Consider the following 144,179-nt stretch of genomic DNA (forward strand, 5'->3'; position numbering starts at 1 on the left):
GGTGGGGGTAGGAAGCTGGCCAAGGGCTCCCTGCCCTGTCTCCACGGCCATCATCAGCCTGTGGCCTCTCTGGCTGACAAGTGGGAACCCCATGTCAGCTTATTCCTCTCAACGCCATCCTTTCTGATGAGTCGAGAGCAGGAGGCTGCTTCGGGACCACGCATGCTGGATGTTGCTGAGGGCGCTAAGGTACATTTCCGATTGATTTGGGGTTTCTGTCAGGGACCCACTCCTGACTCCTGTGGTTTTATCAGAGCCCAGCCTGCGCTGCTGTGGGTGAGGCTGCAGGAGTGGCAGGGGGGGCCCGTGCGACGGGCTGACTGTGTCTCACACCTGGAGCCTGTGACTCCCCACAACCGCCTGGGCCCACTGACACGGCTGATGGACCGAGCCTCCCGGGCTGAGTCCCGGCTGACGGGTGACTGCCGCCCTGACAGGACTGATGGGCGGGTTGGCTGGTTGACAGCAATGCACCTGCTGTCTGGCTGGCTGCCTGATGCAAACTGACTGGGTAACGGGGCAGCCCACTGTGACTTCCAGCTTTGACTCCCTGACTCCTGTGACTGAAGGCTAATTCCGGTGGCCGGTGGCAGGTCAGCCCGCCTAGGTGACTGTTATCGTCCACCCGCCAGTCAAAAGTGAAGATCTTGCCTGAATTACCTGGCTGGGCGGCAGCTCTCCTTCAGACCGACCAGATCCGACTGTCTGAGCCCTTTGTGCACACCGGGCTTTGAGAATGACTTGCTGGCTGGCTGGTGTTTCTTTGTGGCTGTGACTGACCCGGACACGGGCTGTGGCTACCTATGACAAACTGTGACTGACTGTTCAACAGACAGAAACTCAGAAACGGACTGTGCCCAACTGCCTGGTCTGGCCGGGGGACTGGCAACCTGCCATGGTCACTGAAAATGACTGTCGGGGCCCTGAAGGCTGCAGGCTGCCCAAGATTGACCAGACTGATAGGAGACTGCCAGACCGCTGGCTACTGGGGACTGTGGCGGTGTAACTGAGTCTGGCTGTGAGACAGCCTCCTACCAGTTGACCGACTTGGATGTGGTGCCTGGCTGGCTGATTTTGATTGGCTGCTGGGTGACAGAGGACTTCTAGGTGACTGGCTGGCCGTTTGAGATGGGCTCTCTGACCCTGCCTGGACTGACTGGCTGGCTGAAGACTGAGCTGGGCCAGGGGCAAGAGACCGCTGACCAAGGCAGTGATGAAAACTGTGAGTGGACATGTTTGACCTGCAGCCCCGACTGTGTGACCGAGTGTGACTGTAGACAGTGACCGGCCGGGTGGCTGACTCACGGGCCGTGACTGGGTGTAAGCAAGTCCGACTGACAGTCAGTGACTAGCTGCCTGACCGGCTGACTGCAGCTGTGACTTATGTTGTGAGTGGCCCTGCTTGAAGGTGTGGCCCTGATTGTGTGTTGAGGTCTGACTGTGACACAATGACAGACTGACAGGCTCTCCTAGTTCGCTGCCTCTGGGTCAGCCTGTGAACACGAACAGGGTCCCTGCCTGTCCCAGAGGCATTACCGTCCCTACCGGGAGTGGCACAGCCTGGGGGCAGGCAGCTCCCGAGCAGCTGGGTGAGAAGAAAGGGACAGGGCTGCTGCGGGGAACAGGACAGGCCCTGCCAGGGCTGGGCTCACGGGAAAGCTCTGCACCCCACCCTCGCACGGCCGGGCACTGGAATATTCTCTGAGCTGTTTTTTAGCGTGGGTCTTATAACTTCTTTTGGGGGGGGGTGGGGGATGGGGGCTCGTGGGAGGGAAGCAAGGAAAACCTATAAATATAGTGAGCCAATAACTACCAGCAGCACTCCAGTTACAGGAGCTCGTGGGGGGAGGGGGGAGGAAAGCCCGGGGGTGGGGCACGGCCACTGTTGGTTATGGGCTTGGACCGGGGCCAAACCACAGCCCTGGAAAAGCCAGGCCTCAGCGCCGGCTGCGGAAGCCTTTGGAAGGAGCCTGCATCTGTCAGACTGTTACCCCTGCCGTGTCACAGCTGAGGAAGCAGCCCATGGCCTCAGGGACCAGAGCATCTCCCAAACCCAGCCCCCCTAGGCCGCCTCACAGCGCCCAGGAGAGGGACTCCGGCCCTTCACGGTCCACAGAGGCTCCGGGCAGCAGGTTTTCAGGGGCAGCCCGATGGTCTCTGGCAAGGCGCTCGGCCTCCCGGAGCCTGTTTCCTCACCTGTCCGGTGTTTCCAAGCGGAGGCCGAGGGGCAGAGCTCAGGCTGGGCTCACAGAGGCTTCTGTCACTTGCTGAACATGGGCGTCCTTGCCCACAAATGGGAATAATACCAGTAAGGGCTCTTTTCTGTCAGATCGTCCAGGGGGGAAACACCTGATCCAGGCAAAGCCTCAGCTCAGGGCCCGGCCTCCATTGAACCGCCGGGAAGTGTCGCTGCACAATTATCAACACTCACCTCACTCGCGGGGGGAAACATCAGGGTTAAAGGTCTTCGATGCAGATGCACCTGCAAAGCCATGAACTCCAACCCCCAGCGTGGTGGGAGGCAGCCAGCAGCCTGGTAGCGGCTCCTTCCTGAGCCTGGCTAGGCCCTCCCCAACACCCTGAAATGCCACCTGTCCCCCAAAGGCTCCACACACTCCCTGGGGGCACCAGCTGCTCCAGACACCACAGCCACTAGGTTCTGGCCTCAGGACAGGGAGGCAGCAATAGGGGGAAATTCTTCGGGGTTTCTCTGGGAGGAGCCGAGGGCCCAGTCGTCCCGAGTAGACCCTGGTGGGGCAGGGGCCTCTTTCAGGAGCGCCCTGGGTCTCAGGCCCTCCAGGGCCAGTAGAAAAGGCCAAGCTGTCTTCTTAGTCAGTGGACTGGGGGGGGGGGGGGGCACAGAATTTCCCCAGGAGGCTGAGAACCCCAGTGTGAGCCCAGAAAGCCCCCTCCCGCACTAGCACTGCCGCCATGTTCCCGAGGGGCTGCTGAGGATGCAGCTCACCTGGCCTTCACAGCCGCCCCCAGCCGCGAATTACAGCAAACCAGGTGCTGACAATCCCCAGGTCCACAGCTAAGAATAGAAGGTGCCTCCTGATTCCTTCCTCGTTAATTCCCTCATGAAGACTAAGACCACAGACTCAGGGCTGGAGACTTACATTCAAATCCCAGCTCAGCTGGTTATGGGATCTGTGACCTTGGGCCAGTGACCTCCCCCTCTGAGATGGAGGCCAACTATAGCACCAGTCTCACAGAGTTATAGTGAGGATTTGACAAAATGCTCAATAAATACTTAAAAAATGTAAGGCTCAGGGAGCTGAGAGTGTGTCCCTCCTGCCCCACAACTGCTCCCTCCTCTGTGAACTGGGAGTAAAGAACTTCCCAGGGCCACTGTGAGGAACTCATGACACTTGGCATAGTTGCTGCCACCTTGCACAGCTCCAGGGGTTACTGTGCACATCTTATTTGATTAGTCACTGCCTCAGCCCCTCTTCGTAGTGGCCCTGTCAGGTCCACAATAAGGGCTCAAGAAATAGGAGCTATTCGTTTTACTCTTACAGGGGAAGGCAAAGAAGGAAACCAGCATTTAAATACCAAGGGTGTGTTAAGGGCTAAATTTAGGTGTGGTGAGAATGCAGAAGAGGGGCCTCCACATGTAAAGGAATAGTGAAGGAATGAGGAAGGAATGGAAGGGGTCAGAGACATGAAGGGTTAAGCCAAGGGACAGACCTCGCCAGCTGGGAAGCTCCTGGCAGAAGGGACGGCCTGTGCAAAGGCCGGGGGGCTAGAGAGAGGGGAGCACATGGGTGCCTGGACCTGCTAGTATGCTGAAGCTAAAGTCCCAGCAGGACAAGGCAGGAAGAGACACCGTTGACCTGTGGTTAGGGTAGGATGGGGCAGAACGAAGGCCCTTGTTCCAACTCCTACGAAGGCTGGGGGGTGATCCTTTCACCTCGGCCAGGTTCTCTGGTGTCTGAGCAGCTTAGGAGCCACCAGGTCTGTGCTCCTTCTGAAGTCTGCAGCACAGACTCTGACTCCTTGTCTTTTCCAGTTTCTGGAGGCCAGCTCTGTTCCTTGCTTTGTGGTCCCTCCTTGTTCTTTTCACTTCAACCTCTTGTTTCCATTTTCACATTGCCTTTTGCCCCTTGAATCTCCTTCCTCCCTCTTAATAAGGAACCCGAGATAATACTGGGCTCCCCAGGATAATCTCTTCATCTCAAGAGACTTGTAATCTTTCATCACATCCTGCCTCAGGGCCTTTGCACTTGCTTTTTTCACTGCTTGGAATGCTTTCCTCCCAGATATCTATATGGCTTATTCTCTCACCTCTTCAAGGGTCTGCTCAAATGAAACCTTGCACCCACAGTCTGGTGCCCTCATTCCTCTCACCCTGCTTTACTTTGCTCCATTTTACTTTTTACCAACTGGTGTACTAGAGATTCACGTATTTGTTTATTGTCTGTCTCCTCCAACTAGAATGTAAACTGCACAAAGACTAGGATTTTGTCTATTTTGTTCACTGTGGTGTTCTCAACACCTTCAGTGACAAATGAACAAATGGGGCAACTGAAGTTCAGAGAGGTAGAGTGACTTGCCCAATGTCACACAGCTAGTAAGTGACAAAGCTAGGGATTTGATCCCAGGCAGATCTGATTCCCATACCTTAACGGTTTAGCTCAATGATACCTGTCAGCCTCTTAAAATTCACTTATGTGGGTGCCAGGCCCTCCTGCCTGGCCCTCAGCCTCCTCCTGGCTGATGATGTGGTGACTGTGGGCTGCCCCAGAAAGTAACCAGATGAATAAAAGTAGTTCCTTTGCGCCAGGGCGTTAGATTCCACAACAGACTGAGGGCACTGTGAGGGCAGGGAGCAGTGCTGTTCCACTTGGCACTGAAAAACCAGTGCCAGACAAATGCCTGGCACTGTGAGTGCTCATGAAATCTTTGATGAATAATGAATGAATGGCTCTCATTCGATTGCGCAGAGAAGACCTGTTGTACGTCTGCCTGTGAATCTGTGTATCCACCCATCCATCTCTTCTCTCCCCCTCTCTCTGGGCTTTGGGGACCACCCATTTTCTGCCTTGAGGTCCTGGCCACATTCCCTGCTGCTCTGCGCATCTCTCACTCCTGCTTCTCTGGGTTCCACGGGAGGGTCTCCCCTGAAGTACCTGCTCTCAGAGGTCAGGGAAGGAGGCCCTGCACTGGCCTGCTTGCCTCTCAGCCTGAGCTGTCCCCTCAGGACTGGCTAGAAGGTGAAGGCAAAGGCACTCCCTCAGATCCTACACTTTTCTGTACTTCCCTGTCCCTTCCCCAGCCAGGATTTCCAAGAAAAACAGGCCCTTTAGCCTTCTGTACAGTTTCCTTCCTACCAAGCTACCAGAAAGAGAGTCTAAGTATCTCCCACATTGGAAGAGTGAAAAAAGGCAATGGGGAGATATAAACAAGGATTAATTAAATCCATATGCAGCCCCGAGGGGCAGCACAGTGGCTGCTGTGGCTGCAAAGATACCCCCCAAAGGGGTAAGAGGATGGCAGAAGGGTCCGCCGGGCTGCCCACGGCAGGAAGGGCTGCTGCCCCACTGAAGAACAGCGAGCAAGGTTTGCAGGAGGCGTGTGGGTCTGACCAAGAGGGAGCCCCAACCGGTGTCACTGCGGCCTTCATTCCACTCCATGATCAACATTTCAGCTGACCACGAACGTGCCACGAGGACAGCACTTGCTTAGCTCCTCTGACTCCATGTTTTAAAGCCTTTGTTTACCAATACGATCATCCCGGCTCCACGTAATATGAGAGCAGCCACTAGTGTGTGGCCACTGCACAGCCACACCTACTGCAAGCCAGGGCTCTGTGCTCACACTTTACCTCCATCAATACTTAGAAATGCCACATTTCTGTGAGTTAAGGTGTGCCCATTCTACAGGCGAGAAAACTGAGGCTCAGAGAGGTTTAGTCCCTTGCTCAGGGCCACAGTGCTCTTCTAATTTCCGGTTTGTTGCCCTACAGCAGGACTCAGCAAACCACTGCTGGAGGCCAGTCCCAATGCTGCTGGTTTTTATAAAGCTTCACTGAAACACAGCCATACCTGGTTGCTTACAAATTTCTTCTGGCTCCTTTCATGCCAGATAACGGCACCCTATGGCCCCAAAGTCACAAATATTTACCATGAACCCTGACCTGAGGGTACTTTTTCCGTTGATTCTTATTATTTTTTTTTAGAGAGTGGAAGGGAGGGAGGAGGGGGAGAGAGAAGCATCGATGTGAGAGGGACACATCAATTGGTTGTCTCCCACCTGTGCCCAACTGGGGCCTGGGATGGAACCTGCAACCCAGGTACATGCCTTTGATGGGAATTGAACCCGTGACTCTTTGGTGTGAGGACTGACACTCTAACCACTAGGCCACACCAGCCAGGGCAACTGTATGAATCTTTACAGAGAAAGATTTCCAACCCCTGTCCTGTAATCTCCTATGCCTGTTCCCCAACGGAATCCTTTAAAAAGCTGACTTACGTCATGACTCCACATTTAAGATCTTTTGAATAAAATCCATATTTCTTCCGAATGCCCAAAGGGCCAGCAGGATTTTGCACTTGCTGACCTCTCCCACATCTGCCCCACTGACCACACTCCAGCACGCTGGGCCCTTTTCATTCATCTAATGCACGGGGTTCTTTCTAACTTCAGGACCTTTGTACTTGCTGTTCCCATGTCTAGAATGCTTTTCCCCAGCTTTAAACTTAGTGAAATACCATTTCCTCTGAAAGGCCTCCCCCTTTTATTTTCTGTTCCCACACCTACTCTATTTCCTTTCTAGTAGTGAGAACAGTCTGCATTGTTTATCTGCAGGTTCACTTTCAATCTCTCTTTTGCCCTTGGCTGCAAGCCCCTCGAGGGCTGGGACTGCCGCTGTGTTGCTCAGTGCTGTGGTCACCGCCTGGCACATGTTGGGGGACCTATAAATTCTGGCTGAGTGACTACAGCACAGGCATGTTGGCATCCAGGCCTATGGGTCTCCCAAGGCCTTCCTCATGCAGACACTCCTGCCCACTCCCTTCCCACAGTGTTCAGAAAGCAACGCTCAGAAGTCTGCTGAGCGAGCAAAAAGCAAAAAGACAACTCCAGAGAGGGGCCAGCCAGGCTCCTGCCTCCTGGGAGTTCCCAGGGGCCACACCCTCCCGCTCACCTCTCCCCTTCTCCAGGGAGGCAGCCAAAGAGGGCAGCCCACGGTGGCTGCGGAGGAGCCTCCCGGAAGGAGTTTGCTGCTGCTCTCAGGCCCCACCCAACGTCCCCCAAGGCCGGGGACAGGCCTGGCTTTGCTGGAGGATGTGCCGTGCAGGCCAGGCGCAGGCCCAGACTCCAGGTGGAGCGGCCTGCAGGGCAGCTACAAAAGAAGGTCATCCAAGTCGTAACCCTTGGAGCCTGCGAATGTGACTTTATTTGAAAAAAAGGGTCTTTGCCGGTGTAATTAAGGATCTCAATTCTGGCTGACTGGGGTAGGTCCTAAATCCAATGATGAGTGAGCTTTTAAGGCACAGAGGAGGAGACACAGAGGAGAAGACACAAACAGAGAAGACACAGACACAAGGCAGAGAATGGAGTGAGTGGCCGTGGGCCCCAGAATGCCTGGAGCCACCAGCAGCTGGAAGAAGCTGGAAAGGCTCTGGGGGGGGGGGGGGGGGTGGAGTACAGCCCTGCCAACACCACAATTTCAGATGTCTAGTCCCCAAAACTGTGAGAAAATGCATTTCTGTAGCTATAAGCCACTCAGTTAGTGGTTAATTGTTACAACAGCCACAAGAAACTAATACACCTGAGAAGGGCAAGCTCTTTCAGCCCACAAAGCACATGCTTTTGAGATCACAGAATTTTCTGCTGGGAGGGACCCCAGGGCCCAGGCGCCTGGAATTTCCTGACTGCAGGGATCCAGGCTCCACTTGACCAGCTCCACTCTACCCATTGCCCCTTGTATTTGTCTTCCAAATGACCTACCTTTTTCCTGCTCAAATGTATTTCCAGAGAGGACTTGGTCTAGAGCAGGGAGAGCCAGCGCCACTTGGATTCACTGCTCCACCCTTGACTCACAGGCAGCCAAGGAGCCGCTCGCTCAGGAGCAGCACGTCCTGCTGGGCACACTCAGGGCTCTGGAGACCAGTGAGGAGGAAGCCGCCAGGAAGCCTTGCCCTCCTGGGTCTGGCGTTCTCCTGTGGAAGGGGCTGGAGGATAGTTGACCAAATAAATACTAAGCTGTTAAAATTAAAAACGTCCATTAGCATGTCATCTAAAACTGTTTGTGACCAGCAGGGCAGCGGGTGGAGGCAGAGACCAGGATGTGACTTCTGGGGGTGCCATTGCTTGGCTCTTAGAGCCTCAAGCTTCCCTCCAACAAAGCAGAAGGGAGTCCCGGCTCCCAAGCCCCCTGCCTGAGAGCCCTGGTGCTGTGAGAGCGGGGACTCCCCTCCCCTGCTTGACAGGTAGGGTCTCCTGTGACTGTGGGGTCTGTGGGCAAACTGTGAAGCTGGGCACTCCCAGGGAGGGTAGGAAGCTGCTCCTGAACACTTCGTCTGTAATAGCAGCAGCCTCTGCAGTTTGCTAAACCCAGACCACCTGTTTTACATGGGTCACCAACAGAACAGCCTTGGGGTAAGTGTTCCCAGTTTATGCACAAGGAGGCGAAGGCCCAACAAGACCACAGCTCTAAGCGGCAGGAGCAGGATTTGAACTCAGGGCTGATCTTAGCCATCTTGCTCTACCGCCTTAGCTCTATTTCTGAATTAGTAAAGTGTTTTTGGCTGCAAGGAACAAATATCCAATTCAAACTGGTTTAAGCCCACCTCTGACCCCAAAAAGAATTTATTATAAAGTTTAGAGCTCTCGGGCACTGTGGGATCCAGATGTCAAACACCGTTCTCACAATTCTGTCTCATCCTTGGGCCTGTTTTCCTTTGTGTCAGCTTTACTTTATGGCACCAGAGGTACAAAAACTGCCACTTGTGGCTCCAGGCTTCTACTCTGCCTCACAAACTCACTGGGAAGGTGGCCCTTGTTTCAGAGGTGCTGCCACAGTCCTGGGTATCATCTCCATTGGCCCAGCTTGGGCCACATCACCAGCCCCAAACCAATAATCCGGTCAAGGGGAAGCAGTATCCCCATTGGTCAGAAATGGATCAGGTGACCACTGCTGAAGTTGGCAGGAGGACAGCAATCTCACCCCCAAATTACAGAGACTGGGAGTGGGGCAGGGTGACCCACAGAAGGGAAATCGGAAATCACCGACGAGCAGGATGGGTTCTCGGGGAGCAGAACGCACTGCAGCCTCTGGGTCTTCCTTCATCTTTGCCAAGTTCCTCTGAAAGGCCTCCAACCTGACTGTCACGGGAAGACAGGCAAAGCTCTCGCTGCTGCAGCAAGGGGCCCGGGGTGGCCGCCCCTGGGTGGAAGGCTGGGCTGTGGAGGGAGCGGCATGTACATCTTCCCACGTCGACAGTGTGGCCAACAGACTGAGTGGGTGTGTGCGAGCAGAGGTTTAAATGTGTTGGCTTCGTTTGCCCTGGTCTTCTGTGGTCCTTTATTTGTCATTATTCTCTGGGTGACCACTGGCTCCAGAATGAAGAAACACATGGGACCTACCTGACCACAGACCCAAAACCCAAAGCAGACCCACTGAAGGTCCCAAGACGACACACACACAGTTGCTGGAAGTGGGGAGGTGTGTCGTGGCAATGTGACCCCGAAGCTGACCACCCCACTGGAGAGCCTGGGAGGTTTATGTTGAGGGGCCACTATTCTTTGAGGGTTTTCTGGGAGTTAGTACTCTGAGCTGTGGCCAGTCTGCATTCTGCCAAACTGCTCTGGTGACCCAGGAAGGCAGGGCCACCGCATTTTAACACAGCAGACTCACGCCAGCTCCACCAAAGGCTTCACAGGCCAGGGGCTTCTGGAGCCCCATCCAGGGCCTCTCAGGGTCTTTCCCAACTGTGTGTCCTTGGACCAGTTATTCGACCTTTCTTGTCCACAGCTCCCTCATCTGCAAAAGGGGATAATACTAATCCTTAGCTCTTGGGTGAACTAGTTGAGAGAATATATAAAAACAGTTACAGCACCTGGTGCAGGGAGCTAGCTCAGTGAACGTTAGCTTCATATTTACTCATTTTTAAATTACTGACAGAGTAAAGGTGCGTTTAAATGTTCAGTCTGCTCCTCTGACCTGGGAACACAGTACAAGGCATGTCCCCCGGGGAGAAGCCCAGGGCGCCTGCGGGAGGCGGGGAGCCCGGCACGCTGGCCCGCCAGCTTCTTTGTCCCTGTTTCCTCTCTTGGTTACTTGAAACCACACAGCCAATTCATGTATTTTGACAGCTCATTACACAAATAAGAATAAAACAAAGGCGCGTGAACAGCACAGCGTTTGCTACAACTTTAGCCCGTGAGAAAGAGCCACGGCCGGGAGAAAAGTCACAGTCCCATGAGGCCGGGAAACACTGAAGTCCTCGCTTCATTTTCACCGGAAATTTACTGTGAGTTGATTTTTATGCCGCCTGACAGCGCAGCCCCCAGCCCAGCCTTCTTCGGGCTCTGCGCTGACAGCCCGAGGCCCGAGGCGGGCGAGGGCCTCAGACGGCAGCACCGGCCCTCCTTCCCCGGGAGCTGCGGGGTGCCGGGCACCGCGTCACGCGCTTGCTCGCGTGCGGTCGCACTTAGTCTCACCACATCCCTGGGGGTGTGATACGCACCTTTCCTCAGGTAAGGAAACAGATTCAGATATCTCGAGTGACATGCCTGCACCCCACATCAAGTGGGAGGCACATCCAGGACTGAACTCAGAGCTGACGACCGAGTTTGTGCCCAAGTCCCTGTTTCAGGCTTCGCCTCATGGTCCTGGCACTGCCAGACCCTGGGACCCTGGGTCAGAGAAGTCGCCTTGGTCTTGTGCGGAGCCCAGAAAGAAGCTCGACGTCAGGGCATTTCTGCTGCTCCCCCAGCTGTGAAACCTGGGCCGGAGGAACCCAAGGCTGCCGGTCCTGCAAGCCCAGCACTGGCCACGTCTAGGAAGGGCATCCCCAGAACTCAGACCTCAGGGCAGCCCGGCCCCTGCGGCAGGCAGATACCCTCCCCACAACCCTGGTGTGGCCTCCCTGGCTGTGTGGCCTCAGGACTCAGGAAGCCCTGGAATCAGTCTTCCCACCTGGAAAAGAGTGGCACACACTTGGCTCAGTGGTTTCCAGACAGCATCAGGCAACGACACCACCAGGGAAAGTGCACATACCTCCACGTGCTGCTGTAGAAAAGAGCGGCTGGGTCCTGGCGCCCTTGTCTCCCTGGGAGCAGGTGGCACACTGCTGGTCCCGCTCGTCCCTGGGCCCCACACAGCTCCAACGTCCTACACCTCTTGCATCTTGATACATGCCTCCCAGACCAGTTTTTCTTCCCAAATGTGTTAATCAAGACCCTTGGTGACAAAAACTCAGTGGAAACCAAGTTAAGCAAAAAGGGGACTGTGTGAGCAGAGGCCCTAGAATTCCACTCTGGTTTTTTCAAAGTTGGCACTCCTTGCTTAAAGACTTCTTGAATGGCTTTCTACAGCCCCTGCAGTGCGAATGCCACCTGACCTGGCCCTTGGTTCTGCAAGTCGCTTCCTGACCTGGCCCCTGGTTCTCTCTCCAGCCGCATTCTGAGCCTTGCTCTCCTTCCTCAAGGCCTTTGCACATGCTATGCCTGCCACCTGGGATATTCTTCCCCAAGCTCTCTGTATCCAGCTCTTCCTCACCATTCAGGCTTCAGCTCAGATGCCACCTCTTCAGAGAGGCCTTTCCTGTCCACTCCAGCTTAGATAACTGCAATCACTCCCCTCCGCCTCACCTGGCCCTGTTTCCTCCTCACCGTCTAGATGGAACACTCTTGCCCTCATGCCCGTGTGGTGTCTCTCCCCCCACAGTGCCCACTGGAGAGGCTCTTCACAGTGTCACTGCACCATCCTTGACCTCTGCAGTGCACACCATGTACAAGTGCTCACAAATACTGTGGAATGCACAAGTAAATGAGTGACACACAACCTTTGTGCTTGGTTGAGTCTGGACTCCTCTGCCTTAAGTTCAACATCACCTGCTGCAGCTTCCTGGGCTCTCCTGGATCTCCTCCTGCTCCACTCCCACCTGGTCCCCTCGGTGCATTTGCTCCCAATGCCTCTGCTGCACCAGAGGAGCCCAGCTGCCGTCCCGTGGGCCACAGACTCTGTGTGGCCGGCCCCTTGGAGCCTGTCTTGTGCCTTCATGCGTCTCTCTGCTCTGGCCCTTCACCCTGCACCTGCCCAGCTTCCGGAGCATTTCCACAGACTGCGCACACACTCCTGCGCACCAGTCGGCTCCTCTACCTCACCTCACGCTCTTCTGGGGAGAGACTTCGCTAGACTTTGCATGCTCAGCCCAGCCCTGTTCCTGGCATTTAGTAGTGCTTCTTAAATATTGGTAAATGAATGGATGGATAAATGTGGTTGAATATTTACTATATGCCAGACATTAAGCTAAAAATACATTCTCTCATCTTCTCAGCAGTCTTGCAAAGTAGGCACTCTTATGTTTGATTGAACACATGAATGCACGAAGGAAGGAAGGAAAGAAGGAAGGAAGGAAGGAAGGGAGGGAGGGAGGGAGGGAGGGAGGGAGGGAGGGAGGGAGGGAGGGAGGGAGGGAGGAAGGAACTTTTCAATGAGGGCAGAGCCATAGTCCAAGAGCAAACAGAGTTCAGGAGTAATATAATTAGTGGGAGGCACCCAGTGTAAGGCACCAGGAGTGGAAGGAACTATAGCATGTTGCAGGTTGAACTGTGTTCCCTCAAAATGTGTATGTCGAAGTCTTAATGCTCAGAACCCCAGAGTGTAATCTTACTAGGAGACAGGGTCTTTGCAGGTGACTGAATTAAGACAAGGTCATTAGGGTGGGCCTAATCCAATAGGACTGGTGTCCTTATAGAAAGGGGAAATCTGGACACAGAGGGAAGCTGATGTGAAGAGACACAGGGAGCACTGGCTAGGTGGCTCAGTCCATTGGAGCATTGTCCCAGGCACCAAAAAGGCTGCGGGTTTGATGTCAGGTCAGTGTTCAGTAGAACCGAGGTTGCAGGTTCGATCCCCAGTTGGTCCAGGCACATAAGGGAGGCAACTGATTGAAGTTTCTCTCACACATCAATATTTCTCTCTCTCCATCTCACTTCCTCTCTCTCTAAAATCAATAAAAAAGCATATCCTCCAGTGTGGATTTAAAAAAGAAAGAAGAGAGAGGCAGGGAGAAAATGGCCTCTACAAGCCCAGGAGAATCAGGTCTGTGGCACATCCCCCCTCACAGCCTCAGAAAGATGCTGTCAGCACCTGATCTTGGACTCCTGGTCCCCAGAACTGTGAGGCCATGAATTTCTTTTAAGCACCAGACTGTGATGCTTCCTTATAGCAGTCTTAGCAAACTAACACAGCATCCAAAGGCACTCACATTCAAAACATTTCAACCCCAGTGGGCCAAATAAGACCTGTCCAGAGGCCGCACTCTGCCCAAGGGGGCACAGCGGGCAACCCTGCAGCCTCCCGGTCCCTGAGCATGTTCTGTGCACCAGGGAATTGGCTCTGCGGGAAGCTGAGGTCAAACAGATGAAATGGGAATTCAAGTACAGTTTGGAGACAGGTCTGTGAGTCACAGATTAAATGGGGCAGGGACTGCGGTCGGCCTCTGTGCCTTGGTGCCCAGGCCCTGAAACTGGGTGCTGTCCCACACAGAGGCTGTTTCAAGGACCCAAGAAAACCAGATTAAAAAGAAGAGATAGATTGAATCAGTTTGCACGTGAATGTAGACTAATGCCCAGCATATAGTAATCGATGTTCCATAGAGCCCATTAGAACCGCAGTTTCCAAGTGTCTGTTAATTATGAAAATGGAACCTATTTTCCCACTCCATTTAGTTGAGAAATTTCATGTTTCACTGAAAGGTTAATTACAAACCAACTTCTAAGAACCCTTTGTTGGAAGCTTCTGTTTCATTTTCTCCAAGAGAAACCCTGAGCTCCGTATTTGGGAAGAGACTCGGCTGGCTTAGCAGAATCTTTTACTCCTCCTGCCAGCCCCAGATGCAGCGAACTCTCAGGTGGGCTGGGATTAACCAGAGACCACGTCAAGCCTCCCAAACCATCTAAAATGCAGGTTTTGTTAGTTTTTGCATTTAGACTGAAGACCACTAACTTTTTTCAATCTGTTGGTCTGGTTGCAAAAGTAAGAAGGTCTCAAGTTCTGGGACCACAACGAGAGACAATCTTCCAGCGGCTGCATGGTCAGGTCTGCTGGCTCCCGCCCGTGGGGAAGGTAAATGGTGCATGGTGTGGTGGGTGCTTCATACCACATGGCACCCCGCAGCCTCAAAGAAGCCCGAGAGGCCTCGTTTTCCCCATGACAACTGGGATGGCATGTACAGGGCAGGTCCCAGCACCACGGCTAAGCCCCTTCCCCAGCATTAGCAGGGCCAGAGATTGTCCCTGTTGCCATGGTCCCATCACAACCTTCTCAGAATTCAGTTCTCTGCAGCCATGCTGGGAAATGCCCCAGTGGAAGACGCTTCCTCTGGCCCCTTCAGCTGACTCCATGTGTCTATACGTGGTCTCACCAGGTTGTCATTATGGTACCCCAACCCTGGGCATTACGGGTGGGCTAAGCACAGGATTATATCCCTCTGATTGGGTCAGGAATGGGTACATGGCCCAAACTCACTAGGACTCATAGCTAGTATATAAAGATAGTCCTCCTCTTAGATTTTTTTTTTTAATTCTGTGCTATAGGGATATAGACCCAAGCTTCTAAGAACCAACTTTCTTGCCTGATGGAGTGTTTCTGGCTGTAGCTGGATAACAAAATAAATGATGATGATGGTGATGATGATAAATACTTATATAGTGTTACTGCTCCAAGCACTATTCTAAGCACATTGCATGTATTACCTCACTGAGTCCCCACAACGCTCCTCTTACCACCATCGCCATTTCACAGAGGCTAGGAAGCTGAGGCACAGAAAGGTTAAGTAACTTGCAAAAGGCAGCCTGACACCAGAGTCTTTACTCTTACCCACTTCCATAGAGTGAATAAGAGAAGGATGGCGGGGTGGCAGTCATTAAGCCCCTGGATCCAGTCATGCCTGAAGCGGATTTCCCAGGAACTGGATTTCCCAGTAACACAAGCTAATTCATTTATTTGCTTGAGCTGCTTTGTTTTTTGTCTGTCTCTTGCAACCAAAGGAGTCCTGCTTAATCCATCCCTACAGTACATTCTCCCTGGGTAGAAGACAGGCAGAAAATGTCTAGTGTTTTCTGTAGTCTATTAACAGAGTTCTTCCTAGGAACATAAAGTCCCTTCCTATGGTTCTATTAATCTTATTCCACAGACTATGAAACTGAGTCCCAAAGATGTTAAGTCATTCATCCAGGAGTCCCTCAGGTCTGCCTGGCCCTCTGTCCATGACCCAGACACCTCCACATCTGCAGTGTCATTTTGGTGACACATAACACATAGCCCCACTGCTTCTAAATCTAACGTAAAGCTTTTAGCAGATATGCAGATGCCAGGGATTTACATAAAATTCATATCACACAATTCAACCATTTAGAGTGTACAATTCAATGATTTTAAGTATATTCACAGAGTTGTGTGAGCATCACCAAAATAAGCTTCAGAACATTTTCATCACCCCCCCCAAAAAAACTCTGTATCAGTTGTTCCCCATTTTTCTCCAACCCTCTCTCCAGTCCTAGGCCACAACTAATCTACTTTCTGTCTCTATAGATTTGCCAATTCTAGACTTTACATGTCAATAGAATCACACAAAGTATGTAATAGAATTAAGGCTTCTTTCCACTTATGAATTCTGGGAGACACAATTCAGTCCATAACATTTCACATTCCTTGTTGATCTGGGAGATTATTTAGACTTTGGGCACTTTGAATAGGGTGTACCTGGGGAGCAGCACCATGTGTTAAAGCATCCTGTTTTAAATCCAGGATTGGGGCATAAAGAGCTGGGCTAACCATAGACATTGTTAAAGATACACTTCTTATGAGTCCCACCTTCGGATCATCACAGGCAAGAACAAAGATGGACCAGATTCACACAAAGAGCTTCCAGAGCAGAAATAATTCTGTAAACATGTAACTAAAACTACATCTCTTCCCCTACCCAAAACTTCAGACCACAAAACTCCCCAACTTTAGTGACATTTCTCAATATTCACTTTAGAGACATCTAGCTGACTAGAAGCAAAATGGTGACTGGGACCATGAAGCTGCGTTCAGCTCCAGTGTGGCTCTCCGAGTACCAAGCAAATAGCTGGCTTCACTTTTCTTCCAATTCTAACAATGCAGCAAGAATGGAAAAACAGGTGTTTCTGTTCAGAGTTTCTCCTTGGATATGGCTAGGTTAGTGGAATGGAGGGAACTAGGCTAGATTTAGTTCTTTCTAGTTCTTGGTCAATTTCTATTTGTATCCCTTATTCCAATAAAATGATGTGGTAGACTGATTAATGCTCAAAGTATTTGCTGCCCTCCCAGTGGTACCTATCCTGTGGGACAGTTACCCAGCCCTGTCCTGTGCAGTCATGTGATTCTTTAGCTCCTCAATGTAAGGAGACATGACGTGTCATCTCTCAGCAGAGGCTCCAAGAGCCCAAGCATGGTTAGCTATCCCTTCTGCCTCAAGACTGACCATAATATCCCATAATATACCATCAGCCTGGCTTCCAGAGCGAAAACAACATGAAGTAGAGCTGTGAGAGATTTGTAGCATGGGTGAAAAACCATCCTTGTTGTCAGCTTTAGAGATTTAAGGTCATTTGTTATAGCAGCAAAACATAGCTTGAGCTGACTGAGGTAGGAATTTCTTCAGTTTGAAGCTGCCTCAACGGCTCCCAATTAACTCATGCAGCCATCACATTCTCTGAATAATATAGATTCTTTTCAGGGAGGACATCATTTAGAAGAGAGGAAAGAACCATACTGAAATGATCTGGGTCCTTCTTATCCTGCAGTGGCACTTCAATTTGGGGCCATGGAACCATTCTAGAATCCAACAAAACCTCTAAACACTGCCCCCAATAAAAATGCATAGTTGCAAAAAAAGACACATTTTCAGTAAATAATTTCAAGGAATTCACCTCACAGATGCTTCAAAGCCCATTCATGAACCCCTGATTTAAGATCTAACTTCAGTCTTTCTTTCTTCAAACACTCCCAGCAGCAAAAACTAAGTTGGAGAGCTGAAACTTGACATAGCACTTAAGAAACCTTCCACTAGAGGATAGGGACTTGATTACTCAGCTCTGGGTCATCACAATATTTAGTACAAAGAAGACAATCAAGAAAAGTGTGTTGGACTAAACACGACAGCTGTATTGGTAGGTGTTCCATTGTACAGGAGAACTCAAGCTCATCCACCTATTAAGTGAGAATTAGATCTGTATCCTAAATCCACTGACTTTAGACCTGGCATTGTCCAGATTTATATCATCATCAGCCCTCAGATTCTCCTTCAGACTCAGACTGAACAAACCACCGTTTTTCCTGTGTCTTCAGCTTGAAGATGACAGACCGTGGGACTTACCAGCCTAGTGAGCAAATTTCTATACCCGTCCCCCCTCTTTCTCTCAAGTTCTAAGATGAAAGCTGGAGGAATCAGGCAAAGCAAAGGATGCTGCTTCCCTCCCATCTTCCAGAAGCGACGCCTGACAGACACTTTCAGCTTGCTTCCCATTGGCTAGAATGTGGTCACATGGCCAGGCTCAGCTGCAAGGGAGTCTGGGGAACGTGGCCTCATCCCAGGAGGGAATCTGCCCTGCTCACGGCTGGGATTCCATTACTAAGAAGGAAGGATGAATAGAAATTGGGGGGCAATTAAGAGTTTTTACCACATAATGGGAAGTGTTACTGTTCTTATATTCAAATACAGCCCCTTCTAATCAGAGACCTGGTTTTCAGGCGGGCTGTGCCCTCTGGGCAGGGTTGTCCAGACGGAAAGACTCACGTGTGCGCGGTCCAGGATGCCTGTTCAGTGGGAGGTCAGGTCAGACTCCCATTTCCAGGGTGGACTCCTTGTGGGCAAAGACTTAAGGGTGGGCAATAGTGACGGTGAATATGCTGACATCTGACAAAGGAAGAAGAAGGCAGCCCAGCCGAGACCCACGGAACTCAGGAGATGAAATGTTAAGCCCTTCACCGCAGCAGTGGGCGGCTGGCCACCATCTCAGCTCCTCCCGAAGGGCCTGCTGCCTCTTGGGATGCCAGCTCCCAGCAGGGCTGGTGGCCCTGGAATGGGAGAGCCTGGTGTCCCAGGACGAAGGGAAGGGTCTTCAGTGGGGGGAGGGTCGGGAAGGTGAGGGCATCAGCCAGGTTACTGTCTGGAAACTGTGCCATTTTAACAGCAACAGCAACAGTCTGTGCGGGTCGTCCTGAGGGGAGTTGGCTTTATGTGGGGGAGAGACAATTGCCGACAGAGGGAGGGAAGGACAAACTTTCTTTCCCATGGTGATTCCCACGCTTTCTAGAGGCCTTTAGGAGGATGTGTGAGAGGTTAGGGACTAGGAGATGTGCCTAGCAGGCCTTGGGACACATGCCCAGCTAAATATATGTTTAGCCCTCTCCAAATTAGGCTCTATGCGGGTGGGGCAGGAAAGTAACAGGTACCTCAACTTTTCACCTGAAGCCCCATCAAGGCAGGAGAGTATTTGAGGTCTTGCACTTTATTTCTAAACTCCATGTTGAGGGTGCATCTCCCCACACGCCGCACTCCTGGAAACGATGCTGTACATTTATTTAGCTGCTCCTTCCTACACACCAGGTGTCATGCCCCCCCCCCCCGGGGGAAGGACAGACTTTCCCAGGCCCACACTCGCCCCTACAGCACTCACAGCAGCTGGCTGGGCGCTGGGATTCTCGAAGGCACCAAAGCGTACGCTCACATCCAGAGGCTGCCAGTGTCTCACCTGCTGTCAGAAATGAAGGCTTTTGGTGTCCAGGGAGTCAAGAAGGACTCCCCTCGGAAGGAGTATGACTAAGGTGAACCCTGCTGACAGCTGGAGAAGCCCAGGGGCCAGGGCACAGCTCCCTGCCCGCGCCAAGCCACAGCCACGCTGGGCTCACAGACACCTGGGAATATTTTCCCATTTACAATTAGAATGCAGGCCTTCCCTATTTTGTGGTTGGGGTTCTGTTTCATGGCTCTGAAAGGTCCAATATCTGTAACTAAAGAGGCATCTGAGGGCGAAATGAGTTATCCCTTTGCAGAGCTACTGTGACTCCGAATGTGGCCTCCATGGTGGGGATTGGCAAGTGTGCCAGACAGACCCCCGTTACCCAGGGCAGGGCAGGGGACTGAACTTCTGTGGGCAGCTACCAGGAGATAGGAACTCATGGGCTTACTAAATCCTTACAACCACCTCACCATTCTACAGGGAAAGCGACTGAGGCTCGGAGGGGCTCAGTCATTCTACATGATCACAGAGATGTGCAATTTGTACCTAGTAAGTCTTTAGTACAAGTCTTTTCACTAACCTTTTCCCCAGAGTTACATGAGTTGGTAGAAGGTAGGTAAAATAAGTTTTAAAAACACCATATTAAAGTAAGTTCAATGGGTTTCCTTACTGCAGGACTTCTCAGAGCCTTAGACATGCTAATGGCGACTGAAACTCCAAGAGGGCTTGTACATTAAAAATTTACCAAATTCATTTGGCATCTGGCCCTGGTGTTCCAAGGAACATATTTTTCAACAAGCTCCCCACTCAGCCCCTTGAAAACTAAAAGTCAAGGCTGTGGATTAGGCCCTGATTCAATTTCTGACTCCTCCACCTACTAGCTGGGTAACCCTAGGCGAGCTCAGGAACCTTGCGTGCTGGGCTCCTCACTGTGAAACCTGCAGGTGGCGATTCCTCCTTCCAACCCCCGGCCCGCGCCCGCGCCCACCCCTCCAGCCGAGAGGGCTGTGTGGTGCCCACCCCCCTCACAGAGCGAGGCAACGGAGCACACTCAGGGGTCAGAGAGACTTATTCAAGGTGCCAGGTAACAAGCAGTTTAGGCTCCGTGGGCCAGTCTCTGCCACAAGGACTCCCCTCTGCTGCTGTGGTGGGAGAGAAGCTGTCATAGGCGATGTGTGCACAAGTGGGGCGATACACCTCCACTTACAGACGCTGGAATTGGGATTTCATACAATTTCACGTCACAAATGTTCTTCCTTAAACTTTTTTCATCCATTTGACAATCTACAATCATTCTTAGCTGCCAGGCTGCAGGGCCCGGCTGCACTCCACACTGCTATCGTGAGGGCCACCCGAGTCCACACGCCTGAGGCTCACGAAGCAGAGCCCATCCGTCTTGCCATCCTTGCTACTTGAACACATTTTGCTGGGAGGCCGACTGTGCTGAGTAGCAGCGGTGCAGAGTGGGACGCAGCGAGGGGCTGTCGCAGGCTGGGACAGAGGGGCGGCAGTGACGGCTGCTCCCACGCCCCGGCGCATGTGCTCCACTCCCACACTTGGGCAAAAGTTGCCACTGGAATTTATCACCTTCTACAGAAGGCGGTGAGCCCGGCCTTTGCCGGCCGTGGGGTAGCTGGCCCATGGGTGCACGGCTGCCGCTGAGCGCCCCGCCTGACTGCCCCGGCGAACAGGGGGCCGGCAGCGCTCCCCATCACCCCACGTGCTTGCTGCGTCTGCCTAGTCGGGGTGACCTCCGCAAGCGGGAGCTGCCTGGAGCTCTACAGTGGGACTTGTTAGAGGGTCTCACCCCTCGGGAATGTCTCAATTTCACCTACTTTCCACCCTGGCAGCCTGTGATAATCCCAGCCAATGAGATTACTATCAACTTCTCCAAATGCCTTTAAATGTGAAGAGGCAATGAATTCAGTTTACATATCTGCTTTGCCTCCCCCATGGATCTCTCCTCACTCCAGGCTGCTGCTGCGATGGCCGAATTACTCAAGCCGATTAAATAGTGCTCATCTAGAATTCACTGTTCATGAGTGCATTTGTGGCTCATCTAGTGGTTTGTAGCTCACACTTCTCTGCTCAGAAGTTGTGCCATTTACGTATGAATTAAAAAAAAACCATTCTGGGGCACTAGACTTATCACTTCGTAATTTACATAAATGTAAACCACTGTGTTGTACACATGAAACTGTAATTGAAAATTACAAAAATTTTAAAAATCCCATTCTTAATAAGATGCTCCTATGTGTATGTACATGTATATATGTAACCCAGCAACTAACAATTATTAAATTCCTACTGTGTGGTGACGCCAGGCACTCTGTGGGTCTCTAATTCTCCCACTAACTCTAAACTTTTTCTCTTTTAATAATAACAGGACAGTAAGCATCATTTTAAAAATCAAACTTTTAATGAAGAAAAGTGATATTCATTGTTAACACTATTTATAGTCACAGAAACACCAAGCAGCTGTCAAAAATGCCACAGGGCTTTATTTACATGTGACATTCCACAAACTGCTTCTTCCTCTGGGTCAAGAAAATAAATACGTAAATAAATAAAACTTAAAAACAAGATAAAACAATTCCAGAACAAAACAAACCCTTCTCATTCATTCCTGGCGTTGACATCAGTGAAGCATTAGAATAAATGTTCAGAAAAAAATTTTGATTCCCATTATTAAAAGCACAGCAAATTACAAGCAACTGCTGGGCACTGGCCCACGGCTCCTTGGAGCAGAGAACAGGGCACCAAGAGGTGTTCCAGAGACGAGGAAATAACCCGGCCAGGGGAGGCGCAGTCTCACCGGTTGACTCCAAAGGTGTATGCTGTTGTTTCTAGGAATCCCTTTGGTGTTGTGCCCTGTCACATGAGAGTCCCTGAGGTAGACAGAACCGGTGTGACAGCCTGGGCAGGTCCCTGTCTGGCCTATATGGCTGGCAGGCCTGTGGTCTGGCATTTAAAGCTACAAGTGCTCAACACAGGCCTCTTGGTCTGGTCCATTTCTGAGCAGGGACCTGAGCCTTTTGAAGAGTTGGGTGATGGATACTGAGCTCGCTTCTCTCCTGTCTCCTTCAAGCATCTCAGCCAGCCTTCCTCCAAGGAGTGCCCCACAACTGAAGAGCTAACTAAAAACTGCCCTGTAATGTTCCCAGGTGCTTTGGCAGGTTTGCCCAGGGCAGGAATGACTCATGAGTGTCACTTCACAGGAGCATGGGGTCTGAGGATTCCGAGTCTGAACCCAGCTGAGGGCTGATTGATTAGTGATGTCTGCACAAGCTTGAGGAGAGGAACAACGGTAGGTGGTGTCACTTTTGTGCCAGGTCTGGGTCAAAAGCACCTGCCTCTGCCAGTGGGCCATATTCAGGCTGTCTCCTCCTCACCACACTGTCCCGTTGGCTGTTTTCAGCACTGCACTGGATGCACAGTGGGGACTCGAGCAAGGCCTAGCCCTGCGCCTCCCAGGAGCCCCCAGCCCCAGCCTCGCAGTTCCTGCCGGCACAGGCAGGCTTACCTGGCAGATCTTAACATCTGGGTGTCTACTTTCAGTCCAGGGTGTGAGCCCAACCTCATCTTTCCAGACATGTCCTACGAACATTTTAATAAAAATCAGGGCCTTCAGTGGCCCATTTCTATTGCACTTAACAGCCCAGCCTGCTGGGAAGATTGTCCCTTCCTGACAAACGCAGTGACAGGCAGCCATACCAGACCTGGCTCCTTCTGATTAGCAAACAGGACCTTGAGAAGTTTTTAATCGTAGCATGGGATGGCTCTAAACCTTTCCTTGCTATGATTTTACGGTGTCAGAGTAGCTCTTCAGAACTACTGGTGGTACTTATGCTGGGGCTCAGCCTTCGCCTCCCTCATTCTCACAGTGAGAAAGGACCCACACTCTCCCCCAGACATCCTCGCACTTCCACTGCAGGGACCCTCTCGCTGCGCGCCTCTAGCTAGTGGGGGAGGCAGTTTCTACCCTCCCCAAATGGGGAAACCAGTGCCACCAGCAGCAGGGGCTCTCATGAAGGATTCCTCGTGTACCAGAGAAAGCCTGTCACTTTCTCTGTACCCACAACAGTCCCTGGGAAACATGAGACATTTGATCCCTGCCCTTGAACCCTTCCAGATCCCCCCCAACACTTCTGAGGGGCTGGTCTTGGGTTGTGACTTGGTCCTGGAAAATAAGGACAAGGAGACTGGACCTTGCCAAGTTTTCTTTTACCAGGAACAAACCCATTTTCAAATTACGGGCTCTTCCTCTGTTAGTTCAAGTGCTGACCCACAAAGAAGAGTAACGGGATGGGTCCTGGTACTCCCAAGTGGTTTCCATGTTCTTTGGAAGCAGTGGCAGTGGCCTCGGCTTGTGTGGCTTCTAGGTTTGACACTCTTTTGTTTACATCCGAGTCACAGTTTGCCTAATGGCACTTGGCCAGAAACAGGTGGTCTTTTGAGGGTTTTCAGTCTCACACTGAATTAGCCATTGTGAGCCATCACCTCCACTCCCTTCTGTAGGTCACGCAACCCACACAAAGGCTGCCCTGCACACGTCGGTGCGTTTTCTTCCACAGCCTGGCCGTCTTCCTGTTGCACTGTGCTCTGGCTGCAGCCAGGCACTGAGATGCCAACCAACTTCCGCTTCTGACGAACGCGTCCCGCTCTCAGCCTCCTATCCACACTGGGGGCATTCCACACATTAAAAATCTGAGTTCAAAGAGGAACTATTTCCCTAAAGGCTAAAATCTACACACACAAAAATAAAAGATTTCAATGTAAATTTTACTATTTTATTTGTGAAAAAACTACAAGCAGATTCATAAATAGACATTTCTATGAAAGCGGGAAAATGATAAAGTGGCCTCTAGTAACATAGTCGTGCACATGCCAGTAACGGGAATATATTAACATCTTTTATTTGCTAGACAAAGAGCAGTGTCCAATATAAATTTCCCCAAAACACTTAAGACCTGTGAATTTCTGACCAGTTCACAAAACCACCAACGGACACTTTAGCATGAAGGAAAAACAAACCTAAGTCTGTCAGCTCTAAGGACAGTACAGAGCAGGAACTTCCGAAAGCGTTATACAAGCTGTCTTTCTGGGCAAATGAAAATAGAGCTCGTATAATACATTAACAAAAATTCACAAGATTATGTTTTGACATACTTAACAAGCATTCTCTATTTGTCTCCAACAAACAAAGCTAAGGAAATAATGTAACCATCTTTACACAGTAAATTAAGGTTACAAGTCATACACAAGAACAGAACTGCTTGCGCATTAAAAACTGTTCAGCTCCATTGTCATACTCTAAATGTTGGCTCTTAAACCATTTTCGGTTACATACAAGCAAAGGTTATTATATATTCAGCAATTAATAAATTTTCAATAATTTAAGATATGGTAGCTTAAAAAAGTAGACTGAGAATGGTCTTGATAAGGCAGGTGAAAGTCTTTGTGGAACTAAACTCCCAGAAGCTTCTGCCAATGTTTTGAAATACCCAGATTGCACCTGAAGGGCTCTGACTGAAATGCTTTGTGGGTGTCAAGATTCTTTACCTTGTTTTAACAACTGCATGACTAAGAGCATGTCAGGTAAGCTCTGTGCCACTTGCGGAAGATCGGGTGTTAAAACAAATGGAAACTTGCAAGCGTAACACTGTGCTTTATTTTGTCTTTATAACCTGCTTACTGTGCCACTGAATACCAAGTATTTCTGACCCTCTTTTGATACGTATCTTTCTAGCCTACACTAGTGTTCTGACACACTGCCTACTAGCTGTAGGGAAAACTGCAAGTGCGGGAAGTTGCATGAATTCCATTTCCAGAATGCATGCCGAGGGAGCGCAACCTCAGAAATGAAAAGCCTCGACTACCCACCACCTTACGACCCCAACAGAATACATGTGGCAGCTAACAGGCTGGCCCAACACCTGACTGCCAGCTGCAGTTTCCGTCAAAATGGCAATTTCATCCCACCTGTTCTAAAGCAACCCCCCTTTCCTTCTCCCTCCCTATTCTTTAATTTATCACGGAGGCAAAACCGAAAAACCAAGACATTGGCAATTAATTAATTAGCAGCCTGAGTAGCTGGTTAATCAGCTTTTTCCACTAATCTAGGGGTCCAATCACTTTACATGAAACTAATTTTGAAAAGTTACACAGTGTTTCTGAACAAAGTGCACACCAACACTATTGGTTCGAAAAGCAGTGCAACCCACGAGTTTGGTGACATTTAATTTTTCTTATTAAAAAGTTAATTTAAAAACTTAGCAATTCCTTATATCTCTGGAAAATAAATATGGCTGACTAATTTACCCTCCCTGAGACCCTTAGTAAAAGGAATATTAAAACTTTAGAAGGAATGTCTTTGCAATATCCCACTAATATTAAAATGTGGATTTAAAATTCATAGTCAAATCACTATGTATATATTCTGATGCTTACAGAAAGCATTTGATTTCCTTTGGTTCATTAATAAATACTTGAAAATGTATTTAAAAAGATAAGCATAGCTTGCATCCCAGATACAAGCGTTGTGTTAAGAGGGGAGCATTGCCGAGCATTGAGCAGGACCACAGCGACAGGTGGCACTGCTTTATGCCTGCTGCTCTGGAGAATAGAACTCAAATTATGGTGCAACAGTGACCGCAGAATAGTTTGAATGTAAATGTGAAAGGAACCTTTCCTGTTGGCTACTCAAATCAAGCTGTTAATTTTTTCTTTTTACTTGAGGCCTCCAGACAGAAGTTACTTCTATTCTTAAGCATACCAGGTTTTACACACCAAAATGGGGTGCTTCCTTACAGATCAGCTGCCCTACCATGAACCCCTAAAGTACGATCAAATAAAGGAAGGTGACACCAAGTTCCTGTCCTGAGACGACTGAAGTCCAGGAACTCTGGACACAAATAGAAGAGAGACCCAAATCCAAACATGCAAAACAGAACATTTTTTAAATGTGGAGGGTGGAATCATTAGTGGTCTTGGTTTTGGTCAACCCCTCTCCCCAAGACAGTAAAAAAAAAAAAAGAGTGAAAATAAACTTTAAAACAGAGTTTACTCAAGTTATCTTCACGTCCAAGAAGAGAAGACCAGAGGCCCCAGGAAGTCTGAGCCTCCCCGTGACTGCTGCCAGCACACGGAGCGCTCCCCACTAAGGCTCCCTCTGCAGGGAACCAAGCAGCCTGCGGACTGAACCTGTGGCCGATCACCTTTGCTCCTCAGTAAGATACACAGAGTGGGTTTTTAAGAAAGAAAACAATTCTCACAACTGAGTTGATAGGGTAGGGGAAAGGAGGGGGCATGAGGCAAACAAATTTCAGTGACAAAACCCCCACAGCAATGCTACGTGCAGAGTGGAAATAGGGATTTGCTTCCTGTATGGACCAAAAATAGAGTTCAGACCGTTTTAATCTTAAAGCTGAGAGACAATTTATAGATGCACCGCAGGCGTGAGGAAGGCCTGGGAACTGATGGAGCGAGATGTAGAATCTGAGTTCTCCTCAGTGCTACGCAGGACAGCGATGGTGATGCGCAGCCGGAATCTACAGGAACACTTGGCATTCTGGAGCTGGCTCAGTTGCTTCTGACCATAAAGCCTCCCAACCAACCGCCGGTGGCCTGTCAGTCACTCCAAGGCAAACGCAGGCTGCCCAGAGCAGTCTTGAAATTTGAGATCACAATGTTTAAAAATATATATGTTTTCCTATTGTCCAGGACGCTTCAGACAGATGAGAGAATCGAGTTTCCATGTGGCTTGGAACATACTTCATGGGAGACCAATTTTAATTTGATTTCAGCTCCTCCGTAGAAGGGACTGTCCCAGACCTGTGACTGCTCAATGCTGCATTCACTTCACAGTGTATCGAGCACCAGCGCTGCCATGGATTGGTTTCAAATAACCCTTTATATATAATTTTATATTTATATATAGTTATATCAAAACTGATAGTACATAGTATAACTGGAAGAAAGAACTAAACTTAGAAGGATATGCTGAAAGGATGGAGTTTGTGAACACAATAAATAAAAGTTCCCTCCCCCCGCCAGCCTACCTCCCAACAAAACAAAAACAAAAAAACCAGTTGTAATGTACATGGAAAATTGTGCACAGCAGAATTTTTTTTTTTTTTTTTATAAAAAGTAGATTCAGGAGCACATCCAATTATAAATGATTGTTAGGAAAATCATATAAAACAATGGAATACACAAAAGTGTCAAGAGTCATCGTCAGGGTGTGAAATTCCTCGGTGGCCAAGTGCCCATGGCAAGCAGAAGCCATCCTGGCAGCATTGCGAACAGGCTGCTGTCCACAGAAGTCCTCCAGGGCGCAAGCAGCACGGGCAGATGGAGGATTTGAATTTCATACCCTGATTCAGTTCCACAATCCCATGTGCAATTTCAGAAAGACTCGTCATTTACTGCGGACATGTCGCCCTTGGGAGTGGAGGAGCGGGAGGAGCCCTTGTCTGTGCTCTCCGACCCCGAGCTGCTCTGGTTCTGCTGTTCGGAGCCTGCGCTAGAGGTCGCCGTGGAGGAGGAGGTGGAGGAGGAGCGCGTCTTTTCCTTAAAGTCTGTGATGATGACGGTGACGTTGCCTACAGTTACTGCCAACTGCTGTGCAGTGCTCCTGTCCACGTTTTTCAGTCGGGGCCTGAAAGCAGTACCATGGGGGACAGCCGATTAAATACACCAGATTAAAACGATTTCTGGCAGATGTCACCAATACACAGAGATTTCAAGACACTGCGGCAACGCATCTAAATTGTCACCACCTTCCAGAGCTCACCACAGACCTGCCGATTAACAGGAGCACCACAGAAACCACCCTCCGTTAGCAAAGCCCCAGGCCCCTCCAAAACTACTATCAACTTGTCTGCCTCCTGTCTGGCCACAAGGATATAAAAGTGGCTCCTATACACAGGTATTGCGCTAACAGCTTCAGGCCTCACTCTTCGCTCCACTTCCTTAGCCTGCGAACCCGCAGGTACAAAGCATCTGGGTTCTGGACTGTGACGACACAGACCCGAGCAGCCCTACCGGACTGCGCCCTGGCTCCCAATACCTGGAGGTGTGACTCGAGTCGCTGGTCCGCGTGGTGGCGTTTGCAGACTGTATACTGTTCACTTCGCTAGGAGGGTCTTTCAGAAGATCGGACTTTGGTCTAAGGGGGGAACCAAAAGAGGCATTTGAAAGATGCACTGGTCCCCCTGCGAAACCACACGCCCTGAGCGGCCCGGGCTTACTTGGTTTTCTTGCTGGCGCTCTTTTTGGTGGCACTGGGGCTGGCCTCCTTCTCCTTCTCGGGCCTCTCCCGGTCCTGCTTCTCCACCTTCTCCTTCTTCTCCTTCTTGGGGGGTGGCGGGGTGGCGTACTGCTGGGCCACCTGCTGGGCCACCAGCTGGGAGTTGATGCGAGGTTTTCTAGAACAGTCGAGGGCAGACACATCATTATTTGCTTTATAAACACTTCTTTCCATTTATTTTGGTCTCCCGATGTCTCGGGTATTTATTTTATCACTGGTCTCTGAGAGCTCACTTACATGGTGCTACTTCTACATCACTATGTCCATGTGGCTCGGATGCGTCCACAAGACGTTCCCTCTTTCAAAATCGCTTTCTGTGCCTCTACCTTAATGACATACGCACATGCTCACACAAACAGTAAACAATGCCTTTCGGCCAATAAAAAGGACACGCTTTCTAAAAGTGTTGGGAACACCACTTCTTTTGAGCTGTCTTGATTTTGAGCTGTCAGCTTTCAAATACTCCCACTGCAGAGGGTTAATCTCATTTTATTAAATGGACACTGGTAATTCCTTAAAAAGAGAATAAAATAACAAGTGACATTCACTCCTGAATCCAATTATTCCAACTTGGTCTGCTCCCTTGCAGCTCTGTGATTGGCACAGACAACACATATAGAGCAATAAAAGGTAACTGTGGTTTGCACTAGCTCCCCAAGGGGGTGAAGACTGAAAGTCACTATAAAAAAATCTTAAGTGACACACTCACTGTGATGTCAACCACTATGTCCCCCGCCAACCTCCAACTGATACTGGCTCTCAACACTACTGTTTACAAATTATAAGTGGTACCAAACACTTCTCACAATTACCATTTAGACCCAAATGGGACAGGAAGAAAGGAAAGCCTATACAAGGAAAGACTAATTTAAAAAGACAGTCCCATCTAGATGGACATGTACAGCATAATAAACTCTCCAAGTACAAGGTAGGGAAACGGATCCGTTCATGAGGTGAAAGGACTGGTTGCCACAACATAACGATCCCCTTCAGACCCTACAGCTCCCTCCCCATTCCCCAGGAGGGAGGACTGGACAAAAGGAAAACCTAGGAAAAACAAAACAAAAAGAGAGCTGCTAGATACAGGACATGCTGGCCCCTCCGCTAGGCACGTTCGCTGGGTTACCGAAGCACCTCTTGGGAGCAGGTGTGCAGAAGGCAGGCAGGACAAGGAGGACAGGCGCTCACCCCACGCCTGCATCAAGGTGAGCCTGAGTGTGGGAGGCAGTGGGTTTGCTCTGAGGGTTGCGGTACTACTTGGTGGTGGTGCGCCTTTGCCAGAAAACACTCACAAAGGCGCAATCTCAGAGCCAGTCTCCTGTGGGCCTCCAGCAACATAAGCCTTGGTCGCAGGGTGCCACCCCAGGAAAGCCTGTCAGGTACACCTCAGCCTGGATCACAAACGGCCTCACATGTCACTGAGCAAGGGATTCAAACACGGATGGGAAGTCTCCCTAGAAAGGGAGGAACGTACTTACTCTAAGCCCGGGCCCCAAATGGCACAGGACCCCACGTGAAAAGTACTTCCTCTTTCTGCAGGTTCTAACAGAGGCAGCAGCAGTCATCCTGACAGTGGCCCCCCTGAGAAAAGCGGGGCTGCGTCAACACTCACAGAGAAGACAGCCGCCACTAGAAACGTCTCACAAACACTTCAGGGGACACACCAGATGGGCTCTCTACAGGGATCACCACACAGTTTAAGTCAGTGCTGCACACTAACCAGGACTCAGCGCTAACACTGAATAAACCATTAAACCTTTAGGGAAACTACACCTTGAGGAGAGTGTCAATTCCTCCAGCACGTGTACTTTAACTTACTCCAGGGAAATCTGGTCCAAGAGTGTCTTCCACAGAGAGTCACAGGCTCGCCAGGTGCCTGCCAGAGATGCCAGCCTCCTCACCAAGCTCAGCCAATCAGTTAAGAGGAGGCTGTCTCGCACCAGGACACCCTACCACATTCTGTGATGCCACTTACCACAGGCCACTGTAACTGCAAATCACTGTATACTCCTCAATGGCAAAGCAGCACTTTAATCGTCTTTGTTAAAAAAATTACCTACTGGGTGAAGAATAAACAAACATCGCACAGAAAGACAAAGTAGAATGAGGACTGAGAAGAGGGCCGTAGCTTTAGTGACCCAGGAGGCCACTGCCAACTTTTAGAACAGGCCATGTGGGATCAGGGCTGCAAAGATTAAGGGGCTCAAGACCCCAGAGGGCTAATTCAGAGGAAACAAGAAGCTTCTTTGAGAACCATGGTGTTGAGGGAGCACATGGCTCTCACATGCTCATGAGAAAATGAACTTGACGAGAATGGTTGTGTTCCTCTCCTCTAACAGTCAACCAAAAATCAAAATTTCACAAATGAAAAGGACCCAAGACTATCTGGTATCTGACTGTTATCAAGAAATATGGAGTGTTTGCTAAATCTACCTGTGTTGTCAAAATTAGTGCTGTGTTCTAAATGCCACAGATCTATGTCCTCAGTAACAACCTAACTCGGCCCTCCTCACACCTCAGCAACAGATGAGCACTTATTACTTTAATTACTACAGCCGCTAGTTCAAGTTGCTCCCCCAGAGCCGGGACCATGGATGAGGTAGGAAAGTACACCTAATTTACTTTGAAAAGGCGCACAGTGTTTCTGAACAAAAAGCATACCGACACTTAACGGTACAAAAAGCAATGCTCTTTTGGAAGGGGAAGGTAAGCAAACCAGAAGGCAGGGCACCAGTATCAGGATCCCACAGATCTCTTGTTCTTGCAGTGAAGGTGCTGCAGTAGCCATGCTGCTCTGGCAGCTCTTGCCATCTGTCCCCTCATTTCTAGGCTACTCTGCTGACTGCGTGCGACAGAATGGAAATGGTCAATCTCCAGTAACAGAGCTACACACACTTCACTACTGTGAGGCCAAAATCCAGCCACCTTCCAGATCAGACATCACCAACTGCGCCTGAGGGGGAAGAGGCACACCGGAGCACGGGCCACAGGACAGGCGCACCACGAGGCCATGCAGCACAGGATCCTCTAGAGGAGGCATTCTGTCTCCATTTTAAAAATTAAGACGGAGAAGCAGAGTGACTAAGAAACTTATCTAAGGATTAGTTAACTGGTTGAGCTGGGATTTTTAACCCAGATCCATCTGGACTCTCCATGGGCTCCTTATAAAGGTAACTGCAGATGAATCTCTCCACCTTTGAAGAGCCCACACTTGTTTATACGTGTGTCTGCATATATGGGGTGGGGGTGGGTGATGTGGCTTGAGCACAGATTGCTAGGGATGAAAAACTCAGGTCACCCCCCCAGGCTACAGTTTTGCTAGACACCTCCCGAGAGTCCCATTACCCTCATTAGTCTCATCAGCTTTACTCTGGCAAGAGGAAGACCACTGGGGTGTACTTATGGGAAGAGAAAGGGCAGGAGGAGCTGACAAGAATGCTCTCCCCTGCCTTTGGAACACTGCCTGTAAGGAATGAACCCTGATGACGATCCTAAACACGGCTGGCCACGAGGAAGAGTTCCTTTCCACAGATTTAGGCTGCTCAATGAAGTCTTCTCAGTATCACACAACAAAATGTAAACAGCTCGTTCAATGGGCAGAACTTTCAACAGGCTGCAGAAAGTCAATTCTCCAATATGTAGCTGAGAGTCTGGGTTCTCCAAAATTACCTGTTTCCCAGCGAACAAACCTTAAATAAAAAATTAACAGTCTTCACAATACAGTGGAAGACATTAGATGACAGAACACAGCTAACAGCTTTTGGTGTCTAAGCTTCCAATGAAAGCTAATCAACCAACAACAACAAATAAAAAGCCCCACTTGACCAAAAATGCTGTAAGCAGCGGGCCTGGTTTCCTTTATGAGTAACTTTGGCACCAAACAAGTTTTTTGTATCGTCGCCTTCTTCAGGGCTATATATTTTAAAGCAAAATAAACAAGCAGAAGAGAAACAGACTCGTAGATACAGAAAACATTATGACAGCTGCCAGATGGAAGGGGGGTTGAGTGGAAAGGTGAAGGGATTAAGAAAAGTTACAGAATAGTCGAGGGGATATAAAGAACAGCATAGTACACATAATCAGTGATACTGCAGTAGTATGTGTGGGGTCAGAGGGTACTAGGCTCACTGGAGTGATCTTTTTAAGATATATAAATGTCCAATCGCTATGCTGTACACCTGAAACTAATATAATACTGTACATGTCAACTGTAATTGAAAAATAAGACTACTTTTTATGAAAAAAAGTCTTAAAATTATTTTATAAGATCTATTGTTATTTCAAGAGCTTACAGATGAGTATCTGTTGTGAAAATGGAATAACAGACATCATCAGGAAAACATTCTACTTGTTTGCATTTAAACAGCTAGTATTTCAGAAAAGTCCATTCCATAAAAAGTGGAATACACCTTACCACTCGTGCCTCAGGCTTCTTTGTACCTCACTACCATAGCAGCAACAGGGCAGATATGTCCTTATGGTTCAGGCGACAGAACAAAAGGCATCTCTAACAAATCGCAGCTTTTCCTATGTCCAACCCTTCCCTAAATTATCATTTGTGTGTTTTGCAACTTACAGAATTCCATCTGGTGTTTCACTTTTCAATTAAAATACACCAAAGGCTCTAAAATCAGACAACTCAGCCATCAAGAAGGAAAGGGGTACTTTACAATTTAAAAATGCCTTCCAGTCAGCTCCCGCTGCCCTGGAGTCCCCTGGACATTGCCTTTACAAGCCCCAGCCCCTCGCTTGCCTGGCAATCTGTTTGCTGAGGAAGGACCAGCCTCAAGGTTTAGCAACTCTGAGAGTGTTTTTCTACTTACTCCCTCTATCAGGAGCCCGCGATTCTTTAGGACAGGTCACTTCGTGGGGCTGTAATCACAAGGAGTCTCTCCACACACAGTTTTCCTGTCCCTACACTCAAAGGGTCATTCTACACATGTGCATTGGGCCAGTGGCGATAAGCATGAATTTTTGCATTATGATGTCCCAAAACTTAGTACTAGCTGGGAACACAGCAAAGTACTCTGTGTGTGGCCATCAAGCAACAACACCTGCTAACTAAACATTCTAAAAATAAAATGGGAACAACAGTAAATCCAACAGCAGGGACTGAGTAGGCAAAAAGTGTAAAAATGCTTTATAAACTGCACATTTTTTTTCTTTGCAAAAGTACCTTGTTAAAGCCACAATGAGGTTAACAGATCTGCTATCTGTCTGAACTGGTCTGCATAGAATAGTGCATTCCAAGTTGCAAACAATCAAACTGCAAATACATTTGTAGGATACAATCCACTTTTGAGTAAAGCCTGCATTTATCTAAGGCAGTGTAAGTGTTAATTATCAGAGTGTCTGTCTATCCCAACAATACCTTCCACTACACAGAATGGCCCCTGGCTTTGATGACTAACACAAAAAAGAGGTTTCTGTTCATTTTACCCACAGCTCCGAATCACTCTACTGTTTTAAATGCCAAAGATAACAGAGAGGAGAAATGCTGGGAGTGGAACACAGAAGTTAAAGAGTTCAAACTCCAACATTAACAACCATGAGCCCTTATGTCTGACGGGTCCGAGAGTTATCAAGATGACTACTTATGTAGGGTCTAATCACTGGGGTGTACACCTGAAACTAATACAATACTTTGTCAAATGTCATTGAAAAGTAAAAAGTGACTTTAAAATAAATGTCACACACACAAAATAACCATGAGACCTTAAAAAGTGATATAAAACTTTTTAAAAAAATCTAGGAATGTACAGAACATTCTTGAAGCGAGCAGGCTACTTTAGGCTCTTTCTCCTCCACTTGTGCTTTTTGTTAAATGACTAGCACCCCATTCAGCCTCAACAATTCTAAAACATAAACATAGGTTAGCCACTAAAAAAAGAGCGGGTTAACAACCAGACCAAAGAGAATCAGAATCAGACTATTAGTTTGATATTCTTTCAACCACCATGCTAGGCTGAGAGCTTTTTAATAAAAGGTCTTAATACCTAAAAGTTTTCTGTACCTTTTTCATATTTGTGGTGGTGCTATCATTCAGTATTACTAAGAATCACCCATGTGATCCCAGTCCAATGAACAATAAATAACATGTGAGGACATATGGTAGATACTTTGGACATATGGGTTTACAAGTAAATTCCCAGGGAGTTTCCAGATAAGTGCTTTCTTTGCAGTTATTTTAAGGGACTGAGAACCTTAAGAGAACACTGGACAAATAGTCACCTGTTCAGCTACGGGAAAACGAAACCACACAGCAGCTCCAACCTAACTCTTCCCTGATGCAGGAACGTTAAGACCTTGTACTAGCTGCTAGTCCCAGTGACAATGGTGCCCTTTCAGCTTGCTGGTTCAGGTCCCATCAACATCACTTGGACCTAGCTGGCTCTGCTCTGGAAAGCCTAGTCCTCACAGCCAGCGCTGCTCTTGCCATAGCGTCAGGCCATCACCATCAAGTGATGGGTGACTCAAAAGTCCAGTCGCTTTGCTAGGTCATATGTTGCATGGCATTATTAATTTCCCTCTGCTCCCTAAAGAGTCTCTCTTCTTCCTGTTCTTTTCTCTCCTAAATAGTTCTTGCCCCTCTCATGTAAACACTTGTCTATATGAAATTTCTCAACTCTTCTAGCTCATCTTCTAGAATGAGCCAGTGGATGACCTAAAGGGGTCTTAGTCTGCATTCTAGGTAATTCTTTCCCATCAGTACATATCCATGACTCAGGAGAACCTCTCTGCTCTATCTGTACCGGAAAACTAGCTATTTCCCTTCAAACTGACTCCAAATTATCCAATAAAAAACACAAAAACTCATGGACACAAACAACAGTGTGGTGATTGCGGGGTGTGGGTGGGTGGGTGCAGGTGGAAGAGTAGGTATCCGGGGGAAAAATGGTGATTGAAAAAAATACAAAAATACAAACCATTCCCTTTCTCCCACCTACTTTCCTTCTGGTCACCTTCACGGTGTTAGGGAGAGTATGGACTTAGAGTTAGCATAGCCTTTGGACTTTTGTCCAGACCCTGCTACCAAGCTCAGGTGAATTACTCAAAATGAAAAATGGGGCCAACACCTAACTTAAGTGTTGATGTCAAGATTAAATAGGGCCAAGGTCACTTAGCTGTTGCCATAGTATATGCACATACAACATGTAGATATTCAACAAAATAATTTCCCTTATCCAAAGCACTACTTTCCAGCTGTGGATGTATCTACCACCCTGTCTCAGTACTGGGAGGTAAATGGGAAGATTTACAGGTAAAAGAGGCTTGTAAGTCTTCCTCCAAGACGTGGTTCTAGAGACAGAAGCCCTTCATGTTCGTGCTCTCAAGGTAACTGTGCTGTGCAGCAGCAACAGCAGCACTAAGGATCCTCACTGACTTAACAGCCACTTTTTCTGCGTATTTCAGAGGATTTTGATTTTGCAGATATTCCTTTTAAAAGAGGATGCCTTTAAGGAGGCCACCAGACTTCTACTGTATGATACACATGGTGCTACACACACACTCACAGATACAACTTGGTTAGGAGCTGGCTCCAAGAGAATTAACAAACCATCCAACTTACTAAACAGCAGAATCTGAAACGTTCTATGAGCTACAAGTGGTTTAGATTCTTGAAAACAAAACACCTATTTTATAAGCCACCCTGGCAGCAACAGATAGGTTATCTTAGCCTCTTAGGGGTTCACAAAACCCTCACAGAAGGGGTCTACAAGGCCACAGCTATTTCCATAATAGTTTTCCATAATAATTCTAAGATTACTAGCCAGGGCTGAAAATAAAAATTTTAAATTTACTAAACACAAGAACAACTTTCAAGAAGTGGGCTTAAGGTATTTCAACCACAGACTATAGATCTGGCTTCCTCTCCCCTTGGAGCCTAAAATAATTTTACTATGGTCATTCAAATAGTTTAAGTAAATGTCCCATAATAAATATGCCCTTTAGATCTCCCACAGCATTTCTCCAAAAGCAAGCCCACTGAAAAAGAACATTCAACTCACACCAAACCCTCAGAGCAAGCTAAAGACCTATGCTGCAGATGTGGTCAGAGTAGTACTGCAGGGTCACTGAGACAGTGGGAGTCTCACAGCAGCTGCTGGTCCTGCACAACAGGTGTAGTGGCGACACACCTTCCTCCACCTGCCGCATTTCTGAGGAGGAAAGCCCATGAAGGCATCCAATGTCTACTCTCTCCGGGCCACATCCCATGCTCTCAAACTCGGCTTGTGTAAAGAAGCAGAGATGTAACATGCCTTGTGCCAATCTCCTCTCCCCATTTCACCTCACACATTCTGGCTTATGTTTCCAAATTCATTAAACAGACTTTTCCGGAACCTCCTATACGCCGAGGCAGGGCACTGTTGATGCTTGGATGTAGACGTGCTCATTTTCCAAGGAGCTGGGTAAGATAGGACACAACAGACGTCAATGGCCTACATCTCTGGGGAAGGTCCTTTGTGTTTTATGGGGTTTAGCTTGCCACACAAGCTGGAACATCGCACTTTACAGGTGAAATACCTAACTCTCCCCTCTCTACTTTCTGTATTTCTTTTGGAATCTAACTCAGTGACGTCGGATGAGTTACACACTCTCTCCAAACTTCCGTTTCCTCGCTGGTAAAAATGACTAGAGTAAGTCATGTCTAAGGTTCCTTTAACTCAGACACTTCTATTCAATATTTAATAAAAACAACTAAATAGAGTATTTATTCTTAAGGCACAGGCAAGTTTGCAGTTTATGCTGTTAGTAACTCATTTAGCCCTTTTTTAAAAGTCAGGAATAAACATCATGAGGCACATTCTATGAACTATAGTGTTGGTTTAGCGACTTTGATATGACCTCTCCCTCCTCACAAAAAGACACAAAATTACCTTTTAAATCACATCAATGATTTAGGAGGAATCAGAGAAACTACAAATCTCTAAGCAAACATATTTTCAAATGCAAATAAACTTGATGATGAATCAGTTCTTTCTCCAAGAAACACTACACTAAAGCAATCCATATGCTCTGCAAATTATTTTATAGCTGTCAAAAATCCCATTTAAGATGCATTTAACCATTTTGAAATTACAGGTCATGTTCACAAAAACTGGGCACTTGCAAAACACACAAAAGAATTAGTAATTCTTCAAAGGAAAAAAAAAGCTATTGGATAATTCAAAGAAATCCAAGATCTAATGCATCAGTTGCCCTCTTCAGATCTTGGTTTCCTCATCTGCAAAATTAAAGAGTTTGACTAAATTAAGCTAACCTTTAAGGATTCCTTCAAATCTAATCCTTAAAACAGAAACACACATACTAGAAAATAACAGTTTTAACAGTTCATGGCCAAATTATGTTATAATGGGTCTCCCAAAACACTGGCAGTCAACATGTTCCAAAAGCCCAGCAGCACTTCAGAAGGATGTGTTAATTCAGGGTTCTTAGTCATGGCACTGCTGATGTTGTGGACCTCAGAATGCTTGCTGTGGGGGTTGTGCTTCTGCACTGTAAGGTGCTTAGTGGCATCCCTAGCCATCCCTACTCACTAGATGCCAGCAGCATAACCAACCCTGTTTTGACAGGCAAGAATCTTTCCAGACATTACCACATGTTCCCTGCCTGGGAAAATTACTTCCAAGAGAGAACCATTTATGTATACAAGAATATAAGGGACTAGAAATATTTACAAAAATGGGAAAGCATCCCATAAAAAATAGCATTTATATAAAAATTTTATCAAAGGTATCTGTCAAAAACATCTGTAATGTGTTCATCACTCTAATTGGTAAGGTTATAAGAAGGTAGGACTTAGGAGGAAGAATCCTAACAACTCATACATAATACCCTGATACTGTGGACTTTTTTTTTAAAACATATTAAGTTGTATGATCATGCTTCTCAAATATTTTGCAGTTTTATTAAATAAAGCCCTGTACTGCACAGCCGCACAGAGATTCAGTTGTCGTAAGATATATCACGTAAGACTGGTTAAACATGATGTGCTTGGTAATTCTACATATAGCTAAGCATCACATTGGTCAGGAACCTATCAGTTGCTTAAATCTAAGGAACATTATTTTAGTGAGTAGCACCTATTTTAGGAGAACCCAAGGTAATATGTAGAGAACCTCTGTGTATAACACCATCAGACCAGTCAGGCCAATCCCCAAACAGAGGCTGAGGGAGGACTATTTTGATGATATCTACACAGTTACAACTCTGACAGTTAATATCATCTATACTTCAGGCATTTCACGTTAATCACGTTCTTTATTTCCAGTAAGGGAAGGAAAATATTCAAATAGTTAAAAATCAGATGTGAATGAAGGTGAAGACTCTGAAACCACTAGTAGTGTACCAGCTAGATACACTAGCAATGAGTTTGAGAATTCCTTTAACTCAATAAATAGGATTTCGTTTTGCTGGAGCAGTGGGTGACCGTGTGACAGGTTGAAGATGGGAATTTATATAAATTTAAACAGTACAGTAAATTTTTGAATTAAATGTTGATCATACTTTGTTACACATGGATCAAACATTTCTAAGAAATAATCAGAAAATACAAAGATCTGGACAAGAACAGAAAACTGAATAAATAAGAGCTATTCTGAGACTACTGTCAATAGACACACAGCATGCTAACACACCCAACACACCTTAGTGCCTGGAAAAGCAGGCATGCACATATCAAAGTCACTTAAGCTAAAGAAAACATTTGCTGGAAAATCTCAATAACCAATTCTGTCTAAAGTGTATCCTTCCCATCCTGAAGGACCAAAAGAAGTGGTGTTTAGGACAATACATTAACAAGCATGTGCTCCCCCATCCATGAGTACTTCTCTTACGTACGCAAAATCCCAAAAGAACTTTCCTAGCAAGTAAGTGTGGGAGGCGGCAAATACTTATTCCTGGGAATACTCTGGTATATTCTCTCCTCTTCCTCCTCCTTCACACGCCACAAGGACCTCAGAACACTGCTACCACCTCCATCGCCACATCTTCAATGTCCTCTCCCCTTCGAGTCCAAACACTTCCCTCCACAGTTGTCCTATTAAGACACTGTTCCAATTTTCCGTCTTCCCTCTAGTTATATCTTGCATGATACTATTGAGACCATATGTCCAGGGAAAAAAGTCCAACTTATTTCTCTGCTTGAACTCTGCCACCACCTGGGGTGTACGGAAGGAAATCTTAACTCTCTGACCCTCACAACCGAGTTCCAACATTCCTTACCAGCTGCCTTTCCTCCACTCACCACCCAGGCTGCTTCTGAGTTTTAGCTCGAGCCACACAGGACTTGATCTTTTCAAAAGATACTTGACCACTTGCTTATCTGCTGGTCCCGGTCCCTACGCTTCTGAAATGACCTTCCGCATACTTTACCTGCAGAACCCACACCTACTTTAAAATCCAGCTTAAATGCCAGCATTTTCCCAACTTCTCCTGCCAAATAACAGTTTGTGGCCAGATCTGTGGGGTTCTCACACCACCTCTGCTACTTAATGTTCTATCTTATAATATCACCCTATTTACCTGTCACTCCCTACTAGATTATGAACATCTCTGAGGCAGTAGTGACCTTTAAATTTTATGCTATACTTGCCAAACTTGCTTCAAAATAATCAGTTGCTCCTGATAGTAGCTCAGTTAGTACTGGCTACAGAAATGCATGTCCTCTGTGTAAGGTGGTACAGACAGCAGATACTGGGCTCAGAACCTTTGTATAACTCACCTTTCATACCGCCATTCCCAAGCAAAAAGCCTAGGACATAGAAGGGTCTCAATGAATATAAAGACCTACCCCAGTGATAGTTTAAAAGAGGGGAAGGGAAGGAAATTCACAGGTGCTTCCTGTACGGAGGCACTGTGATGAGTGTTCCACATTCTCACAACTTTTTGAAGTTGTTGAACGAACTGAAGCCTAAAGATCCAACAGTAAAAAGAAAGCTCAAGCAAGTAGAGTTTAAGCCAAGTGTATGCTCTTTGTACTAATTCACACTGCCCACCCAAAGAACCTTGAGAAGGCGGCAAAGGAACTGAAGCCAATCGAAGTGAAAAAAACAAAGAAAGTGGTATACTATTAAAGAGAGACGAAGTGTCCAGGCAAGAATAGCTGACAATATTAAAAGCTGCAGCAAGCAATGGAAAACGGGTCCCTGAACCTGCCAGTCTCCTTCCCTAGATTACACATATGCCCCTTACTCCACTCCCCCCTCCTCTGCTCCTACCTCAAATATCCCAACTACGTGATCACATCCCACCTACACTCACTACCTACAGGTATGAAAAAGCAGCTTGGACCTTCTGTCCACAGTGCTGTGTTTTTAACTATCTAGGGCCAAGGAAGTAGGGCAAAATTCTTTGGAAGTCAAGTCTTAAATCCTTCAGAAATGCTCTTGATCTTTTCTGTTTCTCTATCAAAGTAAAAAAGATCTATGGGTAAGAACAACTTACTCCTCGAAGCATGACACAATCTGCATACTTCACCCTAGAAAAACCACAGTATCACAAGAGTAGGTATTGTGGCATCAAGCGGGATTCTCACATTACCATCAAGCTCTCCAATTACATAGATTTACCTAAATCCTGAACTTATACAAAGGGATATGTGGACACACTAGGATGGTGGTAGAGTACATACATGCACAGCCGCCATCATCCCATACAAGAAGTTTTCAAGTTGATATCCCACTCAATTAAGTCTCTATCTACCTTTGGTATCAAAGTAAGCCAATCTGCATGCCCTGTAATAAGTCTGCAGTAAGGTAAGAATCCTATTATGTTCTATAAATGACTTTGAAATGTCTTTTTAAAAAATACTTCTTTCCTCTTTTTTCTTTTTAATCCTCACCTGAGGATATTGTTTCCATTGCTTTTCAGAGAGGGTGGAAAGAGAAGGAGGGAGATCAATGTGAGAGACACACATCAATTGGTGGCCTCCTACACATTCGCCAACTGGGACTGGGGATCAAGCCTGCAAATGAGGACGTGCCCTTGACCAGAATCAAACCTGAGACCCTCCAGTCTGCAGGCCGACGCTCTAACCACTGCGCCAAACCAGCTGGGGCAATACTTCTTTCCTCTTAAGCTAAGTTGCTGCAAGTTCACTTTCTTCAAAGATTTGCTGATTATATGCATATATGTATAACCGATGAACAAAGACAATAACATATTTTTTTTAAAAAAATTGTCCCTCAAATTTGGGTTTGTCTCATGTTTTTTCTTTTCTTTTTTTAAATCTTCACCTGAAGGTATGTTTTCATTCATTTTAGAGACAGAGGAAGGGGGAGGGAGGGAGGGAAGTCCATGTGACAGAGAAACCTGGACCGGTGACTTCCCCTAGGCACTCCCGACCAAGGATCAAACCTACAACCTTCTGGTGTCCAGGACGATGCCTCAACCAACTGAGCGGCCTGGCCAGGGCTGTCTGGTGTTTTCTTATGGTCAGAATGAAGTTAAACGTTTTGATAATGTCACAGCAAAGATGTATGTCCTCCTGGGACATCATATCAAGGGGTCGAGGATATTTCCACATCTTATTAGTGGTGATATTAAGATGATCACTAGGCTACAGTGGTGTCTATCAGCTTTCTTCACTTTGTATCTTAGAAAAGATATTTTGAGACTATACGTATAAACTTTCACCCAGTAACGTCAGCATCCAAATGTTATGAAAAAGTACTATTGTTTTGTTGTTTTTTTGCCTAATGGTGATTTTCTAGTTCCACCTTTCCCTCCGCACTTACTGACACTCTTGTGTGTTTCTTCTCTCCCATTTATTTACTCATGCTATTATTTATATATGCATAAATTCAAGAATATTTTTTTATCCTATATGTTAAAATCCAGTACTACCATTATTTACATTTTGTTGCTCAAACTGCTCCAGCTTTTGGAGCTGCCACCAGGAGCTCTTTCATCAGGTTGAAATCTTTTGATAAGCCCTCATCCTTTGAGCCTTTAGAATTAAGAGCTTTTAGGAACAAATAAATGTTCCTTAGACTATTTTACATTCCTAAGCACTGTACTAAAAAAATCAAAACCCATTACAGACTAGCCAGAGAAAATAAAATAACTTGTCCTGCAAAGCAATAAATTCTTACATCCTATCCTAGTTAGCATTATATTCCAGGCTGCATAACCTTTAACCAAAGCTGGGTGGTGTCTCAGAAAGTGGGAGCTCTGATCTCATAATGAGTACATTTTCTGAGATTATACTCACTAACAGAAAGCTGCTGTGTTCTAGAGACACTTGATCCTCACAAACATTTTGTAGTCAGAGGTAAAAATGCCAGGAGGAATAATGACAGATGTCAGACAAAGTGTTCTTAAAACATAATATGTATTTTTCTGGTATTCTGGGGGAGGGAAAGGGACAAGATTTCAAACTCTGGAACAATCTGGAGATATTTTGCCCGGGAAAAGGGTACAAGGGCCAAAGCATGTTCCAAAGAAGACTAAGTAGTCTCTGTTGGAGGAAAATAACAAAGAAACTGTTCCTTCTGACTTTATTTAGCCCTCTCCACAACTCTAGAAGAACTAAAGACTAGTGGGACCTCTAAAATCACTCCCTGCTTGTAGCTGCATGGTCACCTGCCATCCACACACACAAACAAACAAGAGGACTAGGAAGAGCAACAAACAAGTGCTGAGGTTTGCTGACTTGGCCAATTTTTGTCTAGGTTAAATTTTAATGAGGTACTATTTAGATACAACAAAACGCACAATTTTAAGAGTATAGTTTACATTTTGACACGTGTACACATCAGTGTAATCGCTATCTCCAACCAAGGTTCCTTTGTGTCCCTTCCCAGACAATCCCTACTTCCAGCTCCAGGAGGTCACCGATTTTGTTGTCTCACTATGGATTAAGTTTGTCTTTTCCTGGAGTTTCACATAAATGGAATTATGCGGCATATATTCTTCGTTTTGTATATGAATACTTTCATTGAGCAAAATATCTCCGAGATTTGTCCGTGTTGCTGTGTGTTTTATTTGCCTGGCCTCCTACTGATGGACATCTGGGCTGTTCCCAGTTCTTAGTTATCACGAATAAAGCTGCTTTGAACATTCACGTGCAAGTCTTTGTGTGGACATGTTTTCATTTCCCTTGGCTAAAATACCTATGGCAAGTGTGTATTTAACTTTATAAGAAACCGCCAAACTCTTATATTCAAAGTGATTGTACCATCTTACATTTCCTGCAGCCAAGTACAGGCTTCCAACTGCTCCACATCCGCAACTGCACTCGGGAGGGTCAGCGTTTTTCATTGGAGCCACTCCAGTGGATTCCCAGTAGAATCTCTGTGGCTATACCTTACAGTCCCCAGTGAGTAATGGTGGTGATCCACCTTTGCCCAGGACACACTTCCACACAAGCACAGGTGATGGCTTTTACTACATTTGTGTAGATCAACGAGCTTATCAATATGGTAACTGTCAAAGCTGGGCAACGGGCAGAGACTGTTGTCTCTTGTGTGTTTAAATTGTGTCAAGAAAACCTAAAAATAAATAAACCTTATTTATGCCATCTGCTGGGTGGCACGCCCAGGTAATGTCTTAATGTCTAAACTGAGGAACCAAGGTACAGGAAGAGAATGAAAGTAAAAGGACAACGACTTGTCTAATCTGGGCTCACAGTAATAGAATAAAGCTTTTTTGACTCTGGTCTAAACAGCTTTCCAAGAACCTATTATCAACTAACTAAAAATTACCCAGCTGACCCAAACGAGCAAGGTTTTTAAAAATCAGTAGACAGGTGACGAACTGGAAAAGATAGCTGGAGGACTAGCTAGCACTTCAGATGACAGAATGAGAATCTGAAGAGGTTCAGCGAACTGCAATAATAAATTCAAGACCAAGACTTGGTTTTTACACGATAGTAGTATTTATGGAGATGAACTGCTTGCTGTGTCTCTTAATCTGAATGCAGCTGGCTTAGTGAAGATTGGCAGATGCTAAGAAAGCAAAATTTCAGCCCTAGTTCTTTTTAATCAATGTGCAGAATGACTTACAACAAAGAACCACAGCCTTCAGTCTGTTTTCCCACCTGTTGAAAGAGAAAATATCTGTCCTACCTCTCCCTCAACATGGTTGAGGATAAAATGTTGGAACCAGTCAAATACTGTAAACACTTGAGGGGTAATTTGGGTTTTCCCATTCACACATATATATGTTCATAAAGCAAACTCAAGTTTTAAGAACTTTGGTTTTAGTGAAAAGAGAAAAATATTTTTCCAAGTTTTATACCAATATATGCCTCAGAGGGCTGATACTACATAAACACTCCCACAAGAAAAAAGACAAACCTTAACTGCCATCCTACATTTACTGAGCGTCGCCAGTGATTCATGAGTGAATTTCCTGGAAAAGTAAATCTGCCCAGTGTCAAATCGTTTTTAAAAATTAGTTTTAAAAAATGGTATTCCATATTTCTCATATTATTGAACACGACATGGAAAACAGCTTAGCTTTCTGATTACGTGAGGCCGCCGTCCCCGCAAGATTCCCTGGAGAAGTATGCGGAGCTGGAGCAGCTTATCTGGCCAAGCCACCGTTTCCATGGTGCCCATCAATGGTGCTGTCTTTGAGTTATGCCATCTGTTACCCTAGGGGCTGTTCATTTAAGAGCCATCCACACTCAGTCCCAGCCCTCATCTGGGAGACCAAAACACAGTTAACATAACATGCTAGAATTGAGAATGCAATTGTCTCAGAAACAGATTACAATGGAGTCTACTTCTAAGCACTAGTTCAGTACCTTCTCCAAGAACAATTTTTGTAAATGAGTTACTGCATTAAATCCATCGATTATAAAAAATACATTTAAAGCTTCCTCCCAGTTAACTGTTCTTAATAAATAAGCTACAGCCATGTTATCTCAATATGTATGCACATTCCAAACTTAAAATCCAGTAAGAACAAACACTTCAAGAAGACACACAGGCTTCAGTAAACACATTCATTCTGTAAGTATAAAATATTATCTTACGGGAATGACAAATAGAATAATTCAAGACCAAAACCCTTCCCTTCAAACACAGCTAGGAAATATACAGTATTTTTGATTGATAGGGATATAGGTGAAGACTTATCAGCTAACCATTAAATCTTAATCATAGAAGAGGTGTTTCTTAAAACCCAGAAAATGACCCTTCTTCTCCTGAAAGAATCAGCGAACTCAATTCCTAATTTTTACAAAAGTACAAAACTCTAAATAATATTATCATTTAAATTTATCTGTTATGAATAACAATAGAATTACTTTCATTCAACCTTTTCAGCTACTGAAGAACATGATGGGCCCCTCGATAACTAAGCTCTGGCAAAACTGAACAAACTACCCCACAGTTAGGGAAAATACAAACACATTTAAAGCAGAGACATGGTAAGCAGAGCGAGTGCTTAGCTGCAGGGAGACACAGCACCCGGCAATCCCCTACTCTAATTTGTTGAGTAGTTATCCGCAGCCCAAGACCCATTGGCTGTACTGACTAGTCCGGACAAGAAAGCTGACAGTCAAGCTTCCATGTGGCACTTAAGCTCCTGAAAAGCCCATCTGTGGATCAATTGGGTCTTGCTGGATGCCCCAATTTGGTCAGTGCACAGCTGCACTGCTGAGAAGAAATCACAGTGCTTCAGGAAACAGCAGACAGAGATGTTTGCTTCTGGCTGTGCTCTCTCAGGGAGGACAGGGTTTTCGAATCTATACTCATCTAACAGTCTCCTAAATGCAAAAGTGACCCACTAGGTGCTATAAGAAAATGAAAACACGTAAGACGAGGACCATAATGGGCCACAGCAGGATAAATACCAAAAAAGTACAAAGTGAATGAGTTTCATGCAAAGAGGAAGACAGGTCCAGCTGGTGTGATGAGATAACCTGGGGGGGGGGAAGGAAGCTTCACATAGACTCTAGGGATGTCCAAACCCTTCAAGATGTAGTTTGGACTTGTCATGGGTGACTCACAGAAACCTAGAGTGTCTGTCAAGTAGTGTTTGCAATGTGCAAATAGATGTTTAAGAAATACATTGAGAAACATACCAGTATCCTCTTTAAGGTTCACAATAGATAGTAAACATTAAAGACCTAGAAGTTTTATGGTAAACCTGTGTAACTTTGTTTGTACCCAGTGATTCCACATTTATTTGATCACAGAATCCTCTTTGGTTTTGCCTGTTTTCTGTTTTTATTTACTGAATTCGTAACTTTCGGAGGGTTCTGTTTCTGTTCCACTGTTTCACCATCAACCTGAAGCTTAAGGACTAGTGCCCTTTCTTTTGCAAAGAGTGGAGAAAAAGTGGTATTCTCTCAGTTACCTAAAGGAAGTTGCGATTCATTGTTTTTCGTTTTTCTAGTAGTAAAAGTTAACTCCAAAATGTGCTGAGTATTTGTGATAAAAAGTCTGAGTTAGTAACCAACATAGTAATGACATTATACCTTTTACTCACTACAATTCTGAGGGCAATCTGATGGCAGCTGCCTGATTATAAATGCTGTCCAGGAATGCTACTGGTATCCTTCACTTTTTGAAAATTTGCATAAGCCACTTGCTTTTACGGAAGACCTACATTAGTACCTGTATTTCATAATAAATAATCTGAAAAGGACTTGCACTTTTATGAAGAAAGGCAAAAAGCGAAATAACGTCTGGCATTTGTTTTGCAGCAGCCACTATAGAGGCAGCGTGCACCCCAGGCCCTGCCAAGCTCCTCCCTGGAACCACATTCAGCATCTCAGCATCCAGCTGCCAGAGCTTGGAACTGTGTCTGTGAGCATCTGTGCTTTTTCTCATTTATTTTGTGAGTTAACAACATTGTCCTAAGGTATCACAAAGCCTAAGAGGGTTCATAAGGGTGTATATAACTGGACGTAATTAAATGTGTTGAGCTTGGTATGGGAAATAACGACTGTGTATGCTTGAAGTTGGGAGTGTCCGCCATTCACACTATTTATATGCAAAGAGAAAGAACCTTGAAAGCTGTAGAAATTCCTGTTGCCAAGTGCTGAGGAAAGAGAGATAAAGAACACTCTCTGTATCTCAAATGAAGTCTTCAGTAGTTCTTAACATGGGTGGGTAGGGTCTTTCTTGGAGGCTCTTATCAATGTGATAAAAACTATCAACCTACTTGGAAAAGAGTACACACAGGAGTCAGCGTCTGCATGCCATTTTTAGATTTGTAGATCCCATGGTTATGACTGGTTCAGCAAAGGCAAGTTTATACAGAAACAAATAAGAACAAGGGTGGCTATGATCCCATGTGGAACTCACAGGATCTTGGGATGTTCCTGCTCAAGCTGCCTGATTCTTCCCTTATCAACTACGCAAACTCAGCGTTTAAGTTGTAAAATTGGGTTATGCCCTGAACAGTATCCAAAAACTTAGCTAAATTAAAATGATTGAAAATAGACATACACAAACATCATTCTACCTTTACCCCACAGACATAGTCACCTACATTCATTCTTTTTAAAAAAATGTTTTTATTGATTTCAGAGAGAGGAAGGGAGAGAGATAGAAACATCAATGACGAGAGAGTAGGCATTGATCGGCTGCCTCCTGCACACCCCCTGCTGGGGATCCAGCCCACAACCTGGGCATGTGCCCTGACCAGGAATCGAACTGCAGTCTCCCGGATCCTAGGTGGATGCCCAACCACTGAGCCACGGTGGCAGGGCATCACCTACATTATCTCCATTAAGGTGTAATTTAAAATCCACATTAAGGGATCATTCCATCTTTCCCTCTCCAGTCCCACCCCATCAGTGCATTTTATTACAGAAGAACTAACAGGAGTTTTTACTTTTTAACTTGTTTATCCATTCTTAAATCGAGTTTTGGCTTGTGTACTTAATTTTCCTAAATAAATTTTAAGTATTTTGTGATCGAGAATAGTTTTCACATTCTTTTTTAAAATCTGAGCTCCTGGAAAGTATTACCTTGAACATTAATATTACCAATATCCAGTATTACAGGATTGAGAGATGTGTTTCTTTTCTCCTGTGATACCTTGAGTAGCTCTGAATTCAAAATCTGCACTTTGAAGTCTGCTCAGAAAAAAAGGTGTTCTTGAACATATCCCTGTAGGCGGGAATGAGTCTTTACACAAACATCTGTTGAATCTTCTTCACAGCCACATGCACTGGGCCCAGTTTGCAAATATGAATTAAGAGTTTAGATAGACCTCAAGCAGATCCCCGAGGGAACTGATGGGGGCAGACTAAAATGGGATGGCTTGGGTTGCGATGAATTCCACAGGCTTGTGTAGCAAAGCTGTCCATATAAAATTCATGTATATACATAAATACAAATGTGTGTGTGTGATAAAATCATCCCAGTTCACGGCAAAGGCATCTCCCAAAAGCAGAGATGTGGCCTCTCCTGGAGGCGTCCAATCAATCAGCCTTCCTTCCATATAAACCAAGTCCAGTGTCACCATGCCTCTGCCTCATCTCAGACACACCAACAGCATACACCTTTCCAGACAGAGACACACACACGTGCCTGCCCACATCCCTCCAGCAACCCCCAAATCTGCCCCATACAGGCACACACATCCCTCAAACACACATGCTCTTCAAACACACATACACTGATACCAACAAAATATACACAGATATACCATCCAAACAAACCAGTACTCTGTACTTAATGGCATACATCTAACAAACAGAATATGACTTAGGTGACTTTTGAACTTAAGTATAAAGGTACTGTGCTTTCCTCCTTGCTCTTCTTTGGGCCACAGGTGGAAGCTGGCAGTGCTGTCCTGAGGACCCCTACAAAGCCTTCAGAATCAACCAATAGCCAGCAAGGAAACTGAGGTCCTCACAGAAGTCATCTTGAAAATTGGATCTTCCAGCCCCAGTCAGGACTTCAGATGACTGCAGCCCAATCCAACATCTTCCTACAACTTCATTAGGGACCCTGAGTCCAAACCACTTGTAAATTCCTAACTCTTAACAAAGGCATGATAATTGGATAAAGGTGGTGAAAACATACAAACTTCTAGTTTTAAGACCAAATAATTGCTGCGGATATTACGTAAAATGTGATGACTATAGTTAACACTGCTTAATGGTACCTTGGAAAGCTGCTGAGAGAGTAAATCCTAAACCTTCTCATTACAAAGAAAAAAAAACAGAGGGGAAGATGGCAGCACTGTGAGAAGAGCAGAGCGCCCCCGCTCCCGGCCACGGACTCGATTTACCCCTAAAGAACTATGTAGCCAGCTTGGAAAAACCAGAGAAACATACCTGAGTGGACGGAGTGCGAGTGGGGAGCACTGAAGAAACATCATAGAATCCGGTAAAGAGGGGGTATGTAGGAAGGGGGAGTCCCCCCTGAGGCCTGTGCTGGGCTCCAAGCCCCAATGCCTGGAGGCTGTAAAGCAGCACATGGGGACCCTCTGCCTCCCTGTGGGGCACTGTGTTGAGCCCCAGAAGGCATTGAATCTGTGGGGAGGGGGGGGAGCCCTCCCACCCTGAGCTCCTGGTGTCGAGAGGCTAGGATCTGAGACCAGCCCCGAGAGTGCCCTCCCGCCCTGAGCTTCCGGTGCCAAGAGGCTGGGATCTGTGACCAGCCCTAAGGGTGTCCTCATGCCCTGAGCTCCTGCTGGGGAGAATCTGGGATTGGTGACCAGCCCCGAGGGGCTTTTGGTGGCCTGTGAAGCTGCCCCAGCTTTGTGGAGGTCAGTGGTGCAGGGAGATGCGGGGAGCTGCCTTTGGGTCCCCTCCTGCTAGGGACCTTGGTGTGCGGGTGGCGGGACCTTGCCGGGCAGACACTCTGACTGTGCGTTGCTCTGTGCCTTTGTGAGTCTGATCTCAGAACTGGTTCCCACCTTCCCGGCGTGCACTGCGCCAACAGACCAGCAGAGGCTGGGATTGGCATCTGGTTGACCAGCCAACCAGAGCTGAGCAGGGAGGGGCGGAGCCCGCCAGCCTCTCCCGCAGCCGGGAGCACCGCCCCCAACAGGAAAGGGGCGGGTCCCGCTCACCAGGCCCCAGACACAGCCGCAGGGCACAGTCCTGAGGGGGAAGGGACAGCAGCTCACAGGAGGACTTTACAGGAATAAGACTCTCAGGGACTGTCCTTTGGGAGCTGGAGGAAACGCTGAAACCCCTGCTGGGGGCTGGGCAGGCAAAGGGCTCACTGGAATGTTCTTTAATCGAACCCATGGAGCCCAGGCTGCTGAAACGGCCCAGACAGAAAAGGCAACCGGCTGAAATCAATCTGAAGCTGCAGCAGCTCAGAGCCTGGGGAACTAGAACCAGAGGACAGGGTAGGGACTGAGGAGCTGGTGGTGGAGCAGAGACTAACTCCTGCAGAGGAGCGCCTGACAGCGACACCTCAAGGGGAGTGACACCCTGAGCTACACTAGCCACCCTGCACCCTGAAGACTCTACAGGAGACTCTGGAGCAAGACCAGGCAACCACAAGGCTGCAAAATAGTTGACAAGGGGAGGTGGTCCACGGAGAGCCTCGGATCAACCATCTACCTGAGGACACCTGAGCCAAACCTGGACGGCTCCTCACATTGGGTGACACACAAGCACCTCCCAGGAGAACTGAAATCAGCCCACAAAACAGTGACCCTTGGACAACATAAGCTGCCCAGAAGAAACCTACCTGATTGACTTTTTTTCTTCTGTTTTTTTTTGTTTGTTTGTTTTGGTGGGGTTTTGTTTGTGTGTTTTTTCTCTTTATTCCTTAGAATGAAGAGAAAAGGGGGAAAATTTATTTTTTTCTTCTTTAAATTTTTAAAATTTTTTTAAAAAACATTTGTAACTAAATTTTTTTCTCTTTTCACAAAAGAATTTTGTCTTGCTTAGCTTGTTTTTAGTTTTGTTTTATTTGCTTTGTTTTGATTTATCCTTGCTTCTTCAATCAAGACTTTCTTGATATCCCTGCTTGACGACTGGGACTTTATCATTATAACCAAGTTTACTGCTTTTCTCTATAGTTTCCCCCAAATTTCTTACCGGACTCCCTCCCTGCCTGGGCTTCATCTCTCTCTCTCCTCTCGATCCACTGGCATAACTTTTTGTTCTTTTTCTTTTTTCTTCTTCCTCTTTTCTTTCGTTCTTCTGTTTTCCTCCCTTTTATCTTTCTGTCTTTTTGTTCAATTGTTAGTTTCTCTTATTGTCTTTATTGTATTTCTGTTTTCTCATTTTCAACTATTACCCTATTCCTATTCTCTTCCTTAATGTTTTGCTGGCCCTTCTTTCAGAATCTTTTCTCTGCTTCTATTATCTCCCAGTAGCTTATCTATTTTTACATTTTAGTTTACTGTTATTTTCTAAATTTTCACCACTATTAACAATACACATCTCTCTCTCTAAGCTTTACTTTTATTTCTCTCTTTATTTTTTTAAAGCTTTTTGTGTGTGTGTTCTCCCTTCACTCTCCCAGTTCTATTTTCACGTGGGTTGTTTTCATTGTGACTGTCAAGATATTTTGTAAAATACCTCTTGTTTCCTGGAAGTTTAGTTGTATATTGTCCTGCGTTGCCAACACCCGTACAACAGCTTACACGACGAGGTTGGGGCTGAGACACAGTTAGCCAACTTGAGAGGAGGGTCCTCCCAAGGACTGATCAACAACAATCTAGGCCCAACCACAACAGGAGAACATAAAGAAACCACAAAAGGGACATGCCTAGAGCACAGAGCTCAGAAGTATAAGGAAAACACACCTCTGAGCTCCACTGGACCCACAAGACAAAATCCCACCCCACAAGACTGGGAGACAGCAAATATATCTAATGTATAGATACAAACACTAAGACCTACCAAAATGGGGAGACAAAGAACCCCCAAATTAAAGAAAAGGAAACATTGCCAGAAGTAGTCTTTGATTAGATGGAGTTAAGCAAGTTATCAGAAACAGAGTTCAGAGTATTGATGATGATGTTTAAGGAACTTAAAGAGAAAAACAAGGCAATAGAAGATAAGATCAAGGACTTTAGGGAAAACATGAAAAAAGAGATACATACCATAAACAAAAATCAGACAGAAATAAAGAATGCTGTATCTGATATCAAGAATACACTGGAAGGAATTAAAAGCAGGCTCAACGAATCAGAGCATAGAATAAGTGACTTAGAAGACAAGGTAGAAAAAAATCACTCAACCAGAGCAGGAAAAAGAAAAAACACTTAAAAAGCATGAGGACAGTCTAAGGGAGCTTTGGGACAACATGAAGCGAAACAACATTCGCATTATAGGAGTGCCAGAGGGGAAGGAAAGAGAGCAAGAGATAGAGAACTTGGTGGAGGAAATAATGACAGAAAACTTCCCTAGGCTTGCGAAGGAGAAAACCACACAAGTTCAGGAAGCAGAGAGGGTTCCAGACAAGGGGGACTCAAAAAGACCCACTCCAAGACACATCATAATTAAAATGGCAAATGTCAAGAACAAAGAGAAAATATTAACAGCTGAGAGAGACAAGCAGTGACCTACAAGGGAACCCCCATAAGGCTGACTGCTGATTTCTCAATAGAAACTCTTCAGGCCAGAAGGGAGTGGCATGAAGTTCTCCAAGTAATGAAAAGCAAGAACATGCAACCAAGATTGCTTTATCCAGTAAGGCTGTCATTTAAAATTGAAGGTGAAATAAAGAGCTTCCCAGACAAAAAAAGGCTAAAGGAGTTCAGTACCACCAAACCAGCATTGCAAGAAATGCTAAAAGGGCTGCTCTAAGAAAAAGAAGGAATAGTGAGAGAAAGGTACATCAGCATAAAGGGGAAAAATGGCATCAAAGAAGTTATATCAATAGTAACCTTAAATGTAAACAGAATAAATGGTCCAATCAAAAGACATAGGGTAGCTGAATGGGTAAGAGAATAGGACCCAAATATATGCTGTCTACAAGAGACCCACCTGAGAGCAAAAGACTCACACAGGCTAAAAGTGAAGGGATGGAGTAAAATATTCCATGCAAATGGAAAGGGAAAGAAAGCTGGAGAAGCAATTCTTATTTCTAACGAAACAGACTTCAAAATAAAGACCATAACAAGAGACAGATGGTCACTACATAATACTAAAGGGATCAATCCAACAGGAGGCAATAACCATTATAAACATTTATGCACCCAATAAAGGAGCACCTAAATATATAAAAAATTTCTTGGGGGACTTTATGGGGGAGGTTTACAGCAACACAATCATAGTGGGGGACTTTAAAACCCCACTGTCAGCATTGGACAGATCATCAAGACAAAAAAATCAACAGTGAAACGCAGACCTTAAATGACTCACTAGAACTAATGGATTTAATTGACATTTACAGAACATTTCACCCCAAAGTAGAATACACATTGTTCTCCAGTGCACATGGAACATTCTCAAAAATAGACCACAAGTTAGGGCACAAAGCAAGTCTCTACAAATACAAGAAGATTGAAATCATATCAAGCATCTTCTTGGATCACGATGCCATGAAACTAGAAATCAACCACTATAAAAAAACTCAAAAATATTCAAACACATGGAGGATAAATAGCATGTTATTAAACAATGAATGGGTTAATAAAGAGATCCAGGAAGAAATCAAACACTTCATGGAAAGTAACGAAAATGAACAGACAACAACCCAAAATCTATGGGACACGACAAAAGCAGTCCTGAGAGGAAAATTCATAGCATTACAGGCCTATCTCAAGAAACAAGAAAAAGATCTAATGAACCATCTAACACAACAACTAAAAGAACTAGAACGAGAACAGCGAGAAAAGCCCCGAGGAAGTAGAAGGAAGGAAATAGTAAAAATGAGAGCAGGAATTAATGACAGAGAGACTGAAAAAACAATACCAAAAAAATCAATGAAACCAAAAGCTGGTTCTTTGAAAAGGTAAATAAGATTGATGCACCTTTAGCCAGACTCACCAAGACACAAAGAGAGAGGACCCAAATAAGTAAAATCAGAAATGAAAGAGGCAATATAACAACTGACCCAACAGAAATACAAAGGATTGTAAGAAAATACTATGAGCAACTATATGCCAACTAATTGGACAACATGGGGGAAATGGACAAATTCCTAGAAGCATACAACCTTCCACAGCTGAATCAAGAAGAGGCAGAAAACCTCTTCTAATGAAAACAACAAATGAAATTGAAGCAGTAATCAAAAAACTCCCAGCAAACAAAAGTCCTGGACCAGATGGATTTACAGGAGACTTTTACCAAACATTCAACGAAGAATTAACACCTATTCTATTCAAACTATTTCAGAAAATTCAAGAGGAGGGAAAACTCCCAAACTCTTTTTATGAGGCCAGCATCATCCTAATCCCAAAACCAGATAAAGACACTACAAAGAAAGACAATTACAGGCCAATATCCCTGATGAACATAGATGCTAAAAACCTCACTAAAATACTATCAAACCGGATCCAGCAATACATTAAAAAGATCATACATCATGACCAAGTGGGATTTATTCCGGGGATGCAAGGCTGGTACAATATCTGCAAATCAATAAATGTGATACATCACATAAACAAAATGAAGGACAAAAATCATATGATCATATCAATAGACGCAGAAAAAGCATTCGACAAAATCCAGCACCTATCTCTGATAAATACTCTCAGCAAAGTTGGAACAGAGGGATCATACCTCAACATAATAAAGGCCATAAATGACAGACCTATAGTCATCATACTCAATGGGCAAAAACTAAAACCATTTCCATTAAAAACAGGAACAAGACAGTGATGTCCACTTTCACCACTCTTATTCAACATAGTACTAGAAGTCCTAGCCACAGCCATCAGACAGGAAGAAAACATAAAATGATCCAAATTGGAAAGGAGGAAGTAAAACCGTCATTATTTGCAGATGACATGATATTGTACATAGAAAACCCTAAAGCCTCCATCAAAGTACTACTAGATTTAATTTGGCAAGGTAGCTGGATACAAAATTAATATCCAGAAATCAATGGCATTCTTATACACCAACAATGAACTTTCAGAGAGAGAAATGAAAAAAACAATACCATTTACCATTGCAACTAAAAAAATACAATACCTAGGAATAAAGTTAACCAAGGATGTAAAAGACCTGTAGTTGGAAAACTACGTGACACTGAAAAAAGAAATGGAGGAAGATTTAAACAAGTGGAAGAATATACCATGCTCATGCACTGGAAGAATATCATTAAAATGTCCATACTACCCAAAGAAATTTATAAATTCAATGCAATTCCTATTTAAATCCCAACAGCATTTCAAAAATGTATATGGAACCAAAAAAGACCCCGAATAGCTGCAGCCATCTTGAGAAAAAAGAACAGAGTGGGAGGGATCACATTACCAGATTTCAAACTGTATTACAAAGCCATTGTAATCAAAACAGACTGGTATTGGTACAACAACAGGCATATAGATCAATGGAACAGAACAGAGACCCCAGAAATAGACCCATGACATTATGGTCAGTTAATATTTGACAAAGGAGGCAAGAGCATACAATGGAGTAAAGACAGCTCCTTCAATAAATGGTGCTGGGAAAACTGGACAGATATATGCAAAAAAAATGAAACTAGACCAACTTTCACCATACACAGAAATAAACTCAAAATGGGTAAAAGACTTAAATGTAAGTCACGAAACCATAAAAATCCTAGAAGAAAACATAGGCAGTAAAGTCACAGACATCCCACGTAGTGGAATTTTCACTGATACATCTCCTAGGGCAAGAGAAACAAAAGAAAAAATAAACATATGGGACTACATCAAACTAAAAAGCTTCTGCCCAGCAGAAGAAAATAGCCTCAAAATACAAAGGAACACCACGGTCTGTGAAAATATATTTGCCAAGGATGCATCTGATAAAGGGCTAATTTCCAAAGTGTACAAAGAACTCATACTACTCAGAAAGAGGAAGACAATCCAATTAAGAAATGGGCAAAGTATCGGAATAGACACTTCTCCAAAGAGGAGTGACCTAGAGACACATGAGAAAATGCTCAAGGTCGCTAATCATTAGAGATGCAAATTAAAACCACAATGAGGTATCATTTACTTCACACCTGTCAGAATGGCTCCATGAACAAATCAACAAAGGACATGTGCTGACGGGGGTATGGAGAAAGGGGAACCCGGTACACTGCTGGTGGGAATGCAGACTGGTGCAGCCACTGCGGAAAACAGTATGGAGGTTCCTCAAAAAATTAAAACTGGAGCTGCCTTTTGACCCAGTGATCCCACTCCTAGGAATGTATCCTAAGAAGCCTGAAACACTAATCCGAAAGAATATACGCACCCCTATGTTCATAGCAGCACAGTTTACAATACCTTAGATCTGGAAACAGCCCAAGTGCCCATCAGTAGATGAGTGGATAAAAAAGCTGTGGGAAATATACTCCATGGAATACTACGCAGCTGTAAAGAAGAATCTCGTGCCCTTTGGGATAGTATGGAGGAACCTGGAGAATATTATGCTAAGTGAAATAAGCCAGGCAGAGAAAGACACACATCACATGATCTTGCTTATATGTGGAATCTAAAGAACTTAATAAACAGATGAACAGAATAGATTCAATGACATGGAAGCATAGATGAGACTGACGAATGTCAGAGGGATAGAGGAGGGCGGGTGGGAGGAGGGGGAGAGAGTAACCAAAGAATTTATATGCCTATATGCACAACCCAAGGACATGGACAATGGTCGGGAGAGGGACTGGGGAGCGGGATGGGACAGGGTGGAAGAGGTCACTGGGGAGAAAAAGGAATATCTGTAATACTTTAAACACACAAACAAAAACAAAACACTTTTTGGTAACTAAATGAGGTGACGGATGGTAACTAAACTTACTGTGGTAATCACTTCATAATGTATGTAAGTCACGCCATCATGCTGTACATCTTAAACTTATACAGCTGTTTGCCAACTGTATCTCAATAAAACTGAAAGGAAAAAACTGTATGAGATATTTAAGTTTCTATTTGGGGGTTTTCTTACACAGCAATAGGTAACTCAGACACAAGCCTTCCATATTTCTCAAATATACATTAATTTTTAAATAAAATATAGAAAAATGCCTAGAAAATGCTCCAGGTTATGATAAATCTATTTTTATTTATTTTTTTTACAAAATACTGATTAGATCTACTCTAGAGGGAGTAATGGTTGACTTGAGGAAGCCAGAAGTGGAAGAGTTAATATTAGTAACTCAGCTCTGACCTCACAGTCAACTCTTCAGACATTAAATCAAATACTGTCAATATTTATTGTATTCCTTTAGACTAGGGGTCAGCAAACTATTTCAGCTTTGTAGGCCAAGGGGCAAAATCAACAAGACTATATAGACACTTAATTAATAACCATTTAAAAATACAGGTGTTCGGCAATAGTTTGCCAACTAGAGACTAGATTACAAAAAGTATATGGTTTCTCATACTTAAGCAAATCCAAAACTTTCAGCGTCAATATGTCAAAGGACTTCTCCATAGGTTGCATATTATGCATTCTTAATAAAACAGCAACAAAATTTTTAACTAGAATAGTTGCTTTTTCATGAGAGCAAGGCTTGCCATTCCACAGTTAATGGTATCTCAACACGAGTTCTGAGAACAAAGACATACTGCTGTCAAACCGGAAGAAATGCAAATCTGTTTCAGTCAGAATATTAGGGGCGAGGTGGTGATGGTCGTAATGTTGCAGCAAATGAATTTATCACAAACAAGTAAGGGGTCTTTGTCTGAGTAGCAAACATGACGAACTGGGTTCCCAGTACAGCAGGGAATCATGCAATTCACGGTCAACTACTGCCATTATCACGTCCTCTGGCTTTAGAATTCCACAAGTTACAGATTTCCTAAATTATTATTACTATTATTCTTTAAAGTACACACAGCTCTGTAAATTCAGCTTATTTGGACCAAAGGATGGTTGGAATGAGGTTAATCATTAAATAAGCCCTCATTAACCATATGATAGTCAGGAGACCTCCAACACCTAGTCCTTACACTCTGTGACTAGCTGCTCAACCTTTGCTCAGTTCATTTGTTTTCATGGGATACATAAGCTAAAATTTTATGGAGCTAAAATTTTAATCTGATTTCTCCGAATGGCCAAAATCCATGACTTATACTTAAAACAAATATGAATAAGCCTAAAACAATTTAATTCTGTCTACTTAACTGACAGCAGGTGGTAGGTAAGTAGTGCTCTTATACTAAAAAAGAGGCAATGAAAAGAAAAGTTCTGGAAAATACTTCAATTGCTTAAGTTCTCATAGCAGGAAAATTCTGTAAGAAGCCAGTGAAATGTTTTCTGAAGGGAATGCCAATCTCCTTGTTTAATTAATTTGCCTTAAGACAGTGTTTTGTTTCTGTCTCTAAATTATAGACCCATTAACCTTCTCAGAATTCTTCCTTCCCACCCCTGAATAAAAGCTTTTTGTTAAATGTTCTCTCTTTAAGTGAAAATATCACTGAAGGCACTTAAAATCAGTCTGGTGGGCCAATCACTGACCCTGAAAACCCCCATAGGAAAAAATAACAGGATCCAGCTGCATCTGCCACAAATGAACAGCTGGATACGCACTGTGAAACTATAGTCTTATGCTCATCTGGCTACATGGCCTCCTGCTCAGTGGCGGAGAGCATTTGGTAAAGTCCTCATTATCCTATCTTGGCATCTGGTGGCAGGTAAGGACCCAGTCTAAATCCAAGTACACTGTGTACTGAGGTACTGTTTTAGGACTTCAGTAGTTTAGACATACTTAGCATAAAGTTCTGACTGCACGTACTTAAGTAAAATTCTTTACAACCTGAAATATTAAGTACCTGAGAAAACTCAATATTCTAAGAACACTCACATTTTCAAAACTGTATTTAAGAAATTTAGTGCTATGCCATGGCTAACCATCTCCTTGACAATGACTCTATTCCATGTATTACTTCAATGGGGGGAGAAGAGAAGAGAAGGAAAGGTTTGAGTGTTTAAAAGTAAAGAGTGGTTATGAACTAATATTTTAATGGGCTGATTTGGTAGTTAAAAATATATAACCATTACTTAACTCTCCTTCCACTGTGTTCTGCAAAGGGTGAGATAGTCCACAAAATTTTTAATTGCATATATATAAATATTTAATCAATGCTAATGAAAAACAAACACAGGAAATTAAGACTAGGAGAAAAGACTATACAACATTGTTGCTATAGGTCAGCAATTTTCAACTTTTTCATCTCATGGTACACGTACACTAATTCTAAAATTCTGCAGCACACCAAAAATTATATTTTGCCAACCTGACAAAAAATAAACAGGTATAACTTTGATTCATTCACACTAGGCACTATGGTGCTGGCTGCTGTCATGTTTTAATGTGAGAGTCCAAAGGGGAAGAGGCCAGTGCCTCTGAATCAATAGGCAGGTGCGGCATGTTTTTAAAATTCTTGGCAGCACAGCGGTTGAACATCGCTGCCCTAAACAAAGAGGTCTGGCTACTGACCCCTCGGCCTTAGGATTCCCCTTCTCCCCTACTTCTATCTCTATTTCAAAGCTTTCCCTAACTGCTCCTGTTGACCACAGTATCTACAGCCTCAGAAGTCTCTGAATTTCTGTGTGCTCTCTTATTTGGTTCTATAGACACATATAGCTAATGTAATTTTAATACAGTTGCCTTGCACTTTTATTTTTCATTCATTCATTCATTCATTCATTCATTCATTCATTCATTCAACATAAGCTGTACTTCAAGCACTGTGGAAGATGCTAGAAATGCAATGGTGTGCAAAAACATGCAATTCCTGCTCTTCAAGAACTTGGTCTAAAACAGGGAGACAAAGCAGCAAGTAATCACACGTATAAATAAAAAATTACAACCGAAGAAAGTGTTCTAAAGAACAGGAACCTCAGGAGCATATTCAAAGAAAGTGGCTTTGGGGTGAGGAAGAGTTGAGGACTGGCAGTCTCAGGTAGGGTTAACATGAAAAACGGCCATATGGTAGGAAGGAACGCCATAGTTGTTAAGACTACACCACGAGGTCAGGAGGCACGAAGGTCAGGCAGGGTGTCAGATCGCACTACTATTTAAGGATCATGTATTCGGCTACTATAAATCCCCTATACTGTCTACTACAGTACTATATAGATGGAAACTTAAAACTCACTGGCTAGATGAAAAATTATACAACTGCGATAGGAATGTGCTGAAATACTGAACAAAACGCATACAAGTTGCTAAATAAGCAGCCTGGCAGACAATCCTACTAGATACATATCGCTGATTCTCATCTATGCCTACTCTTAAATAGGTGATTCTCAAATCTGACTGAATATGAGAATCAGGTTGTCCCAGGAGAACCAGGAAGCCCTTAAGGAACAAAGATGCTCTGGCCCCAGCAACAGAGTTATTCATTTAATAGATGTGAAATGGGGGTAACCTAGGAGGAAGTATTTTCAATGGATCCCCAAGAGACTCTACTGTGAAGTCTGGGTAGAGAACCAATAGTCTTAGGGAGAGCTGTCCTAACTTACTTCTCAAAAGTAGCTTTGTGTTTCTCATAGCCCTTCCTTAAACCTAGACATTCCCCCACTCTAAACCCGATTTAACCCAACTGCTGCTGTCTCCAAACATCTGAGTAGCTAAATCCCAGAGGAAAACACACATTCTTTTCACACCCTTTCAAATAAGTAAGTTGGTATAAAAAATGAAGTGGGGTGGAATGGTGTTGGGTTGGAACAATAAATCCACTGGGACAGTAAGCAGTCCAGTCTTGACTATTCTAGTCAAAACTCTGGTTTGTAGAAGACGGGTAAAATCCATAGGTGGCTGACTTTTGTCCAAGAGAGGGGAAGGCTCAAGAAACTAGAGGAGAGCAGTACCTTCAAAACAGCTCCTCCAGTTACAGGCAAGTAACAGCTATAGCTCAATACAGGTCAATTCTGAAGCTATTAAAATTGCCTGAATTTAAGTAGGCAGACTTTGGCTACACCTTGTGTTTTGTTACATAAGAAAGTGGCTAGTCAGTCTTATATGTATGGACCCTGAGAAAGGTGATATCTACTAGGCAGGGCTCCTGGTGGCTAACTGGACTCAAATTTTAAAAAACAGAGCCTAGCAGTCATTTCTAAATAGGGGCCTCTCATGCAAACAGCACCTCAGGGAGAACCCTGCACTAAGCTGCAGGTCTCCCACACTGAACTGCCTGCCTGCCTGCACTGTGCTCCTGCCAGCTGAGCCAGCCCCTAGAAAGGAGTTCCTGGAATCCTATTTCAACCAATAGGACTGAGGCTTTCTCCATCCAATCAGAGCTGCACAGCTCTAGTCCCATCAGCTTCTTTACTGACCAATCGGAGATGCTCCATTCTGACCAATCAGGACAGTGTCTTTTGGGCCAATCAAACTGCGAAGACTTGAAGTCCTTATCTGCATGAGGACAGAGGATCAGGGACCAGGAGCAGAGACTTTAGTCTTTAAGTCCCTCTGACTCTGAGAGCACTTTCCCCTTCCAATGAAGACTGAAGACTGCATTTTCTCCCAGATATTCTGCCAGAGCAGACCAGTGCAGAGCAGAGCTGTCTACCAGAAGGAGGTCGCCTGGCTCCAGGGCCTCCTAAGTGCTGTTTTCACAGTGTGCTGTTTGCACTGAAGTTTCCTTCTTCACTGCACCCCAAATTGGGGATTCCTGTTGGTGTTGCATTGATGCAATGACATTCAGTTGACATCTGAAATAATAGGATTCTACCCCTTATACTGTTTATATACAAAAAGGTAATGTTTATAATTATTCCAAATTATATTATTCCAGAAATATCTGTTCACATCTCTTCCATATTAGATCAACACTCAAAGCATAAAGGAGATTTTAACTATTAAGTAGGCAGGTTTTACATACTAAATTTTTTTTAATCAGGATTTTCACTCTTAAATTTATCTCAAAAGATGAAATGAAAATTTCACCGTCTCTATTTTAAAACTAAACCCATTCTAAGAATAAGTGACACAATGAGAAAAATTAGCTCTGTCCAAGAACATTCTTAAACAAACCTGGGCAAGTTGTAAATCACACCATCCAGGCACCATTATTTGAAGTCATCTTCCATTTAAAGAGTCTCGCATCAATGGCACAAGTGCCCTTCATTACCCTTCCCACTTAATACAATCTTTCCCCAGTTCCACTGACCAGGGTACAGAGCTGATGTGAGAATGGATTACTGGGCTTCTTAATGCCTTTACTTCCTGTTGGCTGAAGGTTGAAAACTTGGACTTGGTCCTGAACTAGATAACACATGTGGAATTGTCAGCTTAACATAAAGTGTCTTTAAAGAGTCTTGAATGAATGAATGAATGAATGAATGAATGAATGAATGAATGAAATAAACAGTATCTGCTCAGCAAATGCCTCCAAATTTCGCCTCCAAATTCCTGTAACTTTCAAATATACGTGAAAAATTTTTGCTTTAAATCCAGGAAACAAGAACATTCCATTCCACCTTTTATGACATAATTTAAAACACATTTCATTCAGATTTTTATTTCCTTCTCAAAACATAGTTACACTCTGGGGAAAAAATGACTTAAAGATGTCATCCAGTCCTTCCTTTAACAATGGCTGCATTCTTGGAAATGTGCTCTCTCTTCTTCATCACCTAACGCAACAGTATGACTTTGTGTTTAAAAAATTAACATGAATAAATCTTAGGACTGAAAAAAATAATGCAAAATTACTTTATCATGCATCAGGCATCTTTTTTCTAACCCATTTCTCTTTGTGTGGTAGTATTTAAAAGTTATTTTCTATAACCTCAGCAATTTAATACTCGCCAAACCATTTCCCTTACCTTTCCATCTAATTAAAGTAGCTTAAAACACACACAAAACATTATCTAAATTACTACTTCTTACTAAAACTTTGTTTAAAGTAATGAGATTGTTTGCACTGGACTAAGCCCAATACTAAACAAATGAAACATACTACAATTCCCTTTTAGAGATAATGACCTAAACCTATGAACACCACAAAATATTCAGGGCACACAGTATAAAAGAAAATATTTGGTGCAAGCTAAGTAGTGCCTTCAGTGAACTGGTGAATAAAAAGTCAAAGGACAAAGGTGGTGTGTTATAATAAATCATCACAACTCCCACAGAATAGGTGAGTACTTCTTGATATTATAGAAATCTACACAACTCACATCTCTGGAGTTACTGAGGAAGAAATCTGACAAGTTGATATAAGCATTCCAAAAATAAATGCAGTTAGAAAGAAGGCTGGCATTCAAGAATAGAAATCTTAAGTGAAGTGAATCACTGTGTATAAATCTGTACAGTCTACAGAAGGCAAAGAAGTATGCACCCACAAGAAGACAATGTAACCTGTTCAAGAAAGGGGGCTTTGGAATATAAACCACTGGCACGTGCACAAATGCTTGCATGATAAAAATTTTATTTTCACTTCCTCCTTGGGTGGTTAATATGGTTTACGTTATTGAAGTGGGAAACTAATTACTGAACAGATCCTTAATTTTAATTTTAAAAGCATGTAACTCCTTAAATTCAGAATTTTAATACATCACTACCATTCATTCATCAGATAATCTTTTAAAAATAATATACATTTTCAAAGTGGTTAAAGATCCTTCCTCACAGTAAGACTAATGTTCACCATAATAGAACAAACATAAAGGTCTGACTTATGGAAATAATAATTAGTAAGTAATTTGAACAAAAACAAGTACCATTTCCAAAGAAACCAAAACCAGCTTCACCTTTGTTCTCCACCAAATTTGAAAGGCAAAGCCTGAAGAGGTCACAGTTGAAGGCAATCCCTCACATCACCCCCACTACCTGACCCTCCTCCCCCCACTTTGATGTAATTCCTTCCTCTGCAACTCAAGTCAGCATGTCATACTGACTCTATGTATGTTCTGGATGGGTTCTGTCTACCCTCATCTTTAAAATGGAAGTAATACTAGATGTCTTCATGGCTGCTGTAAAGATTAAAGTTATCTAGAATATGCCTTGTATGGGGCCAGACATGTAATAGTTACACAATAAATGGTTATTATCCCATCTCCTGCTATAGATCAAAGTACAGTTCATCTGAGTTACTTACTATAAACCTCCTCTTTGTTTAGTTTATCACGAAGAATGGAAAATTCATTCTCCCACTGTCACTAATTAATTATACCACCCCCTTCCTCAAAAGTATCAGCACTGTGGGCCAGATCTGGGTTCTTCACGTCACAATCCATTCCCAAGTAGCACTGGCGCTTCAACACATTCTCCAGAGGTACCTTTGGCTGGACTACTCTTTCTGCACCCCAATTCAACCTAGAGCGTCGTTCTTGTTCATTATATCCTGAAGCCTCACTTTTTTTCAGCAGACTCAAGAAATATTTAATAAACATCCACTATATTTATTAACCTGACTGACAAGTGATAGCTAGAAAACCTAGAATTTGTTTGGTTTCCCTACACCTCGCAGTTCTATTTTATTGCTTTCTCCACTCAACACAATTGATCAAGCAATTCTCCGAAAACAATTTCCCAAATAAGAAAACTATGAGAGGCCCAGAGATAGTACTGACCTTTTAAGACCTTCTAACTAATGAAACTGAAGGCAATCTCATTTTCCTTTCCTGGGTACATACTTCCTTTGAAGCTCTATCTACCCACCTTATCTAATCTAAATCCATCCATTCATCCATCATCCATTCATCCATTTGTTAACAGACTCCACTGACTTGTTCTCTGCCACTAATTACATACCTGTATTTGGTAATTATAGCCTTACATCATTCAGGACCTATTCTATTATTGTTGACAGTATTACAGATGTCCCCCATATCCCCTCCTTTTGCTCACACCTCTACCCACCCCCAGTCTTTCACCACACTATTGTCTGTGTCCATGAGATATGCATATATGTTCTCTGGCTAATCTCTTCCTGTCCCCCGTCCCCTCTGAGATCTGTCAGTCAGTTCCATGTATCCATGCCTCTGGTCCTATTTTGTTCGTCAGTTTATTTTGTTCATTATTAGATTCCACCTATAAGTGAGAGCATATGGTATTTGTCTTTATCTGACTTATTTCACTTAGCACAATAATCTCTAGGTCCATCCATGCTGTTGCAAAAGGGGTCCTTCTTTTTGACAGCAGCATTGTATTCCGTGGTGTAAATGTACCATCTTTTTTATTCACTCACCTACTGATGGGCACTTGGGCTGTTTCCAGATCTTGACTATTGTAATAACTCTATGAACATAGGGGTACAGGTATCTAAAAACCTTCTACATAGCAAAAGAAATCACGAACAAAATGAAAAGGGAACCCAACATATGGGAGAACATATCTGCCAATGATACATCTGATAAGAGATTAATTTCCAAAATATATAAAGAACTTAAACAACTTAATACCAGGAAGACAAATAATATCCAATTAAAAAATGGGCAAAGGACTTGAATAGACACTTCTCCAGAGATGGCCAAGAGACATATGAAAAAGTGCTCAAAGTCACTAATCATAAGAGAGATGCAAATTAAAACCACAATGAGATATCTATCACCTCACACCTGTCAGAATGGCCACCATCAACAAATCAACAAACAACGAGTGTTGGAGAGGGTGTGGAGAAAGGGGAATCCTGCTACACTGCTGGTGGGAATGCAGACTGGTGCAGCCACTATGGAAAGCAGTGTGGAGTTTCCTCAAAAAATTAAAAATGGAACGGTTGTTTCACCCAGCAATCCCACTTTTGGGAATATACCTTAAGAATCCCAAACCACCAATCAGAAAGGATATCTGCACTCTGGATATGGTTTAATGTCTTTATGCCAGTAATAGTAGTTATGGGTTCAGCTCATTTGAGTGTTGTGTTAATGAAGCCAAGACTGTATTTCTATTTCCACGCAGACCAAGGTGTTCTGCTCTTTGGTGCCCAGATACACTGCTGCTGTTACTAATGGAATGCTGTTACTATAAATGCCTACCATTACACAGCAAGAGAGGTAAATGAAGCATTCAATATTCAACCAACATACATTAGGTAGCGACAAGTCTAACAGTCCCTGCCCTACGGGGATACATAAGGTTAGAAGTGATACTTAAGGTTAAGAGCAGTGAGACAACTTTACATGTGAAAGATGATGGTTATGAGGGCGGGTATTGTGGCACAAAAGAGTGAACTCCAACTTTGCCCAGAGTAAACAAAAGGACTAGGGAATCTTCAATCAATTAATCAAGTGAACAAAAGGAACAACATCCCTAGAGGGGAAAATATATGTTTGGGGGGGGGGGGGGGGCGGGAGACAAACAAGTGTGGGGAACTCCAAAAGACTTGGGCAAAGCACATTATCACCAGTGATAGAAAGGATGTAGGTGGTCACTAAATATTTGGGTTTATAGCCGGAGGGGGGGGGGGGTGTCAACTACGTAGAACATCTTTGCTGTCAGTTTTGTTTTGCATTTCTAAGTTCACATGAGAACTGATTACATCATTGTGTTCTATGCCCACAGCCTTTCTCAGCCTGAACTACAGGACACAAAAAATTATTTCACTGATTTTCTCAATTCTCCCAAGGATATACATAATTAGTATAATTCTGAATACAGAGGGGAGAAGGTAATTCACTATCTCCAATGAAAACCTTAGAGCAGTAGAGCTTAATTCTCTCAAAACCAGTTAAGAAATGCTCTTGGGTTGAAGAACCATCTTTGCAGTTATCTCAGTAATGAACACAAAAGATACTATTGATCCCAAGAATAAATGTATCTGTTGAGAAGGGCTCCTGGTGCCTAACTGGGCTGAAATATATAAACAGAGGCCTATCTCACACACAAACTGCACTTCAAGGGAGAAGCCTGCACCCAACTGCCTGCCTGCACTGTGTTCCTGCCACCCCAGCCAACCTATAAAAGAATTCCTGGAACGCTATTTCAACCAATAGGACCAAAGACTTTCCCTGTCCAATAGGAGATGTGCAACTATATCCCCATTAGCATTTTCACTAACCAATCAGGACAGTGATTTTTAGACCAATCAAACGTGAAGATTTAGAGTCCTCATTTACATGAGGATGGGCCAATCAGGGACCACCGGGCTGAGACTTCTCTCTATATAAGAGTTACCCGCTGGCTTGGAAAGGATACTTCCCCTTCCACCTAAGACTGAGGACTGCAATTCCCTGGCAGCTGAGCACAAAGGAACAAAGCTGAGCACCCTAGCACCCCAGGGACACCTCAGAGCCTGTTCCATAGTCCCGCAGTTTCATTAACTGAGCTGTTCCACAGTTGTGTTGTATCACAATTGAGCTGTTTGTACTGAATAAAGTTTCCTTCTTCACAGCACCCCAAACTGGGGGTTCCTGCTGGCATTGAATTGGCGCCAATGACCATCTGTTGACAGTATTAACTCAACCTGAGTTCTGTGCCCTTATATGAAAGGTAGTAAATGATAAGGAACTTCCATTGCTGTTATATTTTTCACGCAAAGGAGAAAGGAGAAAAGGCAGTAAAACGTGCTAAGTGTCTCAAACGGCATATTTAAAACAAAGCTTTATAAAAAATTACAACCCACAAATTAGAGGATTTAAGCTGGGAGACACAGCTGAGATCTATTAAGTATAACCTTTCACTGTAGATATAGATTAGGAAAGCAAAATCCGGGGAAGGTTTAGGTGACTTCCCTGGAGTCCCACATGGTGCTCAGGCAGAGGCAGCACTGAGCTCAACATTTCCCTGACACACCCCACTTCAAAACAAAAGGACTTTATAATGAAGTAATAATTAGCAATGGCAATGATGGAGAAGAAAATGCATTGCTTTATAATGCTTCACAAACAGCACTTACATTAACTTGACCATACACTATAATAACTAGGCTTACCTGGTTGTATTTTCATGTTGACTTTATAAAGTCTGAAATACTTTTAAATTTGCTTACTGTGTATTGATGTTGATGTTATAGTCAGTGAGAAACTGGTATCAGAAGAAACAATCTTTCTAATGTGCTAAGAACATCTAACTTATAGATAGCCAATTTTGTAGTAAATTTTTTAAAAATTAAAGTTTAAAATACAAATTCCATCTCTGAGGTTTCTATAAGAAGGTATTTTACAAATTCAACTTTAACAGCACCTTTGCTTTACCAGAAGGAATAAGCGAAGTTTGAATTTACTTGGCTCGAGCGAAAGTAACTTACTTTCACTGTGCTACAAGTGCTAATAGTGGTTATTACTTGTCTTTTCTTGTGATCTATTCAGAAACTTCAAAACACATAGACACCTCAGTACACAAACCAAGTACATTCTATTTTTAAGGAAAATGAGAAATCAATAAACTTTAGCCCAGATGACAAATTCTAGACCAAAAAATAGCAAAAATTAAGGATGATTCAGCCAATTTGTAGGCCTGTGATGAGAAGCTATCTCCATATTTATCTCTAGAAACTAATGTAAAAAGATGATCCCCCATGTCCCATGAAACCATTTCTCAGGTGGCCAGAACTATATATGCATGTTGGCAGCTTTAAAAGCGAAAATCTGGAGGGGGGAAAAGTGAGATTGATTTACTTTTATTCTCAAAAGATTCAGAGGGCTCCCTCCAATCAGTCCTCATGCAGCTACACTAATGATGTGAATAAGAGATGACATAGCCCAACAGTTTTTCCTACACTGCATCGAATGAGGTTTCATTATTTCTCACATTTACTTTTCTACACATATTTATGCTTAAATGGAGTAGAGCAGCCTAGAGAGTAGGTCAAATTTCCTGGTAAAATCTAAATTCCTTCCCCAAACACCCTTCTCCCAAAGACACTGACATAATTAAGTCATACAGTAAAAATGTAGCCAGTGGGAGCAAAACCATCATGCTTGGGGGGGGGGGGGGGGGTGGAGAATTAAAGGAATGAGGTTTAAGTCCAGTCACCTGCTTGTGGAATATCCACATTTCTTCAAAAGTCTGCAAAACATGCTTTCTGGTTTGTGATTGAGGAAAAGCATCCAAGTCAGCTCGGGGGCCTATCCACTCAGTTTACTAGCATGTGGTTGGTGCGAGGACAGGACAGACCGCCTGCACAGCTGGGTGTTGTTACGCTACCTGCAGCCTAACAAAATCTCGTGGTTAATTCCATATGACCCATCACCACAAAAGACCCGATTATCGTTACTTGAAATCAGTTTCTGACAAACTCCAAGGTAGAGATGTTTTTAAGATTACAGCATGCACATTACAACAGTTTCCCATATTTTCATTTCCATGCATCAGCTATGATGTTAAAAAAAACCTATATGAAGTTAAATGTCTGCATAAGCAGCGGTTCCACCTCTAGAAGCCTCCACATAATTGAGTACAATGCAAAACAAAGGAGACACCTTGCAGCAAGGCACAGCTAATTCTCTGACGGGAATAAATTTGCACAAGAGCTGAACATATTATTACTCCACCAATATGTCACATGCCACACACACACTTTCCCTCACAGAATTCTCTTGTAGCTTCCTGTAAGAAGCTTCTCAGTGAAGCAACAACTCAATTCCTCTTATCCTGCCCTCCCCAATCATCACCAAGTTCAGATATGTCCTTTTACTTCTTAGCAAGAAACACTTGTAGCTGTTGCAGGACACAATATGCACATGACTTAGGACGTGTACACTACTTAGTTAACACTACTGTGTCTTATCTGAGAGGTGATCTCAGACCCCTCTGGTTTCTGATCTTCAGGATCAGTCCATATTGTGTCTTAGCTGAGAGGTGATCTCAGACCCCTCTGGTTTCTGATCTTCAGGATCAGTCCATATTGTGTCTTAGCTGAGAGGTGATCTCAGACCCCTCTGGTTTCTGATCTTCAGGATCAGTCACTTATATGGCTTGTAGTCCCTACACACCCACACCTGCCCCAAAGCCAGGACTGTTCTGCAGAGGCGAGATTCCTAGAAGGTGGATGATGGAAAAGCACTTGACCTCGTTAACCTGTACCCACCTGAGATGTTCACTTTCAATTAACGGTTACCACTGTGCTGCCTTTTGCATATGAAGATGAATGGGTAAGAAATCTAACCCTGATGCCATAATTAAGTGTATAGTTTGCATTCCTTCATCAGAGTTTCTCCACTTAAAAAAAAAGTTTTACTCAAGTTCCACCTTGCACTTTGATAATCTATCACTAGTGAGCCCATGGCAAATGAAGACAAAACTGGGATATATAAGTATGAAGGGAGGAAAAAATATGACAAAAATTTGACATCTCTCAAGCCAGAATTATAGTGTTGTAATTGACCTCCAGATGGCAATTTTTAAAAAGCTTGTTGCAACAATAAAGTCTACATTAAAAAGTTAAAAAGGGAAAAATTAAAGGGTCTATTCCTTTTGCCACGTGTTCTAAACAGAATGAGAACAAGAACTCAGACACTTGTCCCCCACTAGCCTGAATTTCTAATAATAACCTGACAGCACTTGAAGTTTAGTTTTTTCTCACACACACACACACACACACAAATTATACGTGTGTGCGCGCGCGTGTAATGCATCTCAGTTAAGCTTTATATTACTTGCTCTTCAAGAAAAATGTCCTGAACAGGTCATTTCAATATAAAGTAATATGATAAAAACCAAACGTTTCACATGAGATTTACAATACATTCAGGAGTTTGGGGACAAAAATATATGTACTATCACCTGTTTTTTCAGGTAAGAAAACTAAAAGACAAGAAATGAATCAAGGTGGTAACCCAATAACGTTTTAGAAATAGACCAATAAAGGCTCACTCAGCTCATAATGCGTATACATCATCACCGGTACAACCGCCTTGAACAAAAGGATACACTGAAGTTTATCAAAATCATCAGTAAGAAAATGAAAAGGCACATAAACTTGATAAAGGGCATGTGACCAAAATATAGAAAGAACTCTTACAACTCTAAAAAGGCACACAACCCAATTTTAAAAATGGGTAAAATATGTGAACAGACAATTGACTAAAGAAGACATACAAATGGCTATTAAGCACAAGAGATGCTGGACATCATTAGTCATCTAAGAAACGCAAATTAAAACCACAATGAGGTTCCACAATATAGCCACTAAACCAAGCTATATACAAAATACCAGGTGCTGGTGAGGATGGGAAGAAACCAGAACCCTTATATATTGCTGGTGGTTAATATAAAATAGCAAAATTGCTTTGGAAACAGTTTGACATTTTTTTAAAGGGTTAAACATACAAACACCATATAAATCAGCAATCCACTCCTAAGTTATCTACTTAAGAGAAACAACAACACATGTCCACACCGATGTTTATAGCGGCATTAGTCATAACATCCACAAATTGGAAACAATCCTAATCTATTAACAGGTAAATACAGAAAATATAGTTTACCCATGCAAGGATATACTACACAGCAATACTGTAAAACAAGGTTGGCAGACGTCAAAAACAGTTATCTACTGAATGATTCCACTGACATGAAATTTCTAGAGACTAAAAGGGTATCAATGGTTGGTTGCCTGAAGGGTGAGGACCGGCTGTAAGTGTTCTAAAACTGGGCAATGGTGATGGCTCTACAACTGCGTAATAAATTCACTAAAACTCACTGAATTATTTGATAGGTGAGTTGTATAGTAAATTATGATGCAATAAAGCTGATAAAAATGAAAACTTTAACAACCCAATTCTCTAGAAATTTTTAATATTGAAGCTAATTTACTTCTCAAAATAGTCTCATCTTTATTTACCAATAAACAATTGATTATGTTTTCAAACAGAAACTGTGTTAGGGGTAAAAGGAAACTAAAGGTGATGGCAGTTTCTCATGTTAAGGCATGTTCCTTAGAAATTTCTAACAATAGCACACATATTTCAGTCTCATCTGCAAGGTAAAAAAAAGAAATTCAATGCACTATCCAGTACCTGTACTCTTGGGCATTTCTCCGACAGAAACAAAACTTACACAGGGTGGGGCAAAAATAGGTTTACAGTGGTATGTGAGAGAGCGTTTGTTCCTGCATATTATCGTTGTCTTTTCCATACGAACAACTGTGAACCTACTTTTGTCCCACCCTGTACTCACACAAAAACCTGCACACAAGTGTTTACAGCAGCTTAATTTGTTCATAGCCAAAACCAGGAAATGATCCAAATGTCCTATGGGTGAACACTGAAACTGTGTTACATCCATAATGAACTACTGATACATACAACTTGAATGGGTCTCAAAGGAATTATGACTGAAGAAAACTTTCAAAAGGTAAGGTTGTATGTATGATTCCTTTACATAACATTCTTGAAATGACAAAATTATAGAGATGAAGAAAAATTAGTAGTTGCCGTGGGGGGGGGTGGGCGACATACACGGGACGGGGACGGACAGGATGGACAGATGGATGGATGAACAACCAAGGCTATGGCTATAAAAGAGTAGCAAGGTGGCTTTTTGTGATGAGACTACTGTGTCTTGACTGTGATGGTATTACGCAGACTACACATGATAGCATAACATGAAACTAGCTATGATTCTCATATTCTCCACCCCTGCCCACACAAGCCCACACACAGGTCCAAGTAAAACTAGAGGAATCTGAATAAAGTCTGTAGACTGTATCAATGTCAATGTCCTGGGTATGGTACTGCAGTATAGTCATGTAAGATGTTAGCATTAGGAAAAACGGATAAAGGGTATATGGGATTTCCTTGTAGTATTTCTTACATGTGAATCTGCAATTATTTCATAAGTTTTTTTTAAAGAGTTAAAAAAAAAAAAAATCAACAAACTATATATGCACTACTACTTCTATGGAATACCAATGTATCACATATTCTGAAACTAAGAAGTCTTGAAATATATTACTCTTTTTTGGGACATAAATCTTTGCCTGTAAAGCAGACCTAACAAAATTTGTGATCAAAACCAATCATTAACTATTGTTCCCTAAACACTAGAGAAAAAAAGTAGGAAAGCGATTCAGCACTTATAACTTCTATACTGAATTACATAAAACAATCTCTGGAGGTGGGTTAAAAATTTTCACACAAAAAGAATCTCATTAACCAGAAATGCATTTTCTCTAGTGTGGTATAGATGGAGCCTTCAAGACTATAAGACGCACAAAGAGCCACACCTTTCATACAAATTCCAGGTTTACCAAGCAAGTTCAAATCACTAACCTGGGCTCTTAGCACCTTCACACACAAATCTCATTTAACAGGGTACCTGAGCATCTGGTTAGTGGAAAGAACTATCACAATAAACTGTCATTCTCCTTATACCTCAGTCTTTTAGGAGCCAGATTTCATCTTCCTCCACTATCCCTACTTAAAGCCTGTAGAGTTCCATCCCTAGAATATGGTGACCTACTGACTGATGGCACCCAGCAAGGCTTCACATGGAATGAACAGCTGCCAGTAGGAGGGCTAGGGGTCAAGGTGAAACAGGGTCACCATTTCAAAGAAAGAAGCAGTTCTAAAGGACCCATTTGAAAAACATTAACATTGCCTGATAGCTATAACAATGCAAAGAAAAGCAAGATGGGCACATATCGTACAGTCATTTTGTACCCTGAACTAGAGACAACTAAAGACAAAAGATAGAAAACATGGGATGAGAACTATGAAAGAATCAAAAGAAAGGACTGCCAAAGTTCAAATTATAACTCAGGGAAGTATACCCAGAAGATTAAACCCTCTCGGATTAAATTAATTAAAATCAAATAAAATTTAAAATTTCCTCAGTCTCATTATCCACATTTTAAGTAGTCAATAGTCATATGTCATTAGACACTGCCATATACTAGACAGTATAGATACAAACATAAGCATCATTACAGAAAGTGATGCTGCTACTGAACAGTTCTAATCTATAGATTAAATGCAATCTAATCAAAATCCCAGCAAGTTTCATAGAAATTGACAAGCTAATTCTAAAATTTACAAGAAAAAACCTGAGGCCTAGTATAGTCAAAACAATTTTGAAAAAGAAATACCAAGTTGAAGGACTGGCAGTACCTGAATTCATGATTTATGTTGACTATTTACAGAATTCAGACAGTGTGGTGTTGGCAGCAAAGGGCTGACACAGACTCCATGAACAAAATAGTTGTGGATGAAAAGGGGCCACATGCTAACCTGACAGCTCAAGGAAGGCCTGCACAGTGGCCTTGCAAACTCAGAGACCTAAAGTAAGCACAAAGGATGGTCTGACATTAAAGCCCTAGCTGGTCTGGCTCAGTGGTGACAGCGTCAGCCTGCAGACTGAAGGGCCCCGGGTTCGACTCCGGCCAAAGGCACATACCTGGGTTGCAGGCTCCATCCTGGCCCCGGTTGGGCCACTTGTGGGAGGCAACCAATTGATGGCGTTTTTATACACCAATAATGAATTCTCAGAAAGATAAACTACAAAAAAAAAGAAAATCTCATTTACCATTGCAACAAAAAAGTTAAGATGCTTAGGAATAAACTTAACCAAGGAGGTAAGAGACCTGTACTGGAAAAACCACAGGACACTGAAAAAAGAGAGTAAGATACAAACAACTGAAAGAATATACCATGTTTATGGACTGGTAGAATTAACATCACTAAAATATCCATACTACCCAAAGCAATCTATAGATTCAATGCAATTCCTACTAAAACACCAACAGCATATTTCACAGAGCTAGAACAAATATTCCAAAAATTTATATGGAACCAAAAAAGACTCCAAATAGCCTCAGCAATCTTGAGAAGAACAAAGTTGAAGGGATCACAATACCAGATATCAAATTATACTACAAGCCACTGTCATCAAACAGCCTGGTACTGGCCCAAGAACAGACATATAGATCAGTGGAACAGAACAGAGAACTGAGAAATCGACCCACACCATTACACTCAATATTTGACAAAGGAGGCAAGAACATACAATGGAGTAAAGACAGTCTCTTCGATAACTGATGCTGGGAAAATTGGACAGGTACATGCAAAAAAAATGAAACTAGACCACCAACTTACACCATACACAAGAATAAACTCAAAATGGATAAAAGACTTTAAAGTAAGTCGCAAAACCATAAAAATCCTAGAGGAAACCATAGGCAGCAAAATCTCAGACATCTCTCATAGCAATATGTTTGCCAGTACATCTCCTAGGGCAAAAGAAACAAAGGAGAAAATAAACAAATGGGACTACATCAAACTACAAAGCTTCTGCCCAGCAAAAGAAACCATTAACAACACAAAAAGGGAGCCCACTGTATGGGAGAACACATTTGTCAATCATATATCTGATACTGGGTTAATATCCAAAATATATAAGGAACTCATACAACTTAAGAAAAGGAAGACAGACAATCCAATTTCAAAATGGGCAAAGGACCTATATAGACACTTCTCCAAAATGGACATACAGATGGTCAAGAGACATATGAAAAAATGCTCAAAGTCACTAATCATCAGAGAGATGAAAATTAAACCCACAATGAGGTCTTACCTCACACCTGTCAGAATGGCTCCATCAATAAACGACAAGTGCTGGCGAGAGTGTGGAGAAAAGGGAACCCTAGCACACTGCTGGTGGGAATGCAGGTTGGTGCAGCCACTGCGGAAAACAGTATGGAGTTTCCTCAAAAAATTAAATATGGAGCTGCCTTTTGACCCAGTGATCCCACTTCTAGGGATGCATCCTAAGAATCCCAAAACACCAATCAGAAAAAATGTATGCGTCCCTATGTTCATAGCAGCATTATTTATTTACAATAGCTAAGATCTGGAAATAGCCCAAGTGCCCATCAGTAGATGAGTGGATAGAAAAGCTGTGGGACGTTTACACCATGGAATACTATGTGGCTGTAAAAAAGAAGGGTTTCTTACCCTTGGGGACAGTATGGATGGAACTGGAGAGTATTATGCTAAGCAAAATAAGTCAGTCAGAGAAAGACAAGTATCACATGATCTCACTGATATGTGGAATCTAAAGAATAAATAAACTGATGAACAAAATAGATCCAGTGACATGGAAGCATGGAACAGACTGAGGAATCTCAGTGGGAAGGTGGGGGGAGTGGGGAGAGATTAAGCAAAGAACTTATATGCTTATATGCATAACCCATGGACACAGACCATGGTATGGGGAAGGCCTGGGGCTGAGGCGGGGGGTGGAGGGGGGTCAATGGGGAAAAGGGGGGGATATATCTGTAATACTTTCAACAATAAAGATAAATTTTACAAAATAGTTTATAAAAGATATGGAAAGAAAATAAGAACTTAAAAGGAAAATACACAAAAAAAGTGAAGGGATTAAGCAAAAAAAAAATAGGAAAGAAATATACAGGTGGTCAATAAGCACATGAAAACATGTGCAACATAGTTAGTTATTAAGGAAACACGAATTAAAACCATGAGATACCGTCAGATGCCCTCTATCAGTCTAAAATTAAAATGATTAACCACATTTAGGTTGGCAAGGATGTGGAGCATCCTTATACAGTGCATCCTTATACACTGGAATTTGAAATGATACAGCCACTTTAAAAAACAGTTTGGCAGTCAAGTTAAACATACTCACTGATTCCACCCCTAGGTATTTACTCAACAAAAGTGAAAGCATAGGTCCACACAAAGACATGCTCAGGAATGTACAAAGCAGCTTTACAACACCTAGAACATGGAAACTCAAATGCCTGTCAACAGGTGAATGGATAAACAAATAGCAGAATATGCACACAATGAAATATTATTCAGCTGGAAAAGGGAATGTACATGGATGAATCTCATAATAAGCATGCTGGCTGAAAGAAAATAGACCCGCCCTCCCAAAAGAGTACATACATCTGATTACATTTATATAAAATTCTAGAAAATGCAAACCTATAGTGAAAGAAAGCAGATAAGTGGTTGCCTGAGGACAGAACGTAAGAAGGAATTACCAAAGCGCAAGAGAAAATTTTCAGGTGACAGATGTGATCATTATCTTGTTTTTGGTAGTTTCCCAGGTTATTCTTTAAATATTAAGTTTCTTATATGCCAAGTCTACATAAATAAAGCTGAAAAAAATTAAGCACAGACATTATGCCTTTTCTCCTGATTGGAATACAATACTTTTTGTTTTTTAATACAGAGGATTAATACAAAGGTTAATACAGAAATTATGCATTAGTACACAAAATTTATTCTACATAAGGGTTACTGACTATTATCTTTTAAAATCAGGAGACGCTACAAAGAGAGCATATTTTTATAAAGCAAAGTATTTCTCACTGCCTTTAAGTATTTTCAAAATGCTGTATCTTCATTCCTAATTTTAATTGTTAATAGAGCCTAACATTTTAGCTTTAAATTTAGTATCAAATACCATTATGACAATCACACACCTTACAAATTATAAGATGCATCTCTTTAGAAACAATCTGCACCACCAGGGTCTCACCAAGACATGAAGTGGCTTTCCAGATGTCTAGAAGAATCGTGACTCTAGCCCGTGCGCAGCCTCCGGCGACTGAGGTCACTGTACTATTTCTCACGCTCCCTGCAGCAGTTACCCTACTTCTTCCTTTTCTTTATCTCCATACCCGTGTCTGGTCCAAACATTTTTATGTCCAGCACAAGAAAAGATGTGAAAGGAAAGAAACACAACCAGGCTGAGTTTACTCCAAGGTCAATTATCTGATTAGCTCTTTCCTGCTTCGTGCCCTCTGAAAGTTTTCATGCAGCTGGACAATAGGAGAGGTGGGACTTCTTTCACTACTTTTAAATCCTTGAGTCTTAAAAAGCAAAAGGGAAAGAAAAAAAACAGTACATAATTTTCATTTGCCTGAAGCCTTCTTTTAATTCCAGGGTTTGGGGGTTTTTTTGAGGGGGAGGGTGTGAAAAGGTCGAAGCTAATGATTAAAATGAAGTTTAGGGTTAGATGAGGAAATTCTCAATCATAAGACAACTGGAAACCTGGGCAAACTGCTCTGCATTTATCATTCTTATGTTGCTTTCTGCTGTAAAGCAGAAGAGAGGCCAACAAGATTGCTGTTTCTGATTCTAAAGCACCCGCGGCAAGAATTAAAAATATATTAATTCATATACAGTAGTAAGTATTTTCCACAACTTAATGCAAACACTTGCTAAACTAAAGGTCAAATTATATACTCGAGAACAGTACCGAAAGTCCAATTTACCTGCATGCGACACACATCCTGACTGTTAAAGAACAATCCATCCGTTCACGTCGACTCGTTGAAGGGGAGAGTATAAAGAACACAAGAAAACCACATATTGAGTCTTACTTCCTAAAATTCAGATACATGTACTCAATTACATAGATAAGAGTTTTAAAATGAAAAACTAAATAGCAATCACCATAAAAATCAAAGTTAGAAGTTTTAGCTCTTTCTTCGAAAATACGGTTCATTACCACTAGTAGAAAAGTTAAGATGATACAAGTGTGTCCAAGCTACTGGACACTGCCTATTTCTAAAAAGTTGGAGAATAAAAACCACTGTAAATCTGAATTTCACTTTACAGATGTGACAGATGTAACTAGAATTACAAATAAAAATCTCATTTCTAAAGCATTATTTCTTATCAAACTATAGAGCCTGGGTAAAGGAAAGGGGAACTAGGAAAAGATAATTAGGACATATTTACCTGACAAAATCATAACTGGAAACAAAACAAACTGCCGGTGATAGCAAAACAAAACTAAAAAGTACGCTTTAAAGATTACACTGGTCACTGAGACAAAATAATATCCTTATAACAATTCTCCATGACCAATGTTATCAATAAAATAAATTCTGAAAATACTCTCCACCTTTCAAAATGACTCATCAAGTTACCATTACTTGGTTTAACTATGGGATTAAGTCTAATGCTAAATTTTGTGAAAGTTCCCCCAACTAGGGAACAACCTGGTTGCTAGGTACTAAATTTATTCATTTTTGTATAGGGCTTTCCTGGTTTGTAAATATTTTTTAAAACTAGGTACTGACTTCACAAAAGTTTTCATAAAACATCTATTTAGAAACCAACTCTGAGGTTCACTGTTAATCTCTATTTTCATAGAGCATTTACTTATTCTCAAAGTTTGTGCTCCGTTAAGTGATTAATGTAACAAATTCTCTTTTTAACAAAACATCCCCATTCATCATGAGAACTATCTTCTGTCATGAAATTCATGATTAGGTCAGAGTTCTGAAAATACTAACATACAATTCTAAGAAGACTTCATTTATAAACAGAACCTGCTGAGAGGGAAGATCCTCTAGAGCTTCACTCTGAAAGAGTAGCACAAAATTCCAGTATCTAAATTATTCATCAGTTCAAAAAATTCTGTGGCCCACCTCTTGAAATCCTTTACTAAGAGAATTAACAACCATTCTGAGTCCTAACTCAGCTGCAAAATTTCTAAGAAAAACATAGACTTCATGACCTTGCCAATTTTAATCCACCTTTACCTCCGTAAGCCATATCCTTAGTCTAGAAAGGTCCTCTATAATCACTGTTTTACAAACCTTTCAAGATAGCTGTTTCCGAAGCCTTAAGCCAGCAAACACTGGACAGAGTGGAATTTCAGAGGAAGGCATTCTTTAGTTCTCCTGAGAGATCACTGTTTTAAACAGACAGTGCTTCCGAAGAATTCTATTTTGCAATCAATTGCTGTCTCAGCTGTGAGCAGAAAAGCAGGTATGGGGAGATAATTTTAAGAGTAACAACAGCCCGGCCGGGCGTGGCTCAGCAGTTGAGCATTGACCTAGGATCCAGGAGATTGGGGTTCGATTCCCGGTCAGGGCACATGCCCGGGTTGTGGGCTGCAGCCAATCAATGACTCTCTCGTCATTGATGTTTCTATCTCTTTCCCTCTCCCTTCCTCTCTCTGAAATCAATAAAGATATATAAGAGTAACGACAGAGTAAAATTAGAAACTAAAGAGAGGAAGTAAATCAGTATGGCATTGCCTGGCCGGGCGTGGCTCAGCGGTTGAGCATCGACCTAGGATCCAGGCGATCAGGGTTCGATTCCCGGTCAGGGCACATGCCTGGTTGCGGGCTTGATCAATGACTCTCTCATCACTGATGTTTCTATCTCTCTCTCCCTCTCCTTTCCTCTCTCTGAAATCAATAAAGATATATTTAAAAAAATTTTAAAAAAATAAAAAAATCAGTATGGCATTATTTCCAAGTGATTTCTTAATTTTTTTATATTCCAGTATCATTGACATACATTATATTATTATAATTACATTAGTTTCAGGTGTAAAACATAACAATTCACTATTCGTATATATTGTGAAACGATCACCACAATAAGTCTAGTTGACATCCGTCATTATACAGTTACAAATTTGTTTCCTTGTGATGAGAATGTTTAAGATCTCTCAGCAACATATAAATAAATATGGAAGGGTTCCCTCTTCTGTCTGAATGCTATGGATGAATGTCCAAATTGAAGTCTATAGATTGGGTGGCTATACAGATGATAATGCCATTATCAGAGAAAAAACTAGAGAAAAACATCAGACAATACTGTGAAGCTGGAAAAGATGTGGATTAAGGGCAACTCTGATATATAAACTTGGGTTAGGAATGTAAGCTCTAAGCCTTTTTGTTATCTGTAAAATGGGGATATATCTATGTATACATCATAGACTCTTCAGGGTTAAATGGGACAATTCAGGCACTATGCTAAAAGCCTATTAAATGTTGGCCCTTGTAAGCATTCTCATTGGATTGGATGCAGATCACCAATGAAGTCTTTGATCAGAGCATCCCAATCTTCTTCCTGTTACCTAAGGAAGTTCCTTCTGGGTCTGTGTTACACTTAGAGCACCTAGATCACTCAGCAAGTTGTTCGAAAATGCTCAGCATGAAAAATGTCCAGCCCAGCCAGGCGTGGCTCAGCGGTTGAGCGTCGACCTAGGATCCAGGCGATTGGGGTTCGATTCCCGGTCAGGGAACATGCCCGGGTTGGGGGCTCGATCGATGACTCTCTCATCATTGATGTTTCTATCTCTCTCTCCCCCTCTCCTTTCCTCTCTCTGAAATCAATAAAGATATATTTAAAAAAAAAAAAAATGTCCAGTGTACACCTGAACCAAGCATTGCCTTGGGGCATGACCCAAGTATTAACTATTTCAGTAATATAAATGTTGCAACAACAAAAAAAAGATGGACCAAAGTTGTTCTTTTAGGCAATATAACAAGGACTACATAAGAATATCCCTAGGGCTGTAGTACACCAGTTTGTACTTAAAAACAAACAAACCAAAAATAACCCTCATCTTCTATACCAGACATTCTAAGGGGAAGCCATTATCTTAAACATCCTTAAATAGGAGACTAACTGAATCTATAGTGTTTTGGTCAGTCTGCAATGATTCTTAGACTGGGAAATCTGGCACAAGAATTTGTTACCCATAAATGAAGGATTTCAAAATAAAAACATTAACTAAACTTAAATAAGGAAACTGTTCAGCTACACATAGAAATCATCTAGTTCTGGAAATTTCAGAAAACTTCAAATATTAATTGCAACCCACATTTTAAAATCCAAACTTAGCATATATATCTATCTGTACATATGTAATGCCTTACAATGCAGCTATTTTTAGTTTTTATTCACCATATAATTGCAGTAGCAGAGGCTGTGTAGAGTCAGATTTTTCAGAAATCCTAGGCATTGAGGTTCCCCTGCCAAAACAGAAATCTTTGAAACACATTGCATTACATAAAATTTCACCCCAAAATTCAATGAGGATAGCTACATTCCACAATCCTCACAACAGCCCTTCAATAAAGAAAACACCAATGAAGAATTTTATGTTGCTAAGATTCACCAAGATCAGAAGTGATGAGCTCTTATCGGATTCTGATGGGTTTTTGAGTAAGATTTATAGACCTAAATCTATAGTACAAGTTGGGTAGACAAGAAGAGTAGCATTGTCAGGCAAATCATGTGGAGCCAAAAGGGAAAAAAATCTGAAAAGGTAGAAAACTAAGGGGCAAAGAACACACTACCTACTTCCGCCATCATCACTCCAGTTCTGAGCACCAAAATAAAATTACCCATTATAAATACATATCATTGATTCACACCAGAAGTACTTGTCAAAATTAGCTGATAGTTTACTACCTCCATACATGCTGACCCAGAGAACCCAATAACAAATGGATGTCGTCATGTGACTTCCTCAATTTTCCTAATTGGAGAAGAAACTCGAAATGAAGCCAGCAATATTTAACAGTGAAAGCAGAATCTACATATTAGAACATCTGACTGCCCAGGGGACAAGCACCTTCCACTGCACTCACAATCTCAGCGCCTCTCCCCACTGACTTTAATGGTGGCATGCAATGTCTTTCAAAGAATGGTGTAGCCCTGGCCAGTGTGGCTCCACAGTTAGAGCGTCATCCTGTGTGCCGAAGGGTCACAGGTTCGATTCCTAGTCAGAACACATACCAAGGTTCAGTTCAATCCCTGGTCAGGGCAAGTGTGTGAGGAAACCCACAGATGCTCTCTGTCTCCCTCCTCCCCTCTCTTGAGTCGATGAAAAGGCATATCCTCAGGTGAGGCCAAAACAAAACAGTATGTAATTTTCTGAACACGTCAAGTGATAAGCAGCACTTCAAAGACTCTGATTTTAAGGCAATCAGCATATATTACGTATTCTTAGCCTCTTTCTGTGGATGTATTTAACTACGAGACAGAATGATTAACACTCTATAAAGAGATAAACCAACGAATCTATACAAGAACTTTTTATACCAAATCTGATCCGATGAGGCTAATCTCAGGGTAATTATCACCCCCTCTCCTCATTCCAATGGCCCTGGAAGAAGACAATGTGTTCTCTCCCAAGACAGCAAAGGTGGAAGGGAAAGAATCAAAAGAATGCAATTAATAATTTGCCCATTTAATTAAGCCACCTTTCTATTTCTTCTACTCTGAGCATGAAATCAACTAAGTCACTTTACTTTTCTGAGCCTCAGCTTCTTCAACTGTGAAAGATGGATAGCAACTCTCTTGGGATTGCTTTGAGTGTTACACTGGGAAAGTGCACATAAAACTGGCATGCAAGATGTAAAGTACTATGCAAATACAGGGGTGGGCAAAGTAGGTTCACAGCTGAGTACGGGAAACAGTTTATTCTTCTATTATTATTTGTTAAGTATTATATTATTTATTTGTATTACAATTGTAAACCTATTTTTGCTCACCCCTTTTACAGTATTTTATAGCATCTTAAGATTTAAGTCTAAATGTTCAAGTGGCTGGTGCGATATTTTGCACAAGTGTTCAAGTATTTGTCCATTCAGCAGTCATAATACAAAGATTATCTCATGTACTAATTATATGTTTATTCACTAGTAATATTATAAAGTCCTGTCTTTAGAATGATTTCACTCAATCCAGGACACACTCTACTGGAAAAATAACATTACCAACAGGTACACATTGCTTATAGTATGTATTCTGCACCAGGTCCCATGCCTAGTATGCGACACACAGTCACTCATCTAATCCTTACAGTACCCACCACCTGTGGAGAAGTTACTACCTGTAAATGAGAAATGACAGCACAAGTTCAAGTAACATGCCCAAGGTCACAAGGGTAGCAAATGATAGAGATGGTTGGTGCTACTGGAACTCAGGTCTGACAACAAAGCCCTGGCTCTGAGCTCCTCTCCACTATGGCAGTCACTAGCCACGTGTGGGTACTGAAAAGCGGCTAGTCTGGGTGAGCTGTGCTGTAGTTCTAAGACGCACACCAGGTTTTGAAGACTTAGTGGGAAAAGAATGGAAGATATCTCGCTGCAAGTGTATAACAATTACATGTTGAAATGATAGTATTTTTAATATAATGAATTAAACACAAAATGTATTCTTAAAAGTATTTCACCTGCTTCTTTTTACACTTACTGTAGCTACTAGAAAGTTTAAATTTGCATGTGGCTTGCAACGCATATATTTATGTTGGACAGCAGTATCATTTAGAAAACCACTCAGGATATCTTGTAAATACAAAGAGCACAAAACAAATTTAGATTTACAAACACAACATGTTTAGAGTACAGATACTTTCCAATCTTAACTAATGCTGTTTTAATACCAAGTTAATGTAACCAATATAAACAAAACTTCAAAATCCCTTAATGTAAAAATACTGCTCGTTACTTAAATTTCAAAAGTCCACAATTAGATCATTTTTTTAAAATGTCCTATTATGAAAATTGGCCTTTCCAACTACAAAAGTGATACCAACTGATCCACACTATAGAAATTAAAGAAAATTACATACACAAAAAGAATCCATCACCCCCCACTCAGAATACAATGACGAGTCACTCCTTCTAGGTGCGTTTCTTAAGCGGTACGAATACTCCTTAAGTAGGACCATACTGCTTATCCTTTTGTAACTTGCTTTTTTCTATTATGACGTTATCTTTCATTACAGATTCTGAAATTATCCTTAATTTTTTATTTTGAAATAATTACAAATTCATAGGAAATCACAAAAATAGTACAAAGTCCCATATGCTCATCACCCAGTTTCCCTGAAATGGCTGCATCTTCTTGATTATAGTCCAATATCATAACCAGGAAGGTGACACTGGTACACTGTGTGTGTATATAGGTCTAGGCCATCTTATCACACATGTAGACTCACGTAACCATGACCACAATTAAGATACAGATCTATTCACCACCACAAAGATTTCTCTCTTGCTACCCCTTTATAGTCACACCCATCTCCCTGCTCCCCACAAGCTCTAAACCCTGGCAACCACTAATCAGTTCTCTCTGGGTAATTTTGTCATTTCAAGAATATTAATGGTATCCTCTAGTATGCGACCTTTAGAGATTGGCTTTTTCATTCAGAATAACGCCCTTGAGTTCCATGACAGTTGTATGTATCAATAGTTTGCTCCTTTTAAACACGGAGTAGTATTCCATGGTAAGAATGTACCATTCATCTACTGAAGGGCATTCAGGTTGTTTCCAGTTTTAGGCTGTTATAAACAAAGCTGCCACTAACAGGTTTTATGTGAGCGTAAGTTTTTACTTCTCTGGGATAAATATCCACAAGTGCAACAGCTAGGTCATATGGTAAGTATATGTTTAGTTTTATAAGAAACTGCCGAACTATTTTCCAGAGTGGTTGTACCATTTTACAGTCCCATCCCCAGTGTATGAGAGATCGCAAAACATTTTTGAGAGCTGCAAAATATTCATGGCTATTCCATACTTTTTAAACAACTCCTTGCTGATTCCTATGTAGGTAATTTTCATTTTTTGTTATAAGGACACAATTAATGTACCTGTACTTACACAGAAATTTTTACATGCAGATCACACAAATTCCCAGAATTGGATCACAGGGTACAAATATTTTAAAGAAATTTGGTACCAACCATCATACATAATGGCCTTCAAAAAATATAAATCAACAACTGTGAAAGAATGCCCATTTTCCAATCTCACTAAAAATTTTTTCATAATATTTAATATTTGACTTGCCAAAAAATATTAGCTTGTTTTGTATTTATTTGAGAAATGGGAAGGTTATACATTTCTCAACTTTCCTAACTTAATTTGTCATTCTTTTATGAATTACCTATTCATGTTCCTTGCTAACATTTTATTGGAATGTTGATTTACTAATTAGAAAGACCTGGTCCTGTCTTTCTAACATGATGCAAAGAAATGGGGTTTTTTTAATACATATATCTGAAATCCAATGCAAGTGTTAGTAATGTAAGATAACAGCTGAGTTTAGAATGTAAAAAAGATACGAGTGTAGCCGATATAGTCCCCCATTTATAAACATTCCTATACTTCACACAATATATTAATAATTAAGGCATATCTCATCTACTGCAAGCTCCAGAATGGATCCTAGAATGTTGATCCTTTATTTCTTCTAAGTGCACTTTGAAATGCCAAGACATAATCTGCCACAACATCAAAAACTATCATCAGCTTCATTAGGAAACCTGGCTGGCATCTCTATAGGAGAATTTAGGGTCGTCTAAACCAGCAGTTCTCAAAGCGTGCTCCCCAGACAAGCAGCACCAACACCACCTAGGAACTTGTAAGAAATGCAAATTCTCAGGCACCTCATACCTACTTAACAAAAAATGCTGGGGATGGGACCCAGCAATACATCTCAACAAGCCTTCCAGATGATTCTGATGCATACTCACGTTTGAGAACAGCCAATCTAAACAAACAATATAAAAACATTAAATCTAGTTTGCCTTGTGTACTTAACTATCCTTTGATAAAGGATCTAGAAGGAATTAATTATGCTGCAGATATTAAGAATTCAATGAGCCCGGCCGGGCATGGCTCAGTGGTTGAGCATCGACCTAGGATCCAGGCGATCAGTGTTCGATTCCCGGTCAGGGCACAGGACCAGGTTGTGGGCTCGATCCCCAGTCGGGGGCGTGCAGGAGGCAGCCGATAAATGACTCTCTCATCATTGATGTTTCTATCTCTCTCTCCCTCTCCTTTCCTCTCTCTGAAATCAATAAAGATATAGTAAAAAAAAGAATTCAATGGCATATTCTCACTTTCCAAACCGAAACAATCCAAAAAAATAAGCAAAATAACTGCAAACTGGATTTTAGCCTTATCTTCTACAAGGAGGCATCCTAAACCATTAAGTGTTCACAAAAATTTTCCCTTAGAACCCAAACGAACCATATAAACTGACAGGTCAGAATACGTACTTTTCAAATCAAGGACTGGGTTTGTTTATAGCACATACTGCCTGACTTCGCAACTCCCACATGGTAACTACCACCTACATCATTTTGAAAATTCAATGAACTAGCATATTAAAACACAGCAGGTGGAAAACTATATAGTTTCTTAAATATCTGTGCTAAATAAATAAATAAATAAAATAATTCTGGATGGCAGAATTATGAATAACCTTTGTTTTGTTGTTTTCCCCAAAATTTTCTGTAATAAGTATTACCTTTATAACTAAAATAAAGGACAAAGAATCACTGACCAAATATAATGATAAGAAAATTACTTACAGAACATCAGTATTTTTATAATTTTACCAAGGTTCATTGATAATTTTTCTTTTATCTATGTGATAAAAATTAAGGTGCTGGGGTAAGAAATTACATAGTTTGAATTTAGAACTGACCCTCTCATGAGTGTTGGTCTGGTAACACAACCAAAATGCAGTACTCCACTATGGTGGCTATCTTCTATCCACCAAGCTGAGAGTCCACTCTCCCTTCAAGGAACAGGTCCTGCAGGTGTGTTAGGCTTGGCCAATCACAGTAAACCAACCTCCAGACAACCAGAAATGGTCCAGAAATTGAGCAAGTCACAGAGGTCCTGATCCTGAAGTTATTCCTTTGACTGAGTTCAAATGGTATCCTTGTCTTTGTTGGCAGGAAAATTCATTTTTTAATTGTTTTGACTTAATGTAGTTTGAGTTAAATTCCTATTTCTTACGACCTTGAATATTCTTGCAGCACTTAAGAAATTAAACCTGTAATTCTGTAAAACAATGAACAGTGCCTAACCTACCTATGGAATCGGGTCTGTTCTTAGAAAGCAGTCACCAGGTCTGTTTTCCCCTTCTGACCAACCATCACGCACTTGATGTGTTTTAAGGCCCAATATGATGATGAAACTGGTACCCTACTCACCCTTAATTTCTTGTCCCTCCCAAAGGCTATCCAAGTTTCCTCTCAAATTGAATTGCTAATGCTCTTGGATTACAGAGGAAAATGTTTTGAACAAGTTTTAAGTAAGATGCATTTTTTACATATCCCTTCCACTAGTTTATTTTCCCAACTAACGGATAAATTAAGATAATTTTTCTAAATTGATAGAGGGAAAAAAGGAGAGGAAGAAGTGATATCTAGTCCTATTAAAATATAAAATGTTCACGATTTACTCTGTGATTTCAACTATTCACGATTTCTGATTAACAGTTTTATTGCACTGCCTTTACGAAGAACTCACCTTTGACACCACAGCCTGCATCCATCACTGCATGGAAGTGAAATTATAGCGAAATAAATGAATAAAGTGAATGAGTCAAGATTTCAACTTAACAGAAGTAATTAATCCAAATTGCTAAATTGAACAGTAATGTGCACCACATACAAGCTACAGTGACCAAGGTATGAGTGTGCTGACACAAAAGAACTTACACAGTGGACAGCCCATTTCTAACACCCAAAATGTTCTGTAGCCATTTCTAAACTATCTTTAGGTGCCAGCTTACAAGCACACCCATCCAGTTCCTTATCACCCCTCAAAATTGGTTCTGCACAACAAAATAGGCCTCTGGTTTAATACCAGACTTTTCAATATGACTTTCAACTGCTTAAACCAGCAAATGAGCCACCAGAAAGGATTATGAAGCATCCCAGCTACTGTTAGGTGAGTGTGCTAATAAAACTCTGAGACTGAGGCCACTCCAGGAAGTAAATGCCTTGCCTACAGCCTCCGAGGCTCTAGTTCTGTGTTTAATTTCTAGCACACACTTAGAAAACAAAACCAGAAAAACAGGAATGCTAGTTTTAAGGACATACTTCATAAAGAAAACTTTCTCCTAATTGAGTAACATTTACATACACAAGACACATGCCCTAATATGAAAGAATGCTTATTAGAGCTCTTAAGTAGAACAGTTTTAAGGGGGACTCAAATCAAAACCCCAAGTCTTCACTTGCTCTATATATATTTGCTGAACCCCTGCCAAGTGCCAGGCACTGTAACATAGGAAAATAAAGCTATGAAAAGAAAGGTCCCACCCTCAACAAAGATGAAAAAAGCAAAGGTAATCCAATGAAAATACAGTTCAACTGTTATGAGGAGGTATACACCAATGTAGGGCGATGGAAAGGCTTCCAGAGACGTCCAGAAGGACAATAAGAGTCAGCCAGGACACAAAAGGAAAAGCATTTCAGAGGAAAATCCAGAGGCACAGAATGAATACAAGGTATGGAAATGGGACATCATGGTCCATGCTTGGAAAACACCAAGCAGTTTGGTATGAAACACAGACACAATTCATGGCAGGCTGCTTCCAGATATTCCAAAGAAAGAGATAGTAAAGGACCAAATAAAAAACCCCTTGTGCTGCTCAGGATTTGGACTGGATCCTAATGGCCATGGGAGTCAGGAGATAATTTAAGTTGTCCAAGAGGAGAGGCCCAAGAGCCAGTTAGATTTTTTTGTCACGTGTATGTGTGCATGGGATGGTGGCAGCTATTTGAGAATTACCAGCCTGTGGGGAGAAGTGGAAAAGTGTGGATGGCATCTGGAGAGTACAGTTAAGTAGGTAGGAGGAAGCAAAGAACTAATTAACTTGCATCAGCCTGTAGAGCAAACCCTACATCTAAGAATCATAAAGGCCTAGTTTAAATCCTAGACTGAGCGAGGTGTTCCTCAATGCACTCCCATAGACGAATGGACTCGATTCACCTCCTCTAAAAGGCACTTGTGTTCTATTCCATGAACTCATTCATTCCATGCCTACTGTGAAGTTCATCCACATCACTGGGTGCTTTATACCACTGGTTATCTTTTTATTTTTATGGTCTCATCTTTTCAACAAGCTTGTTAGGTTCCTTGAAATCTGGAATTTTCTGTCTATTTAATATGTTGAAATATAAATGACTTAAAAACACTACCAATGAGAGAGAGTTTACTTCCATTTATTTGTTCTAAGAAGTTCCCACACCCCAGGATTTGTTCCTTCCACCTAATGATGTGTGGATTTATGCTACTGCTGCGAGGAAACAACTGTGTTCAAGAATATAGGTAATGAAGAGAAGCTGAGAAGAGATCCTATCTCTAGAACGCATAAGGGTCTGCATGCAGAGTTGAGCTCTAAGATATTCATTATTAGGATTAAACAACCCTGGTAAAATAAACAAGAACCACACACAACTGGGATGGGTCTCACAACCCAGAAGTGTCCATACTGTACGACTCCACTTACATAACGTTCAAAAAATAAGCAAAGCTCATCTCTGGCGTTAGAAGAGCAGCTGGGGTAGGGGAAGTGATGGCAGAGTACACATAGGGCTTCTGGGGTTCTTATAGGTTCTGCTTCTTAGCCTGGGTGCTAGCTGCACAGGTGTGCCCCCTTTGTGAAAGTTCATTGAGCCTTATCACTGATTTGCACCCTTTTATGTATGTATGCTGTAGTCCAAAACATTTACTTAAAAATCAACAGGTAGCCTGGCTAGGCGTGGCTCAGCAGTTGAGCACTGACCTAGGATCCAAGAGATCGCGGTTTGATTCCCAGTCAGGGCACGTGCACGGGTTGCGGGCTCAATCCCCAGCTGGGGGGCATGCAGGAGGCAGCTGATCAATGACAACTCTCTCATCATTGACGTTTCTATAGCTTGCTCTCTCCCATTTTCCCTTCCTTTCTCTGAAATCAATAAGGATATATTTAAAAAAAATAAAATTAAAAAGTTAAAATCAACAGGCAAAAAATAAGAGGGAGCCCAAGTGATGAAGAGTATAAAGGAAGATGCCACAAAGAGAAAAGGCCCTGGTGATGGGAAAAAGAGAACTGGAAAGAATGTAGAATGTTTTAGTTCAAGTGGGAAAGCAGGCATTTAGAGACTGGCACCTAACATACTAATGAACTAAATTAGTGCTGATAACTATCTTGGTAAATTATAGCCACTAAAGAAAGTTTTTAATAATCTTAAAATTTCTTCAGCATCTACGGAAGCACACAGTAAAAGTATGCCGCATTAACAAATACACAACTGAATCCATTCTGAGCCTCCTACCTAGTAACTAGTAAGATACACTGGCAAGTTAGCTGGTCTAGGTTTGTTTAGTCTGTGACAAGCAACTAAAAAAAGTCAAGTAGCTGTGTACAAAGGCTCCAACTCTAAACTGTTCCCCCAAAAATGAGCTAAATGGCACAGGTAAACATACAGAAATAACTATATCCTTGTTCCAAAAGAAAGCAGCATTCGTATTTCCTAAAAAGGCAAATGTGTCTCTGCAATCTATAAAGCAGTCACTCCACCCAGTCCTCATCACTCTGAAATTCCCCATCCTGCTTTTAATTCTTTGTAGCATTTGCCACTAGCTGAAATTATCTTATTTTTGTTTACTTGCATATTTTCTCTTTCTCTCCATAGCATTTTAAGCTCCGCAAGAACAAGGACCTTATCTGTCTGTATACTACTGTAGCCAGAGCCCAGATGGCTGTGCGCTCAATAAAAACTTGTCAAATAACCACAACTACCCAGTAATTTACTTTAAGGTCACCAAGTATACATAAGATCAAGTCAGTACCAATAAATCGGTAGGTTCAATGCCACAGCAAATACACCGTTTCTGGGTGAGAGTAATTGACCCAGCTTTTATACCAGTTTTGAGGCTGAGGTTTGACAAGGTTTGAAAATTTGGAAGACAGGTAATTTTCTATATATTTTATGAAGAAATTTTATGATAGACAAACCCTGTAACAAAACCAATGGGACCTAAGGAGCAAAAGCCCAGTGGTAGATGACCCAGAACCTTGGAGAAGAGACTTCTTCTGCTCCATATTAGGCTACTCCCTCTGCTTTCTCGGAGTTTTCCTATCTGAAAAGTACTACAGGATGATGAGTTTTTGAAGCTTCAGCAAAAATCAAAATGTGACATTATCATTAATTATGTGTGCTTTCCCTTATAACTTCTAAAGTACTTCATGACCCCTAAAGAGACTTTGAGTTGTCAGAGTATCGGAATTTAACAGGAGAAAAAGTCCAACATTACAACTGCAAACAATGAGAAAACAAGGAAAACATTTTACACACAAAACAACTGACGACCAACTTCCAATTCAATATCCTAAGTACAAACTTTTTTATTAAGCTACACAATCTTATTGCACATCTAAAGTATATTCCTGACTTTTACTTGTCTGTAAAATCTCTAAAACCAGTACGATTTTCAGACGGATAGTATTAAAATAAACAGGGATTAAATAAAACATGATTTCAACTCAACATCATGATAAAATCTGGAGTTGAAGACCAATAAGTTCTAAATCTATGGTAATTACTCAAAGCAAAAAACACCCAAGTTTTCAAGTGAGTGTGGTTTAAGCAATAGCTGCAAGTTAGATACAGTCCAATTACCAAAAATCATTTATTAGCAAGACTTGCAAAGTCTTGGTAATTTTTATTTTACAATAAAGACATCACTGCATTCAGAGAAATAACAAGGCTAAAAGTAAAATATACTTACTCTGCCCAACACTCAAGAACTCCAATTTTCAAATTTATAGATTGTTTTTCTTTTAAAAGCTGGATACTCTTTCATGAACCTGGCAAAGTGGGCTACGAAATACTACTAGCTATTACCTAGGAAGGGATAGTGTTTCTTCCCCACCTATCACCACCTTACATACACACTCCTTTATCTTTTAGCTTGAAAGGCTTAGAGTCCATCAGCACGGTAGGTGGAGGTAACTTTCCCAACTGCAGGTTGCTCCTCTGTGTGCTGGTGTTAAAGACTTAAAAGTATATCACAGAACAGGCATGAGATGGAAATGTTCTAAAATGGTTTGCAGGGATGGTTGCACAACTCTTCAAAATTACTAAAAATCACTGAATTATACACTTGCAATTGGTGAACTTTATGTAAATTATACCTCCATAAAGCTATAAAAAATAACCAGCAAGAGGTAGAGACCCAACACAGAACTGATAACACACCCAAAATGTAAGGGGTCTGTAAGAATTCCCTCCTCCTTCATGGAACATGTTCCTCAGGAGTCTCTGGCCTTCCTCTCATTCTGCTCTAGCTACTCCAAAAGGAACAGTAAGTACCTTTGGAATCACTTCCATGACTCCATCTGCAGAATCAAATGTACCTGGTACATATGGCAGTAATAGTGAAGAGCTGGCAGGTAACTCTGTAGAATCAATTCTCCTGTCCAGAAGAAATAAAGAGCGTGGCGGACTCCTAACTGATCCCAAGCCAGACTCCTCTGACCTCCCACAGCTTTTTATACCTCTCTGAGGGCCTTTATAACCTAGAGTATGGCCATTCTGGTAAATGGCTTACCAACTTTCAACACTGTCCTCCTCTCCCCAATGTCCTGAGCAGTACCATTCACATCCTGAGAATATTAAAAATGTTCTTTGGATGAGTGGTAGTATTTTCCTAATCAAACTGAGGCATATCAATTCTACCCTCAGAGGATGAATACAGTGCTGTGTCCTACTGAACTGCCACTAATTAAAAGCCGGCTTCTTTGGTTGGTAAATGATGACAACAAAAATGACAAGAACGATGAACTAACTCAAAAATCACCAGACTAGCCAACCAGCTGATATTCTAAAATGAAACATCTCAAAACAACAACATCCATTTTCTATGCCAGTCAACAGGTTAGAAAAACTCTTTTATTATTTAAAAATTATTCTAAAAATTACATATTTTTGCCTATTACCCACTGTCCAAAACCTAGCAACAAGCTTTCTGCTTTCTACTGCCATCAGTACGAAGCCCGACTAAAACATTATGCAAGGCAGAAAATGTCAAACCTTTGCGGTACAGAGAAAACTGCAAGAAAAAGGCCCAGGAAAAAACATGCAATAACTAGGACCAGAAAAACTGACCAATACACTAAATAGGATAGGATGCAAACCTGTGAAATTAACCTTTCCACATGAAGCACAAATATTTGCCTTCCAATTAGTGACGACTTCTAGAATAGCTCTAAAACACCAAAATACTGGCAATAACCAAAATGAAACAAATTTAGGCTATGTAAGGGTATCTATCTATTATGAGTTGGTAAGACTTTAAGCCTCACATCTCTGGAATCTGTGTTCAAAGCCTACTCAACACCAAAAAAATTACACAAAGATCTTTAAAGATAGTAGGTGAGTATCCTGTTCCTGAACAGACTCTAAAATATTTTCATTAATAATTTAACGTTTACTTAAAAAACTGAATTTCACTGTCATCATCTGTGACTGAAAAAACTTTAAACACCCATATTGTTTTTAAAGTGAAAATGTTTCACGTGCTTCCAAAAAGTTGATGAGTCAGAGCTTTAATACATGTAGAGGCTGAAATTCATTTCATGATGACAGAATTCTTCCCAGCATCACATCAGGTGCAAACGTGTGAATCTGGTGTGAGTTTCTCTTCACCAGTACAGTTCTCAAGTCCCTAGGAGTTTCCTAAGTCACTGACCTGAGCATCATCTACGGTAATACTCAAAGCAAAACCACAATAAAGAGCTATGGCCTCTGAGGGATTCTACAAGTAAAAAAAATTACTCATAAATAAAATACAATCGCTGCTGCTTTAAATAACACATACATTTCTAAGTTTTCATGCCATTTGGTGGAACTCCCTGTTTTGGATAGCAAAACAAAATCTATTAAGCTCACAATGAGTGTTTTTATTTTAACTAAATAAACCTATTCTATATAATACAAAAAACTGACATGAATTTACTTTAAAAACTTACAGTGAAATATCTTCACTATATTCTTGGGGTTGCCCAATATCCTATTTCATCCCAGGTATAAATAAAGCAATGGCATCCTAACAGACACATTTGCTTAGTGAAAGAACAATACCCAGTTAAACTATAGAGCACTAACTACCACACAGTCCTATTGGAATGCCACCAACTCAGAAACAAGTTCCAGTGAAACAAAGTCTTCAAGGATCCACCAGAAATTCACTCATTCTGTCTCACTTTCACACACACAGCCCGATGTCTGCACATTATATGACCTCAAGAATAGTTTTAACTTCAAACTTTAACATCAGTGAAACAAATCCAAGACATACGTCAAAAGATGGCCGGAAGACTACAAAATCAGCTTTGACATTTAGCCCTAGAATATCTAAATGCTAAATCTGGAGTGCAACTTTTGATACCAGGTGCAGTTTACTACCTTCGCCAAAATGAAAAGAAATTCTTTCAACATTCTTTTCATTACAATAAAGTTTTAAACACAAACTACAATACAGTCACATAATTCATTACACCATTTTGCAAAATCGTCTTCCATCAGCACTTTGCATAATCTAATCAGAAAAAAACACACCAAACTGACAGCTTGGCCTTCCAAAAAATGCACTTTCTTTATCAAAGCTGAATATATAGTTTTAAGCTCAAGAAAATAAACGTTTGCAGCTCAAGACAGGAAAAGCACAACCAGCATTACTGTACAACCAACACTAAATTTCTCAGAGAAAATAATTCAAGATAGGCAAATTAAAAACATTCTGCGCATGGCAAGAAGAAAACGTCTTCTGTCCTACAATCCATAGCAAAAGTACTGTTTCCTCTCTTTATGAGCCAATGCAAACAAGTATAAAATAAACTCAGTGTCTGAAATAAGACGAAAACCATGGATCACTTATTCAACACAAGGCTATGCACCCAAAACGAAATACAACCAAAGCCACACATCACCGACCCCACAAATGCAGAAAAAGCCAGAATCAACAAGTTGGAAAAAGGGCAAAATGAATAGCTCACTACCCTCTTTCCCACCTTTAAAAACAAAAAGTCCTTTAACAAAAGGGAACACAGATCTTCAAGTACCTGGTGGAGGTGCCTTTTCTCACATCACAGATGCTGCATTTAAAGGCTTCCGCGCTGTTTCTGAAGGTGCAGACGCTACAATCCCAAAAGCCTTCGTCTGCGGCAGGTTTCGCTTGTCGTTTTGGCCTACGGAGGAATGGGGAGAGGGGAGAGGGGAGAAGGGAGAAGGGAAAAGGGAGAGGGGAGAGACAGGGAGCGGGGAAACGGGGAGACAGCAAATCACAGGCGCTGGTGAGCGTCGTAATTTCGCAGCAATCCAGGGCTGGAAACTTCGCTCGGTGACCACCCACCCACCTTTCCGGGACGAGAAGAGGGCCCGGGGCGCCCCGCAGCCCCCGCACCCTCCGGCCGCGTGGCTCGCCCGGCCGGCGGCGGCGGCCCCGGAGCAGGGCCGCGGCGGGCGCAGGAAGCGGCGGACTCGTGGACTGAGCGTGGGGCCGGGGGGGCCGGGAAGGAGCGCGGCCGGGCCGGAGGGGCGCGCAGGGGCCGCCCGGGCCGGCGGCGGCTGAGCCGGTCCCTGCCCATCCCTCGCAGGCCCGCGCCCGCCCTCCCGCCCTCCCCACCTGGTTAAATCTCCCTTTGTCTGGGCGGAGCGGCGGCGGCGGCGGAGGGCGGCCGAGGAGGAGCCGCCATGGCTGCGGCGCGCACGGCCGCCGGCCCCGAGGGGAGCGGAGCGAGGACGCCGCCTCCCGCCGCCGCCCACCCCCGCCCCCGGATCTCCATCTTAGCGGCGCCTCCCCCGCCCGGTGGCTCCGGGCCTAGTCGTCGCCGGCCCCCGCCCGCCCCCGGCCCTCCCTCCCCTTCCGCCCCCTCGGCTCGGAGCAGGTACCTGGTCGGGCTCTTCTTGTCGCCCATGGTCATGGATGGGCTGGACCCCCGCCCCCCCACAGCCGAAACCGGCGCCGCTCGGAGGAGAAACGCCGTCCGGGGAGTCGTCGCGGACCGACCCCCCTCCCTCCCCCGCGCGCACCCGCCCTCAGCCGCCGGGGCTCGAGCTCCTGCCGCCGCCGCCGCCGCCAGTCTCCGGACGAGACTAGTCCCCGCCAGCGCCGCCTCCGCCGAGTGACTGACGAGGGGCGGGGCCGGGCGCCGCGCGTCACGCCCGGGCGGCCAATGGGAGGGCGGCGGCCCGCGCCGCGGGGCGGGGCGGGCGCGGGGCGGGGCGCGGCGGCCCGGCGGCCGTCGGTGTGCGTGCCCCGGGCTGTGTGCGCGCTGCTGGCGCGCGTGCCTGCGGCGGCCCCGCGGCGGGGCGCGGCGGGCGGGCGTGCTCGGCGGGCGCACGTGGCCGCGCCCGGGCCCGCCGTGGCCTCGCCGCCTCGCGGCGCCCGGTGCGGCGGCCCTGCCTCGGCCCGAGGGCGCCGGGGGAGCGGCTCCGCGCGGCGCGTGCGCCTCCGAGGCTCGCAGCGGCCGCACCGCCGGCGACGCTCGAGGCCCCGGGGCCGCGGCGCGGAGGGCCTCTGCCGGGTGCGTCCGCCCCCACGCGCGTCTCGGTACCTGCGTGCTCCAGCCCAGACGCCGGAGGGAGCTGTGCGGAAAGCGCGCGGCGCGCGTGGAGGTCGCGGGCTGGACGCCCGCCCGGCCCGGCCCGCCGCAGCCTGCCCCGGGCCAGATGGGGCGTTTCCCTCGGAAGGAGCTGTTGGAATCCTGGCGGCCACGTGCCAGCGGGCAAACCTTGGGCCCCAGCTCCTTCACCTCCAAAGTGGGGCTAGTCACCTCCCCTCGGATTGTTTGGAGAATCCTAAGACGTGCGCACGAAAAGCACGCAGGTCAGTGCCTGACGCTTGAGAAGGACCAATGCAAAGTGCTGGGCTCGGGGGGAAGGGCGACATCTGTAATACTTTCAACAATAAAGGTAATTTTTAAAAAACAACAAAATACTGCGTTGAGAACTTTCATAACTGGGCCTGCCCTGCTCTAAGGCCAGCCTAATGGGCTTGAACCTGACTCAGGCCCCTCTGCCCTCAGGCACTGGGTAGACCTGGTGGGGATAGGACCCCAGATGATAAAAGGCTGGGCTGGGCTGAAGCCCTGGGTGGGGGTAGGGACAGGTCAGAGAATGCTGCATAGAGTTTGGGGGTGGGGTGGGGAGAAGGGTCTAGAGGGAATAGAGAAGACGTCCTCAGCATCCACTGTGATAGTCCTTGTTAACGTGTAAACACAAAGTGGGCTATTACCAGGACTGCCCCATGGAAGGGAAGCTTACTGAGACGGAGTGCCCGGGGAGCAGGAAGTCCTAGGATTAGTCCGGGGATCAGAAGCCAGAGAATGAAAGGGAGGGAGTGTGTCAACTCTAATTTGATCAGCACATGCTGTCCTTTCTAGGCAGGCACACCCTAAAGGGCCAGGAGGGACGGCAAGGGTCAGCAACCCCCTGACCACTCTCTGCGACCTGCCTTCTCAGAAAGGGGGGAAGGAAAGGAGGAAGAGGAGGAGGGAGGCATGGAGCAGAGGGCCAAAGGGGACAGGGAAAGCCAAGCCCTGGTGCCCAAAGCCTTGGCCTCTGGTGTCTGCCTGGCGTGCTTCCAGGACTCCACCCCTGGTGTGAAGGTCCGGAGAGAAAAAGGGTGGTAAAATATCCCAGCTGGAGAAGTGGCCTAGGGGGAGAGGACTGTGTAGCTGGGAGCCACAGGCAGTGGGAAGGAAAATGACTTTATTGTCATTTATGTAAAGTGCACAAATCATTTGCAGTTTTGTGTGTACCCACTAACCCTTTGTGTCCTCCACCTAGATCAAGGTAGAGGCCATTGTCCCCCTCTCATCCCTTCCTCACAGGTAACCACTGTTTCCCCTTCTGTTACCAAAGACGAGCTCTGCCTGTTGGTAAAGGTCACATACATGGGTCATACGGTGTGTACTCATAGTCCGCACCCTTTTCTCAACGTAGTAATTGTGATGCTCATCCACACTGTTGCCTACATCAGTAGTTCACTTTTCTTTGTTTGCTTCAGTGTATAGAATTCCGTTGCAGATACAGGTAATTGAGTCGTCATTCATAGGAGGCTGACTTTTTTAGTGGCTTTTTTTAAAATCTTTGAACTGTTTTACCTTTTCAGAAAAAGACATAGTTTTAAACATGTTTTTAAGAAAAAAAGTTTCAGTATAGAGAACTAATTTCTAGGAACATATCAGACCCACACGTCACCATGTAGTTGTAACTGTAGAGGCTCTAGTTTTCGTTCCCATGTTGGAGTTAAATCATCTATTGAAAGTCTCCTTGGAGTGACAGGAGCCTGACAAGACTCCTTCTGGAGCCGTGTGCTGTAGAAGGCCCGGCTCTGAGCAGGGAGGCAGACTGTGGCTCTAGAGTCACGGTTTCAACCCTAGCTGGGTGGGGGGCAAACCTTCCTCTACAGTGTGGCTTTGAACCATCACGGTGGGAAATGACAAGTGGGAGCTGACAGCCCCTGCCCTGTTCCTATTTCGTGTTTCATTTCAAGAGAGGCTTCTACTGCTTTAAAAATTATTTGAAACCCATGGTTTTAGAATAAATGCTGGTTAGAAGTGCTCCCCAAGAAGTGTCTCATGTAAATAACTCCACTGTTATAAATAGCACAGATTGAAAGACCACATTCTGTCTCCAGGTCCCTATACTTCAGTCACACTGGCTTCTTTGCTGTTTCTGGAACTGTCACCCTTCTACCTCAGGGCCTTTGCACTTGCTGTTCTGTCTGCCTGAAATGCTCTTTCTCCCAGATGACCACATTTTCATCTGCCTCACTTCCTTCAGGTCTTTGTTCAAAAGTCAGATTTTCAGTGAGGTACTCCCTGGTCACCCAGTGTAAAAATTTCTCCCAATGCCTCGTGTCCCCCTTCACTGCCTTACTTTTTTCTCCTTAGTTACCACCATTTAACATACCATGTAGTTTACTTATCTTGCTTAGCAGATCTTGTCCCAATAGAATATAAGCTCAATAACAGCAAGGATTTTTTTCTCTTTTTGTTTCGCCCCCACCACTAATTTTTTTTTATTCAACAATAGCAAGTTATTGAGCAGCATCTAGGGAAATGCCTCATTTTAGGGACTAGAAGATCAGATAAACAAGACAGACTTGATTCCTAATCTTTTATAGTTCACATTCTAGTTGAAAAGCCAAACTTTATGTAATTAATTAATTATGATTGTTTCAACTGCTACAAAGTCAAAGTACAGGATGCAAGGCAAGAGGATAGTAAAGGAAGGAGAAGTTCCCCGAAAAAGTTAAGATTACCTAGGAGAAGAGAAGGGAAGATGGCTCCCGGACTGGTGCTGTGGAGGAGCTGAAAGCCAGCAGCTGTGGCTAGAGCCCCGCGGGAGAGGAGAGGTAAGGCTGGAGAGATGGCTCTGGCCAGATCCTGTATAGCTGGGAATGGGGTCTTTGTCCTGAGTGCATGGAAGCTATCGTCAAAGTAAGAAACATCCTGCAGAGAATTTTTATGAGTTCATTTGAGCCAAAAGTAACAACAATTGCTGGAAGCAAGATCTCAAATGTTCTGTAGAATAACAGTTTGCAGTTTCTTTTATGCATTTGGAAATAAAATGGGAACATAGGAATATTACATGGAGGTGAAAGAAAGCAAGGTGGCAATTGGGTTACAGGCCAGTTAAGATTAGGTGTTCTCTTGAGGGATATAATGTCTGGCATTTCAAAGGTGTGTTAGCCTAGATGCTCTAGAACAATGGGCAGAGCTGGCTTAAAATCCTTTCACTAAAGTGCTTGGCCGGGGGCGACTGCCCGCCAGGACCTGCTCAGTTTGGAATGGATGATTTATTACAGCAGCCCTTTTTGTTCACACCATTGATAAGTTTACCAAGAATATTTGCTTACCTGGGACTGTCTGCAGTCTGCCTTCATCGATGAGATGCTGGTAGAATGCAGACCCCTTGGAGGCAGGGGGTAGTGAGAAAAACTTCAGATTGGCCCGAGAAATGGACCAGGAAGGGCAGCTTGCATGGGCTTCCCTCCTTTCTTCTACTCAGGAAAGAAGCAAACACTACTGGTGCCTGCCAAAGTAAGGATCTGGATCTTTATCAACTCAGCTTCCTCCTGCCTTGAAATCTGCAAATACTACTCCCAGGCAGAAAATGTACTCACTAGGACCTGGACTTTGAACCTTAGGAATACCCAATAAAGTTATAAACAAGTGAAAGCAAAAGGCCTTTCTCCAAATAGCTCAGGGCTTATCCCACCCCACCCTGTTATACCTTCTTATCGTCTGAGTTCCAAACTGTGGTATGGGGTGGGCTCTTCACCAATCTGCAGTGAAATGAGAAAACTAAGGAATAAGTGTATGAATGCTCGTCTACATCCAAGTAAATTACCAACAGTTGATTCTTGGAAAAGACTTTTTTATTTGGAGATTATGTCTTTCCAACTGTTTTCTTTTCTTGGATGGTTGAGTAATTTTTTATTTTTTTCAGGTACGAGTGAAAGTTTATTTAGAAAGTCACAGAGGTAGAAGAAGTGAACCATGGAAGAAGGGGAGCTAGCTGGGCTGCATGGATTCAGGAATAAAGTTACACAGGGCCCTCAGAGCTTAGGGGAAAGAAAGGAAAAGAAAGCGCCTGGAGGAAAGAGGGGAAGACGCAGGATGCTCCAGAGAGAGCAAGCCCTGAAGGGCTGGGTAGTTTAAACACCCCCCTTTTTAATGGAGTGACGGCCATAATAGATGGTAGTTGTCTTTCTTAAAATATCCCCAATTGGCCAAATCACATGCTGATAATTCTGCATTGGCTTCCTCACCTTCTCTCCTGTCACCAGTTTTATGCTTGAAGTTGTAAGTAACCAAGATCTAAATGATTTTAATGAAACATTCAGAGATAGTGTTGAGTGGGAGAGGACTGTGAAAACAGTATCATTGGTAGCTAAAAAAACCACCCGAGAAAGACAGTAACTGAAAGACAGTCACTAGGAAGATTTTGATTCTAATTGTGAAGATTTAATGCTCCACTTGGCACTGGAGTTCCTTCAGTGGTTTAAGAGAGAAGTTGTTCCTTGAAGCAATTAACTACCTGGAGAGTCTTAGGCACTGGGAGAACCTAGCTCATTTCACTTACAGACTCAGGCTTGTGCTGATATCACTGAGGACAGCTGCACGGAGATACCAATGATAGGATTAACTTCTAAAGAAGCAGCTCTGGGGCCCGGCCGGGCGCGGCTCAGCGGTTGAGCATCGACCTAGGATCCTAGGCGATCTGGGTTCGATTCCCGGTCAGGGCACGTGCCCGGGTTGTGGGCTGCAGCCGATCGGTGACTCTCTCATCATTGATATTTCTATCTCCCTCTCTCCCTCTCCTTTCCTCTCTGAAATCAATAAAGATATATTAAAAAAAAAAAAAAAGGCAGCTCTGGAGTCAGAAAGGTAGAGCTTCCTTGACCCTCTGTGTTGAACCTTAACCAGATTTTGCAACCAGCTGCAGAGCCACTTGTGCAGGTGCTCGTCAGAGAGGGGAAGTTTTATTGATCTGCTTCTTGCACAGTGGGAAATATCACCAGACAAAATGGTGCTGGGTTATTCCTCAGCATTTACAAAAATTAATTTAAAATAGAGATCCTAGACCTAAACGTAAAACCTAAAACTATAAAACTTCCAGAAAAAAAATATAGGAGAAAATCTTTGTGGCCTTGGGTAGGCAAAGATTTCTTAGAATGATACAAAAACTAACAAACAATCAAAAAGCAGAACCAAAAACAAAACCCACAAACAAACAAAAACAAAAACAGAACCATGCTCCATAAAAGAAAAGGTTGGTAGCTTGGACTTCATCAAAATGAGAAACTTCTGCTCTTTGAACAACACTGTTAAGAAAATAAAAAGACAAGTCCAAGACTGGGAGAAAATATTTGCAAAACACATATTTGATTAAGGAATCATATCTAGAATATAAGAACACAAGCAACTTAATGAAAACAGGACCAAAAGATTTAAATTGACATTTCACCAAAAGAGATATAGGAATAGTTAAAAAGCACATGAAAAGATGCTCAATATCATTATTCACTAGGGGATGCAGATTAAGACCACAACGAGATACCACTGCACTTTGGAATGGCTTAAATCAAGCAATCCTGACAATTCTACGTGCTGGGAAGGCTGTGGAGCCACCCTCCCACGATGCTGGTGGGAGAGCATATGGGACACTGCCTCTGGGAAATGGTTTGGCAATTTCTTATAAAGTTAAACATACACTTATCACATGAGCCAGCAATCCCACTTCTAGAAATTTACCTAGAGAAATAAAGACGTATGTTCACAGAAAAATTTGTACTCAAGATATTTATAGTTTTCTTTATAATCACCAAAAGCTGGAACAAACCAAATGCCCTTCAGCTAGTAAATGATAGACAAAGATTGGTCCATCCACACCATGGAAGAAAAGGGAAGAAACTGTTTACATGTGCAACACAGATGAGTCTCAAATTCATCATCCTAAGTGAAAGAAGCCAGTCTCAAAAGGGCACATACTTTGTGACTCTATTTATGTGACCTCCTGGAAAAGGCAAAATTATAGGGACGGAGAGCGGATCGTGGTTGCCGGGGTGAGGGGTGGAATGAGGGTTTGACGACACAGGGAGGGGCAGCGAAAAGGAATTTGGGGAGGTGATGGAAGTAATTTTCCTCTTGATTGCAGAGGTGGCTACAAGGCAAAATGCATTTGTCAAAGCTGGGACTCCTGTGCCAAACAGAGAAAATTTCACCGTATATAAATTACACTTTAATAAATGTGGCTTTTGATCGTTCGAGACGAAGAGCTCCTCGAGGCGCTCCGTTCTGTATTGCCTGCTCCGCGGCAGCAATAACTACAGGAGCTGGCATTCTGCCGTCGAGCCGTGTGCCTGCCACGTGGGGAACCCTGTGCTTTTCTCAGGGTTCTTTTCACCACTCAGGCCACAAATCTTGGATCATTCCTGACTCCTCTCTTTCCCTCGTACCCCACGTCCAGTCCATCGGCAGGTCCTCTGTGCTCGACCCTCGCCATGTCCCCTAAGCTGTCGCTGCAGGCGAGGACCATCTCTAGCCTCCTCACTGGCGCCCTGCTCCTGCTCCTGGAGCCTGTCAGGACACGCCGGCGTACGCTGTGGCTGCACCCCCTCGTCTTCCTGGTTTATCCCCTCAGAGGCTGGATCCTCGCTGCAGTGGCCTGTCCCCTATCTCCTTCCCCGGACACCCAGGCTGAAGGAGCAGCCACCACCTGAATAGTGTGGTCACTGAGACACAGGAGCAGGGCCTCTCGTTGGCAATGAACTGCTTGGCCTGGAGGTGACACTTGTGACTTCTGCTCACAGCTCATTGGTCACAGTTGCGTGTCCCTACTCAGCAGCGGGAAGTATAGCCACCGTGTGCCGGGACCTGGAGAGCTGGAAATGTTTGGCCTTCAGTTTTGTGATTACGATGGTTCTTTAAAATCTTTTCTCCAAACAGGCAGAGGATTCTTTTAAGATGTATATGAGAGTCACTCCCTGCTTGAAATCCTCTTAATGGCTTCTTATGACACTTAGATTAAAATTCAGAATCTTAACCCTCAGCTTCAAGGCCCACTGGTCAGTTCCAGGCACACCGACCATGGGGCGTTCTGCCAAACCTAGCCACTCCTAGGGCCTTTGCACGGCCACACCTGTGTCCTCGCCAGGTGTCTGCTAGCTGCATCCTCCAGGAGGGCCTCCCTGACTGAGGCATCTTGCATGGCATCACCCGTCAGTGCCACCCATCCTCCTTTATTTCTCTCTGTGTTCTTATCATGACTTGGCATTTCGTGGTGTATTATTTGTCTTTGCCTGGCTCTTCCACTAGAATTTGATTTCCATCAGGACAGTGCCTTTGTTGTTTCATTCTATATCTCTAGTAAAAGGGTCAGTATAGTAATTGTTCCTACTCATAGCAGGAACGCAAAAATCATTTATGGAATAAATGAAGCACTTGTACATCTGTTACCCCATTGAAACCCCAAACAGCTCAGTGAGTGAGACCTATTGTTGCCCTACTTGATGGATGAGTGAGTGAAGTGACTTGCCCAGAGTCAGGGTCAGAGTCTGAAGACTTCCCAACTCCATCCCTAAGCTCTCTCCTCACCCTGCTGCTTCTGAAGCGCACTGCCATTGAGAAAGAACCAGGGGTTTTGGAGAGCGCCTGAGGAAGGTGGGCCAGCAGGGAAGTTCAAGTATCCTTTCCAACCAAGGATCCGGGCTCCTCTTGAAGACAGGGAGGGTTGCTGGCCCTCGCGCACCTAGTTCATGAGTCCATATTACTGAGCTCTTGTGAAAGCACACCAGCCCCATTGCCAAACCCAGGGAATGAGCGAGATATACACTTGGGCACTGCTCCAGTTGGGGCCTTAGGAATATACAGAGTGGGGGGTTCCCTGTTACGGCATGATTTCCTTCATTTATTCAATAATATCTACTGATGCCCCGAGCCCAGAAATTGCTTCCCCAGCAACTTGTTCGTGATACTTGAATTTCCACCCTTAGAATCAGAATCATAGAATTCTGAGGGTAGAAAGGAGAGTCAAGATGATTCATCTAGTTGTCTTTTGAGTTCAGAGGCAAAAACCCAGGAGAGTGGAGATTACAGAATGCTTCACACACATTGGTGTCCTTGGCCCTCACAGCCACCCTCTCTGTGAGTGACCATGTCCTCCTCAGGATGAGGACTGTGCTGAGGCTCAGGCGGGGCAGGGAACTAGCCCGAGGCCATAGAACCCTGAGCAGGTTTTGAGCTCGTTTTTTAAGCCTGACTCCAGGTATTCCTACTATTACCACAAATGGAATGCCTAAAACCCAAACATCCTGGGATTCATTAAGAATTAGATTAAGATGCTCACCCATAGGAACATCTAATGTTGTCATGGGCTGAATTGTGTCCCCCTTAAATTCATTAAAGCCTAACCCTCAGTTACCCAGATTTTGACTATATTTGGAGTTAGGGCCTTTAAAGTGGTGATTAAGTTAAAATGAGGCTGTTAGGATGGGCCCTGAGCCAGTCTGAATGTGGCCTTATACGAAGAGGAAGAGACACCATGGATTCACGTGCTCAGAGGAAAAGCCATGTGAGGATGAAGCAAGAAGGCGGACATTTGCATGCCAAGGGGAGAGGCCTCACCAGAAACCAACCTGCTGACACCTTGGTCTTGGATTTCCAGCCTTTACAACTGTGAGAAACACATTTCTGTTGTTTAAGCCACTGATCTGTGGTATTTTGTTATGGCCCCCTGAGCAGACTAATACATATATTATGAATCTGTGTGCAGCTAAAGAGATATTGCCTGTGAGATAACAACCAAAATATATGGAGTGTTTACTCAGGCAGGGTATAAGCACTGTAGTTGTTTTAACTCATAAGACAGTGAAAAATGTGTTATATAACATAGTATGAGGCCCTGTTCCAGATAAGATTCATCTAGCTGGTCACAGGGACCCAGGATCTTTCTCTTATTGGATTCGACCTACCCTTCAGGAGTGCAGATGGTTGTTACCACTCCGATAGCACAAGGCACAACACATAGAGGAAGAAAAGAAACCATCTTTCATGTGTCTTTTTAAGATGGAGAAAAACTTCCCCTAGACATTCCTACAATCTCCCCCTCATGGCTGATTGACAGAACTGGGTCACATGCCCACTCCTTAAGCACTCAGTGGTTTTGGCCAATCATCAGGAATGGACTGGCAGTGGGAGTTGGTTGACAAGGTGACAGGGGCACACATAGATGGAGATATGCTGGAAACAGTTGTAAACAAGGATCAGAGGACAGATTTTGGCTGAAGACATCATAGAGGTGCTGTGGGAGGAAGGGCTGAGAGAAGAAAAAGGACCTGAACAGAACTCCGGAGACCACCTCTATTTAAGGGGCTACCCGAAGAAGAGAAATTACAGTGTAATAGCTGAGAACCTGACTGAATCAAATGGACCTGGACAGGAATTCCAGCGCTGCTACTTGTCAGCAGTGTGACCTGCGTGGCGCGATCCCCTCGTGGGTACTCCCAGCTTTCCCCATCGCTCCTTCTCAGACCCTCTCGTCTGGTCTCTTTCGCCAACAGCTATGAGAAGCTGCGGTGGGCTGAGGTCATGTGAGGCGTTGAAATGCAGAGTCTCGCCTTCCTTGCTTGTAAAATGGAACCACTAAGTCCTACCTACCAATCTGGGGTTGATGAGAAAACAAACACAACGCGAAAGAGACCAGATGAGAGAGGGTCTGAGGGGTGATGGGGAAAGCTGGGGCGCACCCACGAGGGGATCGTGCCATCAAGGACACACAGTGAGAGGACTTCAAGGAGGAGACAGTGGACAGCTGTGTCATCTGCTGAAGACAGGTCAGGCCAGAAGCAGACTGAAAAGTGCCCTTTGGATTTAGGAATTAGAAGGTCACTGGTACCCTTGACAAGAGCACTTTGAATGGCGTGCTGGGGCTGGAAGCCAGGAGGGAGGGGTCAACAGTCAAGGCTGGAATTCCAGTTGCCTGGCTGCCAACATCAGCATCCTTTTCACTATGCGAGGAGCTGCTTCATTTTGAAAATTCCTGTTTTAATTCATGCCTCAAAAATACTCAGCTGTAGAGCAATAAACAGTAGGATTTCACAATATGTGAACGTACCAGCTCCTCTGCCTCATTCTAGCTTTCGTGTGGATAAACCAAAGGTGGCTCTTTCTTTCATTAGAAATGTTATACTCTTTTAGAGGGCTTGTGTTTACACTATCATTTTATTGCTATGTAGCGCTTGTTTAACATTACATATTTTGCAACCATAAAAACAAACAAACAAACAAAACCCAAACAACATATGTGCTTTGCATTAAACTCAAAAAGTTCAAACCCGTTATTCTGTGCACATTTTTGAGTCAAAGTGTGGGACCAGGAAAACCCTAGAAGAACTATGCCACTGGCAAATTCTTGGTTAATAAATGAGAGCAGTCAGTTGCTTTTGAGACCAGTCTGGTCACACAGATCATGCTGTCAGGGCTGTCATTAAAAACCTAATGTGTTTTCCTTGCACAATGCCTCCAAGTAATCCAAATGTGGCCGGGGCTGAGCACAATGTCCCGACCTCCTTCCTTCTCCTACCTCCCTCTCCTGGCTGGCTCAGCTCCCCAGTGGATGATCCCTCAGTACTAGTGAGACTGCAGCTGCTACTGTTTCTTGACTCTGGCAAGGAAAGTGGGCTTGGGGCCAAGTCTATTGTCCAGAGCTCTCTGTGGAAGAGGCTAGAAGAGAGTACCAAGCATCTGGATTGCAACACATAGAGTTCAAAGGTCCAGCATGTGTGTCTGCACCTGGCCTAGCTGTTTAAATGGAGCTGACCCAACCTCAAACCAAACACTGGACCTTATTTATGTGGAAGGTTGGATGCCAAATATGAATATTAACTCCATCATCTTTTCCCCAGAGGCCGTTGTGACTAAAGGGTGACCTTGACCCACCTACCATGTGTAACAGCTACCCAACTCTTCTATGAGTGCTGGGCTCTTCCCCAAACAACCAGTTTGAATGTTTGTTTACTTTAATAGTATCACAAGGGGAACTCTGATACACCGTTGGTGGGAATGCAGACTGGTGAAGCCACTATGGAAAACAGTATGGAGTTCCCTCAAAAAATTAAGTATGGAACTGCCATGTGACCCAGTGATCCCACTTCTAGGAATATATCCTAAGAATCCTGAAACAATAGTCAGAAAGAACATATGCACCCCTATGTTCATAGCAGCGCAGTTTGCAATAGCTAAGATCTGGGAACAGCCCAAGTGCCCCTCAGTAGCTGAGTGGATAAAAAGCTGTGGGACATTCACACCATGGATACTACGCAGCTGTAAAGAAGGAGGATCTCGTAACCTTTGGGACAGCATGGTGGGACCTGGAGAGTATTATGCTAAGCGAGAAAGTATTATGCTCAGCGATGCAGGCAGAGAAAGACAAATATCATATGATCTCACTTATATGTGGAATCTAAACACAATAATCTGATGAACAAAATAGGTTCAGTGACATGGAAGCATGGAGCAGACTGACGGACCTCAGAGGGAGGGTGGGGTGTGTGGGTGGTTGGGGGAAATTAAGCAAAGAATTTATGTGCATATATGCATGACCCAAGGACACAGACAATAGTGGGGTGAAGGGCCGTGGCAGGGAGTGGGTTCAGGGGTCAATGGGGAAAAAAGGGGACATCTGTAATATTTTGAACAATAAAATAAATAAAGGAAGAAAGAAAGAATACTGAGAAGAAAAAAAATAGCATCATAGCTCCACCTGAAACTAATACAAAATAATATTGAATGTAAACTGTAATTGGAAAATAAAATTTAAAGTTCTTTTTTAAAAGTAAAAACAATAGTATCACAGCTCTTTTCCACTGTGAAGCCCATTGTAGCCTCTTGAATTTCAAAGCATTAGGTGATGGGCATGCTGCCAGGGGGTCTCCCATTGTGGGGAGAGAGTGAGCACCAGATGCTATTCAGACCTCTCAGAATGCAGTGCCAGGGCTGGCGCACAGTGAGGGAAGAGCAAGGCAAAGTGGCAGCAGGCAGTGAACGCGGGTCCTCAGTTCTCAGCGGCTCTGAGGCGCCCTCCTCTGTGGGGCCGCTAAGGGAGAGAGACGAGTGTGTGCGTTTGCGGGGAGGCTGAGAGCAGCCAGGGGCGGTCCGAGGGAGAGGCAGACCACGAGGCTCCTGGGCACAGGACTGCACCTCGTTTTTCTGTTTCTAGAGACAGGCCTGAAAATAGAGAGAACATGATCCAATTTCCACAAACATTTGTTAACAAATTGATTGTAATTATTATCCAATATAATAAGTGCTGGAAGACAAGGCTATGTGCAATATGCTATGTGGAAAAGAGAAGACTAACCTTGACTAAGACACTTAATTAACACCTTGCTGACTGGTCGGTCACAAGTATACATGTGTTTCCGTGTCGAACGTTGCTGACCGGTTACAAGATAACTCGTGTCTGCACTTACATTAACTTAAGTAATTTTAAGCACCTTGCTGACTGGTCACGACAGAAAAGTAGCTGGCGGCATGGGCGAGTTCTGGCCCGAAGCAGCTGGTCAGAAAGTTAATACAAGTTTCACAGAGAAAGGAGGGTCTGAATGGGGCCAATCCTTCCTTCATTCAACAAGTACTTATGGAGCCCTATGATGTGCTAGCACTGTCCTGGGCTCCAGGCCGTTGGCAGGCACAGCTCCCCCCATGGCGGCTCACCCTTTCGTGACACTAGAATGCATGCCTACTGCGTGTCAGGCCTTGCAAGATGCCCTCTTGGGGATAACAGTCCGTTGAAGCAGATGAGACAATCAGACAAGTCACTTCAAAAATGTGCCGTGAGGTTACAATCAGGCAAGAACGGGAAGCTATGCGATGGTTAGAAGGGGTTCAGTGGTTTCACCAGGGATAGTTCTGGCCCCCAGGAGACATTCGGAAACATTTTTGGTTGTTGCACCTGGGGGAGGAGGGTGGCCTGCATCTAGTGTGTAGAAGCCAGGGATGCTTCTGAACACTCTGCAATGCCCAGGGCAGCCCCACAACACAGAATTATCCAGCCCCAAGTGTCAGTGGTGCTGCGATTGAGGAACTCTGGTCTAGTGCTAGACTCAGGAGTGCTTGGGGGAAGCTGCAGTTTGATTTGAGAACTGGGGTGCCAGCCGTCAGAATGCTAGGGGAGGGGCCAAGCATCTAGTCAGAGGGAGCAGTGGCAGGAAAGAAGAGTTCCCAGCAGCTTGAGCTAAGGATGCAGGGAAGGTGGGAAAAGGTGGTAGGAGGTGAAGCACATATTGTAGCCTGTACGCAGAGTGACTGGAGGGTCTTCTGGGCCATGTTTTGGAGCACAGGCTTTATTTGGAGGGCATGATGTCCAATACAGCCTCCTCACCCAGGCTCCCGCACACACATCTACCCCCTTGAAAAATTTTAAACCCAATTTGATTTTAGAAAATTCACTCTAACAGCAATGCAGGTGATTGAAGAGGGGAGAGATTAAAGGCATGTGAGAGGCTTCTGCCATAGAGAAATGATGAACGTAGGCCGTGGCCGTGGCTGTGGCCATGGGGAAGCCGCAATAGACTCATGAGAATAGAGACATTTTGTTCTTGGTGATTAATTGGAGGTTGGGAGAGAGGAACTATTTAGCTCTGAGTTTTCCAGCTGAGGGCTAGTGTGAGTGGTGAGGAGTATTAGAGAGAAGTGGTTCTTGGGGGCCATAGTTCACTTTAGAAATAGGGTGTTGATGGTCCTGTGGGGATATCCATGTGGATACATCCTGTTCACAGAGAAGATGGGGGGTCTGGTGCTGAGGAAGGCTCTGTGCTGGCGACGTGGACATGGGGATCACTAAGACCCACAGGGAGTAGCCAGTCTTGAAAGTAGAGAAAGTATCCAGGGAAAATGCCTAGTGGGAGATGAGAAGGCAAAGGGCAGAAAGTTGGGGTTTGTACATAATTAAGAGGCAGAAAGAGAAGAGACCACAGAGGAGAAAGCAGAGTGATAGAAAGAGCAGTGACTCCACCACGAAGGGACTCACTTTAAGAACAAAAGACCAAGCTGTCCGGTGGAGCTGAGGTTAAGTAGGTTGCAAAATTAGATGACACTGTTGGACATATCAGTCAAGAGGTAATTGGCAACCTCTCCAAGAGCAGTTTCACTATCATGGTGTGTGTGGCATTCATCTAAGACCCTGGGTTTTGTGCATATAGAGGAAGAGAGTGGGAACTGAATACCTTTCTACCTGGGCGGCACTTGAGCAGCAGTCATTTTAAAGGCTTGGCAAACAGAAAAAGAGTTATTCAACTAAGTAGCAGAAAACCAGGTTAACTACAGGCTAAACCATCAGGAGTTTTGTGCACTGAAGAGGGTTTGGAGGCAAGCAGCCCCACGGCCAACCTGGCAGCTTAGCAATGTCACTGGGAATCGGGACGCGGTCTATCTTCCTGCTCTGCCATCTCCACTTTGTTCATCCGTGTAACTGCATGGTCACAAAATGGCACCTGCAGCTCCAAGCATCACATCCTCACAGCACAGAACCTCAAGAGGGAAGGAAGAGCGCAGGGGCACCTCGTACTCCGCTCCTTCCCTTGGGAGACCTACCCTTTGTGTATCATCGGCCAGAACTCAATCACAGGCCTTCCCCTAAAGGAGCGAAGGCAAAGGTAAGTGCGGTTGCCAAAAGTGACTTGCACCAGTCGTAATTCCTCGCCTGGTGATGAGCACCAGGGAGGACGGGGCTGCCGCTGGGGTGGCAGCCAGCAGAGTGTGACATAGGAAACCAGCCTTTCATATCCTTTGAGAGCCATGGGGTGGGGGTGGGGGGGTGGAACCAAAGACCTTACAGAATGGGACCAGCCCTTGGAGCACTTTGAAAAGAAGGATTCGATTTTAGAGTTGATATTCACAACAGAGACGTGATAACATCCACCATCTATTGAGTGCCAATTTGGGGTAGAAGGCTGATTATTTACAGATTTTATACCCTACTCCAAGCAACACCAAGATATAGGTGATAATTATGAAGAGGGTGCTAGTGATGAAGCACTGTACTTACTGAGGGCTTACTATGTGCCAGGCACTTAACTTTCATTATCTCAGTTACTCCTCAAGACAAGTGCAATAGATGCTATTAATATTTCTGTTTTATAGAGGAGAAAACTGAAGTGTGTGGAGATCCAACAACTTGTCTGAAGTCCCTCAACTAGTAGCAGCCAACCCTGGACCACCTATACCAAAGTCAATGCACACACTGACTATACTCTGCTACCTCCTCAGATAAAAAGAAGCCCCTGGGAAATTCTGTTATTCCCAGAGGTGGAAGCAATTGCATGTAAGAAGGGAAAATTTGCTGCCATAAGCATTCTGTTTACCAGTGTCCTGAGTTTTCAGCATTTCATTTTCCACAAAACTTTGCAACTAAAGCACATCCAGCAGACAGCTTGCTCCTCCCAGCTTTGCACCCTTGCTACAAGCTCACTGACTGGTCTTCCATTGCACCTCCAGGCCTGGAGAGCGAGAGGGTGACATGTGCTCACGGGCTAAGTGCACCTCCTGGCAGCCAGACCTCCTTCTTGGGAGAGGAATGAACGACATAGATGACGTTCTGGGCATGAGGATCCCATTCTGATGGCACTTAGTGTAGAGGAAGGTGATGGCCTCCGACAAAAGATGGCAGAAACTGCCTTGGAACTTCAACAGGTTCTCAGCCAGAATTTAGGGTCCCCTCTTAAGGCATGAGAAGAGGAGCCCACCTTTATGGTGCTCTGTGCTCGGCTCTGTGCTCAGCATTCACACGCATCACCTCACTGAAACTTACAATGAGGATATGGAGAACACACTTTTATTACCTGTTTTACAAGTGAGGAAAACGAAGCTTTGAATGTTGAAGCAATTTGTTTAAGATTATACAGCTAGTGAGAGCCAGAGATGAAATCTGAACCCACCCACATCTGCCTCTCCAGGCTGACTGTTTTAGCCTGTGCTTGCCGCCTGGGTACTCGCGTGCAGAGAGATCTCCAGGTGCGGGATGAACCTGGGGTAGGGGCAGAAGAAGGGGATTCTGAAACTCATAATCCTTGTTTCTTTAAAATCCCATTTCTGTTCCAAATATATTCCAAGGTGTGTATATTTCAGGAAGAGCACACATACGTAATTAAAATCATGGCCGCATGTTGGAATGTCATCTTTAACAGTACTTAGACACAAAAGTAAAGAGACCACAAGTACAATGTAACACCCCAGCTACAGCCAAGTGTCCTAGGGGTTGGGTGGAGGGCTCATTTCCTCAGAAGGAAAGAGATCTAAGGCAGGCCAGCCTTCTTGGGGATAATAATGGCTGCTCTAGGCTGGGTCTTCATATAGTCATTTTGTTCACTGAGTTCCAGTTTCTTTCCTCACCATTCCCCAAACTGCTAACATTGCCCTCTGGGGCTTGGATTAGGGTCTGTGGGTAGAGAGGTGGGAGACAAGCTGGGAAGTGGCAAGGAGAAGACCCCCACCCTTCTGCCAACAGGTGGAAACCCAGTTCCAGCTATCACGCTCAACCCCTCTCTCCCTTCAGAATGACTTACAGAATTTGGGTTCTTTTTGCCAGTTTGGAGATTAGAGGCACTATCTAGAAGTGGCATTATCACAAGTCATATTCAAAACCTAAAGAGGAGGACCTGAAATGGTGGGATATCTCTCTGAGGGGTCCCTAGTCCACAGTGCCCCAAGGTGCCCTAGCCTATGAGTTGAATAGGCCCCTCTTCCTCGGGCAGGGGCACAGCCATGGTGAATGGAGGGCAACCTTGATTTCAGCCTTTACTATGCAAAACACCATAAAAAATGGTGGCTCCAACCCAGCTCTTGTCTCAGATTCCCAGGGCGCTTTCTGGGACTTGAAAGCAGAAAGCTGCAAGGCACATTCTCATCCAGCTTAGAGGGAAAGGAGTAAAGTTCTGAGGACTCCTTTTTGTGTGTTGTTGAATTACTTAAATCCTGCAGCTTAGAGTGGAAAGACTCAATTAAGAGGAGTTGTAGGAAAACTTCAGAACTGTGAAAGGAAGGCCCAAAGCCATGTTCTAAAAGCTTCCAAAAATTGTTAGCACAGAACAATTTTATTTAGTTCATAAAACTGGCATTGACCCAACCAACACCTCTTCTGTTAGCCTCATCTCTCAGCCTCATTCATGACTCTTCCTAGCACAGGAGGAAATATAGTACATAGGGAGGCTGGGCTAAAGATTTAGGCTTAGAATTGAACACAGTACTTTGGAGCTTTGTGACCTTGGGCAAGTTACTTGCCTTCTCTAAGTTCTAGTTTCCTCACAGGTTATCACGGTGGGTAAGTGTGATGACGACCCATAAAGCACTTTACATTATGCTCGCCCCTTAGGACACGGAAAGAGTCTGCTACTGTTGCTGACCCAGGCAGAACTGGAAGGAAGGACTCAGGGGAGCCAACGCATCTGACTCACCCTGCTCTTGCCTTGACACCAGATGGGCTATGGCCATCATGGAAAGAACCATTAGAGGTATGTATGGTTAGACGTGGACATGACCAACTTTATCTTTTTACCTATTGAACATCTTCTATATTTGAGGCACTGAGCTAAGAATGGTGTAAAGATAAAGATGAGAGGACGCCCCCTACTCTTAAGGAATTTGCATATTGGTTAAAAAACAACAACGCGGGTAGCAAAGAGGCATCTGCTATTATCAGTTCAGAAAATATTCTGGAGGGATCTATCATTTCCTTGCTGCTCCATCTGTCATCTGCAAGGGCAAGCCCTCCATGTCTTCTAACCCTGGATTCATCCTGGGTGCAGCTAACTGCACATGACCACACCAAGCCAATCAAGTTCTCCCATGGGGATATAAAAGGGGATGACCTAGAAACAAGATGGCAGCCTAGGTAACGGCTGTACCCGCTGCCTCCCTCAACCACATCAAAATTACAACTAAAATACAGAACAGCCATCACTCAGACCCCCCTAAAATCTGGCTGAATAGAAGCCCTACAACCAGGGAACTGAAGAAGCATCAAGACAGGTAGGAGGGGTGGAGACGCAGCCCCGGGCCCACACCCGGTGTCTTGGGGTAAACCCAGGAGGGAATCTTGGCGGCGGAGGTTTCCCAGAGGAGTGAGGGGTCCCAGCCCCACAGCAGGCCCCAGCCCAAGGCTCCAGGGCCAAGAAGAGATGTCGCCACACCTTGGGGCTGTGAAACCAGCGGGAACTGTCGTTGAAGGTGCTGGAGGCTGTGGGAGCCCCAGGCTTTCCTCTTAAAGGGCCCGAGCACAGATTCACTCAGATGCGCTCCCTGAGCGCCAGCGCCAGGCAGCATCTTGAAAGGACCTGGGACATTTGGGGAGGAACTAACTTGCCTGAAATCAGGGAAAGAGCTGGAGGGGCAGCTTTCTCCCAGACAGAAGAGCTGGCAGAAGCCATTGCTCCTTTGTTGAGCCCTCCCCACACACAACTGGCAGGCAGGCACCGCATTTGAATCGCCAGCACCTGACTCACACCATTGGCCCCGCCCTGGTGATTCCCAGAGGCCCCACCCCTCCCTACCTGCAGGCTCATCTAGGCCATCTCCAGGGGCTTTACTGTGCAAGTGGCCTTTCCAGCCTCATGCTTAGGACTTTCCTAAAACCTCTCAAACAAGCAGCACCCAGCCCCATACAGGTTGATAAGTAGCCCCAGGCCTGGCACTAGCGGCAGCTTGCTTTGGCTCATAGCTTGGCCTCTCCTGGACACCTCCAAGCCCAGCACAATTAGCAGCCAACTACTGTTTGCTGTGTAGCTCATGCTGGGTAACCCTGGGCAAGGAATTGGCAGAGGCTGACTTTGCACCTCCCAGGAGGCCCAAAGACAGTGCATCTGGTGGTCAGACTCAGCCACGCTGGATTACAACCGTACCACATCCACGAGTGACACACTCAAGGGGCGCACTTGGCGAACACCAAAGCTCCACTGAGGTAAATCCTGCTCCACAGGGGTGTCTCCAGCACAGCAGCTCTTTGCCTGTAGCTGAAGCTGGTCCTTACAGCCAATTGGCCTGGGGGTCAATTTCTCTCAGTGATGCCAACAGCAACTAAGGCTCAACCACAACAGGACAGTGCACACAGCCCACACAGGGGAGTACCTAGAAGGCTCAGCTCAGGTGACTGGGGAGGCTGAGCCACTGGACCCTACAGGACACCTACTACACAAAGCCACTGGACAAACTCCAGGAGACATAGCAGCTCTACCTAATGCATAGAAACAAGCACCTGGGAGCAGCCAAAATGTAGCTTCAAAGAAACATGTCACAAAGGAAAGAACAGAAGAAATCTCTAGAAAAGGAACTAAATGAAATAGAACCAAGCAAGCTAACAGATACAGAGTTCAGAATTTTGGTTATAAGGATGCTCAAGGATATTAGTAAGACTATTACAAAAACAAGTGAGACCATCGATGACCTAATAAAATACCTATCAGAAATGAAGTCTACCTGAACTGAAATGAAGAATAATTTACAGGGAATCAACAGTAGAGTAGAGGACGCTGAAAATCAAATCAGCAATTTGGAACATGAAGAAAGAAAAACCATCCAAACAGGAGAGCAAAAAGAAAAAAGAATCCAGAAAAATGACGATAGTATAAGGAGCCTCTGGGACAACTTCAAGAGGCCCAACATTCGTATCATTGGGATAACAGAAGGAGAAGAAAGAAAGCAAGAAGTTGAAAACTCATTTGAAAAAAATAATTACAGAAAACTTTCCTTACCTGGGGAAAGAAATATACTTACAAGTCCAGGAAGCACAGAGGGGCCCAAACAAGAGGAATCCAAAGAGGCCCACAGCAAGACACATCATAATTAATATGCCAAAGGTTAAAGACAAAGAGAATCTTAAAAGCTGTAAGAGAAAAGCAATTAGTTACGTACAAGGGAGCACCTATATGACTGTCAGCTGACTTCACAACAGAAACCTTGCAGGCCAGAAGAGAGTGGCAAGAAATATCCAAAGTGATGAAAAGCAAGAACCTACAACCAAGATGACTCTACCCAGCAAAGCTATCATTTCGAACTGAAGGTCAGATAAAGAGCTTCACAGATAAGAAAAAGCTAAAGGAGTTCATCACCACCAGACCAGCACTACAGGAAATGTTGAGGGTCTTCTTTAAGAAGAAGCTAATGAACAAAAGAATATGACAAACTAAATGGATTCAGAGACATTGACACATGCAACAGATGATCATATTTCAGAGGGAAGAGGGAAAGTGGGTGGAGGGTAGGAAGTGATTAACCAAATAAGTTATATGCATATATGCATAACCCATGGTCACAGACAATGACAGAGTGAAGGCTTGGGGAAGGGGTGGAAGCGAGGTGGAGGGAGTCAATTGGGGGGAAAAATGGGACACCTGTAGTGCTTTCAACAATAAAGATAAATTTATAAAAAGGGGGGCATGAATTAAAATTCAGATTCAGGATGGAGTCAGTCATAATGGTGGGTACAGAACTAAAAGTGATGAAATCCTCACCATGCGCTTGCCAAATAGTAAGCAGAGAATTCCTGAGGGAAGCAATGATGAGAGGCAAGTAACTCTAGAAAGAGATGGGAAAGAGATGGAGCTAGTAGTCTTTTTTTGGTTCCTAATGGGTGTTCAGTTCCTGTGGGGCTGGGCTACCCTTTCTTCAGTAAGATAAACCCCTCTTACTCGAGCAATCAACGCCCTTGGTTTCTCAGAAGGGCTGAGTGTGTGGGATCCACTGATTGCATATAAGAAGTTGCCAAAGGCTACTCAGATATGATTTCTTTAATCAAAATAACTGCCTCTAGAAAGCCTGATTAGATTAACTAATCAGTTGTTTTAATCCAAACAATTCTTTGGCAATTGAGACCATTTAAACAAATCGAGGAAAACAGGAGTATCACCACCTTTAACTTAGAGAGCCACCATTTTATGTGTTGTTAGACTTTTATGAAGTGTCCCCTGACAAATACATACTCTGGGGAATAAAATGCTTAAAGTTGTAGATAAAAGAGAAGTGCAATCAAACTTCTTTAGACTCTTTTAGGCTGTCTTGTGATCTTTAGCTGGGGAGGCCACTGCTTGCTTTCAGGTCTTGGGCATCTAGATGTGCACTCATTTTCATGGTGGCCTCAGGAACACTTCATGCCAGCATCACCCAGGTAACAATCCAAGTACAGTGTCCATTCAAAGTATCTTTTTAAAAAACATGAACACAACTGCTTCCATCCAGCCACCCTTTCTGAGTACACTGTGCTTGCTGGTACATTATTAGCAACACTATGTTGCCATTGCCAAAGCTCTAAAATTGAATTCAGGGAAGTTCATGGAAGGGATATTGCATTTGAGGAATATGTATATTGCTTGTACATCAATTGGCATCTTGGGACTGCTCTGGGCACAGAGGCCAAAGTTTAGTGAAGCATGGAGTTGTCCCAGAGAGAACTATTGATTAGTAGCCTCAGTAAAACCAGCCAGCACTCAGTCTTCTCCAGCCAGATGCCAGTCCCCCAAAGAAGGACTGTCTTTCCCAGAGAGTGTGGGAAAGCAGCACAAGGCACACCACAGCCTGCAGTGCAGAGGGGCACTGGGAGAGTGGAGGACAGCTTTGCCGAATAAGCAGGCGATGCTGAGCAACATCACGCCACATCAGCACAGCTATGCTACCTGTTGAGAAAGTACTGAAAACCAGCTGATTCATATATATATCAATACATGACTTCTATTGTTGCCATGACAAATGACCCAAACTTAGTGTCTTGAAATGGCACACATTTTATCTCACACTTCTGTAGATCTGGAGTCCTGGCTGGCTGGGCAGGCTCCTCTGCTCTGGTTTTCATGTGGACAAAATGAAGGTGTCAGCGGGGCTGCATGCCTTTCTGGAGACTTCTGGGCTGAGTAGCTTCCAAGCTCATTCAGGTGTTTGGCTGAATGTAGTTCTTACGGATCTAGTGCCTCAGCCCCAGCTTCCTCACTGGCTGTCAGCGTGGGCTGCTCTCGCCTCCGGAGGCTGCCTGCCCTCACTCGCAGGCTTTACACACTGCCCTCCCCAGCAATGAACAATGGGGCTCCTCTTACATTTGGAATCTCCTGTCATCAGCCAGCAAAAGTTCTGTGCTTTTAGGTTTCCTGTGATTAGACTGGGCCCAGGTGGATCATCCAGCATAATCTCTCTATTTTAAAGTTTGTAACCTTAACTACATCTGCAAAGTCCCTTTTGCTAGGTGGCATAACATATTCACAGGTTCCAGGGATTAGGATATGTATGTTTTGAGGAGCCCATTATTTGTTCTACCACAATACACGTACACTTTTATATCCTGAAAAGCAGAGTTTTAGCCAAGACCTGATGGGGTCAGCATTGCAATCTGACTAACTGAGCAAATTGTAATTAATGTTGTATTAATTATCTATTGCTGCATTAACAAATTACCCCCAAATTTAGCAGCTTAAAATGACAAATCTTCAATGTGCCAGCGATCGGATGCAGCTAGCTGAGTGCCTCTATCCCAAGGTCTCTCCTGAGGCTATCCAGCTGCAGTTTCAACTGAAGCAGGTGTCAGTGACTTGGGGAGTTGAAGCTCCACTTTCAGGTTTGTTCACAAATTGGCAGGCCCTAGAAAGTTCACCTCCAAGTAGAATGAGTGACTGAGAGAGCCAGAGCCAGAGGGCAGCAGAGAGTGCGCGTGCCAGGAGAGGAGAGAGGCTGAGATGGAAGCACAGCCTTTTTCCTTTTTAAACCATCTGAACTATTCCTAAGAGTGTGCAGTGTAGTGTTGTCCACTGCATGCACATGACTGTGTATCAGATTTCCAGAACTTTCTCACCGTGCAAAGTCAGCACTCCGTACCACTGAACAGCCCCACCCCCAGTTCCTGGCAACCATCGTTCTCCTTTCTCTCCATGACTTTGACTGACTACTCTAGGAAGGTCATATAAGTGGAATCTTACACCATTTATTTATTTATTTGTTACTGAATTATTTCACTTGGTATAATGTCTTCAAGTTCATCCGTGTTGCAGTGTGACAGAATTTCCTATAATATTTAAAGCTTAATAATATCCCACGGTATGTATGGGCCATAGTTCCTTTATCCGTTCACCTGCTAAAGGGCTTCTGGGTGCTTCCACTCTTTGGGTATTGTGAATAGCACTGCTGTGAACACAGATGTGCAAATATCTTTTCAAGATCCTCCTCCTAATTCTTTTGACTGTATCCCCAGGAGTAGGACTGCTGAACCATATAAAAGTTCTGGTTTTAATTTTGGGGGACCCTCCATACTGCTTTCAAGAGCAGCTGCCCCTTTTTTACATTCCAACCAGCAGTGCCCACAGTTCACAGTTTCGCTACATTCTCACAGTCACTTGTTATTTTCTGTTTTCTTTTTCTGTTCCAATAGAATGGGTATGAGGTGATATCTCATTATGGTTTGATTTGAATTTCTCTAATGATTAGGGATGCTGATCTTTTTTCACATTGCTATTAGCCATTTGTACAGTATCTCCTCTAGATGGAAGCCACAATCTTTTGAAAACCTATTATCGGAAGTGATAGCCTATCACTTCTGCTGTATTCTGTTCATTAGAAGTGAGTCAATAAGTCCAGACCATGTCCAAGGGAAGCAAATACTAGGAGGCAGGGATCATGGGGGCCATGAAGTCTCAAGGGTCCAATGCGGAAGGCAGCTCAGGCCCTCAGTGTACCAAGGAGCTTTTCGTAAACTTCCCTTTTGATTAGAATCACTTGGGAAGCTTATTAAAAACAAAGTCTTAGGTTCCTCCCCTGTAGGTGCCAAATCAGTGGGTTTTGGGTACGGCCCAGGAATCTGTTTTTTTAAACCACCCAGGAAAATCTTTCTTTACTATTAAGATATAACTCATACACCAGAAAATTCACCCCTTTGAATTATACAAGTCAGTGGTAGTTAATGATTCAGAGTTGTGCAAACATCACCACTTTCTGAGGACATCTTATCACCCCTAAAGAAACCCTACCCATTTGCAGCCACTCTGCACTCATCTCCCTCCAAACCCCTGGAAACCACTGATCAACTTTCTGTCTCTATGGATTTACTGACTCTGGACATTTCACAAGTGGAATAGTATAATACGTGGCCTTCTGTGTCTGGCTTTTTTCAACTAGTGTAATCCTTTCAAGGTTCACCCATGTTGTAGCCTGTGTCAATGCTTCGTTTCTTTTTGTGGCTGATTAGTATTTCATTGTATGGACAGGCCACAAATTTCATTTATCCACTCATTTGTTGATGGGCCCTGGAGATTCTATCATAAGGGAAATTTGAGAAAGTCTGCAAACTAAGTTTTATAGGGATAACAAAAGCAGTTTGGATGCCTTGGATGCTTGTAAAAATGCAGGTTTCTAAGGCCAACCTCAAACTCCTGAGTTATAATCAGGTGAAGGCTCAGGAATCTGTATTTTAAACAAGCTTCCCAGGGAGATTCTTTTGCACACTGAAAGTCAGACTTGGAGCAGAATTGAAGCGAGGTGGGCAGCAGGGAGAGTGGTTATTCTCTCTAAAAACAGGGATGCCTTTTCAACAGTTTTTAGTGGTGATGTGATGAGATGGCCCTTCAGTCTTTAGCAATAAGACTGATGAAAAAACTTGTGAGAAGTTTCATGAACACAAAGTCTTGAGATACATGGAGAAGGTGTAAAGATGGTACCTCCTCCTGCTTTTCTGTTTTCTGTCTGATTACTCTGTGGACCCTGCCTTCTGGCCACACCCTGCCCCAACCAGCTTCTTTTGATGTAAGAATGTAACTAACTAGCTCCGATGATCTAAACTCTTAGAGGGAGGAAGCACTTAGGAGCTTATCTTGTCCAAACACAGCTGGTCCTCCCATCAATTTTCAGGATTCTTTTTAAATTCTGCTTTCTGACACTCTTACCCCACAATTCTAGAGGTTTTGATTTGGTAGCTCTGAGATGTTGAGTCTGTGGCTTTGCAAATCTCTCCAAATGAATCTGATGGCCCTAGCTGCTTTGGCTCAGTGGTTAGAGCATCGGCTGTGGACTGAAGGGTCTGGGTTCAATTATGGTCAAGGGCAGGCACCTCAGTTTCAGGCTTGATGCCCAGCCAGGGTCCGGGTGCGTGCAGGAGGCAACCAATTCATGTGATGTCTCTCTCTCTCTCTCTCTCTCCCTCTCTCTCTTTCTCCCTTCCACTCTCTCTGAAAAACAACGGAAAAAAATACCCTTGGGTGAGGATTTAAAAAAAATGAATCTGATGGTGAGCCAGATTCAATAACCACCTGTCCAACACCCTCACTTTTCAGAGCAGGAAATTGACCTGAGGTTAGACAAGTCCAGGAAAAAATATTGCCTAGGACTTAGGTCTCCTAAATCCTCATCAATATTCTTTGAAACTGTGTTGTGAAAATGTTTATCACCGGAGTAAAAAACGTAAGTAATTTGAGAATTTGGTTGTGGACACCGGGGTACAAGCCTTTATACAAATATACTGACAGGATTTTAGGCAGTCCTGATGTTGTGACTGGTAGCCAGCCAATGTTAAACAGTGAAAGGGTAAATGGTGAGTGAAGTTGTCATTACCAAATTTGGAACCAGCAGCCATTAATATTTCAGTTCAAGCAATATATATACCTCCTGGTACTTTATCATTAAGATTTAGAAATTAGAAAATTTGGGCTTTAGCCATTGCCACTCACATAATTGTCATAAACCTGGAAATAACAACTTTCCAGCTCAGTGGTTCTACAATTTCACTGGGTATTAAAATCAATTGGGAATGTTTAAAAATATATCCTTGCCCAGCCCCGGCCCCCTAAACCTCAAGAAATAGAGCCTGTGGCCAGAGCCCAGGCTCATGTATTTTAAAATAAAGCTCCCTGGAGATTAAAGATGGTGGCAGATTAAGTGGAAGCTACAATGACACTCTCCCAGCACCAAACTGGAATTACAACTAAAATAGAGATAAACCATCCTGAATAATCAACTGAAGATGAACTGGAGAGCACCCTCATCACCAAGGAGGAAAAGTGGAGACCACATAGAGATGGGTAGGAAGTGCGGAGGCGCGAGAGGGCTGGCTGGGCTCCCACGGGCAGCAGCTGACAGTCTCAGCTGTGGGGGGTTCCCAATGAGGACTCTGGGGCCTCAACCCAGGCTGGGCTCCCCAGCCCAGGGACCAGAACTGAGAAAGGTGCCCACATAACATCTGGCTGTGAAAAGCAGCCGGGTTTCTGTCTGCCAGAGATGGCTGGAAATGCAGGTACCTTCTTAAAGGGCCAACACACAAAGTTTCATGTGCAGCCACTCACCCTGGGCTCCAGCAGAGGGAGGGCAGAGTGGACTGGAGCTGTGTGAGGAGAATCTAGGGCTGTGGGCTCTGGAGATAGAGCTCAGAGGGCACCCTCTGGATTCCTGTGCTGAGTCATTGCCAAGACTGCAGAGGGTGTCTTTCTCAGGCAGACATTTTACTGCTTTTGCCTGGTGTGGGGAGATGCAATTGCCCTCCCCTACTGGAAAACCTCTCACCCTACCCTAAGGAGTTTCTACAGCCTGAGGCTCATTAAGAGAATCAAATTAATCAGCTTACAAGCAGAGGCAGACCTCAGAGTGCTTTGAGTCTTTGCCTGACCTGCTTCTGGACCCAGGCCTTGGAAAAGCAGACTTTGGTGTACACTTTGGTCCTGTCCAAATACACCCAGCCCCAACAGAAGAGACCACAAGCTGCGTGTTGTTCATAGCTCTAAACAGGGTATTCAGGGCCAGTCACAAACAGTGTCTGACATCGGCCTGTACCAGAGATCCTACAAAAAGACTGGGAGTCCTAGCAGATCTACCTAATACATAGAAACAAACCCCAAAAGGCAGCCAAAATGGGGAGACAAAAAACAAGCCCCAAATGAAAGAGCAACAGAAGTCTCCAGAAAAAGAGCTAAATGAAATGGAGATAAACAATCTATCAGATACAGAGTTCAGAATACTCATCATAAGGATGCTCAACAGCATGAAAAAAGATATGGAAACTATGAAGGAAATTAAGAATGACATAGCAGAAATAAGGAATACATTGGAAGAATAAGCAGATTAGAGGAAGCTGAGGATCGTATCAGTAAATTAGAAGACAGGGTAGAAAAAAATCACACAATCTGAGAACCAAAAAGAAAAAACAATTAAAAAACAGGAGGACAGCCTAAGGGAGCTGTGGGACAACATGAAATGTAACAATATTTGTATCATGGGAGTGCCAGAGGAGGTTGAAAGTAAGCAAGGGTTAGAGAACCTGCTTGAAGAAATAATGGCAGAAAACTTCCCTAACCTGGTGAAGGAAAAAGTCATACAAGTTGAGGAATCACAGAGAGGCCCAAGCAAGAAGAACCCAAAGAGGCCCAACCCAGACACATCATAATTAAAATGCCAAAAATTCAAGCCAAAGAGAGAATCTAAAGGCAGCAAGAGAAAAGCTAAGTGTTACCTACAAAGGAGCTCCCATAAGGCTGTCAGCTGATTTCCCATCAGAAACTCTGCAGGCCAGAAGGGAGTGGCATGAAGTATTCAAGGTAATGCAAAGCAAGGACCTGAACCCAAGACTACTCTATCCAGCAAGGCTATGATTCAAAATAGATGGCGAACTAAAGAGCTTCCCAGACAAAAAAAAAAGGGCTAAAGGATTTTATCACCACCAAACCAGCATTGCAGGAAATGTTGAAGGGACTGCTGCATTAGATGTAAAAATAGAAAGAGAGAGAAACATAGGCATAAAAAATTAAAAAGGCAATAGATAAGTATCTATCTACCTAACCCTACAACTTAAAGAATTAGAAAGCTCTCCTGTGAAGCCGTCCAGACCAGGGCTTTTGTTTGCTGCTAGTTTTTTATTGCTGCTTCGATTTCATCAGTTGTTATTGGCCTATTCAGGTTTTATGATTCTTCCTGATTCAGATTTACATGATCTCACTCATGTGCAGAAGCTAATAAACAAAATAGACTGAGGAACAAAATAGATCTGGAAACAGAGAAGCATGGAACAGACTGAGGGATCTCAGAGTGAAGGTGGGGATGGATGTGGCAGGGGAGAGATAACCAAAGAACTTATATGCATATATGCATAACCCACGGACACAGACAATGGTGTGGTGAAGGTCTGGGGCGGGGAGTGGGTGCGGGGTGGAAGGGGTTAATAGGGAAAAAAGGGACATCTGTAATATTTTCAACAATAAAGATAAATTTAAAAATAAAATGAAATAAAATAAAGCTCCCCACGTTATTCTGATGTGTAATCCATGTTGATGACCTCCTTAGATACGTAATACAATGATAATAACTAGAAAACTGAGTTTTGCATTATATGCTGGGAGAGATTATTACCCTGAATGGGTTCACAAAAAACCTCCTTCTGTGGCCCTCGCACCTGGGAGTTATGTGAGTGATGTTTGAGCTGATTATAAGTCGCTAAGTACTTCCTCGTGCATTCCTCAGTTGGTTATTTCTTAAGTGTCTATCAGACCTTTTCTGCTAGGAGTTCAAGGTGGTGGGTTCTCCTGACCATTACAAAAAGGACTCCGTTAATGAGGTCTTTCTTTTTAGAATTTTAAATAAGCCAAAGAAAAAAGTGTCGGAACACAGGGCAGAAATCTTTTCCACCAGAAAACTGTGAGGTGTGTATAGACACAGGACTCCTTGAACATTATGTGCTGAGATTGGGGTAAATTCAACCTCAGAGGTCACAGACCCTTGTGGATGAAGCGGTGATGGCAAAGGAATCAGGGAAAACTGGAAGTTCCAGACCAGTGTTTTCAAATTCCGAAGTGCACCTGGGTCAGTGGGATCTCTGTCAGAACCAAATACTGCCTGAGCAGATCGGGGGCTGGTTACAAGATCTGCATCCTTAACAAGCTCCCAGGGGACACCAAGTTCCCAGGCTACATTTTGAGTAGAATGATTCTACAATTAGGGACAGGCATTTGGAAAGAGGTCAGGAGATCTGTTTTCCCCCTGGGATCCTGCCACAAAGTCACCATGAGACTTTGGAGAAGTCATGTCACCTCTCAAAATCCTAGATTTCTCACCACCCAAGTGAGACTGGGCTTGTCTAGATCAGAGGGGACAAAAAATTAACCCTTGTGACTGATTCCCAGATGCTGTGGAAAGACAGAAGATCCTGGATACAGGATGGGCATGATGTCTAGTCCTGCAGCCCGGAAAATACAGGCGGTGTCTCCAGGAAACATCCAGTTAATTGTACATTGTCACATGTTCAAGTTGTGACCTCATAACTCCTTCACTGAGGGCACTGGCCTGGGAACTACAGCGCACAGGCTTAGTTCCCAGCCTTCCAGAACTTTCTGATTTTGGGACATTGGACAAGTAATCTGACCTCTCTGAGCCTCCATTTTCTCATCTGCAGCATGGTGCAATAATAGCACCAGAAGATGATGAAATCGATGCACAAATGTCAAGTGGGATCATCACTGCGATTGGCCAATTTCATACTCATGTAGAAAGAATGGAAAATCTGCCAACTTCGTACTTGTGTAGAAACAAGAAAAACAATGGTCCTGGGGATTGTGGCATGGTCAGTTTCAGTTGGCACCTGGGAATGGCAGCCAGGCTTGGATGATCCCCAATGATTCTCACCTTTTGATATTCATGCCCTGGGATAGCCCTTTCCCAATGAGCAGGGCTGACCTCTGTACCCAACAGCATACTGCAGGAATGACAGGTTGAGACTTCTGAGGCTGGGTCATAAAAACATGGGACTCCGCCTTCCTCTTCCTTGGACCACACACATCACAAGGATACTCGTGACCTCATGGAGACGACTTTGGAGCACCAACCTGCCCGCCATGGAAGTGAGTCACCTCGGAAGCAGATTCTCCTGCCCACACCTTCAGATAAATGCACCCTTGGGTGACATGTGGACTGCAAACTCTTGAGCAACCCCAAGCCACAGTCACCTAGCTAAGTCAATTCCTATTCCTAGCCCACAGAAACTGAGAATCAAAGTCTAGTGTTACTCTCAGTCCAAGCTATTCAGTTAAGAGGAGACCTGTTCCGCAGCACTAGGTCGTCAGTACTGCTGGCAGCTACCAAAGAAGGTCAGGGACTCACAGGGCTTTGCGAAGAGCAGTTCACTCAGAGCCCACTTCCTTTCCTTTCTTTTCATGATGAAGTAATCAGGCCTGTGGACAGAGGAGGGGGAGGAGCAGAAAGTGCATCTCTCCCCTCAGGAGGACTTTTAATTTAATACCACAGGCCACTGTCATCAGCCGGTGGAAGGCAGGGTCTTAGCCGTGGTTCATTGATCTGGCCCCTGGAGAACGGATTTGGGAGCTAATCCAGGAGGGGAAGGAGGGGAGGGAGGGGAGGAACATGGATGCCAGTGCCAACACCAGTGTCAACACCGATGTGCTAATACTCTGCTCACTGTCGCTGCTCATAGTCCTCGTCAGACACTTCCCCTCGGAGAGCCCTGCATTATTTGGAATTCATTCTCTAATAAACAAGGAAATGGTTTCAGGCTCCATTGCAGCGCTTTGAAAATTCTCTCAAAACCTCCGCAGAGTCCCAGAAGACCTGCCTTCCCTGGTCAATGAGGGCTGTGGCGTTGGCCACTGCTGTTCCCTGGCACAACCCTCATTGTCTGCTCTTGAGCCTGCTCTTGAGACAGCTCATTGCCCTGTCCCCTCTGTCACCTCTGGGCAGTTTGCTTCCTCTGTGACTAAAAGTGCCATGGAGACAAGGCTGGCCCCTGAAAGTCTGTGGAGAATGGGAGAGGACTGCAGTCCTGCATAGCAGGATTCAAACAGAATACACAGCAGCATGGACTGAGCCTTCGGCTCCTCCTGCCCTGTGTGCCTGCTGCCCACTGCTCGGTGTGCCCGCTGCCCAGTGCTCGGTGTGCCCGCTGCCCACTGCTCGGTGTGCCCGCTGCCCACTGCTCGGTGTGCCCGCTGCCCAATGCTCTCCTGAGCAGCCTCCATGCTTCTCTCACCCTCTCCGCTCAATCTCTCCCTTCCCCCCATTCCCAGGCGCCCCTCGCTTCCTCTCATAGCCTGGCCATCCCAACTCCAAATCCCTGTTACCTTTTTTGCAGACAATCTCCCTCTGTCTGTCACCTTTTCCTATCAGGGTGGTACACACATGGTTTAACACATGGGTGCTGCCACCAGGTAAGACACCCTCCTATTGAACTCCCAGCTCTGCATTATGTCCTCAAATCCTTCCTATCCCTATTTACAGATGACAAAACTGACTTCCAGGGCTATTGGGTTTTGTGCCAGGACTCAGGGTGAGTAGGAAAGACCTGGGACAACTCTCAGGCCTCTTCCAGGAGGAGAAGGAGGTTGGATATGGGTGGTTAAAGGCACCTGCAGAAGCTAAACTGAAGTATGTAGCTCCTTCCCAGAAGGCTTATACACAAGCCACTGCTCATCTGTGCTCAAAAGTCACAGGCTGACCTTCTCGAGTGAGGGTGGGGCTGGGCCACAGGCCTTCCTGAGGTCATTTCTAGCTTGATGATTCACTTGGCAAAATCCCAGTGTGGGTTCAGCACCCTGAAGGTGCTTTCACTTTGCATTAAATTTTGTCACTTGAGCTGATGTGACCCAAATTGATGTCATTTCCCTCCTAATAAGTTCTTGACCAGAAAACATCTATTTTTTTCATTTAATTGGGATTTTGGGGGGGAGGGGATCACAGTTCCTACAAAACCATGTTGCATTCCACCTCAATAGTTTTCTCTCTTTTAAAGAGAGTATTTGTCAGGGCTTTTCTCCTGGTCATAAAAGTAATATACATGCTCATTGCAAAAGAACCAGGAAAGTATAGAAATCTGAAAGAAGAAAATACAAGTTATACATGTGTGCCACCCACAGAAAACATTAAACTGGAGTGTGATTCCTTGTCTTTTCCTCAGATATATGATAATTGTTTTATCATAATTGTTTCAAACGTTGGTTTTAAGATTTTTATTCAGGAGTGGGAGGAAAGGATTTTACATTCTGGCTTTTGTGGGGGGGAAAAAGAGTTTTAATAATAGCTTATACTTATTGAGTACTGACAGTTTTCTAGTATTTCACATGCATTGCCTTACTGAATCCTCAAACAACCCACTGAGGAGAAGCTAACACTGTGCCTATCTTACAGATGAGGGCACTGAGGTTCTGAGAACTTAAGCAACATGCCCAAGGACAGCGAGTTCATAGCACAGTTGGGATGGATTTGAATGAAGATCTTTGTGCATCTGCACACTGGGCTCTTTTAGTGTATTTAGAGCTTGCCACTCTCCCAATAGCCGCTCAACTGGAAATGCCACAGTGGATATACTGGCATCCTCATTTAACAGGGAATATTTTAGTCAAACCACAACATATTCATAGAACAAAGACTATGCTCCATTCTGACCTTCTGTAACACTTTGCTTTTAAAAAATACAGGGAAGAAGGAGATTTGAGGTCAGGAGCGCACTAGCTGGTGCTGCTGTGAGCTTGCACACCTGTCCTGTAAGCTATAAGCTCCTGCCACTTAGTGCTTGATGGCCACTTAAGGCATCTCCAGGCACAGGGGCAGCTGATAGGTGCCAGGGGTCAGCACATATGCTCTGAAGTGCTCACTCTTTCCACAGCCATTCATTGAGTACCTATCGAGTTTCTCTCAGGCACAGTGCTAGACACAGAACCCAAATGTAATCTGTATTAAAGTCAGAACTCATGGGTTCAGCCAAAGTGGTGAGGTGCTGTTATAATTAAAACACACACAGAGAGTCAGGAAATAAGACATTATTTCCAAATAATAGCTCAAAATGTTACACTGGTTAAAGAGTGTATTCCATTAGGGTTCTTTGATTGCAAGCAACAGAAACTGACTCTGGCTGATCCAAGCCAAAAAGACAATTTCTTGGATGGATATTGAAGAATACACTAGAGCAAAGGGAAGGCCAAGAACTCAGGTTTGGAACCATCAGGCACCCAGAATCTTCAGAAGGTTCTTGGCAGCAGAAAACACTCAAAAATCTCACCCAGCTTCCTTGGCTGGAATGAGAAAACTCCAATTGTTCTCTATTCGGGGCCTGAATCAATTATTAAGATTTTTGAGTGGAAGCCCTCATTGGCCTTGCTGGGTCATGTGCTGTGGAGGGCAGGTTCCTGCCCCCATTCCGTCAGCAACATGGGAGAGTTCTTAGCAGAAGAGGCAGTAGAGGCTGGGCAGCCAACAAACAAGGGGCATCCTTCTGTTTCTTGAGAACGATGAGAGTCAAATACAGAGGTGGTGACAATACACAAAACCCCCTTCTGTGCTAGTCATTCCTCTCACATGCTGAAGCTGCCTCACAGGACTTCTCTCCCCAGCTGTGTCAAACCTCCTGGATATCCAGTCCTTTATACCTTTGCTGTGCAAGATGTGGTCTGAGGACCAGCAACATCCCCATCACCTGAGAACTTGTTAGAAAGGCACAGTCTCAGGCTCCTGCTGTATCATCAGAATCTGCATTTTAGCAAGATCCCTGCATGGTTCTACTGCAAATTAAGTTTGAGAATCACTCATTGATTCACTTTCCCCCTCCCTTCTCTTTCCATTTCTTTATTACACAGATATCTCACCAACCTGAAAGAATCCCTCCTCTTCAGCAAGACAGAGGACGTGGGTGTCACCTACAAGGTTGCCTCTGGTGGGATGAGAGAAGAAATAACATTCACATGCCAATAATTTTATCCTGTAAAGAAGGAGTAAGCAGACACACTCTGTGACCTTGGAGAGCTCATGCTCTAGTGGGCGGAGCTGGGAGGCCAGTCCAGATGGATCGAGGGCTTCCACGGGGCATGGCACCGTTCTCAGGGCTGAGCTGGCTCTGGCGCAGCCTGGTCTGGTGAGGATCCCAGGGACAGAAGGACAGAATGGGAAATTAAGTTTTATTGGGCTGCACACGTACATTTGGAGGGCCAGTGGTACTTTGAATGCCCTCCCAAATGCCACACAGAGGCATAAAACAGTACCAGGGCACTCATGGCCCGACCAGCTTCTATCAAAGAGCAAGCTAGGAGCCTGTCCCAGAGGATGGTGCAGAGGGCAGTGCAGGAGCCTGTTCAGTGTAAAGTTTTGAATGCAGCTTTGAAAGCTCTAGCATTCAGGTACCACTCTATTGGCCTCTCATCATATCAGCCTTCACAACATCCAGATAACACAGGCACAAGATTTCCCCCAGAGGCAGCAGTCTCCTGTGAGTCATTTCTCAGGAACTTGGTGGCAGCCACTTGGCTGAAGGCAGCAGCAAGGAGGAATGTCAGGAGGGGTGGTTGCAGCTGTGGGTGTGTGGGTGTGACTGGGGACAGGCTGTGGGCGTGGTCGCAGTCATGGGCGTGGCTGGGGTGCAGGTGGGGACCGAGTGTGGGCCTGGCTGTCAGCCTCACAGGGCAGTCGCAACTGACTGGAGTCAACTCACAGACCACATGTCAGGACTCAGAGCTGGCCCCTGGTCTGCAGCACAGGTTGAACTTTAGGAGTGTCGGGGGAAGCTGAGCCAAAGAGGAGGATGGGCCTAGGGGGCCTGGAAAAAATCCGGGAAGAGGTCCCAGTCACACTGGTGTTTTCTTTCACTGCCGCTGGCAGTGGGGTCCGGCATGAAGGTGACCTGAAACTCTTGGATCCCTTCAGTCTGGAGGTGCCTGGCTCTGGGAGCCCAGGCTAACAGTGTCTGTGGCAGAGGGATGTGATATGACGATACCCCGACCCCCTTCTGGGCCCTGCAGTGGTATCTCCGCAACAGCCACTCCCCCAAATCCTTCAAGCTGCATAAAGAGTTGACACCATCCCACCCTCTTCATCTTCTGTCTTCCTCAGCTCTCATCCAGTCCACAGAATAATCTCCTCCCTCTCATCAGCCAGAAATAAGCAAAACGCCATGCATGCCACCCTGGGGTTCTCACCAGCCCGCCCTCTCACCACAGCTGAGGATTCCGTTGGTGCTCAGCTAGGACACTGTGTCGTGTTGTCCAATGAGTTAATGGTTTCGAAAGCTCTTTTAAAAAGATACACTCTACCACTCACAGAAGAGTATGATTTATATTTCTTTGACATTCTCCAGTTTGAAAAGCCATTTGCAAATGCCAGTACTCCTGAGTTTTATTTCTGATATTTCTACCTACAAAAGAAGGCACTTCTCATTAAAAAAAAAAAAAGGCTTTGAAACCATGGAACCTCAAGAATGGAAAACTGAAGATGCGAAAAGTAATAAAGATGAAATAAACAACAAAACTGGTGTGTAAAGTAGCCCTGGCCATGAGTCCACACCTTCACAGGATGTCCTCATCAACACCTACGCTGGCACTAGGTACTCCTCCAAGCACTTTACCTGTATTACCTCAAGTGATACTTATAGTAACTAAACTAGTGCTTCTCAAGCAGGGACTCGTTTGCACCCCTCACCGCCCCCTGGGGTATTTGGCAATGTCTGGAGACATTTTTGGTTGTCAGCTGGGCGGGGTGGGTCTGTTATTGGCATCTAGCAGGTAGAGGTCAGGGATGCTGCTAAGCATCCTATGATAATTCTTCGTCCCTACAGCAAGCAGGTATCTGGCCCTACCTGTCTACCAATAGTGTTGGGGTAGAAAAACCTGCTCTAAGAGAAGGATGATCGTTCACCTCATGCTACAGGTGAAGACACAGGCTCAGAGAGACGCTTTGGTTTATGATCAGACATAATCAGCAAACAAGAAACAGCAAAGTTTGCCTGTATTCGAAGTAGAAGGAGAAGGGACACCATTAGCCTTGTGTCTGTCCTGCCGTTTTCCGTTCCAGGGTAACACGAATCCATGTCTGCTGCTGAGCTGACGCAGCGGGATGGTTCCTGTGCCGGCTGTGCTGTGCAGACAGTGCCCCAAGCGCCCTGCTTCTCCCTCCTGCCATTGCCACCTTTCCCGTCTCACGGCTGCTCTTCTCACCCTCTTGTCTGCAGCCCTTGCCCTGTTAGGTACATGGTGAGAGCTCAGGTCAGGGGTGCAGGGGACACCCTTTCTTTTTTAAGCCACCTGCACCCATCTGGGGTTGTGCTGGGCCGGTCACTCTAGGGAAAACCTCCTCAGAATCATCGCAAATGTTACCTAACAGCCTGTAGTAGAAACCAGGCCAAGAGGAATTAAAAAGAGGACAAGACTCCTTCATAAGGACTGTGATGGGAAAATGCTCGTGATATGTGGAGTGAAAAGGCCATGTATAAAATTGTACATTGATGACAACTTTTAAGAAACTCTGCATTTTGGATGTTACATTTTCACAGTGAACGTGTATAGCTTTTATTAGAAACAAGCAGTTATTACTTTAATAAGAATGTCTTTTTAAAACTCCACATAACAAGGGAAACAAATAATGTCTGCAAAGAGGCATGAACAAAAATGCTCACAGAAGCTTTTTAAAAAATATGTTTTTATTGATTTTAGAGAGAGAGGAAGGGAGAGGGAGACAGACACATCTTGCTCAAAACCTGGGCACACGCCCTGCCCGGGATCAAACTGGCAACCTACTGGTGCATGGGAAGACACCCCACCAACTGAGCCACACCTGCCAGGGCTATAGCAGCTTTTTGTGTGTGCTAAATAAATTGGAAATGATTCAAGTGAAGTTTAGCAGGGCTAAGTGTGTTGAGGATATTTTGCTACAACAGATACTGCAGAGCGAGAAAAGGAGCAGATGCTCCCGCAGCTGCAGGACGAGAGTGGAGCTGCATGACCAGGAAGAGCAGACAGAACCAAGGACTGCCTGCTGAAGTGGTTTATGTACGTGAAGCTCAAGAGCTGGCAAAATTAATCTGTGGGGATGAGTGCTGACTGGGAAGGGGCACAGAGAGCCTAGGAGGGGTGGCTCCCTCTGCTTCATCACGCAGAGCCACTGGACTGGCCTCACTTTTGTACAAGCCACTCAGCAGAACAAAAGGCCCAGAGGCAGCATAAATCTGCTCTTTTACAGGGCAGGCTAGCCACAGTATATTAATGTTCAAACGCGCTGTACCTGGGGTCTCACCCACCAGCCCCAAGCCCATGCTCTCCTCTACCATCAAAGGAGCCTCTGACATTACAGCTGCACTGGGGACCCTACTTCACCATGTCATGCCTGCATATTTTAGCTTCCCACTTGAAAATGTATTTTCTTGCTGCATCCCAGCTCTAGAGTTGAGCCCCAAAGCTTATTGTCCCACGGAAGGAAGAAGATCTTTTTCCACATTGTTGGTTACTTTTTAAAAAATTAATTTACTTTATTGTTGAAAGGATTACATATATCCCCTTTTTTGCTGCACTGACGCCCTCCACCCCACATCCACCCCCAGGCCTTCACCACACTATTGTCTGCGTCCATAGGTTATACATATAAGTATATAAGTTCTTTTATTAATCTCTTCCCCCGACCCTCCCTGCTCTCTGAGATTCCTTAGTCTGTTCCATGCTTCCATTTTCTCTGGATCTATTTTGTTCATCAGTTTATTTTGTTCATTACATTCCACATATGAGTGAGATCATGTAAAACTAAATCAAGATCATGTAAAACTGAACAGGCCAATAACTGATGAAATTGAAGCAGCAATAAAAAATCTTCCAGCAAACAAGAGCCCTGGTCTGGACGGCTTCACAGCGGAGCTCCACCAAGTATTCTACTTATTATAGCAGTCCCTTTAACATACCTTGCATTGCTGGTTTGGGGGTGATAAAGTCCTTTAGCCCTTTTTTTGTCTGGGAAGCTCTTTAGTTCACCATCTATTTTGAATCATAGCCTTGCTGGATAGAGTAGTCTTGGGTTCAGGTCCTTGCTTTGCATTACCTTGAATACTTCATGCCACTCCCTTCTGGCCTGCAGAGTTTCTGATGGGAAATCAGCTGACAGCCTTATGGGAGCTCCTTTGTAGGTAACACTTAGCTTTTCTCTTGCTGCCTTTAGATTCTCTCTTTGGCTTGAATTTTTGGCATTTTAATTATGATGTGTCTGGGTTGGGCCTCTTTGGGTTCTTCTTGCTTGGGCCTCTCTGTGATTCCTCAACTTGTATGACTTTTTCCTTCACCAGGTTAGGGAAGTTTTCTGCCATTATTTCTTCAAGCAGGTTCTCTAACCCTTGCTTACTTTCAACCTCCTCTGGCACTCCCATGATACAAATATTGTTACATTTCATGTTGTCCCACAGCTCCCTTAGGCTGTCCTCCTGTTTTTTAATTGTTTTTTCTTTTTGGTTCTCAGATTGTGTGATTTTTTTCTACCCTGTCTTCTAATTTACTGATATGATCCTCAGCTTCCTCTAATCTGCTTATTCTTCCAATGTATTCCTTATTTCTGCTATGTCATTCTTAATTTCCTTCATAGTTTCCATATCTTTTTTCATGCTGTTGAGCATCCTTATGATGAGTATTCTGAACTCTGTATCTGATAGATTGTTTATCTCCATTTCATTTAGCTCTTTTTCTGGAGACTTCTGTTGCTCTTTCATTTGGGGCTTGTTTTTTGTCTCCCCACTTTGACTGCCTGTTGGGTTTGTTTCTATGTATTAGGTAGATCTGCTAGGACTCCCAGTCTTTTTGGATGGTCTCTGGTACAGTTCAATGTCAGATGCTGTTTGTGACTGGCCTTGAAAACACAGTTTGACACTTTTCACGCTCCACAGCTTGTGTCTCTCTTTGTTGGGGCTGGGTGCATTTGGACAGGACCAAGATGTGCACCAAGGTCTGCTTTTCCTTGCCTCAGGTCCAGAAGCAGATCAGACAAAGACACAAAGCATCCAGAGATCCACCTTTGCCTGCAGTCTGTTAATGAGCCTCAGGCTGTAGACCACAGCAAGGTGTAAACTCCACAGGGTAGGGTGAGAGATTTTCCAGTAGGGTGGGTCAATTGCTTCCCTCCCAGGCAAAAGCTGCCTGGATGGTAAAGATCTGCCTGAGAAATATGTCCTCTACAGTATGGGAGAATGATTTAGCACAGGAATCCAGAAGGCTGCCCTCTGAGCTTCAACCCCAGAGCCAGCACCTCTGGATTCTCCTCACACAGCTCTAGTCCACTCTGCCCTCCCTCCACCAGAGCCCAAGCTGAGTGGCTGCACACGAAACTTTGTGCATTGGCTCTTTAACAGGGTGCCCGCATCTTCAGCCATCTCTCTTTGACAGACAGAAACCCTGATGCTTTTCACAGCAAGATGTTATGTGGGCACCTTTCTCAGGTCTGGTGCTTTGGGCCGGAGTCCAGCTTGGGATTTAGGCCCCAGAGTTCTCAGTGGGAACCCCCACAGCTGAGATCTCAGCTGCTGCCTGTGGGAGCCCAGCCAGCCCTCTTGAGCCTCCGCACTTCCTACCAGCCTCTATGTGGTCTCCCCTTTTCCTCCTTGGTTATGAGAGTGCTCTCTAGCTCATCTTCAGTTGATTATTCAAGATGTTTTTTCTATATTTTAGTTATAATTCCAGTTTGGTCCTGGGAGAGTGTCAGTGTTGCTTCCACTTAATCTGCCGCCATTTTGTAATCTCGAGAAAGATCTTTTCAAATAAAGAGGCCATTGATCAGCATTAGTCTCCAAGCTGAAAGGTTGCTGACCTCTGCAAAGAGACAGTGCCCTGGGAGCCAGGCTTTATGAAGCGGGCAAATATTTCTCAACTACTCAGTTCCTTTCTACTAAATTCAGTCTGAATGCTCTAAGCAGGGCTTCCCAGCTGAGTGCCTTCACAGCCCCCGGGAGACCTGGTCCCTCTGCTCTTAGGGCAGCCTGGTGGGATCTATGTGGCTGGAGACCCCATTAGTCCTCCAGAGCAGCCCTCTGGGGTTCCACGCCCCCTCAGGTCACCCAGTGAGCCATACATAGATTCTTTTCTCTGTGTGCTACCACATGAAAAAGCTGGAAAAGTACCACTCTAGATCACTGAGTTTTTTCATTCCCAGGAATGCCCCAAACCTGTTCATGCTACCCTTGGCCAATGATGGGAAGAGGAGGAAAAGCTGATGGCTATTGATACCGTCAGATATCTTAGGGAGAAGAGATTTAGAAATACCTAGAAAATGATGGGGAAGCTCTCACCCATCAGAATAAGTGAGTCACATCCTAGAGCACAGAGCAAGGAAGTCTGGCAGCCTCTAGGGGAACTGCCTCTTGCTTAAAGCCTCATATCCCTCAGGCCAGGGGTGATGGCTTGCAGGTGGCAGCAGGAGGATTGTGTAGAGGAGTCTGGGGGAAGATGCCCTGCCCATTTATGGCCTGTACAGGACATGTAGGGGACCCAGAATTTCCCATGGGCTTGGTGTGGGATCACAGAAGTGCCAAAAGAGCTTGGAACCACTCTGCCTAGGATCAGGACCAACGAGCCTCCACAGGCAAAGAATGAAAAACTAGGAGCAAATAACTTGGACTCTGGGTACTGGCCAGGGTCTGTATCAGCCCACAGAATGCCTTTGTGCAAAGGAGGAAAAGCTTCATTCTTCTGACACGCACAGCCCCACGGGTTTGTGGCTCAGCTAGTGAAGTATTTACTAGATTTCAACTCCTCTGTGCAAAGCATAATCCCCACACCTGTTAGAGATGTTCCTAGTTCTAGAACATTGCTAGAAAAAGCTGGGTGGGCCAATAGCCCTATAGCTGTCTTCTAGTCCAGGTAGCAGCTAAGACCAATTATTCTTTAAGAGAGACCTGTGATCCTCTCCACTTTCTCCTTGTCCCTCACATGCCAAAGTTCCATATTCAGAGGTGAGGAGGAGGTTTGCAGTGATGAGGTGGGGAGACAGGGATCAGACTCTGTTTGCACTTCTCCCTCTGCTCAGCCAGCCATGTAACAACAGAACAATCTCAGAGAGTGTTTAAATTACCAGGTTGGCATAAAACCACATTCCCCCTTTACTATCTAGCTGGGTAGAGGTATACAAGTTAAATCTATTATGAAAACACTAAGAAGCTACTTTTTTTTTTTTTTTGCATTTTCAAGCACTGGGCAAGTAATACTGCAAGTAATACTGCAACCCTGTAAACAATTTTCTCCCTCTTGTGCTATTTCTGGAGGAGTGTTGGCACTTCTTGCAGACAGGATGACCGAATGTTGTAGGTGACTACAGTGTTTGTAGAATGGTCTTGGGTTTGGTTGATTCCCAGGATCATTATTAACAGCACTCTGCTCAATCTCAGATGTGTCTCACTGTAAATGATAAATTATGTGCTCATCTACTAATAAAGGCACAGTAGCTGCTGGGTGTGCTGAGCTGTGCTCCCTTCCAGCTCAGTTAATGACTAATAGGGGCTTGCATGGTGATAGGTCTTGGGGGAAGGAGCAGGCCCTCTGGACTGGAGAATCTAGTCAGGAAGAGGAATTTAACTTAGGCCTTGAGGGAGAGTGAATTTGGAGAGGAAAGATCTAAGCCTTCTAGAAAGGAGGGCGAATGCATTAATTACCTACTGTGGCATAACCAATCACTGCAAAACCTAGCAGCTTAAAATAAAAATAAATATTATTTTACACAGTTTCTGTGGGTCAGGGACTTAAGGGTGGCTTAGCTGGTGGTTCTGGCTCAGGGTGGAGTCAAGTGATTGGCTGGGGCTGTCATCATCTGAAGGCTTGACTGAGGCTCAAAGATCTGCTTCCATGATGGCTCGCTCACATGCCCATTGGCAGGAGTTCCTTACCACACAGACCTCTCCACAGGGCTGTGTGGGAGTCCTCACCACATAGCGGCTGGCCTCCCCTGGAGCAGGGGATCCAAGAGAGAGCAGAGCAGAAACTGCAATGACCTTAATGACTTGTCTTTGAAAGTCACACACCATCATTTCTACAATATTTTATTGATTACATAAGCCAGCTCTATGTAAAGATGTGAATATCAAGAGGTAAGGATCTTTGGGGGTCACCTTGGAGGCTACTGCCACACTGAGTGTGCACTGAGGCACAGAGACAGGGATAGAGAGCATGTGCTTGGAAAACTAGTGACTGCACAGTTGTCTAGAATGTTTACGACTTCCCACTACACTCAACACCAAATGGCCCTCTCCAACCAAAGTCCAGTCAGTCATCCAATATTGTAGAGCATTGATCTGAAGATTATGTTCGAAGAAATGGAAAATTTCAAACCCTTATCCATTGCTGAGCTCAAGAGCAAAGCTGGCCCTAGCCAAGTAGCTCAGTTGGTTAGAGAGTCACTCGATACTTGAAGGTTGCCAGTTCGATCCCTGGCCAGGGCACAGACAAGAATAACCAGTGAATGCATAAATAAGTGGAACAACAGATTGGTTTCTCTCTCTCTGTAAAATCAATAAGTTAAAAAAATATAGCAAAGCCAAGGAGCATTTTGCTTTTGCTAGCATGAGAAATGCACTGTGTTTATAAAGCACAGGTGTTGGCAATGACCACTTTTTAAAAGTACACTCCAGGAACACAAACAACCATTAAAAAAAAGTCTGAAAATTATTATTATTATTTTTTTTACTTAAGGACATTTTTCTCATTTAAAAAAATGGTGTATCACAGGTGTACTTTTTTTTAAAGATTAAAAAGCATTTAAAATAGATACTCTTCGCAGAGCTGCTGTCACTCTCTTCCAGTCCCTGACCCTGGAATAGAGGAGAGCTCGCTCCCAGGAGTCTGTCCTGAAGAGAGCAATGCAGCTACTGGAGCCCAAAGGGCTGCTGTGCATCCAGCCGCCAGGCGCCCGCGGGCAGCGCACCAGGCAGGCCAGCGAAGGCTGGGGCATTTGGGTTTGGGAGTCACAAGGATCTTGTTTTACCCTGAGATCCTGGTGACACCAGCCTTGTTCTAGACTTTTCCCCATCCTTAGCTAAGGTGTTAGTGCCTCATATGCTTGTTTTAAAATGTTTTAAAGGGTTAGTGCTATAAACAGGCATGGGTGTCCTTTGAAAGAATAGTTCCTCCAGGCTTCACATTTATTTATTAGAAGATTATTTTTCTGTAATTCCCCCAGGGAACCCTGATGCTCCAGCCAGCCAGCTCTGCCCACGTGGACCTTCCATTCTGGTGGAAAGAACACAGCAGGTCTTAAATGATGTTTTGTTCAATGTTGTCATTGCTTTATAACCTTGATAAGAAACAAAGTTGATTCCCGGGGGCGCTGTCTGCGCGGAGTCGGCGGGCTCTCCCCGCGTCTGCGGGGTTTCCTCCCGCATCCCAGAGCCGCGCACATCAGGTTCGCTGGTGTCCCGTGTCCCCGTCTGAGTGAGCTGAGTGGTGAGCGACTGCGCTGGGGCCCTCCTGTCCCCTGGGTCCTGCCTGGTGCCCTGAGCTGCTGGGACAGGCCCCCGCCCCCGCCCTGAACTGAAAGAAGCGGGCGGAAAATAATTACCCTACTTAATTTAGCCGTCCTTCTGAAACATACGTATAGCTCACATTTATTTCGCTGTTTAATATCCAAAGTGTTTGTGGTCTTTATTAAGGTTTGGTGGTATTTTTGTGACCAGAAATACGTGGCAGGAACTTAACTCTTATTTATATCAATCAGCTTAGGGTGAAACTGGTTTTCTTATACATTGTTTCATTTAAAGTCAGTTTCCAAGAACTTACCAACAACATTAAGTCACGACTTACTACACTGCCTTGAAATATCATTTACAGAGGATCTCTGCATCTCGTGGTTGGCTTCAGAGTGAATTTGAAGGAGCACTGGATGAAGACATTGGGCTAGCGTATAAACACCCTATAGGCTGCCAAGTAGCCAGAAACAAAACAAAAACCCCCAGAATCACTTATATCTCCCTAGGGATTTCCTCTTTCACTTCCCTCCATTTTTATAACAAATATATGATGCCCACTATTTGAGCTAATAAGAACACACCATTTTCCGTTAGAAACCCGCATACATAGTGTTCCCTGTGTGCCGGGCACAGGGCTCCGGGCCTCGCTTACACTGTCTCGGTTCAACCGCACAGCAGCCCTGCCTGTGGCTGTGCCCTCTGTCCATCCCCGGTTCACAGGTGAGGAAACTGCCCTTCTGGAAGGTCAGCGCTTGCAGTCAAGGTCCTAGTCACTAAGCACCAGGGAAGGATCCAGGGCCCCGTGGGTCCCAAACGCTCAGCTCCACGGTGTTGGCTTTTAGTTGCCTATGGAGTCCCTTTTGACATTAGCCAGGACTGAAATTCAGAACTGAAATGGCAAACTGAAAAAAGATGACAGAAAATAGCTTGAAACCTGTTTCAGACCCTGCGTGGGGCGAGGAATGGAGTCGGTGGAAATGAGAAGCCAGCTGGATCCAGAAAGTCCTGAAGCAAGGCAGGTGGTGGGGGGAGGTTGTGAACCCACTTAATTGGATGATTATTTCAATTATCTAATTAAGGAAGATTATAGCTGAACAAAGATGAAGAGAACCTCCAAGGTGATTTAAAAAAAAAGAGGTTGATTGGCTGGGTTGGCCCTTGGTGGCTTTGGGGGACAAGTAGCCCCCAAGAGCCCCTCCCCTCAGTCTCCCTGGCTCCCTGCCGACAGCCGTCTTCTACCTTAGTTACTGCTTCGGACCAAAGCGGCCTGGCGGTCAGCTTTCTCTTCCCTTCACCCCTTCTCTGCCTCCCCTCCCTCCAGCCTTTTTTACTTTTCCCTTTCCTTTATCTTCTTATTTGTTTTTGTACTAAGTTAACAAACAAAAACCAGTACAGATTTCCCTGTCGGGTTAGGACAGAGGTTGTAATCGGGTTGCCACTACCAACCCCAACCCCTACAAACCCCTGCCTCTGGTCTGGCCCATACACTTAAAAAACCAAATTGTTCACCAATTTTTAAAGGTAAAAGATTTCACATAAAAGTCCAGCTCTCTAGTTTTATTTGAAAAATATCTGACAACCCTGAGTCCACCTCATCAGAGTTCAGATTCAAAATGCTTCGCTCCGGGTTTGGCCCGGTGCTGCGGGGCGGGGCGGGGCCGGGGCGGGCACGGGGGGCGGGCACGGGGGCGGGCCTCTGCCCTTCAGGCGGCGCGCGCTCTCCGGCCCCGGGTCTCCATCTGTCCTTCCGTCTCCTCCACACTGAGCTGAAGGTCGCCGGCTACTTGTCACCCCAGCTGCTGTATCTCCTTCTAGTAAAGCGGCAGGAGCCCGCCTCCTCAGTGCGGCCTTCGGCGCTCAGTTCTATCACCCACCTGGCCGGAGTTCACTCTGACCTTGGGGTCTTTTCGGGGGCACAGCGATTTATTCGGATTTAACCAGCGCTGGGTGAGGGGCTGCATTATGGACACAGGGTAGCAGAGCCGCTAAGGCTTCGGCCACGGCGTGGAGCCTCCGAGGTGCAGATCCTGCCTTGATGACTCACTAGTTGTGTGACCTCGCTCCACTTTCTGATTCTTAAATGAGCAAATTTAGAAGCTGCCTGATAGGGCCGCCCGCTCGTAGTGACGCCCGGGTCGCCGACGGGCCGCCTGCGCAGGGGCGGCCGCCTGAGGGGCGATGGGGCTGAGGGTTTCTATCCGCTGGCGGCGCTGTGACAGCGCGGCCCACGCGGCCCACGCAGCCCTGGCGGCCCCGTGAGGGGTAATGAGGCTGAGGGGTTTCTATCCGCTGGCGGCGCTGGGGCGGCGGCGCTGTGACAGCGCGGCCCACGCAGCCCACGCAGCCCTGGCGGCGGTGCAGCGCACGCAGCCCACGCATCCCACGCATCCCACGCAGCCCACGCAGCCCTGGCGGCCGGTGCAGCCCACGCAGCCCACGCAGCCCTGGCGGCCGGTGCAGCCCACGCAGCCCACGCAGCCCTGGCGGCGGTGCAGCGCACGCAGCCCACGCAGCCCACGCAGCCCACGCAGCCCACGCAGCCCACGCAGCCCACGCAGCCCTGGCGGCCGGTGCAGCGCACGCAGCCCACGCAGCCCACGCAGCCCTGGCGGCCGGTGCAGCGCACGCAGCCCACGCAGCCCACGCAGCCCTGGCGGCCGCTGCAGCGCACGCAGCCCACGCAGCCCTGGCGGCCGGTGCAGCCCACGCAGCCCACGCAGCCCTGGCAGCCGGTGCAGCGCACGCAGCCCACGCAGCCCTGGCGGCGGTGCAGCCCACGCAGCCCACGCAGCCCTGGCAGCCGGTGCAGCGCACGCAGCCCACGCAGCCCTGGCGGCGGTGCAGCCCACGCAGCCCACGCAGCCCTGGCGGCGGTGCCGCGCACAGCCGGGGGGCCCTGTCGCGGCTTCTGTGCTGCTGTGCTGCGGCTCTCGCCCTGAAGCGTCGGCCGCATTCCTCGGCCGCGGCCCCACCCGTCCGTGTTCACCACGTGTCCTGACGGCATCATCCCCCGCGTGCCGATTTAACCTCGTGCTGTTCTGTGGTCACAGGCCGCACAGGCTCGCAGCCCGGGAGCCGCAGGCTGCGCCGTGGAGCCCGCGCGCGGTCGGCGAGGCCGTCCAGGGGGTGTGCAGGTGCAATCCGTGATCTTCACTTGACGCCAGTGGACCTATGGCCCATTCCTCAGAATATATCTCCATAAGTAAGCAGTGCACGACTGTATTCAAATTGTCATAATACCTGTTTCCTTTATTATATAGTTGTGAGCTTTATAATGAGGATTCAATGAGAAAACAGTGCCTGCTGTATGGTAAACACGCCAATAAAGGCAGTGCAGGGAAACAGTGCTTGCTCTCTTCATAGCAACTACAGTCTAACTACAGTATACATACTATAACTGAGCTAGGTGCCCATGTGGGTTAGTTATTCCACCCAGTCCTCATGAGATCCCTAGACAATGAATGGCATTTTCCTCATTTTACAGAAGTGGACACTGTTCATTAGACATTGGAGTCTGTCTTAAGGACCCAGGTAGGGTGGGAGAGAGAAGATGTGCACAAAAACATATGAGAAGTAAAATGACAAATGTGTTCTACCAAAAAGGGGAGGGAAGGGTGTAAGCTGACATGGCCCATGAGAAGGGGAGGCTACTCTTTTGTCGAGAAGAGTGCTTCTCAAATCTTAATGCTCATACAAATCACCTGCAGATTTTGTGCAAATATTAGATTCTAATCCAGAGAAACCACAATCCGGCATTCCCAACAAGGCCCGAGGCGATGGCTGTCCACGGATC

The 144,179-nt window shown here is 44.6% G+C and overlaps 1 protein-coding gene across 1 annotated transcript; it reads right to left on the reverse strand.

Moving 5' to 3' along the window:
- Positions 1 to 23,721: 23,721 nt before the first annotated feature.
- RYBP (RING1 and YY1 binding protein) lies at positions 23,722 to 96,687 on the reverse strand. The gene is made up of 5 exons (XM_087825135.1): positions 96,587 to 96,687; positions 95,758 to 95,883; positions 28,197 to 28,373; positions 28,016 to 28,114; positions 23,722 to 27,604 (listed from the first exon to the last, which is right to left on the reverse strand). Exons 1-5 carry the CDS (start codon positions 96,616 to 96,618, stop codon positions 27,352 to 27,354), a joined length of 687 nt encoding a protein of 228 aa, XP_087681261.1. The 5' UTR covers positions 96,619 to 96,687; the 3' UTR covers positions 23,722 to 27,351.
- Positions 96,688 to 144,179: the final 47,492 nt, after the last annotated feature.

This window comes from Miniopterus natalensis, chromosome 15 (genome assembly GCF_054644295.1).
Source record: "Miniopterus natalensis isolate mMinNat1 chromosome 15, mMinNat1.hap1, whole genome shotgun sequence".
NCBI lineage: Eukaryota > Metazoa > Chordata > Mammalia > Chiroptera > Miniopteridae > Miniopterus > Miniopterus natalensis.

Bases quoted from the DNA above. Each gene is read 5' to 3' on its own strand.
- RYBP (XM_087825135.1), bottom strand. From the start codon at position 96,618: ATGACCATGGGCGACAAGAAGAGCCCGACCAG. The intron at 95,884-96,586 runs GTACCTGCTCCG...ATTCCTCCGTAG, and splicing joins GACAAGAAGAGCCCGACCAG to GCCAAAACGACAAGCGAAAC. The intron at 28,115-28,196 runs GTAAGCCCGGGC...TTCCCCCCTTAG, and splicing joins AGCGCCAGCAAGAAAACCAA to ACCAAAGTCCGATCTTCTGA.